Source organism: Notechis scutatus, chromosome 1 (genome assembly GCF_049901735.1).
Source record: "Notechis scutatus isolate UNSWTSFEM ecotype Mainland chromosome 1, rNotScu1.2, whole genome shotgun sequence".
NCBI lineage: Eukaryota > Metazoa > Chordata > Lepidosauria > Squamata > Elapidae > Notechis > Notechis scutatus.
The window spans coordinates 92,828,728-92,972,906 of NC_142009.1; the positions used below are offsets into that span (position 1 = coordinate 92,828,728).

General features: G+C 37.6%; 2 protein-coding genes and 1 long non-coding RNA gene across 3 annotated transcripts; 2 read left to right on the top strand and 1 right to left on the bottom strand.

Annotated features, from left to right (window-relative positions):
* Nucleotides 1–677: 677 nt before the first annotated feature.
* On the bottom strand, nt 678–44,856 carry LOC148132908 (uncharacterized). Its single transcript, XR_015750587.1, has 3 exons — nt 44,729–44,856; nt 40,229–40,351; nt 678–814 (listed from the first exon to the last, which is right to left on the bottom strand). It is a non-coding gene; the product is annotated as an uncharacterized LOC148132908 (long non-coding RNA).
* On the top strand, nt 44,284–92,387 carry HBS1L (HBS1 like translational GTPase). The gene is made up of 19 exons (XM_087971305.1): nt 44,284–44,467; nt 46,415–46,480; nt 47,570–47,698; nt 50,344–50,538; nt 51,154–51,603; nt 69,387–69,495; nt 71,746–72,005; nt 72,120–72,285; nt 73,613–73,730; nt 74,101–74,247; nt 74,899–74,973; nt 76,885–77,002; nt 77,128–77,196; nt 80,986–81,090; nt 82,069–82,159; nt 84,227–84,335; nt 87,764–87,864; nt 88,477–88,621; nt 91,754–92,387. The coding sequence occupies exons 1-19, from the start codon at nt 44,425–44,427 to the stop codon at nt 91,763–91,765; spliced, it is 2,508 nt and encodes an 835-aa protein (XP_087827431.1). The 5' UTR covers nt 44,284–44,424; the 3' UTR covers nt 91,766–92,387.
* Nucleotides 92,388–101,532: 9,145 nt separating this feature from the next.
* Nucleotides 101,533–116,029, top strand: ALDH8A1 (aldehyde dehydrogenase 8 family member A1). The gene is made up of 7 exons (XM_026666142.2): nt 101,533–101,806; nt 104,137–104,284; nt 105,440–105,595; nt 111,370–111,519; nt 112,145–112,401; nt 113,742–113,903; nt 115,201–116,029. Exons 1-7 carry the CDS (start codon nt 101,669–101,671, stop codon nt 115,663–115,665), a joined length of 1,476 nt encoding a protein of 491 aa, XP_026521927.1. The 5' UTR covers nt 101,533–101,668; the 3' UTR covers nt 115,666–116,029.
* The last annotated feature ends 28,150 nt before the right edge of the window (nt 116,030–144,179 follow it).

Below are 144,179 nucleotides of genomic sequence, written 5' to 3' on the forward strand. Positions count from 1 at the left end.
GTAAATGTTCATCCACAAAGCAAGCAGGGATTAAAGTATTATCCAGGATGCAGACGGTACGAGCTAAGCTTTGCAATACTTGATCCATTGTATTGTATGCTGAAAAACTGCAGGAGTGTTGAAATCCCCAAAGGAAGTCTTTGATACTGATACAGACATTTGTTGAGTGTTTAGGTACTGCTCTAAGATTGAGACCAAATCCAACTGCTGATGGCACATGAGAAATCCATTTTACCTTTACTGGATTTGCCTCCAGTCACTGGGGCAAACATTTCCTGTGTATTTGGTGCTGGTTCTGATTCCAGATTATAAAAAAATTATATTGTAATCCCTAGACAATCTTCCTTAAAAGAATTAGAGTTAGAAATGCTCAACTGCTGTTTGATGCCTGACACAGTGCCATGATACTCCATTTATTCCAGTTCTCTTTCTACAGAAAAGGCAAAAACAAGAAATGTGATTTACACACAAAAAAATGATATTGACATCAGGATATAGCTTTGAGCTTTTTAATGATGCTATAAACTTCTTCTTTAAAATAGGCTGATGTGTATGGTCAAAGATGTCTTGATGAGAGTAACTTTGTTCTGAAATGTGATACAGTTTAATTAAAATGAATTCTGCTAGCAGGTGTCCGATTAATCCCATTTTCAGACCTAAAATAGCCACAAGATCATTTTATGATGTTTAGATGTCTAGAAATGAACAAAGTGCTGTCCTTTTCAAAAAATGGCTGCAGAAGCCACAATTAGTAGAACTTGGATTTTGCATTTTTGAATCTTACTCGTCTTCTGAGTCATATCTGGACAGTGAGCTGAGAAAAAAAAAATCAGGTTTGGTAATGTTAGTGTTAAACAGCTATGAGAAGACAAGTATTCTTCCCCTTGTTCCAGTTATTATGAATCAACCAGTTCTGACTTGTGAAGTCTTAATCTATTGACAGTATCCTAGCAAGATCAACCCAGTGAGGTTTTCTAATTCCTCTAGCACAGTTTCATGGCTTTCTTTTGAGTGCTAGATATGCTCATCATGATAAAAATGATGCACAGTACATAGAACATTATTTTTCCACTGAAATGCAAATAGAAAGCTTCAGGGTTGTATATCTCTAGGTAGGTAATTTGGCTTTGAATTCAAGGCAAAATCCTGAAAGATCACCAACTGGGAAACATATTCAGAAATATTAAGTTCAGGAAATATGATATTGAATTATCTGTTAAAGATTTGTGGAATATATTTCTTGTTATCTGAATAGCAAAAATGCATCAAATTGAAGACTACATAAAGAACTAATAGATAATGTTTGGGGTGGTAGTCATATCTAAAAGCATAACAAAACAGAAGAGAAAATCAGAACAGAACATAATAGAACAGAACAAAACATAATGTGGAAGAGGATCACACACATATATCTGGATATTTTATTTGCCCAGGTAGTCCTCAACCTATGACCACAATTAAGCTTAAATTTTCTGTTACTAAGCAAGACAGTTATAAACTGAGCTTTGGCCCATTTTATGACCTTCCTTGCTACAGTTGTTAAGTGAATCATTGCTGTAACCCGGTTGTCCAATGAATCTGGTTTTCCCATTGACTTTGCTTGTCAGAAGGTCACAAAAGGTGATCACATGACCCCAGGGACACTGCAACCGTCATAAATGTGAACCAGTTGCCAAGTGTCTGAAATTTGATCATGTGATTATGGGGATGCTGCAATGTGGTAAATGTGAAAAATGGTCATAAGTCACTTTTTTCAGTGCTGTTGTAACTTCACTAAATGAATGGTTGTAAATCGAGGACTATCTGTAATTCCCATTGCTGAAAAAAAAACAAAAAACTGATTTTCTATTTAAAATAAAGCATATATTTTCAGGAATAGAAACTGCTATGTCTAAAAGTACATGCAAAATTCTGACTGGGGGCTCTTTCATGCATATTTCTTTCTCTTGGGATAATAACCATTCTGCTTTGAACTATTCATATTCAAGAGGACTAAGACCTTGGATATTGCTTTTTCCAATTTTTGCTAACACTGTTGTACAATTTAACACTACTATTGTACAATAGCAGGTCTCAGGTGCACTTCATGAATGCTATAAGGCCGTGATGGTGAACTTATGGCACCAGTGCCGGAAGTGGCATGCAAAGCCATCTCTCCAGGCACGCCAGCTGTCGCCTGTTGCTCTCCTGGGTTCCAGGGTGCACATGCATGCCAGCCAGCTGGTCTTCGCGCACACCAGAAACCAGAAGGGCAACGGGTGATGGCTGGCTTGCCCGGAGAGATGGCTCTGTGTGCCACTCTTCCGATTTCCAGCGCTCCCATGCGTATGCACCGGGAAGCTCCTGTTCCGGTTTCCGGTGCTCCCGTTTTGGCACTCAGTGCTGAAAAGGTTTGCCAACACTGCTATAAGGGGCAGTGAGGATCCAATCAACAATAAAGCAGCCAAAAAGTTTCATAAATAAAGTAGTGTCCCAAGGAAAAAAAATGTGACTTGTTAGAAGCTACAGTACAGATTAATATCTATCAGCTTTGAAATTTTTCAAATGGTTTCACAGAAATTTAACTTTTGTTTCATTATTCAGCAATGAATAATTACTGTATTTTGTGTCTTAAAAACTAAAGAGAATGGTGTATTGTTTCACTACAGACCACTGCTCAACAGAACTGATGTCTTTTTAAATGCACAGCTACATAGTGAAATCTCTTAAAATAAGAATGAATATGGAAACATGCCAACTATACACAAAGGCACGTATTAAAAAAATCTCTTTTAGCATTATCACATCACACAAGGTCTGCCAGCTATTTCCAAGTTAATCTTACTACTGAGCTGTTCCCTGCCCACAATCCCATATCAGAGAACCAAGATTTTGTTCACCAACTAGTGCAATTTTGCTGTCAAAATATAAGCAGTCTGATCTTTGGCAGCCAACATAACAGGTGTATTCCCAATTCCAAAGACCAGTCTCTGGAATCAGGAAAAATGATACCTGTTTGCAATCATTTTCAGCTTTTTAGGGCCCTGCAGAATTTCAATCCTGAGTTCAAAAGAAAGGCAAAATGAGTGCAATTAGCATGTTGATGACAGCTTATTTATTTATGTTTATCCTGTATTTATTAGTTTTATAAATAATTCAAAATGGCAAATGTATCTAATATTCCTTTCACCTTTTTTCCTTTCAACAACAGCCGTGTGAAGTGGGTTAAGCTGAGAGAAAGTGACAGTTGTCTCCAAATCTATGAATGAATCTTTTGAAAGGCTTCATATGGATACTAAATTAGGGTTATCAGAACAGGGCTGCAAAAAATGTGGATAGCAGCAAAGAAATAAAGGCAACTGAAATATGTACTGCTCTGTAATATTTGTACAGATCTTTGCAGCCTGAATCTGATGTGAGGCTAGAAGGAAACAGCTGAAGACTAGACAGACTAAGTGACTTCCACATAGTACAAAATAAATGGCGAGAAGTCCATTACTGTGTAAGGATCAGTGGATGAGGTGAAGTTTGAAACCCTAGCTGGACCTATTTTAAAAAGAAGGTTAATTGCTTGCTTCTTTAGTAGTTCATCTTCATTGTTAGATCTTTTTGTATTTACAGTAAAAGTAACTTCTTTAGCCAAGCCATGTCCTGGAGGCATTGTTGCTTGCTCCTGAGTGTGTGGATTTCTAAAGAAAGTTCTATTGCAGAACTTTGGGTGAAACTCTGCCATGTGTTGGCCCTAATTAGGTAGCAGGGCAGATGATACAGAACCCTGTAGGATCCCTCGGTATAATTCCTAGAAAACTAACCCAAATACCTACAGTGCTATCTTTGATGTTTCTGGAAGGAGAGTCATAGACCCAGGGGTGGGCTTCAAAAATGTTAGCAAAGGGTTCTCTGCCTGGTTGCTGGGTGGGCGTGGCCATGGTGGGCATGGCCTAGTCGGCCTCCTGCACCATGGTGGGGCAGGGGGCATGTTTTTGCTCTCCCCGGGCTCCGGAGGCTTTCCTTGAGCCTCTGGGAGAGTGAAAACAGCCTCCCCGGGCTCTGGAGGTTCTCTGAAAGCCAGAAACGGGCCCATTTCTGGCCTTCCCGAACTTCTGGGAGGCCTGTTTTTTGCCCTCCCCGAGCCTCCGCATGGGCCCTGCACTTACCTGCATCCAAAACGGGCCACGTGGGGACTCCTGGGAGGGGCAGGGCGGGGTGGGCGGGACCAGCCAGGAGTGGGATTTGGGGGTTCTCTGAACTGCACAGAATCTTAGCTAGGGACTCTCCCTAACTCCTGTGAACCCCCAGCAGCCCACTCCTGCAAAAAGCCACCACAAAGCTATGACTTCAACCTTAAAAATTCCTTGCAAGTTACTGTGGTCAATGGCACCAGGACCCAGGGAAGGTAATGCTCTCCTGTGTCTTTTCCAACACTGATCATCCCTTCAGACAATCAAGGTTGCCTCTATGCCAAATCCAGATTGTAGCATTTGCTGGAAAGGATCTTATAATCGGTTTCATTAAAAGCACCACTTCCTTATTTACCAACAGAGACTAACGTGGAATATATTAAAATGTTCAGGATGGAAAGATTTCCTTAAACAAGGCCACCTCACCAATCTCCTTTAAGACATTAGAAGACTCTGTCTGTAATGAACATTGGCAAGACTGAGGCTTTAGAGCCTTCTGTAAGACAGGCCAGGAAGGAGCCAACAGACAGAGAGTGGTGCTAAGAGAGCTAAGAACCTGATCCACTTTCTCAGGAAACAAAACTACAAAACAAACTCAGAATATATTATTTAGGCTGTGTGGTGGATTCTCTATGTCAGAGGTGTCAAACTCGATTTCATTGAGGGCTGCATCAGGGTGGTGTCTGCATCGGGGGTGGGGGGCTGGGGTGGATGTGGCCAGGGTGGGCATGGTCAGTTCAACATCACTCATGTTGGGGGTGCCTGTGAGATGGGGCCATCTGGCTTACAGGTGAAGAGGGTTCCCTTGGGTGATTCTCTGCAGATGCAAAGGGAAATGAGATCTCTTTTCTCACTACTGCTGCATAGACCTCTAGTTCATGCCTAATTACTCATTCTTGGACCACTGCCACATTTGTTTTGCCCTTAGTACTTAATTACTCAAAACTATTCATTTTTCAAAACTACTTTTGGTGTATTACAGTACATGCAAAGGGAGAGAGGCACTTAAGAAACACCATATCAGCATCTAGAAGATCTTGGTATGTATTACTAGAAATCGACCTAGAATAAAGCAGGGATGGTATCAAGGCCTGTGAAAGCTCCTAGCTCTCCAAGATCCTTGGGTAGCTAAAGGAGGTGAAAAGAGGAACATTTAAAAAAGAAAGGATCTTACCTCCTCTCTTTCAGTAATGTCACCCTTTATCCATACTATTGAAATCGGAGCACTAATGCCCCTGGAAAAAAAATTAAAAATATTGAACGTTATTGAATAAATATGTATTGAGAAGTAATCCTAGGTCTTTTTAATTAGCTACAGGCATTAACATTCTAGCCTGCTAAATTTCCTATCTGGCCATTCTTTTTTTTTTTTTAAACCTTTCTGTTCAATCATGCCAAGTTCTCACAGACTGCCAGGACAAGTCCCTGTAGTTTTTCTTGGCAGGGATCTTCAGTAGTGGTTTTGCCATTGCCTCTTTCCTAGGACTAGAGGAGCAAAGGCCATGTGTATTGAGAACCACTTTTCTCCTTTCTTACTTTCTCTGCAGCTGGTGATCATCTGGTCAAAGATTGGCGAACTCTTGGAAATAGCTCCGAGAATTTCAAGGAAGTGCTTTGATAGGAATGACTGTTTCTTGGGCGAATGGAAGAACAATCCAAACGGTAACTATCATTTGTTCTTAATGTTACATAATTGAGATGAGATTTTTGGACCTTTTAAGTATCAATACAATGTGTGGTCTGCTCCAAGTAGGCATCGTGTTTCTTTCAGGAGGCTGTTTATCTCTGTGTCTCTGCAATTGCTTGAGGAAACAGAAGGAAATCATATCTTGCCATACAGCCACTGAAATACAGCCACTGAAATTCAGGTCTACAAAGGACTGCCCATTTTTTGCTGCCATTCTTTTGGAATATTCCCATTAAAAGCCTTTTTTCTTTCTTTCTCCACTCATTCATTAGGAGAATGTACTGTATTATCAACAAGTACAAGCCAGAGTAACAGCTATTTTATTTTCAGCATCAGTCTCCCGTTTGCTCGAGATTTACACATGCACACCTGCCTTCCAGCTCCTACTAAAAAGAAATTTTCTAATCCCACCCCACCCGCACTTTTTGGCACCCTGTGTTGGCAAAACTTTTAGATTCTCAGGAGTCTTTATTCTATGCCATCTGCTTTTTCCATCTTCTCTATACTTCACAGTACCCTGAGGGCCATCCTACGTTTTATTTACAATTTCCTTTTGGTGTTTAAGGGATTATGTGATCCTATTCTTTTCTCAGACAGCAATATTTTATTGAGAAATATAAAATGTTTTCATTTTTTTTTCTTTTTTGGAAGAAGCTAACCGTAAGAGCTACCGTACTGGTACTATTAATTTGTTTCTGTCATTGTTTTTTTAATCTTTGCATTGGTATCCTCAAAGCTTCCTGCAGCAATCATATATAAATAATGGTCAAAATAGCATTAAAAATCTTGCTTGGAGAAAGGGTCTTCAACTAGAGTTGGCTCCAATTAAACTGTAATGTGTAGCTACAGTTTTCTTCCTGGCTGATGAACTTAATAAGTAGAACTGTTGTCTCATGGCTGGTGCAGACAGAGCATTTGCATTATTTGGTATATAAGAGAGTACATGTTCAGGCATTTGGTAGACAATCACAACATTAGGTAATTGCTTGAATTTACTTTTTGTGTCTGGTCATGCAGTGTCACTTTCTGTTGCTCTCTTTTTCTATACATATATTTGAGAAAATAAGGACAAATAAAGGCAAATTGGAAATCAAAATTATATCAAATTTTACACACACACACATACACACACACACACACACACACAGAGAGAGATAGTTATCATTTTGATTTGCAATTTGCCTTTATTTGTCATTATATATATATATATATATATATATATATATATATATATATATATATATATATATATATATTTCTGAGGTTTTCGCGGGTATTTGTATGTGGATCTTTGGTTATTCGGGTTTTCTCCCGCGTAAAATTGGAAGTATTTTGTCGACATTTCAATGAAATCTCATTCGTCATCTTCAGGCTTGTGTCTTCGGCTTTGTGCTTCTCGGAGTAATGTGAGCTTGCAGCTGCTTCTTCCTTTTAACTGCCAGTTAATTGCTGCGTTCTGCTTGATTGGTGTTTCTAATATCTTCTGTCTGTTTTGCAAACTCCAAGACCAATAAACACAGACAAGATTCCCAACCAATCAGGATGAAGAAAAAAAACATTCTGGCACAGCAGTAGGGTAGCACCAAATTTAAAACAGAAACGGCTGTGAAAATCTGACTCACAGACGAACCCAATACAGAAGCCTGATGATGGCAGATGAGATTCTGCCGAAATGTTGCTACAACTTTAAAAGCACAACTATAATGACGTGGGAAAATACCTGAACAAAGCTGAATACCATACATGTAAGTACCCACGAAAACTTAAGAAAACAAATATATATATATATATATATATATATATATATATATATATATATATATATATTTGTTTTCTTAAGTTTTGTGGTACTTACATGTATGGTGTTGGCTTATTCGAGTATTTTCCCACGTCATTGTAATTCTTTTAAAGTTGTAGCACGTTCAGCAGAATCTCATCTGCCATCATCAGGCTTCTGTATTGTGTCGTCTGTGGGTCAGACTTTTACAGTGGTTTTACCCACAGACGGACACAATACAGAAGCCTGATGATGGCAGATGAGATTCTGCTGAAACGTTGCTACAACTTTAAAAGAACTACAATGACGTGGGAAAATACCCGAACCAAGCCGAACACTATATATATATATATATATATATATATATATATATATATATATATATATATATATATATATATATATATATTCATTTTTATATGAAAATAAGGACAAATGAAGGCAGATTGGAAATCAAAATTCTATCTATCTATCTATCTCATCTATCTATCTATCCGCACATACAGACATACATACCAACAAACCAATCAATCAGCTAACCAACCAAATCACAATCAATCAAATGAACAAATAAAACCTTGTGTAGATCTAAATAAAATGCTGTCATTTCAGCACCATTTTCAGACCACAAAGAACATGAATTAATAGAATACAATGGAGGGATAAATTGTGCATTTGGGAAATCAAGACAAAGGGGAAGTATTTATTAGATAGCCTATAGAATGGAGTCAATGAATACATGCATAAAACTGTAAATTTAATTATGATGTAAATGTAAAATAAATACCATTTATGTCAGAAAGCATGAACTTATGAAATCTAGGTTGTTATCAGTGTGAATGAAAATGAAGATCTACAAATGATGTTGCTACATGTTTTGCTTGAATGAATAGTGATAATGGAAAAACCTGGGAAGAATTTTGGGAAAAATTGTTTCATATTCTCAGTGAACCTAATCTATGCATTTTTTTTTCCTGCAAGATGATAGGGAAGTTCAGAAAAAAAAAGTGTCTGGTCTATTTGAAGACTTAAGAATAATTGTTCATGGTGACTGGTGAATGTCTTGTTTTGGAAAAAGTTTGTTCATTTCATAGTATCATATAGTTATGAGAACATTATAGGTCATTGGTCAAAACCTCTGCTCAGTGCAGGATCCACTGGCATATCTTGGACAGATGGATGGTCTATCTGAAGACCTTCAGTGAAGGATAACTCATTGCTTCATGTAGCAACTTGTTATTTCAATAACAATGTATGAATTCCAAAAGGACATCTATTTTGTTTTCCTTTGTTGAACTGTAGAAAGGTTTTTGGCTGTTCAGACCACAGCAAATTTTGGCGAGTTCTTAAAAGTTTGGGTACATTGGGAAACCTCATTAGTCCAGTTAAGAGTTTGTATGATGACTAGGAAGCAAGAGTTAGGGCACTCTTACATACCTCAAAGTTTGGAAGCACATAATCAAATCAGTGGACCTTATTTGTGGCATGATATATGATGAGTAACTTTCAAGATGTTGTTGAACACTCATTAATTTTAGACAGCATAGTAGTGATGAGGTATGATAGTTTTAGTCAGCCACATCTGGAGGATAATCTGTTGCTCATCCTGTTCCATAATAATATAACTTGACTCACAGATGTAACTTTCCTCACTTGAGCAAACTTTAAAGAATTCAGATAACTGAAATAGGGTATGCTATATAGAATTGGTGGAAAAACATTGGGACAGAGGAAGATGGAGAAAAATTAAGAGATTTCTTTCAAGTTTATTACCACCTCCACTATTAGTGATGACTTTAGTGTGATTCTAAGGTATTTGAGTAATCTAAATTTATTATGTTGCTCCAAAAGAGAAATAATTTCACAATAAAAGATATAAGATCTAGCATAATAAACAATGTTCTGAACAGATTGAAGAAAGTATTTGGTAGAGCTGAAGCAATAAAATTAGGACTATGTTCAGAGTAAGTATAACCTAAAATAATAGTAAAAATAAGTAGGTGTAAACAGAACTTTTGCCTGATTGGATTCTGTTTGGAATATGTATCCACTTATTTGGTTAATCATTTAAAAAAAATAAATTCTATTTGGAATATGTTTCCATAAACTACTGACTGAAGAAAGAGAGCTTTAAATTGTCATGTTTATATTTTCTGTGTATATCTTCGTTTTAAGTACAAGGAAAGAATGATTTGGAATATTTATTCCTATTGGTACTAGAATTTCTACCAGTTTCAGAACCATGAATGTAATGTATACATTTTCTAAAGATGAGGGCAAGAGAATCTGGACCATCAGAAAATATCCTAAGCCATTATTTTTGTCAAAACATTCACAGGGAAAGGAACTTTTTGAACTGAGTGTGCATTGCTCAACACCTTCTCTCAACAACAGATGTCATGCTAGTATGTGGCTGCATAATGTTAGAAGTTATTTTTGTTAGATATCACACAGTCAGCACGCTAGCTATGTCAAGGAGCATCAACCAGAGAAGTGATATCTCATTCTTCTGATACTGAAAAAAGTAAAACCTGTAAGGCACCCTTTAATCCATGCAAGGAAGGAGGTGATGGATCACAATGGTGGAATGTTTTATTTGAGTTTAATAATCCACACAATAAATCTTTTAAAAAGTTACAGCCATCTACTGATAAAAGGTTTATTAAAATTTGAGGAAAAAAAGAGTGATAAGCACAGTTCTGGCACCACAATTTCACATGGATTTGTACATTAATAGCTTGTGCTTTGTTCTGCTCTGAATTTATTTTATTTATTTTATTTATAACAGGAATGGCAAACCTTCGATTCCCCTCTACCTTTTTGTGTTACATGACAGATGAGATGAAGTACAGACAATCCTTATGACCACAACTGAGCCCAAAATTTACGTTGCTAAGCGAGATGGTTTTAAAGTCAATTCTGCCGTTTTTAATGACTTTTTTGCCACAGTTGTTAAGTGAATCACTGTAGTCTTTAAGTTAATAACATGGCTGTTAAGTGAACCTGGCTTCCCCATTGGGTTTGCTTGTCAGAAGGTCACAAAAGTTGTTCACATGACTTTCTGTGTCATAAATATGAATCAGTAGCCAAGTGTCTGAATTTTGATCACGTGACCATGGAAATGCTGCAATGGTTGTTAAGTGTGAAAATGGTGATTAGTCACTTTTTTCAATGCCATTGTAACTTTGAATGGTCACTCAATGAACTGTTGTAAGTTGAGGATTACTGGTAATCAATCTGGGTAATTGAATAAGGAAGATGCTACTTCGATGCCTAGACTGGAGTAAAATCCTGAAATCTGTCAGGATTTTCCTATATTGCTGCCCCTTGATACAGGCTTGCTTTAGCTAGGCAACTGGGATGGCCTTCATGCCTGGGTGACCTGTGGGAGTATCTATTTTTGACACGCACCCCTGCCTTTTGAAAAAGCACCTTTGGGACATGGACTCAGGGGTTCCTTCCCAGGAACCTACCCCTACCCTTCTTTTACAGGTGTTATTCATCAGTTATCATGCTGGTATGTCAATAAATTACATAAATTAAGTGTGCCTTGTGTTGAAAGGCATTTTTCTTCTGTTATGCCTTAGTTGATTGGATTCTCATGTCATATTAAGCTGTAATGCAGCATGATTTTTGTTAAGCCTGGATTCCCCAACGGGTGTTAAGGAAAACAAACTAAACAGAACATGCAGCGAAGTCAGATAGGAAGACAGGTAAATGTGTGAGATAAGTTTTCTAGTTAACACGCAGTAAAAATACAGATACGCTTGTGCTATCAAAAATATAGTTTATTCCATTTAAGAATTATAGCATAGTCAAATGTAACGGTCCATTAGTCATATATCAATTTCAGTCAAGTCTTGTCGGGGATACTCTATTTGCAAAGTCCGTGTTGAATAGCCAATGTCAGTTCACTTACAATAAATCAGTCCAATCTTTATCTTCTCTCTGTTGAGAAAAATCAACACTCCTTTTTCTCTCCCCGTTCCAGCAAAAACGCAGTCATCAATCCATCCAGTAATTAGGGATCAATAAGCCAGAGAGAGAGAGCTGCAATTGCCTCGCTTCTTATATAGTGCTTTTACAACCACACCCTTAATTACATTCTTGCTGTTAAAGTTACACACACTTTAACTAACAAACCATGATACCATATTTATTATTTTTTACCCAAACCAGTTAGGGTAAACAATGTTATCCCTAACATTTTTGACCAAGGAAATTTGTGAATCCAATTAAAATGCATTCACAAATCATAGTTAAAACACATTCATATCAAATATGGATATGGTACATGTGTTTGAATTTACTTTCTCAATTCTTAACAATCATTCTAATATCCCCCTTGGATTCTTTTCTTTTCTTGAACAAAATTCAAAAAATTACTGTAACCTTTCATTGGGAAGAAAATGCTCCAATTTCTTAATTATTTTTGTCAGGTTTTATGATTCAGGTCCTTTATGTACATACTTTCTTCACAGATCCCTTCACAAAAGAGTTCATTACTTCTGTACTCCAGTTTTTTATCTACTACATTCCAATAAGCACACTGCTTAGTGAAAATGTGTCCAGGGGAAGGGAACTCCTGTTGCAATAATAATAATAATATAAGGGTATTGGGTGTGGTAACTATTAAGGTATATCACAAAAATGTCACATTTGAGAGGTAGACAATAAATCAAAGACTGAAGCCAGGAGGTAAAAATCAGAAAATGATGGAAGTAATTTTCAATGTTTGTCTAAACACCCAAATAGTCCAATCATGTTAAGACCTGAACTAGTGGGAAATTACAGTTTTGTGCCATCATATGAGTGTATCTTTCAGATACACACACATATACAAATACACACATATACACACCTATACCATTGTTATAGAGTAACAGAAAACTGAGTGTTTTTTTTATGAAAGTGTTCCAAAAAGTTAAAGTAAGTCTTGGAACAGAAAGCAAATACGATGCCAATTTAGGACTAATATTTACCCTTTACATCTGGCTTTCCTTCCTTTGCCTCGGAGGTGGAAAATCACTCCCCCCTTTCACCTTTCAAATAAAACATGGAATTATGAAGACAAGTCTATTCTTTTGCTTATTGCCTTCTAAAGCTATTTGATGCCACAAAATACCCTGATATTAACGGAGTCAAACTGATTTGAGTTGCAGATCCAGTAATCTGGTTAATGCTAATCAAAAAATAAAGCTGAGGTGACTGTCATGTTTTCTCTAGGATAGCCCCTTTTTTGTTCTCAAAGTGTACGTGATTTCAAGGCTTTCTATATTATGGAGTGATACTTTTCGATTTTTGTACAGTCCCTTGATGGCACATTTTGCTTTGCATATTTGCAGGATTTTGTTCTTCGGTACGTTGAAGGCACTCTACCTCAGATTGTTCTAGTTGGCAAAACCACATTCAACTTGTATTGATCAAATTCTGAAACCTTAAATAGAAGGTTCAGATTCTAACCCTCTTCCTCCAAGAATGTCCTCTATCATCTGTTAGACCTTTTGCATCTATCTATAGATTGTTTCCTTGTCTATCACCAAGCTGTTATCATTTGTCTTGAGGAAACACATGGCAGTTGATTTCCTTCTATAGGGTGACTGAAGATAAAGTGCTATGTTATTAAAATATATGAATTTGTGCTAAAATGCACTCATATATGCTGTTAGAAAACTTAAAAATTGATACTTTAGGTTTTTCTATCTTTTAAGTAGTAATTTTAAGTACTCTGTTATTTCTACTTTCTTGGATTGATGACCCAGGTGATAAAGGTGCAGTGCAATCATTCTTTACTTTTCATGGACATTGATGAACAACTCTTGGGCCCAGCATAGAAATTTAATGAAGAAACAAATAAATGCCTAACAATCCTTTTCTTCACATATTCAAACAGCAAGTACTGCACTTTCCTCAGTAGTGTAAGCTTAGCTAAAAAATATTGGCAAATCATAGCAGATTGATGTTTCTTGATATTCATCTTTAAGCCCAGTTCTTTTTTCCTAGATTTTTGCATCTGTGTGTAGCCTAAAACCTATTTCCATATGATTGGCTTTGCATTTGTTTTCTGCACTATGGTCAGTTATTTCTGGGATCCTGTGAGCTCATTATGTCCACCTAAAGTAATCATTCAATTGTTTCTTTGAATTCTCTCTTGGCATAATTACACTCATCCAATCCATGGAAAACTTTTGAAGTTTTGGAATTTCAATCAGCCTCAGTCCTCAGCCGATGAGATAATGGCATGGGATGTATCAAAAACTTCACAGTACAAGCAAATGGGCTCTAAACACACACACACACACACTTACTTTTAAAGTGAACTTTCTGTTGAGCCACCTTGTGGGACTTCAAAATGCTTTGTTTTAATTACATTGGGCCTCTTGCATTTACAAGCTACATCTTTATAGTTATTTCATGAAAAAGTTACTTTCCTTTTCTCTCCTTTCATCTCCTTACTTCTGATGGAACAAATGTCACAATCTCATTGCCACTCACCAACTCCCACAGCTTTCAAAACTTATAGATAAACTATATTTAAGCCTTCTTATTTCCTGTTGTCTAGTATAGGCTTTAGTTAAAAAATTTTAGTACACTTGAACAAACTCATGTTTATTTAAGCACTATTATCATTCTGTGGTAACAATTTTCACGCAGGAAGTCCTAGGTTGAATCTCTGGAACTGACAATCCAAGAGATCCAAGTTTTGGAACTGATGTTAAGTGGAGAGGTGATATCTATTTGAATGGGCAGCACTGGGCTAGGTGGCATGCAAGACTCTGTCTGTCTGTCTATCCATCCAGCTGTCCACCCACCCAGTATTTAATTTATCTATTTCAGACTTAAGCAATGTGCCCTTCTTCCCATTTCCTACCACATACTATTATAACATTATATTAACTCGTAGCAGGTTTTGTAACAAGTTGTTTAAACAAACCAGAAACATTCCTGTTTGGGTTTACATAAAAATGTCTGTTTTCTAAAAAGCCTGTAGTTAATTAGCTAGTGTTTTATGTGTTATTCAGATTATAGTCACAATAAATTTTACTGACATATATTTGGACTGCAATCAGTCAATGTTATCCAAGGCCTATGAAAAGATGTTTTCATTGATATCTGTTCTTTCCATCGTGCTCTGTTAGTTCTACAAACGGGTTTCTTCTGTGCTTTTCTTTCTTTCCTCGTAATTTTGTGTTGTCTGTGATTACATGGCAAGAAAATGATCTTACTCTTGTGAGCCATATCAGAGTTATAGAATATGCATCAGAATCTTCACTCACTCTTATTTGGGTAGGATTGCATGAAGCTGCCTTTAGGAATGGATATGTTCATTGAAGCACATATGATCCTTGAAGCCAAATGACTCTGAATTCTTATCTATTAGTAAAAATAGATAAGGAACCTAGTTTGCTTGAAGAATCAAGTATCTTTTACTCCACCATAGTTGTCGAAACCACAAGATACCCTTCTGTAGCCTTCTGGGTGACTCCACAGGGAAAGGAAGGAAAAGTCTGGTGAGAATATCACAGGCCAGGTGGAAAGTGTACACCTAAAAGAGCAAAGGATGACATTAGGGGCATTGTAAGGCCTCTTCACCTCTTTGAATTCTGACTCAAAATATCTCAGAGCCTCCAAAGCAATGGAAATAGTACTATTGCTAAGCAGCAGCGCATTGCAGAGAGCCACAATGTAAGGCTGGGTTCCTTAGAAGCAAATGTTTTCTCAGAAATTTCTTCAAACAAACAAATAAAAAAATTCTCCAGCAGACCTAGAGTTAGGAAAAGAAGGAGTGGAATTTGGAAAGTGTCAGCTGAAAGGACTTGATGCATTTCAAGTTTTTCAAGCAACAAATCCCTCATTTGGAGCTTTCCAAGGTGCTTAAGGACCAGCCTTACTTCTCTTGTGAGTGCCTGCCAATGGAGGAGTTCAAATGCCACAGAAGTTGATGGGTGAAAAAGATCCTTGCACTGGTTCTTGGCTTGGTTAAAAAAGTGCTCCATGAGTTGAACCATAATCATGGACTAAAACAGCCTGAGATCATATGAGCCTTTCCATGCTGCCCACAACACTTCTTTGTCTTAGTTGTTCTGCTGATGTATCTAGATGATTCTTCGGTGTATCTCTTATATTGGCATGTCTCTCAAATCCTGCTGATATAACAGATTGTAAGGTAGTTCATCTGGTAGAACTTGAATGTAGAATTGTTCTAAAAAAAAAAAAACAACAACAGCAATAGGGAAGCCCAGGTAACAATGTGGATTAAATCCAGTTGCAGAGAAAAACCAATAATGTGATACCAATCTCCGAAAGACTAAGTACATTTTGCCATATGCAGACAGAGTATGATTTATTTTTATCTATTTATCAATGGTGCTTAACACAGTGCTTAAAGAGCTGAAGGAACAAATGATCCCCACAGTCTCAAGCTACATAGTCTCAAGCTGGATTCCCTCAGGATGGTCATGATTAATAGCTGTGAAATACCTTAAAAAAACAGATTCCTACATTATAGTTTATTTTAAATTCATCCCTAATCCCATCTGGGTTAGACGATACTGGCCATCATACTGAGCTTAGCCATAATACATTTTATTTATTTGTTTTTAGTTTCTGTTTTGTAGAAACAGAGCTAGTGTGATTGTAGAAAGTATCGTACGGCCTAGCATGTTGTCTGAATCTAGCCACTGTGACAACACACATGATTAAGGAAAGCATAGACTAGCACAAAATGTTAAATCACACTATCATAATGCTTCCTCTTTCTACTCAGGCGGCATAAAATTTGTTCTGACATTGATTTCCTGAAAAGAGCTAAATGCAATAAAACCAATTCTGCTTTGGGCCATTTAAACCCTAAATATGGAGGTTAATTCTTGTATAAATAAATACAAAGCTGCCTCCATAAGCCTTGCTGCCCATAAATACATACTGGTAATTTATATCGTATGATCTTGGTTTGGATAGCAATTTAGCATAATAGCAGCAAAGAGATGTAACAGTATCCTAGTGGTGAGGGAGAAATTTCACCCCTATCTTAAAAAAGGACAAAACGCAGGGTAAAATGTTTAAGATATAAATGAATATTAATAGTAATGATTAGATGGTGTTATCCCAGTGAATTTTTGTGTGAAATGAGAGATTTGAAGTAGGAGAAGGGGGAACATTCTAATGAAATAATGGTTTAAAATATGTGATGTGGGGGGGAAATAATTATGGAAAATAGGTGTTCCCATAAAAGTATGATATTTAACTGAAAAGTAATGTGTTAAGTGTTTAAGATATAAATGAATATTAATATTAATGAATAGATTTATATTGGCATTGATAATATTGTATAATTTTAGAATGTACCAAACAGAATCCCAATGTAAGCTATGTATTCTATATTAAGTATTATAAATGTAGGGGAAAGAGATAAAGGCGTCATACTCCAATTAGTGTACAGGAGAAGTTTTGTTTAAAGAAGAAAGATAAATGGATAGCTGGAAACAGAACGGACAAAGAATAATAAATATTATGATTTGAATTGAGATGAGATAAATAAAATAAACTTAAGAAGATTTAAAAGAGATGAGAAGCTATATAGAAAATTGAAAATGGTAATAAGATATGGAATGGTATACAAAATGAATATGAATTTGAATTTGTGTCTGTACGAAGAGTTGTAACCCGGGACTAAGCAAAAGAAAAGATGTTCTTTATGTTTCTGTGTTTTGTGTTTTTGTGTGTTTATGTTTGACTGAGCTAATAAAACCTTGGAGGAATGTTAGAAGAGGACAATTGAGAATAAAAGATAAGATAAATATAGATAAGAAATAAAAGTAAAGGGAGAAATAATGAGAAACTTGAAAGGATATGTATGTGTTTATAAGGAGATGTGTCAATGGTGTATAAAATGTTTTATTTGTTTTGTTAAAATTTACAAATAACTTTCAGAAAAGAGGTTTTATGTTCTTATGTTTCATGTTTTGTATGTCTTTAAAAATTAATAAAATTTGTTCAAAAAAAAAAAAAAAAAGGACAAAACGTAAGAAACTTTTCAACTAAAGTATCAGGAGAAAGAAGGTCCCAAATCTGCCATTTGTTTTGCATTTGGAAGCCAAATCTACCAGAATGGAAAGAATGTAGAGGTAATCCTCAATTTACAACAGTTCATTTAGTGACTGTTCAAAGTTACAACAGCACTGAAACGAGTGACTTATGACTGCTTTTCACACTTAAGACCCATTGCAGCAGCCCCATGGTCATGCTTAGAATAGGTATAGAGACACCGTCGTATTTATTTATACAAGGATTAACCCCCATATTTACGGTTTAAAATGGTTTAAAGCAGAATAGGTTTTATTGCATTTAGCTTTCAGGAATCAATGTCAGAACAAATTTTATGTCCCTTGTAGAGTAGAAAGAGGAAGCACTGCAGCATCCCCATGGTCATGCGATCCAAGTTCTGATGCTTGGCAACTGACTCGCATTTATGACAACTGTATATCCTAGGATCATGTGATCAGCTTTTGCAACCTTCTGGCAAGCAAAGTCAATGGGAAATCCAGACTCACTGAACAACCATGCTACTAACTTAACAAATGCAATGATTCACTTAACAACGGTGGCAAGAAAAGTCGTTAACATGGGACAAACTCACTTAACAAATGTTTCGCTTAGCAGTGTAAATTTTGGGCTCAATGGCGGTCATAACTCAAGGACTACCTTTAGTCCTTCTTTCTTGCTTAGGGTATTAGAAACCTGGAGTGTGATATATCACATCATGACTGGTTTTGCTGGTGCCCAATGTTTTCTGAAGCATTCACTTGAAAAGACCATAACCAGCTTCGTATTGTTCTCTATTTTGATGGTTTAACATGTGTTTTGGCATGAATCACTCAGGAGATGGGCTGGAGAAGAAGCCAGCCAGCAGGACGGGCTTCCGAAATCTGCAGGTGTGCTGGGATTGTATATGAATCCAACAAGCAAGAGATTTGATGAATGCTAAAATTTATCTGTAGCTGGAGGGATAACCGAGTGTAGAAGGGTTTGTGTTTGAACTCTCTCTCTCACACACACACACCTTGAAAGCCTGAAGGTTTGCTTTCTTTTTTCCCAAAGCAAAACAAAAGAATACTTCATGTAATTACAGGTATCATGTGTGACTATCAATTATAGCTTCATTAGGAAATCTTTCATTTGAACTAGTCAATAATACTTTTTTTTTCTGATATTGCTTGACAAAGGAGAATACATGTCTTTTTGCCCAAAGGTGTTGCAGGTACGAGATTGCTAGACCTAGAGAAGCTATGCTGTTATGGGAGACAAACAGTCTAATTTTGCCAAAGTAAATGGCTAGAAAGTGGAAGACGGAAGGGGAGAAATGGAGGCTCACTACAAACTGTTCAAACTGTCAAATTCCTTTTGAACAAATTAGCTGATTATAATCTTATTGATGCTTGGATGCCATCCAGGGTTTCTTTTATCCACTTGTACAGAATGATTTTTTTTTAATTGGAGTTTTCTTTCCTAAAATAAGCTTTCTATCCTGACCCTGAAGGGAAAGATTACTAGTAATGGAGCAAAATTCAAACCCAAATCCATACCTTTGTTAGTATTCCCAAATAGTTGTAGATATGATGATACATCACTTCATGAAGAGTTTCTGGTTTAACTCCTGGGTACTTGCCCTTTTATTTAAAAACGTCAGGAACTATATTAGCAATCATCTAAACACGTGATGGCTGGCACACAAATCCATTGGAAATCCAAAGGTGCTTTTTCAAGTGGCAACTGGACTTTCTTTCTTTTTTTTCTTTGAAGACATTTTGTTTCTCATCCAAGAAGCTTCTTCAGCTCTGACTGGATGGTAAGGAATGGAAGGATTTATACTCCTTGCAGACAGCTGGTCATTTGCATTCTTTTAGTTGTTGAGGCCACTAGGAGATTTATCTTTTCCAATTGTCATTGGAAAGGTGATGGAGAGTCCATGGCTGAGAGACTCAAAAGAGCTGCTTAGTTTGCCAAGAATAAAACAGGGCGAGGTTTTTCCCCAATTTATGTTTTCTCTGTTGATTGTTCCTTTGGTTTCCCTTTTCCCTTAGTCTGATTGGAAAGTCAGTACGTTAGATGATTGGCAGAATTTTTTATCTTTTCTGAAAGATCAGGAGTTTGGCCTCCAGAGCTTTTGAAGAACTCTTTCCTTGATATACTGCATTTTGCTCTCAATTGTCATTCCAGCCCAGAAGTTGCTGTAACAAGAAAGCTACTGGAACAACTAGTTTTGAGAAGTATTTCCTATGGCAAACATAATTATGATTGTAATTGTAATATTTGTATTTCAGACATTTCAAAATTAAAGAAATGACTAGGTTTTATACTTGCAAAAAATGTAGATAGCTACATTGCTTTGAGAGTAAAAATCTAAACCACGTTTATTAGAATCAATTAATATGATCATGGAAACAATCCCAAGGGTTTTTTTCTGAATGGAAATTATCAACCAAGGATCAATCATGTGATCACAGCGAAACATTTCTGGAACTATAGAAAGTGTCTATACAAAAAATGAATCTATAAAAGATATAATCAAATGATATTTTACAGATTATACTTTTTTTAATCTTCTGGGTATTTTTGGAAATGTTACTTCATTATTTATTTGTTTAGAAGATTTATATAGTTGTCTAATTTGCATAATTGTGACTCCAGGCAATGTAAATAGTAATAGACAATCCCAAAACATCTTGAGCACCACTTGAACATCACTGGCATTGACAAACTCTCCGTAAGTCAATTATAAAAGGAATCAATGGGTGGATAAAAATGCCAAGTCCAGGCTAAGCATCTGGCTAACTATGCCATAACAATAATAACACCAACAGACAATATTACAATAAAAACCATGCTATATCAACAAAAGGAAATTCATAAGCTAATACATCAACATTAAGCTAAGCTCACCAATCATACCCTCCATCTCCCAGAAAATGGGCTAATCTATTTCCTTGGTGGCAAAGACTAGGGAAAAACACATGTTTTTAAAGCTGTCTTGAAGGTTCATAAGTTTGAAAATGGGGACTAGTTTTAAAGGTGCTGCAACAGAAAAGGCATTTTTTTCTAGGTCCTATCAGAAGAAATTGCCTCAAGAAGGAGACCCAAGCATGGACAACCATGTGATTGGTCAGAAATAACCAAAGATAGACAGTCTTGAAGATAACTTGGTCCTATACCATATAGGGTATTGTAAGTGACAACCAGCATCTTCAATTCATTTGGAAGGATGTTGGGAACCAGTACAGCTTCCTTTCCTAAAAGCAATGTTACATGGATATATCATGGTGTCCCCATAACTATCTACTCCACTGCAGTTTGGATAGTCTTCAATGCCACTCTTATATAGGGCACATCACAGTAGTCCATGGGGAGGGGAATAAAGCATGGGTGACTGCTTCCCAATTCAGGAAAGGACACAATTGGTGAACCAGATGAAATCCTGCAAAATCCTTCTTAGGTACAACTGCCAGCTACTCCTTGAGGAAGAGCTGTGTGTTCGGGAAGATTATTGAAATTCATACTTGTTCACTCCCTCCAGGAATAATGGTGACAAATGTCTAGTTTCTGGATTCAGAGGATCAAATCTCACAGCCATTTAATCTTACCAGGATTGAATTAAAGCCTGTTCTTCCCCATCCAGCCCACCATAATCTCCAGACACTGGGAAAAAAACCTTGACTGTGCTATTTATTTGGCCTAGGGAAGAAATGTACAACTGATTATCATCAACGTACTGATGACAGACCATTTCACCCAGTGACTTCATTTAGATGTTGTGGAGAGAGTGTAGAGTTCTGAGGTACCCCATAAAACAGAGACTGAGGGCCTGATCTTTCTTTCCCCACTGAAGGAAAGAGACAAATCACTCCAATACCATGGACCCTAAGGCCGACTCTCTGAGCAGGTTCAGAAGAATACCAGATAACAGATAATCAGAGTTGGAAGGGACCTTGTAGGTCATCTAGTCCAACCCCCCTGCCCAAGCGGGAGACCCTACACCATTTCTGACAAATGGCAGTCCAATCTCTTCTTGAAAGTCTCAAGTGATGGCGCTCCCACAACTTCCGAGGGCAAGCTGTTCCATTGGTTGATTGTTCTCACTGTCAGAAAGTTTCTCTTTATTTCCAGGTTAAATCTCTCCTTGTTCAGTTTCCATCCATTATTCCTTGTCTGGCCTTCGGGTGCTTTAGAAAATAGCTTGACCCCTTCCTCCCTGTGGCAGCCTCTCAAATATTGGAACACTGTTATCATGTCTCCCCTGATCCTTCTCCTCATTAGACTAGCCATGCTCAGTTCCTGTACCATTCTTCATATGTCAAGAGTATACCATAGTATTAAAAACCACTGAGAGATCAAGAAAGTTAAGAAGGTTGCTATAACCCCCATTCTGAGTCACTATAGGTTGCTGAAAATGGAACCAATGCTGCCTTAATACTGTGTTCTGGTCTGTTAGGCCAAACTAGCTGGCAATATTTAGTGGACTTTAGCTAATGTCAAAAAGCTAAACAAGGAAAGACCTGGTTAGTACTTGGATGGAAGACAACCAGGAAATCCCAAATCTATAGATTAGGCAATTGGGGTGAGGTGGGGAAGCCAGGAGAGGGCAACACATATCAGCTCAATATTGTTACCATGAAAACAATATGGACATGTCCATGAAATCAACAGCAATTGAACCTGACTCAGAGATTTTCCCTTGCCTTTCTTTTACTGTACTGTGGGCAGTTAATTTATACTTAATAAAGTTGGCAAAATGCGTAATTAAACTTAACAAAAAAATATCTGGGGGTGGGAAGGGAGAAAGCATGACAGAGGGAGAACATGAATGACAGAATTTTGGCAGATCTACAAAAGGAAAGAACACAAAAAGAAAAGGATTAGTGAAAATAAAGATCAAGAGAGGATCAAAACGTATATTGGCTAAATTCCAAGAGGCATTTCCTACAATTTATAAGACAGTCTATTCTTAACTTTTGGAACAGAGGAACTAGTTGATCTTCACCTAAAACAATATTGACCACCCTCTGAGTTAGTGAATGAAAGGTCTTAGAGATTCCTAGAGAATCCAAAATGAGGTACAATTGTCAATTAACTGATGCTCTTATATACTTTAGAAACAACTATCCCATAGGATAGCCTAATTTTTTGACCACCATTAAGCATATGGAAAATTTCCAAATGTTTTCCTTACTGGGAAACCAGATTACATTGTTGTGGATTGTAGAGCTTTTTTTGGTGCTGATTTGAAATTCCTGGGATTTATAATCCCAGCATCTTTGGAAGGAAAAAGCTGTCCTAAGATACTCTTGCTTTTCACATACACATGCTTTGTGGCTTTGCAAAAACTCAGTAAGCCACATAATAGACCCAACCCAGAGCTGCGTTGGATCTCTGAAGAGCAAAAGTTGCAGTATCTACATGCAATGAAATATAAACAAGGTTCTCAATGGAACTATTTAGCTTTTAAATATTACATGGAACAAGAGCGGCCACAGAAACAGTAGCTGTTTTTAAACTGAAAACATATGGGAAGAAAGTGGGTGGAGGGAAGAGTCGGCACGCAAGCACAGCCCCCGTTATCTCCCTTGCAAGTGGACTGTAGTGCACTGAACTTAGAGATCAGACCAGAGGTTTCAGGTGGGTTTGGGTAAATGAACTCAGAGTTTACTCTTGATAAGAAAGCTTAATAAGATAAGTGTAGGGGAAACAGGGAATGGTGTTGAAAGACAGCAGAGAGAACTACTACCAAGACAATGGTCAGATAAGAAGAGCTTGAGATTCAGCCCACACAAGTTCTCCCTCTAGTTCAGGGGTGTCAAACTCAATTTTATTGAGGGCCGCATCAGGGCTATGGTTGACCGGGTGTCAGTGGCCAACTGGGTGGGTGTAGACAGCTTGATGCCATTCATTGGGTGTGGCCAATTGGGTGGGCATGGACAGCTTGCTGCCAGTCTCCAAACTGCTGGCATGTTTCCTCTTCGCATTGGGTAGACAGGCTGAAGCCATGCTGGCCCGACGTTTCCTCTTCGCATTGGGCAGACCGGGCCGAAGCAGCGTGGGTTGGCCCCTTACGTTTTCCAGGACGGCCCTGCGGGCTGGATCCAACCACATCACAGGCCGGATTCAGACCGCAGGCCTTGTGTTTGACACCCCTGCTCTAGTTCATAGAAAGAGGGAGGGGGATACCACATTTACAAGATTATGTGGATAGTTCTTGCTTAACTACTGTTCATTTAGTGACTGTTTGACAGCACTGAAAAGAGTGACTTATAATTGGTCCTTGCACTTATGACCATTGCAGCTTTTCCAGTCACTTGATTGTGATCCAGGAGTTTGGCAAGGGGCTCACACTTGTGACTGTGGGAGTGTCCTGAAGTCATGCGATTGCCCTTTGCGACCATCCCTGCTGGCTTCCGACAAGAAAAGTCAATGGAGAAGCTGGCAGGAAGTTGCAAATTATGGTCCTATGGTATCTCACTTAACAAACATAGGTGATATGCTTAGTGTGCATGCCAAAAATGTTATAAAACTGGATGTGGTAACATGGTGCTCCACCTAATGACTGTGCTCTTTAGCAACAATCTTTACAATCCTGTTGTGGTTGTAGGTTGAGAATTACTTGTAATCCAATATGGCATTGGCAATTGGCTTGCACTTACAACAGTTGGGGTGTCCTGCAGTCCTATGATCGCCATTTGTAACTTCCCAGCTGCTCCCGATGAGCAAAATCAATGGGGGAAGTTGGCAGGAGGAGGCTGCGGCAAGTTTTGGTGATGTAATGTTTTGCTTAATGACCACATGTAATTTGTTTAACCACCTTGGCAAAACAGGTTGTAAAACTGGGTAATTTGAAGACTCATTTAATGACCATACCACTTAACGGCAATCTTTCCAGTTCCTATTGTGATCCTAAAATTGAAGACCATTTGTGGATGTCACTGTACTATAAACATAATCCAATATGGCATTGTCTTCTTAATCCGTTCTAAGGCTGTAGGGATGGCAAAAAAGCTTTTGAATGTGTAAAGGTTTCAAAGCACATTCAGATGGATGTGTAGAGAACCCTTTAAAGTCAGAACACTCTGGACTCTGGAGGTGTTTGCAGGTGTATCTTCAGCCTAGATCCTCAGTCTTTGTGCATTCGAGCAAAAGTTCAACAGTACTACTATTGATATACTGTTCTGCAACAGAGTGATGCTGTTTTAAAAATAGAGACACCTAACATCTTATTCTTGCTGAAGACTCAACTCACCTAGAATTGAGGTCCTTATAGTTCAGTAGGGCTGATAGAGAGGAAGAATGAGATCTGTAGTTCAACTAGTAGACCACCAGATCCTGCTCCTTAGGTTACAGCCATTGAAATACTTCCAAATGTAGAGTTTAAGGCCAAATCAACTGGGATTTTTTTTTCCAATCAGCTCAGCTAAGAGTCTTTTCTTCCAAGCTAGTCAACAGTAATTTCAACCTTTCCATCCTTAACTCCTTCTTTGCTAACCATGATTCAAATGATTCTGAAGTTATACTGGATCTTTTGGAAGAGAGCAGGAGGTTAATAGTTTGTAGCATATATGATTTTAGTACTTAGATATATGTAAGCTATGTCTTAATAGTTTCTGTTTAAGCCTGAAAAATCTTCAAACACTGTTATAATGCAGTTGACATTAAGAGTTCATCTACCCAAACCTACTCCACCAGATCCCTGGAAAGATCACTCAAGCTGGGATCAGGTTTGATTGAAGGTTTGCAGGGCTGGAGAGAATAACCTTAGTGCCTATCTTCTGTGTGGTTAAAATAATAAAGAAGTATCCTCTTTTTAAAAACTGACTTTCAACTCTCTGCTGACTCATAAGAAAAGTGTTGACAAAGATTAGCAAAATGATGCAGTGAGCTTACGTACAAGATGTATGGACTGTAAGTACAATGAAAGTGTCTTGGGTGGAAAGTCTGTTGCAGCCTTCCCTCCACAAATATTTTTGTCATTTCCTACCCTGACAGATCTGAATGGTACACCCGCTAATTGTGCTTAGAAAAGCAGCTGAAACAGACCTTTTTGTTGCTGGAATAGCTTTATGATTTATATGAAGATTGGCTGCTTTTGCAGATGGCCTTTGATGGGATCAGGGCACTGTGATTCTCCTGATCCTGCTACATTTCTGCCAATTTCATCCACTGTGATATCCTTCAGGGCTAGTTGTGGAGGTTGGATCTGGAGTGTACTCTTTCCAGATAGGATGGTTCCAGTTGGAAGTGGAGAGAGGCCGAACCGCAAGCATTCTATTGTGGTATGCTACACATCATGGTATTTCCTTCCAGCTGCTTAACATCCACATGAAGCCAGTGGAAAAGCTTGGAATCAGTATCATGAATATATGGATGATAACCAGTTATATATCTGCAGCCCCAGGTCAGACAGAATAGGTGGACAAAGTGTCATCCATCTGCGATTACCTTGAATGGAACCAGTTTACAATCCAGGAGTCCTCTTGAACTTAAAAGTTCCTTCTAGAATACGGTAGCAGATAAAGGGTGGGGCCAAAAGTGCAGTTGCACAACTATGTTTGGAATCTGAGTTGAGAGCCAGTTTGGTCTAGTGGTTAAGAGACCATGTTAGAAACCAAGATACTGAGAGTTCTACTTCTGCTTTAGACATGAAAGCTAGCTGGGTGCGTTTGGGCTAGTCATTTTGTCTCAGCCCATGATGTCAGGCTTGGGTGACAAGTCAGTTGGTCAATTCCTGTTGCAACCAAATGGATCAATGTTCATTTGTGGGGAAAATGCTAGAAGATTTTGTATGTTAGTTAAAGTGGGAAGCTGCTGAAATCACGTTATGTCTGGATATTGCAATTTGGTTTATCTGGGGCTGCTCTTGAAGACTGTTTAGATGGGTCTGCTGTTCAGCATGAGGTGGCCAAGGAAGTTACAGGTGCTCATATTAATTCATGTAACTGTTACTATGGAAACTTCATTGGCTGCCGGATATAATTTAAGACATTCAGCTATCACTGAACAATAGCTATCACCTTTAAAACCTTAACATGATTTTAGGTCTGGAAATGTCTAAGATTATCTTTTCTGGAAAAAAAAAGAGCTTGTTTATAACCTCTTGTATTTGTCTTGTTATTGTAAGACATTGTAATTATATATTTATATAATTTATAATATATAAAATTATATATTACTCAATATATGGTTGTTTCTGAATCAAAGGCAAGTTCCATCAGTGCATTTTTTGTGGGAAGAGTGATACATTTTGCATTGTAGTTTTATGATAGCAAACTGCCCAAATCTCAAAGCTCTTCAGACAGCAGATACAGAATCTGACCCTCAATTACTGTTAGGGATAACATGGTTACCTAACTTAGTTTGGGTAAAATAATATATATAGACTATGATTGTGTGTATCACTTTAAATGCAGACCATGTATTTTGGGTGCGGTTGTAAAATCACCATAAGAGGGAGCAAGAGAGCTCACTGTTTGCTGGCTTTTACTGGATTGCTGACAATGATGGATTGATGGTGATAACTGCGTGTTTTCCCTGCTATTGCTGAACGAAGAAAAGAGGTTTGATTTTCTTCATATCTCTACTGCAAAAAGAGATATATTACTGGACTGATTATTTGTAAGTTTACTGACCTCTTTTTCGACACTGGACTTTGCTAATGGATAATCCCCGGACGGACTGAACTTAGTGTATGATATATGGACTGTTTGACTATGCTAACAATCTTACTGGAATAAACTATTTAACTAGCACATTGTATCTGTTTTACTGAGTGTAAACTACAACAACGTTTATCTCACATATCTGCCTGCCTGCCTGACTACCGTTGCACGTTCTGCTAGGGTGTATATCCCTAACAATTACCTATTTCCAAACAATTCAGGTCATCGTGTTTTCCATTCTTATTTTTGCCTCATACAAATATGAATTATAATGCTTTTATTTTCTTTCCGGGAGTCCTTGTTCTTTAAATTAATGGCAGTCAACTGCTGATACAAATACAAATGAATATACATTCTATAATAAACATCTGATAACAATTTCCGTTTCTATTTCCTTCTTCTGAAAACACACCTAGGACTGCATTATCTTCTCTGATTTGCAAGGCTGTAAGGTAACACCTAGTTAAATTCTGAAGTATTTTTCCTTTTATTATTCCAACCACAAATGATGACTGCTCTTACGATAAGACTTCTTGAAACTAACATGCAGTGTACAGTCAGAGATCAAATAGGGCAGTTTCACAATTAACATAGATAACAATGATGAAAGAAAAGTGCGACACAAGTTATACAGATACAATACTTCTGCAAATGTTTCAAATGCCAATGCTCTATTACTTTTAAATTTTTATTTTTAGCAGTTTTAATGTGAAAGTAAACATTAATTTGGTAAGCAACAGTGCTGACTCTTTTGTTGTTATAATTAAACCATTAGAACAGGCCCAGGCTAAATTCTTAAGTTCCACGGTGCATCTCTAATGCCTCATTATGCATAAAGGCTAGAATGGAGGCCAGAATTTGGCAAGCTCTGCTATTCTGTTGGGTGAAGTTGATATTTCTCCCTACAGGCTTAGCGCCACTGGTATTAGAAGATAAGTTTCAAAATGGGAGGAACCAAGCAGTTTATAATAAGGTCTCCCACCATCACCGGGACTCTCCCCTACTTATCTATTATCTTTGGGCTATGAGCAGGCAAGAACCACACTCAAGCAACAACTGTATGATATAGACTGGCAAATGGATGTGGGAAATATTACTCAGCTTCCCATAATGGACAATCAGAGATACGTCTTTGTGTCACCCAAATATCTCACACATCTTAATATTCCAAATCAGAGAAGGGCCTTTAGCTTAGTTTGACGTTATGCACTACCTTGGACACTCCTAGTTGGGAGATACAAACAGATCCTTACCCTTTAAGAGTACATTCTTATGACTCAGGACAAGAACAAACTATTGAACATATTCTTTTGCACTGTTTTATACAGCATTCCAAAATACCCTAATTGCCCCACTCCTGACTAGTAAAACAGGATATAATGAACCAATACAAGCAATTCTTACTTTCTTATATTAATCTTGAAATAATATATAACACTGCCATGTTCTGTGGAGTGGCATATAAAATTAGAAAAAGAATTACAGGTAGTCTTTGATTTACAACCGTTCCTTTAGTGACCGTTCAAAGTTACAACAGCACTAAAAAATGTGACGTATGACCATTTGATGTATGACTTAAAACTGTTGCAGCATCCCCAAGGTCACATGATCAAAATTCAGATGCTTGACTCATAACGGTCGCAGTGTCCCAGGATCATGTAATCAGGTTTTGCGATCTTTTGACGAGCAAAGTTAATGGGAAAACCAGATTCACTTAACAACTGTGTTACTAACTTAACTTAATTGCAATGATTCACTTGACAACTCTGGCAAGAAAAGTTGTAACATGGGGCAAACTTAACAAATGTTTCATTTAGCAATATAAATGTTGGGCTCAACTGTGATTGTTAAGTCGTGGACTACCTATAAATCAAATGTAAGTGTTCTTTTGCCTTTACAGTCGTTGTAATCTTTAGTCCCTTCTAGTTCCCTCTAGTGTCCAACTTAGTCCCATTCCCCCCCCCTTTTTTTTAAGAATTCAGAACAACATTTTCTGGTAGGAAGGTTTCTAATAATTAATTTCAAATTTTTATTTCAAATTGATCTGGACCTTTAGCCCATTTACAACTTTTCAAAATCAACCTTGTAATCACCCTTTTGCTGTTTATTCCTAAAACAAAAGGATTTTTTAAAATTCTTTAAACTTGCATTTAAAACTTTTTCAGTAAGGACTGAAGGAGACTTGCCCAGTTCTATAAAAAACTTGTCATTCCAAAGGATGCTAATAGCTAAAAAGCAATTAACAAGTAAATGGATAAAGTGATCAGAAAAGGAAGTATGCAAACTCAATGCCCTTTGGAAAGGCACTCCTTGTGGTTTGAGCAAAGATGGCGTTCCCTTATCTCCCAGAGGTCTAAACTCACTGGAGACCACTGTATTCCCGTCCTCTCACAAGTAGCAACTGCCTGTAGCTACCTATGAGTGATTTCAAGTCCTCTCCTTCTCAGGAGAGGAACTGTGAAGAGCCAATGTACTCACTGACTCTTCATTCTGCCATGGTCTCAGCTACATTTTTAGCAGAGCTATCTTCAGTTTCCCGTTTGTTCCCTGAAAGTCACAGTATGTTCCTGTCTCAAGAAGAAAAGCATTTAATTTATCTAACAGTGGCAACAGGAAACCCCCTCAGCAACACTGAATCCTGATCAGAGCTTTATTTTAAACAAAAAAAAAAAATCAAAATGAAATTGACTCATCTACTTGCTTTCACACATTTTGCCAGAGATGTATGGCAATTCAACATTGCTTTTATTGAATTTTTATCAGTGAGGTTATTTCCAAAATCATGATATAGAACAGAACATGTTTTCTTGAACCTAAAACAAATCTTCCATCAGTAACTCAGCAATTCCTCTGTTGACAACTGGATTAACACTTTCAGCTGAGGACACAACTGCTTTGCATGCTGTGCTATAAAATATGCAAATTTTCTATCATAAAAGAATCAGGGTTTTGTTGTGAGAAAAAATAAAAATGAACATAGCTCTGCATTCCTAGTAGGGCACAAGTTGTCCCTGATACTTATGGATACGATTTGCCATGTGATGATCTTACAAACATATTTTTCTAACAGGAAGAAACTATTTATTCACAGTGTGTGAGAGGTGAGTCAATGAGAGATTATAACTAACCATACAGTATGTACATATCCCTTGAACAGGCTGACAGCTGTAGCATTCTGGTCTGCAACAAATGCGTTACTCTTCTATCCATTCATTACCCCAAATTAGGCAACTTTCCTTCCAGTGGTGCTGATTTAAGGTGACTGTGTGCAAATAGTGTTTAAAAATGTTGAGTCTTGTCAACCTGTTCAACACTGACACGTAAGGTATCTTTTAACAACAACAACAAAAACTCTCACATCAAAAGGTTTCAGCAGTTAAGCAGAATAATTGACTCAATCCTGAACATGTGAATACAAAATCTTGTCTTGCTGTGCTCAGTGGGAGTACACCTTAGGATTTCAGCTTTGAAAATATCTAACTAGTGGCAGAATAATTATTTCTTTAATATCTGACTTTCATTTCTTCTTTGACTTTTAAGAAAGACATTTTATTTGTGCGAAAATTAAAACACCACATGCATAAGCACTGAATCACAATGTACAGGTAGTCCTCAATTTATAACAATTCATTTCGCGACTGTTTGAAGTTATAACGGCACTGAGAAAAGTGACATGACCATTTTTCACACTTATGACTACTGCAGCATCCCCGTGGTCATGTGATCAAAATTCAGACACTTGGCAACCAACTCACATTTATGATAGTTGCAGTGTCCCAATGTGATCACATTTTGCAACCTTCTGACAAGCAAAATCAATGGGGAAGACAGCGTTAACCCTGTTAACAATTTTTAACAACTGCAGTGACTTACTTAATAACTGCAGCAAGAAAGGTCGTAAAATGAGGCAAATTCATTTAACAATGGTCTTTCTTAGCAATATAAATTTTGGGCTCAAAAATGGTCATAAGTCAGGGATTGCTTATATTTATAATCAACAGGAGGAGCACAACTAAACCATACAGTAATATCATGAGATAGAAAACCTCAGAATAATCTGTAATGATTTGTTACAATTAAGAAAATGGGTGTATTCTGCCTTATAAAGACAAAGAAACTAGTGCACAAAAATAGAGCAGTCCAGTACTGAAACAGACACTATGCTTAACAGGGTCTGTTCCTGAACACTTCCCACCATTTCTGAAGTGATCCCTGTAGAAAGGCTTTCCAGCAAGATCTAGTGACTAGATGGATTCATGCAGTCAGTATTTTAGATGCCAGCATGGTATTTGAGAGTTAGTAATTCTTAATGCAGCCTACTTCTTTGGGAATCCTAAGAAGATGCTCTTTGTAATGATTTAATGTATCAGATTGCTGTTCTGTTTGTTTTTGAAGGGTTTTTAAAAATACAATTTAAACTAAAATAATGATCAGCTTTCATGGAGACATTGTCAGACTTTTAAAATTTTAGTTTCTTTGCTTCTTATACTGTACATGGTTAAACTGTTTTGTCTTCATTGTTTCATTCAATAGGCTATTTATTTATTTATAGACATAATAATTAAGATAAAAGATGCTTCCTCTCAAGACACAAAATCTATCTATCAAGTATAGTGGATGGAATTGGAGAATTAGTTTCATAACAGTGTTCCATTGAAAACTTTATATCTTCATAACTTTATATCTGTCCGTCCATCCATCCATCCATCTACCATAGAATTTAGTAAGAAAATGTTTGATTTCATCTTTTTGTCTAACATCATGAAGCATTATGTAAACAATATAAATCACATAATACCTGTGGTGACAAACTACAGGTAGTTCTCAACTTATGACCACACTTGAGCCCAAAATTTATGTAGCTAAGTGAGAAATTTGTTAAGTGAGTTTTGCCCCATTTTATGACTTGCCACATTTGTTAAAACGATTGTTAAGTGAATCTGGCTTCCCCACTGACTTTGCTTGTCAGAAAGTTACAAAAGGTGATCAGATGACCCCAAGGCACTGCAACCATCATAAATGGGAGTCAGTTGTTGTTAGGGTTTGGGAATTAACCCCTAGAAGAGTATTGCAGCAGTAGTCAAGCCAGGCAACCAAAGGAGAGCGGAAGGGCCCCAGAGTATACACACACTGAACACAAACAATGTTTGTAGTTTAAATAGTTTTTAATCCAGTTAGAGTTTAAGCATTGTCATTCAGTCCATTAAGTCATTCACAGTATTTCCATCCAGTAAGACTCACTAGTATAGTCCAAGGCAATATCTTTATCGCCGATAAAGATATCTTCTCCTCCTCCGGTTTCACTCTTCAGAGAAACAAACGCTGGATATTCAGTAGAATTACGCAGTAAATCAGCAAACAAAAACAGTTCATTCACAGGCACTCACAGTCAGTAATCACAGTTAGTCACAGTAACACACAGTTACTCGCAGCAGCACACAGTTACAGTAAACAGTAAGCTTTCCAGCTTCTAATGCTTCCTTATATTGTAACTTCTAACCGCACCCTTAATCGGCTAATTGCCTGCTGCATTGTGCTTAAAGTGATAAGCACTTAAACCATGATATCTAAGTTTTATATATTTATTCACCCAAACCATATTTGGTATCAATGTTATACCTAACATACTCCCCTTTTGGGTGAAATAAATATATAATACCTTACAATCTAACCCCATAATTTTCACAACTCTCCTGGTGCTTACTTGCACCTTGGGCTTTAGTAAAATTATCAGCTAAATTGTCCTCCGACATACAGTACTCTAGCTGAATCATCTTACTTCTTACAGATTGTCTCACGTTTAGGTATCTTAGATCTGTATGCTTGCTCTTTGTTTTTACTCCAATATTTGTGGCCATTTGAATTGCTGCCTGATTATCTTCATGTATAATTATAGGATAATCTACTGTTATACCTATATCAATTAACATTTGTTTATACATTATTAATTCTGTACATAACAATGATAAACAGGAGAATTCTGCCTCCATAGTAGACAAACTTATATGCTGTTGTCTTATTGACTTCCAGCCTATTAATGTCTTACCCAGCATTATGGCTGTTCCTGAAGTCGACTTTCTAGTGTCTCTTTCTGATGCAAAGCTAGCATCTGCATAAGCACTCAGAATTAAATCACCCTTTGGTTCTAAATACAATGAATAATTCATTGTCTTTTTAAGATATCTTAATATCCTCTTAGCTGCAATCCAGTGTCTTTCACATGGTGCAGAATTGAATCTAGCCAACTGATTCACGCAGTACGATATATCTGGTCTAGACCAATTACTAATATAACTCAAACTACCAATTAAAGATTGATAAATCACCTTATCAAACTCCGGGCTTTGTACATCAGTGTTGCTAAACTCCTGACTCATTGGAGTCTTAGCTGGCTTACAAAGCTCCATCTTGTAATCTTTTAGCAATTTGCTTATCTTATCTTCCTGAGATATCTTAAAACCTTTCCGTGTTTTCTTTATATTCAAACCGAGATACTTCTTTATCTCCCTAATTGCTTGATCTTTATTCTCTTTCCTAATGATGCTATTATTTTATTTGCTTCATCATTAGTTTCAGTTATCAATGCAATGTCATCTGTGAATAGTAATAATAATGATACTTTCCCATTTGTCTCCCTCTTAAACAGACATGGATCGGCTAAACCAGCTTTAAATCCTATATTGTCTAGTTCCTTTACAATATACTGGTTCCATTCATAGCCTGATTGTTTTAAGACCATAGAGGCTTTTCTTTAACAACCAACAATCATTATTATCCTTATTTTCACTTTTAATACCAACAGGTTTTTCATATAAATAATATGTTTTAATGGGGCGTGCAAGTAAGCAGTTTCCACATCTAGATGGTTAACTATATAATTTTTACTAGCTGCCCACACTAAAGCTGCCCTCAAGGTTGCTGCCTTAAGACTAGGTGCAAACACCTCATCATAGTCATTAGCATTCTGCCTAAAACCTTGGGCTACTAACCTTGCCTTATGTATTAAATTACCATCTTTATCTATTTTTACCTTAAATATCCATTTGCAGCCAATGGATTTCTTTCCTACAGGTAATTTGGCATTTTCATACACCTTCATATCACTTAATGAATTCAGTTCCTTATTCATTGCTGCATACCAACTTTCTTTTTCCTTAGTAGGATACTTTTTAATTTCTTCTACAGAATTAGGAACTTGATTAATCTGGCACACTGTGTTAGCCTGGTACCTATCAGGCGGTCTAGATATACGTGTAGTTCTTCTGGGAATTACAGGGCTTACAGGAGGACTTTGTTGAACTACTACCTGTTCATCTTCCTCATCCTGTTCAGCTATTGAATCTGTTTCTTCCTTTATGGGCACTATTTCATCCTGTATTTGTCTCTTTACTTTATTTTTAAAGTTACAGGGATAACTAATGGGATTTCTATAGGATTCAATAACTACATCTTTATTGGCATCCTGTTCTAATTTCTCCCATCCTTCATGTTCTAGAAATTGGGCACTAGCACTACATAACACTTTAGATGTGCCTTTCTCCCAAAATCTATATGCCCTATGGTTTGCCTGATAACCAACGAAGAAAAATCTTTTAGCTCTATGTTGCCCTTTTTTTCTGATTTGTGCAGGAATATGCACCCATGCTGGTGCACCAAATGTGTGCAGGTAACTTAGATCAGGTTTCCTGCCATGCCATCTGGTGAATGGTATTTCACCTGTTGTTGTATTAACAACGTTGTTCAATATGTTATTAGCACACATTGTAGCCTCCCCACAAAGAATCAGGTAACCCAGAATCATTTAACATTGTTCTAACCATTGCCTGTAGTGTTTGGCCTCTTTTTTCAATAAAAGCGTTATGTTCTGGCCTGTATGGAGCAGACTTCTTATGCTCTATTCCAGCTATCTTAAGTCTGTTCTGGAATTTGTTATTAATAAATTCCGTACCATTATCTGTCACCAGGGTTATCAGTTGTCGTTTAGACTTTCTTTCAGCAAACCTAAGCCAATTGAAAAAATGTTGATATGTTTCAGTTTTGCTTTTCATTAAATAGCAAAACCCATATCTAGAATAATGGTCCATAATGCTCAGTATATATCTAGCACCCCCATACTGGGTTTCTTTGGACCTATTATGTCTGCAAATACTACTTCTAAAGGTTCTTTTGTTTTGAAACCATTTAGCCTATTTGCAGGCAATACCTTGCTCTTATCTTCACAGCAAACATTACAACGCAAATATTTATCACAAGGTTTTAACCTTATTCCTTCAGATAACTCAACTGTACGTTTTAGCATTTTAAAATTTACATGCCCCAAACGCCTATGCAATAAATGGATACATTCTTCATGAGGCTTTATATTATTAAATACAGTTTGAGCCTCCCCTTTCTTACTATTATCTAATACATATAATGTTCCATTTAAAGCTGCAGTTACCCTTTTGTTATCTTTTTCAATTATGCAATTATTATCTTTAAAAGTAATTACATAACCTAATTTATCTAATACCCTTACTGAAAGCAAATTAAACTTTAGTTGCGGTACATACAACATTTTTATATCCTGGTCTATGTACGGACAACGTGCAAAACCTTGACCTTTCGCTTTCAGGTTCCAGCCATTGGCAAGAGATATATGTTGAGAACTTGTAGACATTTTTATAAATTTTGTCTTATCTCTTGTGATGCAGTGGGATGCGCCACTGTCAACCACCCATAAATTATTCTTCACATCAGAGTTGCTAAGCGTGGCTAGTTCAAATGCTTTCTTTGGCTTTTTTACATTCTGGCTTTTTCTCTTTTTACAGAATCTTGCCAAATGTCCTCTGCCTCCACAATTAAAACACTTTTTAATTGTGTATGCCGTCGAAGATAAATTCTCTTCTTCCAGGTGCTTTACTTTGCTTTGCTGGTTTCTTTCAAGCTTTGAAGATAATTTCTCTTCTTTCTTATCTTCTCTCAGCTCGTCACGCTCACGCCTTCTTCTGGCTTCTTCTAGTAGCCTGCCTGTAATCTCGGTTAATGAGAGGCTTTCTTTTGGCAATACCTCTAACGAAGTCACATAGTCATCATAGCTTTGATCTAATGAAGATAATATTATGTAGACTTGTTGCAGTTCATTAAATATAAGCTCTTTTTCTTGCAAATCTTGAAAAATGCTCTTCATACAGTTTAAATGAACTAACATATCTCCATTCCTCTGAAGATGCGTTGAAAAAGCTTCCGTGTAAGATTTATATGTGCTCCTACACTGTCCCGAACATAAATCTTCCTGAGGTTCTCCCAGCAGTTTGCAGCATTTTCTTCTCCACGAATATGGACAAGCTGCTGATCACAGAGAGTCAGTCCTATGATGCATAAAGCCTGCTCATTCTTCAGTTTAAAGTCTTGTAACTTTTCGTTATCATCATCATTAGCAGGATCCCAGCTACTCACATCTGGTGGGTTTGCTATAATGTCCCACAAACCTTCTCTGCGTAGAAGTAAACTACATTTCATTGACCATGAAACATAGTTTGTTCCATCCAGCCTGGATATCATGGACAGTTGTGACAAATTTACTTGTGCCATTACTCTTCAGATATTTTGACTATTTTAAACTAATTAAAACAGTTTGTTTTTACAGTAATGTGCAACTCACACCAACTCTCTCTGCTATATCCTGGTTAGTTAGACTATGCTGCTGGGCCCATAACCAATGTTAGGGTTTGGGAATTAACCCCTAGAAGAGTATTGCAGCAGTAGTCAAGCCAGGCAACCAAAGGAGAGCGGAAGGGCCCCAGAGTATACACACACTGAACACAAACAATGTTTGTAGTTTAAATAGTTTTTAATCCAGTTAGAGTTTAAGCATTGTCATTCAGTCCATTAAGTCATTCACAGTATTTCCATCCAGTAAGACTCACTAGTATAGTCCAAGTTAAGAGTCCTTGCAATATCTTTATCAGCCGATAAAGATATCTTCTCCTCCTCGGTTTCACTCTTCAGAGAAACAAACGCTGGATATTCAGTAGAATTACGCAGTAAATCAGCAAACAAAAACAGTTCATTCACAGGCACTCACAGTCAGTAATCACAGTTAGTCACAGTAACACACAGTTACTCGCAGCAGCACACAGTTACAGTAAACAGTAAGCTTTCCAGCTTCTAATGCTTCCTTATATTGTAACTTCTAACCGCACCCCTTAATCGGCTAATTGCCTGCTGCATTGTGCTTAAAGTGATAAGCACTTAAACCATGATATCTAAGTTTTATATATTTATTCACCCAAACCATATTTGGTATCAATGTTATACCTAACAGTTGTCAAGCATCTGAATGTCAATCACATGACCATGGGGATGTTGCAATGGTCATAAGTGTTAAAAATGGTCATGTCACTTTTTTCAGGTATATATTATTTGTTAACCACATGCTTTCATCTACAGTAAATCTGTCATCAAGACAAGCACGAGTCACAAATTGATACTGAAGGCAGTGATCATAATATAGATTGTACTTTACCACCAGGGAGAAATTCTGTTGTCAACCACTGTATTATCATGATGACTTACAGAGTATTTGCTTCCAGACATGTTTAAAATTCAACCTTTTCCAAAGCTCTACTGTCACTTGGCTCCACTGATGCCAGAAAAGAGTGATAGCAAAGACAGGATTCAATAAACCCAACAAGATCCAAGAAATTTGTTAGAGTAATTGTGGCAAAAGTACAACTAAAGCCATAGGTTTAATGTAAAAAGTAAATTCTAAAGCTTTGATGCATTGGACCCTCAGTGGAGCCTGGCTATGTTCACAATGTTTATTCAGAAATCAATGTTGCAATGAATAGAGTTAGTCATTTGGTTAACACTAAGCATAATGTATGCTTTTCTTTAGCTATTATGTACAATCTATATGATTCTCGCTTCTCATTTTCATTTGAAAAACACTAAAGGATAAGCTTGCCTAATTGCCACAATAATTATTTTATGTATGTAATATACTGGTGACAAGGCAAGTTCTTACATCTTTGGTCATAATGGCATTACAAGACAGCCTAAATACAAGCATTTATGAATGTGTTATCTAATAGTAGCTGCCCAGCTAAGGGGTATTTTGTCCATACATGTGTTTTTGATGAAAAAATACTGAAAGTGCTTCCTATTTATGATTCTTTTACTCCATCCATCTATATCTGACAACTTAAAGCTATATAGTTCCCTACATCCAGGTGTCTCAATTAAATATTTAAACAAAGACAGCTCTATTGTCTCTTTATTCTTTGCTGCCAACATAAGACATGGTGGGTTATGTGTGACTGATGAGATACAATCCTTCATACTTTGACTTTAGTAAATAGAAGCTTTAAAACACTTTCAACAAAAACTTGGCTAAAAAAATCATTTGCAGAATGAAAGTCTATTTCATCTTCATGTCCTGAAATACATGTTTAAATGCATTATGCCTTTATTATAAAGCAACATAGTGCTTTAATATTAATCTGTGTGAAATAATCTTATTGTACAAATTAAGAAAATGTACCTGGCCTCTTCGTTACAGGATAGTACAATTTATTTTATATATATATATATTATTGTCTGAAGTATTTTACCCTGGCCTGTAGCCAAAAAACTTCCTAGAGTAGCTTATAAGAAGTCAGTTCATGCCTAGAGACTTACAATCTAAAAGATACAACATAAAAAGAAAAGGATTAGGAGAGAAAAAGGGGAAAGTAAATTTAGGCATCATTAGTTAACATTTATTATTGTTTTATTTTCTTATAGTTATTTTACTGTACAAACCAGCATCTTTCCAATCTGATCTATCTATGAGTAAAGCACATCTCAACAGGAAATTAAGGTTCATCCAAATCCCTCTATATACTCTTAAGTGTACACGGTGGAACATATGGAAGTGAAGACTGGTTTAAATTAAGATATACATATATAGTGAGTTTGCATTCCTGTATGGAAAAAGCGAAGCAGCAGTCTAGAAATGAGAAAATGATCTGCATGTATACATTGTTAAAAAAGACTATGTAATTTTGAACACAATTTCTTTGCTGTACCTTCAACAGTACAGCTTTAGAGTACATAGTTGCTACCATAGATTTTGCTTTCAGCTGGTACAGGCAGAAACCATGTTTTGTCCATTATTTTCAAGGTATACAGTACGGTGCCACTCAGTCAAGATTTTTCAAGAGCCACAAATGGACAGAGACAACAGAGTGAATGTGAATATGGTTATATTAGGTGGCATCCCACCTGCGAAACTAGAATTCTTGTGTCCAAATTCACAGGAAAAATGTCAGTAGATGTCTATAGGTCAGTGATGGCTAACCTTTTCAGCACCAAGTACCCAAAGCGTGCATGTGCATTCCCAAAATGCAATGCGTGCGTGCCTCATGCATGCACCCCACCCCTGCACATGCACTTCCCCATGTCCCCCCATGCATGTGCATGTGACCCATGTGTGTGCCCCCCCGCATGCGTACATGATCCCCATGCGTGTGCCCCACTCCCTGCGCATGCGTGCATGACCCCCCTGCGCATGCGTGCATGCGCGCCCCTGTGCGTGCGTGGCAGAGACCTGAAGACCAGCTGGCCAGCAGGAAGCGCGCATGCACGTGCAGTGGAACGTGCCATTGGTTCGCCATCACGGCTATAGGTAGTCCTCAATGTACAACCAAAATGGGGCCTAGAATTTCAGTTGCTAAGTGATGAAATTGTAAAGCAAAATGTTACATGACCGCAACCGCAATCCTGGTCATCCCCGTTTCCATCATTAAGTGAATTTTTACCTATTATTAGCTGAGGGCTCATCCCAAAGCCAAAGGGCACGACTGAAGGGACATAGGCCAGTTGGGCAGTTGCAGTGTTCCTGCAGCCAAAGGTGTGTGTGTGTGGGCCACCAAATACTCACATTTTGATCATGTGACGGAAGGGCCCTGCAATGGCCATAATTTTGGACGCAGGTCGTAAGTCCCTTCATTCAGTACCTTTGTAACTTCAATCACTGAACAAATGGCTGTAATTTGAGGACTACCTGCATATCAATATAAAATTAAAGATACATAATTGTTCATCAGAACAAAGTTTCCTATTTAAATGAATAAGAATGCAGCAGCAACTATTTTTTACTTTGCTATGACATTAAAACTTTCAGTTATTTAAGTTTTATAGTGAAATTCACCCAAGAGAAGAATATTCTGCCCAGAAAGTCAGTACAGAATACTAAGATTTTAAACACACAAGAACTCATACCGTGTTTCTCCAACAATACGGCCTCCCCCAATAGGAAGTCCCAGCATGTTTTATAGGCATAAAATCAAATTAAGCCCCTCCCCCCAAATTAAGGCCTATATTAAACATGCGACATGGGGGGGAATGGCTTGCCGTTAGGAAGTACTTTTGTTGCATACCTGGAAATGGTGCTGCCTGCGTTGACTTCGGCGTTGGTGGGGCACTTCGTATCGGGAGACCTTCCACCACCATTGCTTTCCCTTCTCCCCGTGCTGCTGGCGTTTGGCGCAGCCACACACAGCCAGCCAGGGCTCCTCCCTGCAACCGGAGCTCGGCGGAGACACTTGGCTTCAGGCGCTCCTGTCGCCGCCTTCCCTTCGCCTTCGAAGGCAAAGCCAATTCTTTTAAAAATGACACCCTACTACTGGTACGACAAAGCCTCCCCTGCCTGAGAGGGCAGCCCAACCCCACGTAGGGAGGCGAATCTCCTGGGGCCGCAGCGCAGGATCAGCCCACCCTGGGAGAAGCACCCAGCCGCCATCCCTGCCTGGTGCCGGGCAGAGCGCGAAGAGCTTCACCTGGGGCGCCCAGCGCAGCTGACAGGCAGGCCCTCCTGCCCGGTGGCGGAGCTCTCGCCAAAGTAGTGAGCGCCTCCCCGCTGGGCCCTCCGCTCATCCTGTCAGGGCCGCGCCGAAACCGGGCGGGCTGGGCAGAGCCAGGAAAGCGAGCCGTGGTGTGTGCCCGCCTGCCAAGCGAAAGAGCGGGCCGACCAAGCTTGGCTTCCTTCCCAAGTCCCTCCAGCCCGAACCTGAGGGTCCACCGGGAGAGGCTGCCCGAGGCAGTGATAGCGCCCACCCATCCTCGGACAGGGAGGCAAGGCGATGGCAGTGCTGCTTCCCTAGCCAGCGGGTCCGGCGGAGAGAGCCCGAAGCTGCCCGTCCTTTCCATCCCTCACCCAGCCCGTCCCCGTCCCCACGCATCTCCAAATGCGCGGCAACTCCAAATGCTCCAGTGGCACGGGCATTGGCGCTCACTCAGCGGGGCTCAGCTCGGGAGGACGCGGCGCAGGCCGTCGCCTTGCCTCCCTGTCCACGGATGGGTGGGCGTTATCACTGCCTCGGGCGGCCTCTCCTGGTGGCTTCGGGTTCAGGCTGGAGGGACGTGGGAAGGAAGCCAAGCTCAGGTTGGCCTGGCTCTTTCGCTTGGCAGGTGGGCGCATACCCGCGGCTTGCTTTCCCAGCTCTGCCCAACCCACATGGCTCTGGCGCTGCCCTGGCAGGATGAGCGGAGGGCCCGGCTGGGAGGCGCTCCTTGCCTTGGCAAGAGCGCCGCTGCTGGGCAGGAGGGTCCACCTGTCCGCTATGCTGGGTGCCCCAGGCGAAGCTCTTCACACTCTGCCCAGCGCCAGGCAGGAATAGCGGCTGGGCACTTCTCCCGGGGTGGGCCAATCCTGCACTGCGGCCCCGGGAGATTTGCCTCCCCACGTGGGGTTGCGCTGCCCTCTTGGGCAGGGGAGGCTTTGTCGTACCGGTAGTAGGGCGTCGTTTTTAAAGAATTGGCTTTGCCTTCGAAGGCAAAGGGAAGGCGGCGACAGGAGCACCTGAAGCCAAGTGTCTCCGCCAGGCTCCAGTTGCAGGAAGGAGCCCTGGATGGCCGCGTGTGGCTGTGTCAAACGCCGCGGCATTGCTCTAAATGCCGCGGCAGCACAGGGAGAAGGGAAAGCAATGGTGGCGGAAGGTCTCCCGATACTAAGTGCCCCACCAACGCCGAGGTCTACATCCAAGCCGTCGCCGCCCTCCCGCCCGAGGATGCAAGGGGAGGGAATTAAGCCACCCCTGAAAAGACGGTGTAGCCATTTTTTCGGGGGTCAAAAAAAAATCAGGCCCGGCTTTATTTTGTGAGAAACACGGTAGTATTTTCCTTTACTCGCTTTTTGATTCTCAATCCCTGTTCATTTCCAAGACTTTAGAAACAGCTTAAAATTGGAATGGTGCAACATAACCAACTGAAGAAACTTCACCGGAAATATAAAATCTGCAATTACATCAGATGACTATTGTTATTATTTTCCTCTGAGACAAGAACAAAGGATAAAATGTAATGACTTATACAAGCTGTCCAGCTGAAACTATTTCACAACTTACACTTTCCTTTTTCAAAAAACAATGTAGTGAAATATATGCTAATATTTATAATGTATACCATCACGAGTGCTTATTTTGTCACATGTACCAAACATTAAGTATAATGATTCTTAAAGGAGTAATATACTCACAAATGCCTGAAAAGTTTTTTGAAGAATGAGGGGTAAACAGTTCCTCTTAAAGTTTGTGATAATGTGCCTCATTATCAAGAGCTCGCATATTTTCAATATCCACCCCAACTCTGTGGTATTATTATAATTTTGAAAAGGTCAGAATGACAAAGATGTTGATATAAAAGAATCAACATGTTGCAGGCATGAACTTTGATCAGATAGGGTTTCAAGTCGGTTTATAAATGAAAAATGTATCTGACATCTTATGATTAGTCTTTAAATGATAGTATATTTTATAATGAGCAATTAAACTTTTATTACAGATAAATTTAAATAATATGATTCGTTCTGTTGTCCTTTGTAACCTGATGCTGTGAATGAAAGAAATCCTTAATTATAACTCTGAAATAGTTTATTAAAGTACTGTGTTGTTAGCATTGTCTCTAGCATGACTGCCATGATATCTCACCATCTTCTTTTCCCTTCCAAGAACTATATCAGATAATATATTATCCCATTATATAGCCAGAAATACCATGCTAGATAATGGTGACATACCCAGTGCTATGCAACAAGACAATTAAACTGAGTTAAAGTGAGCTCAGAAATATCTGGCAGGAATGGAAAACCTTGTGGAATTAAGACATAGATAGTCCCCAATTTATGACCATAATTGAGCCCAACATTTCTGTTGGTGAGACAGTTAAGTGAATTTTATGACCGTCCTTGCCAGTTAAGTGAATCACTGCAGTTGTTAAGTTAGTGCAGGTATTCCTCGACTTACAATCATCAAATTTCTGTTGCTAAGTGAGACGTTTGTTAGGTGAGTTTTGTCCCACTTTTACTTTTCTTGTCACAGTTAAGTGAATCACTGCAGTCGTTCAGTTAGTAAGGTTAAGTGAATCTAGCTTCCCCGTAGACTTTGTTTGTCAGAAGGCCGCAAAAGGGGATCACATGATCGGGGGATACTGCAACCGTCATAAATATGAAACAGTTGCCAAGTGTCTGAGTCTTGGTCACGTGACTGTGAGGATGCTGCAATGGTCGAACCCCTGAAGCTTACAACACGCACTTTTCCTAGCTGAATCTTAAAATTGGGCACAGCACTCTTTCATGTGGACTCTCAGATGCATGAAGACAGAATGGGCAGCAATGCAGCTGAAAGGCGAATGATTTTCTTCAGGGAAAAACAAAAAAAAACATGCAAACCCTCCGACGAACAAGGCAATTGCATAATATAGTGCTGGAGACACCTTGGCCGCAACAGCATCCCACGACGACACTGGACCCGTTGCAATGTAGAGAACGACGCCCGGCCGAAAGGGGGCACTATAACACTCGGCTTTCCCCTAGTAGTTCGTGAGTCGACAATCGTAGAGGGGAGGGGGCGAGGAGGGAAAAAAAAAAAAAAGCACCGAGGTCACACATGCGCAGTCGGGGTAGACAAGGGAGGTCAGCGCAGGCGCAGAAAGGCCGACGGAGCTGAAGGCGGGGCGCGGTGGTAGTAGGCCCAAGTCAACAATATGGCGGCCCGGGGTTGCTACGGTACCCTAGTTTGAGGGGGGTTTCGGAGGCCTCGCCTCTCTATTCTACCTCAGATCTTCCTCAGCTCGCCCGCCATGGCCCGGCACAGAAATGTCCGTGGCTACAACTACGACGAAGGTAGAGCAAGTTGCTGTCTCTGTGAGAACTTCTTATTGCCTTCCTTTCGAAGCGCCCCTTTTCCTCCCGAGAGGACCTGCCTTCCAAGGCCGGGGCGAGGAGCGTTAGTGACATCACTAACGGTCAGCCTGCGTGTGGAGGGGGGGCGTTGGAGAGAGAGAGGGGAGTGGGGAAAGGAGAGGGAAGCGGCAGGGAGCCAAAGCAGGTCCGGCTCCTGAACCCCGGAGGGAGGGCTCCTTGTTATCAGCTAGGCCGGCTTACGTGGATAGGTGCTAATTCTGAAAAAGGTGGCTTTCCTCCAGTTTTTACTTATCCCCCAAAGACCGTCTTATGGCACTGAAAGGCCCGGTGATTTTGAAGCCAGACGGAGTGGTCTCCATTGCTCAAATCTTGACAGACTGCTTCCTTTCCGTGTGATAAATGGACGTCAACAAAGTACGGTGTTTGAAAACAACTCGACGTTTACCCGGAGGTTCCCCGTGGGATGCCTTTGATGAATGAATGCTAGAGGCAAAAAAGAAAAAAGAAAAGAAAAGGGTGGGGGCGGAGGGTCGTGCGTAGATGTGATTGTGTTATCTCACAGCTGAGCGTAGGGGTGGACTGGTTGCCTGGGTGGAAAGGAAGCGGAGATAACATCTTGTTCTTACAGAAGAGGCAACACAGAAGTGAGCTACCCAGATGTAATAATAAAGCTTGCTTCCGTTTGAGTGTCCCCTGTTAAACATTAAGCTGGTTCAAATCGGTCACACGTTTTGGATACATTTAAGAAACTATTCAGATGCCTGCATCCAAAACAGGTTTTGTATTAATAAACAAGCGTATATTGAATGAGACATTTAAATCCGAATGGTAAACTTTTATTTCTAAATCTTGTCCAATGATTTGCAAGTGCACCTTTTCAGATTTTTAAATATGTACTTAATACTGCGTTAAATCATGTCACCAACCAAAAGGATCCTTTAGTCCCCCCAACATATCTTGTTTTTAAACATCATTGTTATTTCATCCCTGTTGTTATTCTTTTATATTGTGACTCTTTTATCTACACTATTCTATTTAGCATAAACGTAAGAGAACAATATTTTAAACCCTCATCCGAAGTTCAGGAATGTAATAATTCCATACAGACTGTGAAAATAAATAATTTTTAAACTTAAGTATTATGCTCCTATTAGGTTACTATAAGTGATGGTATTACATCGGCTTTAAAGATTGCTATCAAAGCAATTGCCTACTTGCATTTAATTTATCCTTGCATGCCCTCTGAAATTAAGAATAACTTATACACCAGAAGGAATAGCAGATACACCAGAAGGAATATCTTCTGTGTATACAGTATGCATGCCTAGGTAAAACAGGTACCCTCTGTCAATCGCTATATCTGCTTCCTAGTTGCAACTGTCTGGTACAGGAAGGGCTTTTGCTTGTGAAATAAAGTACTTGAATTGGCCTGATCTGTTGAGATTGGCTTATTTTCAATATCTAAATATTGAGATTGAACTTTTAAAATACTTCAAATTCTGCAATTTGGAAAATTAAGTTTATATTATATTAATATTTAATATTAACACAGTAGTTCAAGCTTATTTCCTCAAGCAGAATATATTCTGCTTTAAACACTGAAACTACATTGGAAAAATGAAAAATGCTAAAAATGTCTGAAACCGTTCTTGCAGAATTTGGTACTTATTGTTTATTGTTTTTTATGGGCAAGTTATAAGTTCTAAATGTATTGGAATAAGAAATATCTGAAAAGACCTAATGTATATTCAGGAAGATGTAAATAAAAGAAATTCGGGAATTAAATTGTCTTTAATGCTTATATTTAAAAGGACTCAAATGGAAATGCTATTTAATTACAATGTATCCTAATGCTTGCTAGAATAAAATAAGACTATTATTCAAAACTACAGCTATGAGAAGGTTGGTTTTGTTTTTGTGCTTCAGATTTTGAAGACGATGACCTTTATGGGCAGTCTGTAGATGATGATTACTGCATCTCACCATCAACAGGTTTGCATTACATTTTGCCATTATTGTTTTATGGCATAGGTTTGCACATTTGATGTATAACTTTAGACTGCTACCTCTCTGCAGTATGGGAACTAGAATGAACTAGAGCAGAGGTCCCTAACCTGTGGGCTGTGGCCCACAACTGGGCCTTGGCCTGTTGGCCACCAGGCTGTGTGAGGGGCTGGACAATACAAACATGCATCCCTCCAATTGTGCTAGCGTTGCAAGCATTGCACAGGCGCTAGCACTGCAAGCGTGCGTGCCTGCGACACTGCGTCGTGTGCACACTTGCAGCCCCATTTGCACGTGCACATGCACGCATAAAGGTGTCCCTCCCCAGGCCACCAACCCAGAATGGTTGGGGAACTCTGAACTAGAAAACCTGTGACCTGTTGAGTTATTGTTTCAGAGATTCCTTAACAGATTGCTCAATACCTTCAACATGGCAGATCTTCAAAAGTTTTTAAAAATTCAGGAAGATATTTAAAGATGTATCTGCTTAAAAGTAGTCCATGTTGAACTCTATAGCGCAATCAAACATTAGAAGTTTCACAGGAAATGTTATGACATTTTTCATTATGTCATAAAATGCTTTGTAGTAATTTTTATGACATAAAATGTTTTATAAAATTTTCCAAATTACAATTCCACTGGAGTCATGCATCCTGGATTTTGAACTCTTTCTGTAAGTTACTTCATTTGAAGTACCTTGATTGAAAAAAGTTTCCCAATGATGTAGTATTTAGTATAAACTTCATATATAATTAGAGGATGTATTTTAAATGACTTTGGGGATTATTAGTACCATATGATTATGCTAAGAACAAATACTCTTTCATCATCTGTAATGAAAATTTTTAATTCGATGAAACATTTAAAAGACAAACTAATTGTCCCAGCCTCATAATTAAACAAATGGCCAAGAATAAAACTATAGAAATTAGAATCAGATTTGAACAATATCTATTGTGAATTGGTAATAAATATTTGTAGTTTTTGAAAAGACATCAAAAGTTTAAGAATAGAAAGACAAATTAATTATGGACATTTCCCCCAGATGATCCTTGTTCTGTTCTTATTTTATTCTAGCTGCTCAGTTTATTTATTCAAAACGAGATAATACTTCAGTCTCTGCAGAACCTTTAGAGGAATATGATTGTGAAGACTCTGAACATAGCAATTTTATCTCCGGTCACCAGCTGACTAGACTTGAAAAAGGTATTATACAAATAATAACTGTCCTTCATTTAATGTGTATACATTGTATGTTCTGTGTATTGGTTTACAGAAATATTTGATTTTCTGGTATACTTGGCTGATATCTGGCTGATATACTTGGCTGATATCTGCATTTTAAAAAAGTAATCCAACAACTTAAAATCTGTGTAAAATGTCTAACACTAAGCAAATGATGGTAGAAGATGGAAAGACAGACAGATGGGGCAAGGAGACATGCTATCACTCCCTTTAATCTACCTTGTTAGATCACATCATTTCAATAATTCCCAGTGAAAAATACTCAGAAATTACTCAGAAGCTAGTCTGTTTCACTCTAGTAAATGTATGCTTTGAAGCATTTTACAGTTTCTATAAAGGGGCTAGTGTTTCCACTGCCACTAGAGTATCTGTAATTTGTACTTTATTAGCATGCTTCTTATGCCAATGGACATGTTAAATATTTCTCTATAAATTTGCAGAACACTATGAACTCAAATATGACAAGGATTTATTTATTGATTAAATTTATGTGGTTATCTTAAAAATATAACTCTGGACAGCTAACAATACTTAAAAACAGAATAAAAGCAATATAACAAAATTACGTATAAATGACAAAATATCAGCCAGAAACCAACCCATCACAAGAATTAATAAAGCCATCCAATGGCTATCCCATACCTCCATGACCTCAAGCTTGATGTCAAAACCAGGTTTTCAAAGCCTTGCTAAAAGTCAATGGGTTGGGATAAGTTTGATCTCCAGGTGACTGATATTGCAGAGGTTGAATATGATGACAAATATTTTTTAATGGATTCAGCTGCAAGACATTTCTGATGAATGGAACCTGGAGCATGCCTCTTAATGGATCTACAGGATGGATACCTACAGTTGCGGAGACATAGTCCCATAAGTAACTCATCCTCAAAGTTGACTACCAGCACTTTGAATTAAAATCAAAAGTGCATTGGCAGCTAGAGGAGCTTATGGAGCAGAGTGTGGAGATTCACATCCAGGTCATAGTTGTTTCAAAGGTGCTTTTTTCTTCAAAAGGCAACTGGACTGTTTCTTCTTTGAGGAAGAAGAAGAAATTGTTTTGCTTTTTATCCAAGAAGTTTCATCAGTTCTGATGGCAGGGGTACTAACAGTTAAAGACTGGATGGTGGAGGGATGGAAGGATAAGCTCTGATAGGATGGTGTGGGGGATGAAAAGATTGTATTTCTTTGCAGTCATCTGGTGGTTAGCACTCTGAGAGCTGTTGAGACCACTTGGGGGTTTATTCTGCCCTCAGGGTCACCTGAATCAGGATACAATTGGTTGCAGAATCTTCTTGGAACTGCTGCAAGGACTGTGTTATAAACTGAAGATAGGTGGTGTTTTATTCCTTCCCATCTGCTGAGGAAAGGGTATTCAAATCTAACATAGATGGATTCTTTTACCCCTCTTTCACACCCAATGGTCTTCTCTATCCACAATCTGGACTTTTGCTGTCTTCAAAAGATGACCTTTTTCTTTCAAAGGCAGATGGACCACTGAATCTTGTCTTGATGGGTATGATCTTCTATGTTGTGCTATGCATTTGTGAAGTGGTGGTTTTATTTCACCAATATGTTTTGCTGCATTGTATTGCATATATCACATTGGTCAGTTTGTGCTTGGGTGTTTTATCCTTGGAGTGAACAAACTTCTGCCTTAGTTATTCTTGGGTTTAAAGTGTACATGTACATTGTGTTGGTTGAAAATCCTCAGTTTTCAGATATTCCTGCCATGTATGGAATGACAATGTTACTATGTTGTTCTCTTCCTTATCTGTAATGGAGGAGGTTTTGCTGGGTCTTTTTTGGATTTGATGAAGGCCCAGTTAGGATAACCAGAGTTCTCAGGGATTCCTTGATGTGTTTTAGTTCTTTTTCTTTTCCCTCTTCACTGGTAGGTAAACTTTCAGCCCAATGGTGTAGAATTCTGATCACTCCCATTTTGTGTTCCAGTGAATGGTGAGAATCAAAATGCAAATACTGATCTCTGTGTGGGTTTTCTGTAAACTTCAGTGTTAAGGCTTCTGTGTTTGCTAATTTTGCCATCTCGGCAAATTCTATCAACTTCACCATTCATTTTTCCTTTGTAGGTATTTGTAAGTTTTTTTTAACTTTGTACATATAAAAGTCTTGGCACTATTATGTAAAAAATATAGTTTCAGAAGATTTTTCAATCTATACTTGAAAACCACTCTTAGAGTATTTGTGAGAAGCTGAAAGAAATGAAATTTTGATTTTGGGATTTGGGGTCACTCATTTAAATACTTTGACTAATAAATTGATCTTCAAATTTGCACTCATCTTAATCTATTTCTATAACATTTTATAATAGTATTAAATGTATTAAAAATATTGAATAATAAGTTCAATGCTGGAGCTACATGTATCCCCACGCTTGCTCCAAAACAGCCCATTGCCTTCCGATTTGAAATGCTTCCAATCTGAAATGTACTATATCTTAAAAGGACATGAAATGTGTATTTTTTCTTCCTGGGTGAAAATGGTGATTATTGTTTAAAAGAAATTAGAATATCTATTTTCAGCTGTTTGCATTATTATTTTCTGCAAGATTTCCCCCCAATAATTCATTATTTCATCCCATTATTTAGCTCAGCTAAATTCATGCCTTGATCATATGAAAGAAGTTCTTGGAAATACGGTGCCAGAAAAATTGCTGGTGGAAGCAGTACTCAGCAGTAACTTTGATATACAGAAAGCTTTGGACTCCATCCTTGCACAAGACAATAAGCAAAATGGGAAGACCAAGAATGAGGATAATGTAATTGTAGGAAAACCAACTAAAGGTACGTTCATTTGCAGAATTAACAGGTAAAGTTTTAAAAGGGCACTTTTTATGTGTGGGACTCAGTCTTGGACTCAGTTTTGACTGCTGGTCATTACATGAGCAAGTTCATGCAGTTTTCTTGGCAACATTTTCAAAAGCACTTTGCTGTTACCGTCTTCCTAGCGCTAAGAGGAAGTGCCTGGCTCAAGGTCACTTAATTGGCTTTGTGCCTAAAGCCGGGCTTGAACTCACCATCTCCTAGGTTCTTTAGTTAGGACCCCAAACTTTCTACGAAAAAGCATTTTTCTTTCTATAAATTGAGTAGCTAAATAATACATATAAACGTAACACAAAAGTGCTACTTGGCATACAATTTATACTTAGTCTCACAAAGATAAATAGTGCATCCTGTAAATATTTTAATAGCAATATTAATTAAATTGAACATATGTGAAGTTGAATTCATGAACATATAATGTATTACTCTAAGTGCAGTTTCAATAATGTTTGTTAATTAAATGCCTTTCATGTTTTTTTTCCTTGATTTTGCTGTTGCCTTTCCTGCTTGCAAATTGAAACTATCTTTACTGTGATCTTGCATCTATCTTGGAATTGTTGGCTGTTGTAAGGTAAGGCTTATTTTGTTCAGAAATATTTTCTAATATTAATCACTTGACTAATTTGGTTGAAAACATTTCTGATTCCACTGGTTTCTCCTTTACTTTTAATGGTCCAGTTGTCAATGCTGAATCCACTTATAATACTTCAGTTCCAAATGATAAAATTCTCTTCAGATCCAAATGTTGGAAAACTCCCGCTAAAAAGAAAACTATCACATCTTCATGCAAATCCTTGGAAATTATTCCTTTATCATTAAGTGATGGCAATGAACAATCCATCAAGCGTGACACTCTCCCACAAGCTGAGAGCAATAGCACTACAGCTGGTGAATCTTGCATTGAATATGACACTTGCTTTAATTTGGGGACTGAATTGCTTAAAAAAAACCTATCAGAAAAAACTTCTTGGAGTTGGTCTGAGTTTAAAGACCTTAAAGACTTAAAAGATATACTTCGTGAAACAGGTGATTCATCAGATGCACAAGCTGGTTCATTAATCATGCCACAGAAAAATAATAATTGTGGACTCAAAAGCTGCTTGAATAATTACTTTGATAATTTAAAACTAGATAATGTAAATACTACATCTAATAAAATGACTGAATCTTTTGAAAGCAAAAACAAGTGTTGCTTTCAAGGATGCAATAGCAATTCTTCAAAGGTTAGCAACCGAGCATTTTCAATGTCTGAAAGCCCATCACTGGCTGATCTCCTGCAGGAACACCAAGGAAACAATTCAAGCAAGCATTGCTCATTGCATAATCTTTGCAATTTACCCTCAGCAGACCTCACGGATATGGAATTAGAACATTCAGCATTGTCTCAGCTTGCCAATCATCTTCCAGTATCATCTGGCATGACAGAACTCTCAGGATCCTTATCTTCCTTGACACACTCTAAGTCATCTCCAGTAAAAGAACTTGAGAGTTTATCACTTTCAGATTTAATTGCAAAATCTATTGCAGTAGACAGCCCTGAAATAATAAACAGCCATTCAGAATTTCATTTAGCTAAAAAGGTGCAGCCTTCAGTCGTAAATTCAGATATTGATCTAAGTGTACTTATTAGAAAAACAGTATTATCATCAGAGCCCGAAGAAATACAATTAAATACAATGCTTCCAGAAACTAAAGCTTTATTTTCAAAGCAGGGGCAGCAAATGTTTTTAACTAAAGTAAGCAAGAAAAGCAAAAAAAAAGTGAGGTCACCTATTTTAAAAGGCACCGTTTCATGGGCAAAAGCTTTGTGTGCAAAACCCTCCACTTTTGCTATAACTTTATGTCTTCATTACCCTTCAAAGAGATGTAAACATCAAAATGTAAATATTCATAAGGCTTTTTTGTATAGCAGGCAAATACAAGAAGCAAAAGTTAATGAAATTGGACCCTTAATGGCAATCACTCCATTTGATTTCAAATCACCATCTCCTGATGATATTGTAAAATCAGGTCAAAAGAAGGCATTCACTAGGTAGTGCAATGAACCAATGTTACTTTGATTATTTCTGAATTTTAAACTGTTTTATACAAGATTATTTTGGATTCCAAATTGGAATAGATTTTGTAAAAGCAAAATAAATTTCAGGTTATATTGGGTAGCTCAATTTTTAGTAAACATTTAAAAGGATACACTGGATTCTAGTCTTGTTATTGTTTTATCACTTATTGAATTATTTTGGTAGTTTGGAGAAATATTGTACAGTAGTTCTAAAAAGGAACAATATTAACTCTATGATTTCAGATTTACAAATTACATTGTGGAACAAATTCTTGAAAAAATATATTACTACAAGTAATTCACCATGAAGTAATTTTGTTTTTAACATTTGATATGCCACTTAAATACTTCGAAACATATATCTTTCTTTTCCTAATTTTTACCTATTAATTCATAAATCTGAGTTGCAATATGGTTTGTTTATTTTGGTTTTAGAATGAAATGCAAATCTGTCCACTGCAGTTTGTCATTTTTCAGGGATCTGTGCATAAGAAAATGAAAAACAAATCATATTATGAATCAGCCTTTTCTTCCATCTTTTTGTCATACATCTTGAAAAATAAGTAACGAAGACTCTGTAATAGTGTATAAACACTGTTGGGTATCATAGTAAACAATTTATAAACTTCAATGGAAGCAGTTTTACTTATTTGAAAGCCACCCTGGCTTTTTGATAAGTTCTACAAGACAGTATTGTAAATTCCTTTTTTCACATAGAATATTGTATAGCCAATGATGTAAGAATAGATGGGAAGGTTATGTGATTAATCTACTTCCCACTGAGAATCCAATCCAGGATTATTGATAAGAGTTTTATGAGGATTATAGAAGAAAGATGGACTTGCCTGAAAATGATTGGAGAAATATTGCACTATTTGTATGAAGTGACCCAATCTGAAAATTCTCTTATTCCATAAGATAACGCTTATAGTATATGATAGGTCAGACAGCCATTTTTGGTGGGGAACGAGAGCCTTGAGGGGAAGGGCAGAAAAAAAACAGATCCATGATATCAACTTGCTGGTTGAATATGCATCATTGGGCATTATAGTTTTTTTAAAAAATATTTTTGTTTATTTTTTCAGTTAATGAAGTAACTTTTTTTTGCCCAAATAGGTATACATGACAGGGAACTGTTGCCAATCTTTTTTTTTCTGGACTGTGTATTTCTAACCTGCATATATGCATATATTGAAATATATTACAGATGCATGCTAAAACATTTTAGATGCATTGTTAAAAATAACATATATAAAGTGGTTCTTTAAAAAGTTTTGAAACTAATAAAACACTCTATTTCAATATTGATTAATAAAGATATTTATTCTCCATGTAGTAAAACTTAGTAAATGACTAAATATCTAATTTTGCTTAATATGATGATATTTGGACACTTAAATCTTGATAGGATAATAATTTAAAAAAAACTTATTGGTGCACACAGCTCCTTCATTTCTCCCTTTGTGCAGTGGGCAAAAGAGTTATAGAACTTCTACCCATAATTCCCCATGTCATTTTAACAAATGAAACTCAGGTCATCAGCTTTATTAGATCAATTGGGATTCTTCAGAAGAGGTGGTAGAATGTGGTCGAAAGACAGGAGGGGAAATATATTTTTGTTCAAAGTTTCCTTACCTGACATCAATACAAAATATATATTTCTTTATATTTAGTAGATACCTTAGCAGAATAATAGTGCATTAATATAACTGGGAATTGTATGTGTGTGTGTAAGTAAGTGCATAATACATATGAGAGATAGGATGTAATATATACTTTTTAGGCATGTAAAAATACAAATTTCATTCCATTGCATGGAATTATTTGTTGAAATTCAGGGAACTTGTTAAATATCAATGTTTATACATTTTTAAGAGAGTTAGAATAATGTCTTTTCGGTAATTTTCTGCTCCATGAAATGTTTTTTTTTCTTTTTTCACTTTTGATAAATATTCTTACAATTCTGCCATGTATTCTTACAAAGTTCAGGTCTCCCAATCTTTGTAAATGTAGGGTTTTTCTCTATTTCCCATAGAGAAATTGAATAGATGAGAAAGTAAGGAAGAGGTCTTTATGAGAGATGTTGTTAGGCAGCTGTACACAATTATTAATTCAAATGAGGGAGAAACTCTGTAATCATTTTAATGTTGTGTATTTATCAAAATGTAGAACATCTATATTGTATATATCAACAAAACATTGTGATACATTTTTAAATATGGTATTTATGTATATATTTAGATAAAAACAAATCTGTCCAAAGATGACATTTTATTTTTTTAATCTTATGATCATTATTTGTTTCCTAGACTGTTTTAATCTACATTTAGTTTTGAAAATGTTTCTGATGTTAAATATTTTTATGTTCTGAGTATAAATAATCTTTTTGTGGAGATCGTTGCTTTTTAATAAATTTTCTTTCTCCTGCCCAACATTCAGGATACAGAAACTTAGTATATACACTGGCCATGAGTTTACTGTGACATATCTCTGTTAAATGAGCTATTTATCCACTTATTCTCCAGTACTTAAACCTGCAATTTAAAGGTAGCCCAGAGGTATACTGATTTATAGAGCAGCATTCTATAGGACTGAAGGATAGGTAGATTGTTATAAGTATGATGGATACTGGCTTCCTATATATTGTAGATAATGATCAAGCTGCAAATTGTGTTTAAAAAGTGAGGGATAAAGTTGCATTTCTGGAGGAATCAAATGTGGATTTTGCATTCACATTTTATTAATGTTTTAAAGCTATACTTTATGTGGATAAATGTAGTACAATTTTACTTGTGTGTATTTTTGAAGAATAAGATTGTTTAAATAATCCTTTAACCAAATTTTTTATGCTTATTTGGGGAATATAAAATGCACTAAATATTCAGAGTTTTCTGAAGCCAGCATCACAGTTGTTTTATTCATTCAGTGTTTTAAAATAAAATTGGCTTGTAATTTTCTTCATGAATTATATTCATAATAAAATTAAGGTTTAATCAGTTGGCTCACATTATTATTTTGTGTATTTTGGGGGCATCCAGAGTAACTGTTTGATTGAACTTCCATTAAGTAATGCAGTTTATTAAATGTAATCAATGCTGGGAATGAGCTAGCATCCTGTCTTTTTTAGGAGGAGGATTCTTAGGAGTGAGCATGGTAAAATGGGAAATTGTTGATATCTGTGGAAGGTATTTAGTACATACTTGATATTTTGTCTCATGTATTCTATGTTACGTTTAATTTTTTTATTTAGTTGGGGACAAAGGAGAGTCTGATTACTATGTTTTTTGAGGAGGAAAAGTATATAGGATTTGAATGTACAAAAAGCAGAAAAAGACAGATGAATTACAAAGTTATTCATGACATTCTACACTCAGAAAAGAAGAAACCTCTAAAGAGAGGTTTTTCTTTCTGTTTATAGTTCAAATATATTTTCACTATGTTTTCCTTTGAATCAGGGATAATGGTGGGAAATCACAGTATTTAATTCTGAATAACATTTTACATTCCCTTCATTACAAAGTTAAATAATATACCTTTAGGCCTAACATGCCTAAAAGCTTAATGGAAATTTGAATGTTATATATGAAAGTGTATTTTTAATCCTAAACTATCATGCCCATGTGCCTTTAATAGTTTTATTCACAATATTTAACATATATTTCTTGGCCAACCTTTTAAGCTCCCATTATTTATGTGGTTAAATGTAGAGAAAAACCTCTGTACAAGCTACTATATTTTCAGGTATATTCTGTTTTTGTTGTTTTAATGCTTTTATTATTGTTATTCATCATCCTTGGATTGTGTTACATAAGATGGACAGACATATAAGTCTTATATTGTTATGTTCATATACAATTATGAACATTCTGCTTACAACTGTATATGCCCTACGTTTCTTGGCAAACTAACTAATGAGTACAACAATAAGCTTGAAAAAGTGCACAAAATCTATTGAAACTGTAGGAATTGAAAATATGAATGTTAGCTTTAGATTTCTGAGATCTACACTAATATGACTAGCATACCCTGACTATGCAAAATAATAATAATTCCGAGTAAGCAAAGTTATCTAAATCTGTATGTAACTTTTTGGGTGAAGAATTTGGATTGCCTTGCAGTGGATTATTTTATTCCTTATTAGTGTAGGGTTAAGAGAAAATACAGCTCTACCTAGCATGAACAAGTGGTGTTAACATCTTAGTACTCAGAAATCTTTTTTTCTGTCTTATGGATCACAAAAATAGAACACGAATAAAAAGACCTCATTCAAAATAATGTAATTAAAAACATGTAAATATTGAAATAACTTGTTTATTTTTTCATTATTCAGAACAATAAAATGTGGAGTATTAAACAATGTCTGTGTAAAAGTGTCTCTTGGGACATTTGCAAGTCACAGAATCTGTCTGATACAGCTGTGTGTGGGCTTCTGAAAGGAAGTGGCTTATGTCAGAAGCAGTGAGAAACATTTAAAAAAAAATTAAATTCAGTTTATATACACCTACACTGGAAAAAATGACACTCCAAGATCTTTTCCCTAAGATGTTGGTTTTCAATGTTAAAGCCAGCATACGGTGTTTTGGAAGAACATTGCTTAGAAAAGTGATAGTGGATTTCTTTGATATATATATATATCAACCAATAATTTACATTAAAAAAAAACCAGTAGGTTCAAGGTAAGATAATTTAACTGAAACAAAATTTATTTTTTGATGGTTATTCCATCTAAGGCTTGTTTTAGTATTTAGAAGTCCCATTGCAGAAAAATATCTATGTGATAAGGGAATTCACGAACACATATAATAACAATCCTGTGAGTTATAACTCACATTTTCATAATAAGGTTAGCTAGAAAACTTAATTTTATAAGGTTTTATATCAATCCTAGATTATTACCTTTTCACTCCAGGCAAGTATTGATAGCTTTCTATATTTCTTTTAATAGCTCTGGAAACAGCTTTGCAATTTGTCATATGTAACTTTTTTTTAAAGAAAAGCCAAAATATTCAGAATATTTACTAATGTAGGTGTTTACTTACTGAAGTTTATATGCTGCTCCAAGCCGAGTCTAAGCAGTTTATATTTCCTTGTTAAAGATTAAAAATGTAAAAGCATATAACAAAAGAACAATGATCAGAAACAAATAAAATCCCAAGGAATACTATGATAACCAAATATCAATAAACAAACGCAGCCCATGATGAAGGTTCCAACTTATATTAGTTTGTTTCCCTTCCTTCTTTTTAAAAGCCAAGCTTTTATGGCTTTCCTAAAACAACAGTGTTGAGGTTAGTGTGAAGTTTAGAGGTAAATTGTTCTAAAGGGGAGGTCTGCAAAAAGAAAAAAACAAACCCTCAACTCCTTGGTCTATGTGGATGCCAGTCTCTTAGAGAATGGATTTGGAGCAGTTATTGAACATACAAACATCACTAGGGACAGGTGTTCTGAAGATGCCCAGGTCCTGAGCCATTAAGAGCTTTATGAACAATAACTAGTACCTTGAATTGCACACGGGTGCTGATTGACAAAATACGCAACGTTCAAAGCAGGATATTAAATGGAAAGATTTTGGAACTCCATCACTTTAGCATCTTAATTCAGTATAGTTGAAGGTTCTGGATGATCTTCAAAGATATACCTTCTTCAAAGATATACAAGTTAGAATGAATTATAATGAATCCTCACAGCTACACAATCATAAAATCATAGAATGCTAGGTTGAAAGAGACCTTGAAGGTCTTCTAGTGTCCAACCTCCTACCCAAGGCAGAAGTCCTTATAATATCTAGGACAAATAGTTTCTTATTTTTTCTTGAAACCCTCAAGCAATGGAGCACCCATAATTTCAAGAGGCAGGTTGTTCCACTGTTTAATAGTTCTCACTGACAGGAATATTTCCTCCATGTTTCCAAGTTAAATCTTCCTCTGATGAGTTTCTTGTCCTACCCCCAGGTGCTATGGAGAATAAATCAACACACTCTTCCCTGTGGCAACCCTTTAAGTAGTAGAAGACCACTATTATGTCTCCTTTCAGTCTTTTCTTTCTTAAGGCAAACATATCTACAGGTAGTCCTCAACTTACAACCACAATTGAGCCCAAAATTTCTGTTGCTAAGTGAGACATTTGTTAAGTGAATTTTGCTCCATTTACAACCTTTCTTGCCACAGTTGTTAAGTGAATTGCTGCAGTTGTTAAGTTATTAACACAGTTGTTAAGTGAATCTTGCTTTCCCATTGACTTTGTTCATCAAAAAGTTGCAAAATATTGCTATTACCCCTCTGTTCATGTAGCCCAGGACTGCATTGGTTTTTTTTAGTAGTGCAGCAGACTGCTGACTCATACTTGAGTGATGGTCCACCAGGACATCTAGATTCCTCTCAGAGCACTGCTGTTGGGCTCTGTAGTGCCTATCCTGTATCTGGTTTTCCTGCCTAAATGCAGGACGTTATTTTTCTTGACGCTAAACTGCATCCTGTTGGATAGAACACAATACTCAAGTATGTCAAGATCCTTCTGAATCTTGAGCCTATCTTCTGAAGTGCTAGGAATTCATCCCAGTTTTGTGTCATCCACAATTTTTATGAGTTCCCCTTCTATCACCTCATCTAAGTCATTTATGAAGATAATGAATAGACTTGGCCCAAGACAGAACCTCAAATAAGTCCACTGCATACTTTCTTCCTTATAGATGCAATTCCATTAACTACCACCCACTGAGTTCAGTTGGTCAGCCAACTGCAAATCCATCTTAGTAGAGGCACTGTTTATCCTCCATTGTTCTATTTTTCCCAGAAGTAGGCTGTGGTCTACTTTATTAAATGCTTTACTGCCATCTAAATATACTATATTCAGAGCATTTTCTTGGTCCATTAAGGTCACTTTAGTAAAGAAGGCAATAATATTTGTTTGGCATTAGCTGTTCTTAATGAACACATGCCTGCTTCTACTAATCACCTAGTTCGTTTCGATATGTTGCTTGATTGTCTTTTCCAGGATTTTTTGGGTAATATGATTATCCTTGATTGAATTATGGTGAATCCTTGTATAATATGATTACTCCCTCCCAACATTCCTATAACCTTCACTCCTTTATCCATTTCATTCCTGTTAGTATCAAGTCCAGTATAGCTGACCATCTATTTCCCTCTTCCACCTGTCAGGAACCTCAGCTCTTTAAGCAAGACCTGTGAATCCAAAAGCATTCCAAGTTTATGAACCACTTCTACATGAAAAGTGTAGTCTCATTCATAACAAAGATGGAATATCCCTGTAATTAGGTTTCTGCACCAAAGCAACTCTGTTTTGCTGGAATTAAGTCTGTGCTTGTACTTTTCCATCTAGACTCTTAACAGCCTCCAGGCACCAGGATAGGACTTCTCACAAATTGCTTGTTCATCCTGGGTCAAAATATATAGCTGGTTGTCTGCATATTCTGCTGGTGAATGAACTCCCCCAATAGCAATATTGTTAAATAACAGGAGCAAAAGCAACGAAACTGATACCAGAAGAACAAAGAACATGACTGCTCCCATCTCTTATTGATTGGAATCTCCCCTTCAGGAAGGACAAGAACCATTGTCAAAGAAGGCTTGCCTGCCATACCTAGAGCTAAGAGGGTTGAATGCAACTAAGTGTTTTTCTTCCCCACCCCCCCGCCAAAAATTAGATTTATGTCAGTGTTCACAATTTTGGATTTAGAGTTCAAGTGTTGGAATATGGAATAAGTTATTCAGTATTTTTAAATGTTCGATTAACTTGGCACTATTACTTGCATTATGACATACAAATAAAAATCAAACCAGCATGCCTTTGTACATGAAATCATGAATCAAAACTAGCTTTCCCAAACTGGTATTGTGTCCTTAACATTAGTACTGCATGCTGCATGTAGCATGGCTAAAACTAAGTGTTATAAGAATGTTTTGACCTGAAAAACCTGAAAGCAAAAAAGATCAACATCTATGGCACAACTGATAATGATCATAGTACATGGAAAATTAGAAGTAGAGCATGAATTAATTTATCACATGAAATCAAAGAAGAACATAGTGCATTTGCAAAGCTAAGTGAAGGGAAAATTATAATAAATCTGAAAGATAGTGGTTTGATCTACAGTGAAATTATGCTTGGAAATGAATGTTTATGTTCAATTATGATGACAGAGATAAGGTATGAATAAATTGGTATCATCTATATTGCTGAATAGTTAATAGGCATAGACTGGTCATCGTTGCGGTTGTGCTCCATTGAAGAGTGAATTTAAAACAATTATGCATGGGGGGAATGAATAATGTCCTGAATGAAAGCAATCTATGATAATTTGATTTAGTCAATTTATTAATATATTAACTCTAGAGACACTTAGCATTTTAGGTGGCATGAATGGATGAACCAGACAATACAGAAAGTGTACAGAAGTGAATACAGAAAAAAGCTTTGAGCCAAGAATAAATGAGACAGCTGAGTCTTAGTAATTTTTCTGAAAAAATGCCATAAAAGTGGGCAGGTTTTAAAGTTTTTCTTTATTATTATAATGCAACAAAAGAACAAAACATACAAAGTAAAATAATAACAAACTATAATAGCCACATAAATGCACCAAACACTTAATATATCATTAAAAACAATACAACTCAATTGAACAACAAATTAAAACTGTCCAGATATAATCATATTGTCTTGTTCTTCCATTGCATCAATAGACTCAGATTGAGTAACTTAAAAAGAAAAATGATAACATGCTTTGCAATGAAACTAAAGTGAGTGAATGATGGAATAACTATTTCAAAGATTTATATGTTTATGGCAGCAAAGATAAATTTAGCATAAAACTGAGAAAGAGATCAGTTATCGAAGATAATGACAATTTAAACTTGGAGAATATTCAGTACTTAATGGCATACATTCACAAAAATAACATTTGAGCAAGAATGGCTTCTTTACATGTTACACAACAAGGTAAATTTAAATATCTAGAGTTTAAAATTTAAATGACCTTTAAGTGCAAAAGAAACAAAGGAGTTGAAATCAAACATTTTTGTTGTTGTTTATAATAACCACAGTGGGCATACTACTTTTGAAATCTTGCCAAAAACATCTTCAGGGTTTTAAATAGGTAGTCTACAAATAGTTCTCGTCAATGGCTGGTTGCTTATTGGATGCTTGAGGTTATGATAGACTTCCCCAGAACTACTTATGACCCATTTTTGAAGTTATGATGGTGGCACCACCATACCCAGGCAGTCACCTGTGTTTTAGGTGCTTGGCAACTGGCTACAATATACAGTCATTTGCAATATCCCAGTGTCATGTGACTGCAATTTTTGGCATGTTTTGCCAGTTTTTGACATCTGCTTCTGGTTTTTGGGGGGAAAAAAGCCCATTTGGTGAAAATGGACATGCTTAACGACAGTGTTTACTTAATTTTTTAATATTAATAACATGTCAAAAGAAAAGGAAATTATGTTGAATCATATTGTTGAAAATAATATGATAGCAAAGGCATACAGTGTAACTGGAGAAAAATTGGATGATTTTTATTTATGGAGTAGCTTTGTAACTTGTTTAACATCTGTGTGAGAACAGTATTAGTGCCCAACAATTGGAAGATGCTGTTAAATAGAGGAAAATGTAACCAAGTTGATTGCAAAACCCACGTAGAATTTAGTTTTTTTTCAATTTCTGTGAAAGTGTATGTGTGGCACTAATGAGCAAAATTTGAGAAGTGCAATGCTGTTTCATGCTAGAAACTGGTCTGTAGGCCAGTTAGAAATTCATTGAGAAATGTATGAATGTATGAAAAGTTGATGTCTTTTATTTGAATTAGGAAAATATATAAGAAAATGAAAAAGCTTGAATTTTTGAACATTTTAAATGTTGAATTGAATGTTTTGCAATACATGGACTTGAAGATTGATTGTTGAGCATGCTGAATGGATGGATGTCCAGTCAATGGAAACAACTAGAATGTTTAGCAAATGTTTCAACACCTAATAACAAATGAAACAACGATGTGTGATGTTTCTTTGGCTGTTATATATATTCATGCAAACATATAATAAACAACTGTACGACATTAGAAATATGTTCGTTTGAGATGTGAATTCATTTGTATGCAAGTGCTGCTCTGTTGGCTGAGATTTTAAATCATTTGTAGCAAATATTAGATTATATGATGTAACAGTTTAGATCTGATAATGCTTTAAAAGATCAAGGTAACCCTGGTTGAAAAAGAAAGTGAGTGAATATTATTATACCTGCATTGCAAAAATCTAGAACAGATACATGAGTTATATTTGCTAGAATATTTTCTAAAGATGTGAACATGGAGTGAGAAATTTTTGGATTAATAAATGTTGCTAAATGGTTGGATGGTAGTATGTTGTCATTTGCAAAGAGTGTGTTTTGGGGAGAAGCAAAAATCACTTAGATCATGCTACTACCCCATTTTGTTTTATGAAGTGACAGATGAGTATGTTAGGAAAAATCAAAATGAATGCAGTGGAAATGAATTATTTTAATGATTTGTGCAGTAAAGCAACAGATAGAGCCAGAAATAAATAATGCATGAATATGGCTTGAATTAATGAAATTAGTGTCAATATAATAAAAACATGTTGGAATGATTTGATTGTAGAAAATGAATACATTTGTGACTACAAAATGAATATTACAGAATGAATAGGCTGAAAGGAGAAGATGAAGAAATTTGTGGCTGGATGGAATTTTTTGAGATTCTCAAAAATAGGACTACCAAATCTGGGGTGCAAAAATCCAGACAACTGATAAATGGCAATCAAGAATTAGTGTCTACTTGATCTCTTTTCTGTTGCTCAATGGTAATTGTTATTTTGACAACCAAGTTTAATAGTCCTGCTTGTATGGTTGTATTGGAAGCAAGGACAGAAATGATATACTAAAGAAAGTGATATATTGAATAATATTTATTTAAATTACACTTAGTTAGATTTCCTTTTCTTTCATAATTAAAGGTGGAAAATTTTTAATTTCTGGATTACTACAATTTATGTTTTTCTGTACACGTTACATAATGTTGATTAGTCTAAAGCAATGGTCTTCAAACTTGGAAAGTTTAAGACTTATGGACTTCAACTCCCAGAATTCCTGAGCTAACATGACTGGAGGAGGAATTCTGGGAGTTGAAGTCCACAAGTCTCAAAGCTGTCAAGTTTGAAGACCTCTGGTCTTAAGTACTTCTGAGATATGTATATGTGTTTGTATGTGTTTATTGATCTTGATAAAAGTTATCACTTGTGTTATGTTTGGTATAAGAAAGGTTTATGAAGTTTCATATCCATAATATATTTGCCAAAATGGAAATATTACCTTCTAGGTTATAGTACTACTGAAAGTATTTTCTTATTTGAACATTTCAAACACTGACTCATTTCTTCAATCCCAACTACAGTAATGCATGCCCCCCAATGGATGGTCTTTTATTAAATAATTATTTTGTTATTTTATATTTCAGTAGGTGCAATTGATCATCTGTTTGTATACCTCTAAGATGTGTGTATTCTGAGTAAATTTTATTTTAAACCGGTTTGTCTAAACCATTTAACTACAGTATTCATTTCTATGTATTGACAAGTCATGTGCAGTATAATAGTATAAGTTAAGTAGTATTTATTTATTAAAGCTTACTATCAAATACCTAAAGTCTAGTTTTACAAAGTACTAAATAATATACAGTTGTTATGTTAGAACTTTACAATATACTTGTAAGATAATGAAACTTAAAACAATAGCACCATCCTCTGGTATCATAATATTAGATTTAGTGCTGGATAATATGTCATTTCTGGAAACATGAATAAATTGTAGTAAAAGTATCTGTTCGTTATATCTTATACTTTCAGTTTTACATACTCATAATGAACCAGATGTTCAACAGAAATTCTACTGAAGAACATCAACGTGGACAATATAAGCTGTCAGTTTAGGTGTTTACTTGTTAGAGAAATATTAGATCCACCCAGTATTTAGTACCGGTATTTATTATAATATGTATTTATGGTCACAAACCTGTACATATTATTCCATAATATTTTCTGTAATTGCTAAAGAAACATTACAGTCATTTAGCAAAATTTGGTGTGTAAGAAGACTTCATAGACACTTGAGATTATTTTTGGGAGGAGAGCTCTATATACTATGGAAGTGTACAGAACAAATACATTTGGTGCACAAATAATTGCTTTTAAAAATACTTCATAAAGTTTGTTTAAAAAAATACTTAAATTAACTTGAACAGAACCCATTTTACATAGTACAAAGCTTTAATTCTTCTTAAGACATTTTGTAAATTCCTGTAATGCTTTCTTTCCCCTAGGAATCTTCATATTAATCAACAGGTGATAAATATTTAGCTACTTTCTTGTCCATTTTAATTTGATTTTTGATTTATTACTTGTTAATTTGATTAGTAAAGTATACATTTAAGAAAAAGAAAAATCTCATAAACTAGATCAGAAAACCGTTGATTTTAGCTATATGCAATAGCAATAGCACTTAGACTTATATACTGCTTTACAGTGCTTTACAGCCCTCTCTAAGCAGTTTAGAGAGTCAGCATTTTGCCCCCAACAATCTGGGTCTTCATTTTACCCACCTTGGAAGAATGGAAGGCTTGAGCCTGGTTGGATTTGAACTGCCAAATTGCAGTCAGCTGGCAGTCAGCAGAAGTAGCCTGCAGTACTGCACTCTAACCTCTGTGTTACAGTGGCTCAGGCAACAATAAAGCTTGTGAAAGATTCCACAAGACTGGAGGAAAGCATGTTCCTTTCTTCAAAAAAGGAAGTAGGAGGACCCAGAAAATTACAGAATATTATCTTATTTACTGAGCAAATTTCTGAACACATCATTGAACTGAATTATTTGTGTGGATACTTGGATAAAATGCATCAACTAACAAAAACCGTCATAGTTTTCCACAAACAAGTTATGCCACGCTAACTTTATCTCCTTTTTGACAGAGAGAGACAAGTAATGATGGAATTCCATAGAATTCCATGCAGGACCCTGTGCTCTTCAACATTTTATTAATTAATAAAAGGGTTGAGGGGATGATTCTGAATTTGACAGGTGATGCACAAGTAGGATAAGTGGCTGATATTTTAGAAGAGAAGAAAAATATTCAGAAAGATCTAAACAGATCTAAAAAAAAGTGATCTTAAGTAGAATAAAAATTAACAGAGAAATGTAGGCTTCTACATTTAGGTACAAAAAATTTAAGTCATATGTATTGGGCAGGAAAGAAATAATTTGGCAGTACTATATATGAAAATGATTTGAATGCTCTTGTTGAACAAAAGTTAAATATGAACCATTTCATATTACGCGATTGTTAAAAAGGCAGTGCTACTTTGGGATGTATTAAAAGGAGCATAGTGTACAGGTCACAAGGAATATTTCTCCCAGTTGGAATTATACTGTGTCCAGATTTGGACACCACATTGATAAACTGACATTAGTTCAGGGAAGGCTGTTAATATGGTGAGAGGACTGGAAATATGAGGGTTGATGAAAGAAACTTGTTTATTCTGTAGAAGAGAAGATGGGGGTGGGGATGGAGATATGATACCAATCTTTAGATATCTAAGAGTTATTACATAGGGGATGAGGTACTAATTCTCTGTTGTGCTGCTGCACATGACAAAGTCCAATACTTGAAACTGCTGGGAAATAGATGCTACTGTATGATGAATTTCCTGATGGTAAGAGCAATTAACCAGTAGAGTAATTTGCCTCAAGTAGTGGTATTTTTCACTGCATTGGAGATCTTCAAACAAGATGTTAAATAGACCTCTATCCAAAATACTTTTAACAGTGGTTTATATTTGATCAGACTAGTTCTCCCTCTATGATTCTATGAACATGCCATTTTAGGTCATTCCTGTTCCTCTTTTTTTCCTGTGAGCAGGACAGTGTTGTCTCTTCTAACTATGTTTTGTAGTAAGTGCTTTTTCATATCTTTTAAGGAGTGTTTTATTTCCAGTTAGTACATTTACTGACAAAATGGAAACATTTAAAGTAATTATTTCTAGAATAATTTGTATTCTTGGGCGTGCTCCATGGAATATTTCCTGTTAAGATGCTTTTCTTGACGTTTATGCTAAACTGGAACATCAATTCTATTTTAAATCATTTTTAAATATTTTTAATTCTTGCTATTTAGAGCCCATATAAAATATAAATATGTCCTCTTGTCTGTTATCAGTCCCAGAGGATTTTTAGTATTTTTAGCCGTTAATTGCTGCCAGGTGAGTGCTTGGATACTTACTATAGAGTTGTAAATGTTTAGGGCTCTGAACAGCTCATTTTAAACGAACAATATAGAACAGTATATGAGCTTTGTAAAGAAACAGTAATTGAAAGCAAATAGGGCTTTTACTTGGAAACCCCCTTTCTGTTTAGGAAATAACCTTTTTCTAAATAACTCATTGTTCTTGCTTGGAAAGTTATTTAGAAATGATTTGCAAAGAGCTGAACATTTTTGAGTGGTTAGTATAATGCTGACTGAGTCTTTTCATTGATTCTGAGCTCAGTTCACTGTCAGCAAACATAATTTAGAAGGGAGTAGAGGTAAATAGGTGGGAAGGATCCCTCTTGCTGATGCATCTTGTGCAATGCTAAATCTTTTGTAGTTCTGCAATATGGTATAATGTATATCAGCAGAAGTTAAATAGGAAAATGAAACAATGTGAATGAATGGATGATAATATTTTAAAAACATTCTTAGAATTAGAATCATAGGGCTGGGAGAGACCTTGGAGGTTTTCTAGTCCAACCCACTGCTCAAAGTAGGAGTCCTTATACTATCCCAGAGATATAGTTGTCCAATCTTTTCTTGAAAACCTCCAGTGATGGAACACCCACAACTCATGGAGATGACTAATTCCATTGACTAATTGTTATGACTGTCAGGAAATTCCTCATTTCCATGCTGAATCGAGCTTCTCCTCATTGCTTCTTGTCCTGCCCTCAGCTTCTATGGAGAATAAATTAACCCATTCTTCCCTTCAAGCATTGGAAGACAGCTATCATGTCACCCTAAAGCCTTCTCTGTGTTAAGCTGAACATACCTGGTTCCCTTAGCTATTCATCGTATGAATTAACCTGCAGACCCCTTATCATTTTTATTACTCTCCTCTGCTCCTCTTTCTAGGCCCTCAGCATCTTTTTTATATTTGGTGACCAGAACTGGACATGGTATTCCAAGTGTGGCCTTTCCAGTGCAGTATAGAGTGGTACATCACTTTCCATGATATTGATTCTATCCCTCTGTCCATGCAGCCTAGGACTGTGTTGATTTTTTTTGGCAGCTGTCGCCCACTGCATACTTGAGTGATGGTCCAGCAGGACCCTTAAATTCACAGACGCTATTGTTGAACCAGGTACTGCCTGTAGTACTGTACCTGTGCATTTAGATTTTCCTGTGTGTATCCAGAACCCTACTTTTCTCACCCTGAACTGCATCCTGTTGCACAGAGCCTAATGCCAGAGTCTGTCAAGATCCTTATGAATCTTGAGTCTATCTTCTAAAATGTTATCAGTCCCCCTGGCTTGGGTCATCTGCAAGAGTATCCCTTCAATCCTCTCATCTAGGTCATTTACAAAGATGTGGAAGAACACTGAGCCCAAGGCAGATCCTTGAAGTACCCCACTGCAAGCTTCCCTCCATGTAGATGTAATTGTAATGGCAAACACAAATTGACTTAAGGAGAGCCACATTCTGCCTTGAATAAATTACACAAATTTATTAACTAAACATTTGTTTTGAACATTACTTCCAAAACCTCAGAATTTAGGGATTTGTTTTTTAAACTGGAAAAATATATAGGCTGAAATAATATGGAAATTGAACGGAACTGCATTCCCATTCTGAGCTAACTATTTAACTTCAGCATATTCCCACTAGAAAATATACTTCAGTACATTCCCACTAGAAATCGCCCGTTTCCAATTGACTTTAACAAGATGGTTCTTTCCCTTATAATAATACCTATCATGGTATTTGCATTTCAAAAATTATAATCAAAGCCAGAATAAAGGTCAGCATGATCAATAGTAGGCACATAAGATGTAGTTTATTACAAAGGAAATAAACAGCCAAAAGTCTGCAAAAAAGCTAATTCAATATGAATATGATCTAAACGATCTATTTTGGACAATATTGAAAAAGGGAGAAGCAAGATAATGCAATTATCTGAAATATAATTTGGAATTGAGGATGAGAGATCTTTTGTAAGAATATTTCAAATTTTAATATACAATTTAACAAATTTTAAGTTAAAAATAAAAAATATCGGGATTTTTCTTGGGAAAACTGGATATTTCATGATTTTTTTTTTTAAAAAAAATGACAACATTTTTGATATCTAATTCCTGTTGATGGATCAGGTCCTCCAAGCCAAGAACTGGTAGAAAGGGTTGTAGAATAAGGAGAGAAAGAGAAAAGTCATAGTGGAGACAGATTAGCATGATAATTGATTTCACCATTGCATACCAAATTTCATACAAGACCTGGGATTCTGAAGGTCTTTGCCAGAACTCAAATTAGAAAGCATCTACTTAGAAAGCATCCACTCTAATTTTTCATATTTTTCTTGTTCTAAATTTTTAAGAAGCTATTTTGTATTATCTGTTGTCAACCTATTGTGCAGGCCAATCTAGTTATATACTCAGTTTGCTCTATTGTTATAGTTTTATTTTTTTCTCATTCTGCTAGGAAAAGTGAGAGATTCTCAAGCTATCAGAACAGATTCTGACATTGGGCCAAAAGTTACCAAAATGACCATATCTGGAAAGAAGCAAGCTACTGGCTTTGAAGTCCCATGGTAAGCCCTTATTCCCCTCAAAATACATTTTTGTTAGGTCTTCTTTCCGAATAGTGAACCTCTATTGACTTTTGTTTTGTTCTGTTTTTTGATAAAGATTTACTATTATATGTGCCATTGCATATATATAAATAGCATGGCTTCTTGTTTCACTTGTTTAAGCTTACATAAAAGGCATTTTGCATTTGTGATTTTTTTAAGAAAAAAACTTTCACTCTGCATATTGTAGGTAGAACCACGATATCTTTCTGTAGATTGCCAGATTATTCTCAGGTGAATTCAGATTAAAGAGTTGTAAATTAAATTCTTGGCCAGATAATTCATGTGAAATGCAATCAATTCAGAAAAGAGAAGGAAGACATTTGGGTCATTCTTAAGATGCCCATGTTCTATACCGCATTGTATAACGTATGTTCTCTGTATGCCTTCCAACTGACTGATCATGGACCAGTATCTACTACATCTTATTTATTATGTTCTATTTTCTTGTAGAAATGATATTCCATCTACATGCAGTATGTTGTTTAAGAATTTGATAAATAACCTGTGCATTCTGAGTCTCTAGTGGTGGTGTGTTTACAAATGGAGAAAATGTGTATTGTTCTTGGCATGGGAGAAACATCTTGGTGCTTGAAGTTCAGCTGAACAGTTTCAGGCAAGGTTGTAGTGTAGTTGAAAAGAATCCTGGAACATTTTGGTTGTTCCAAATGTTAGTTAAAATGAACATGAAAGAGTCTAATAGAATAAGTAAGGCAGGACTGGTGCACCTCACCCCTTTCTTCTCTATGTGCACCTGCTTTTCTGATCTTTTTTCTTCTTTCTCCCCCTTCCTTCCCTTTAGTTTCCTGCTGCCATTGCTGCCTGTTGTATTGAGTTCTGTTCTGCACATAATCCAGTTTTTACTATTTGGATACTAAAATAGAGAGTTACATATAATAGTTAAATGTAACTTTAAATTAAAGGTCATCATGAGAGAAAGGCAAAATGTTTAGTGAAGAGAAGGTTCTAATACACCAACGAAAGTCTCCTTGTATTCAATACCAGCAAGTAGTATAGAAGGAAGGAAAACTGAGTATACTTTAAAGGCCTCATTGACAGAAACAACTGGGTAGAAACATGAATTTCTGTCAGAATAAAAAGAAAAAAGAAAATAAAGGAAAAAAGCTCTAGGATTTCTTAATGTATCATATGTGAAAAAAATGCCATCAATTGCTAATTCCTACTATAGGTCTGAATGTCATTGGGTTCCTGCTTCACGAAAATTGTCACCATTTCATATTTAGACTAGTTAATTGAAAATGTGTTGCACATTTTTCTCTGCTGGAAACTTGCTTTCTCTGTTGGTTCCCTACACCAGAATACAAGACTAAATGAAGCTTAGTTATTCTATAGGTATTTGAAATTCACATTCTTAAATCAGAATATATAACCAGACTAATTTAACACAGAAAATGTGTGCCACAGAGGTTCAAATTAAGAGATCCTGAATATGTGTTCTTGTTTCCTAAATTTAAAACCTGGATTAAGATATTTTCATGATAATGTAAGACAAAAGTAAAACAATTCCTAATGAGGCAGATTTTTAGCTTTTAAGCACAATATGAGATTTTTATATTTCTATCCATAATCGGTATTCACAACAACTATAAGTGTGTGCAGCCTTATTATTATGATTCCACTATAGCACACATATTTTCCAAAGTGTCCCACCATATATACTGAAATGACATACATTGTCATTTCAAGTTTGAAACAACAATACATTTTAGAATTGCCTCTTGCCCCATACCTTGGAATATAAGAAATATCTGGTTGAGCTGAATGAGGACTCCCTGTGAGCTGTCCCCACAAGGCTTGTCCCTTTAGAAGCAGCTCTTTATAACTTGTTACAGCAACATAATTAATGCATGGCATGTTGTTTATCTTTCCTAAGACTGCATCTCAAGGCAAGAAACTTAGTAGGGTAAACGGAGGAAGAGGGCTGTCAAATAATAATTTAGCATGGTTAGAATAATTTTGTATGCTATCTGAATGTTTTTTGTAGCGGCAAGAGGAAAACGCCCACATAATTCTGCATCTTATTTGAAGCTTAGTAAAGTAATAATTAATATACTTTTTCACCATAATCCCATATATAGAACAGTCATTTTTTCTTCCATTTGAGATTGTAAATACATATATAGATAATTTTATTTTGATCTGTAGTCTTTTGAAATGTGCATTTTCACATTCATTCTCTGCTTTTTGTAGTGCAACTGTAGAAGAGAATGGACATAATACCTTTATGCCACAAAAAGGATTCTCTGCTGGAGATACCATTGCAAATATGGGAATAGCTGAGATATTACCTAAATCAACTTTTCCCTCTCAGACCATTCAAGCATCAGAAGACTCATCAGTGGCACAAACTTCTATGAAAAAGTCTGGAAAATCCAAACAACAATTAGATATAAAAGCTGAGTTGGAGAAGAGACAAGGAGGAAAACATTTGCTTAACCTTGTAGTAATAGGTATATTTATTTTGGTGCAAAAATGAAAAATATGTATAGTTCCTCTTTTTAGTTACGGGCATAAAATGTCTTCTAAAATAAATTAATCAGTGATAATGTGGTGTTTCTTTTTAGGACATGTTGATGCAGGAAAAAGTACTTTAATGGGTCATTTGTTATATCTTCTGGGTAATGTGAACAAGCGAACAATGCACAAATACGAGCAAGAGTCAAAGAAAGCTGGAAAAGCATCATTTGCTTATGCATGGGTTTTAGATGAAACAGGGGAAGAGAGAGAAAGGTGAGAAAAACTACCCTTTTACATGAAAATTGGCTGTGGTAACAGCAAAGTTGTTTTTGAGGTTTCTGTGTACCATGTACTCAGAACATATATATAATCATATATGATTAAACTATCTAATTCTGATATAAAGCTATGGTTTTTACAAGAAACCCACTACACATAATTTTAGAGTAGTATTTCTGCCTCCAGGAAATTTTATTTCACTGAGAGACCCCAGAGTAGATCCAAATACAATTAGAAAATATATTATTATTCGGCTATTTGTACCAGATTACTTCTGGAAATATTTGAATCTCCATTGCAGAATTAGAAATGAATTGTAGGAAGTGATAGATGGGTTAAAACTCCCTTGGGTGGTGGTAAACTTGTTCATATAATGTAACATGTAGACTAAAATGGCAGATCAATGCATATTTATTCATATCACAATTATAATTGTTTTTTTGATATAATATGCTCTTACCCCTAACCACGATCACTTATTGCACCAACTTTCCGAACTTAGCTATATCATGTAATTTTGATTTTAATTATGATGGTTGAATGCCCTTACTATTGCTTCAATTATATATATATATATATATATATATATATATATATATATATGTATGTATGTATGTATGTATGTATGTGTGTGTGTGTGTGTGTGTGTGTATTATAATACGTTCAGCAGAATCTCATCTGCCATCATCAGGCTTCTGGCAGATGAGATTCTGCTGAAACGTGCTACAATAAAGACAACTACAATGACGTGGACGAATATACCATACATATATATAGAAAACTTAGAATATATATATATATATATATATATATATATATATATATATATATATATATATATATATATATATATATATATGTGTGTGTGTGTGTGTGTGTGTGTGTGTGTGTGTATTACTCTCCTGTTTTAACTCTCACATTCTGTGGGATATTTTTGACACTAGTTGATCAAGAAGATGTGAATATATGAAAGACTAGAAACCTCTTATGGACTTTTTTTACTGAAAATGAGAAAAAATGAACTGGTGATTTATAGATTTAAAAGGGCTGAATATGGGAAGCAGTGTGTTGATGTGTAACTGTAAAGAAGGAGGCGAGATACTAAGATTAAAATTTGCTTCTTTATATTTTATTTCTTTGCTTTCTGTATTACTTTTCATATTTTTCCTATTTTTTCCTTCTTTAAATCTTTATATCATTTCATTTTATTTCTGTGAAAATCTATAATAAAAATTATATATAGAAAAAGGAGATAGGATATACAGATTGATTTTGAATATTATGATAAATGATCCATTGTTTACCTGTTCATTATTTGTAGGGGAGTGACAATGGATGTAGGTATGACCAAATTTGAGACAAAAACAAAAATGATTACACTTATGGATGCTCCTGGCCATAAAGACTTCATTCCAAATATGATCACAGGAGCTGCCCAGGTAATGCCTTTCCTAGTATACATAAGGCACTTTTAGATTTAATTGTAGTATTCACTGGCAGTTTGACTTCCCCATATTATATATATTACATCATGGATGCAAATTATATTGTGACAATCAGTGGAAAGAAATTATTCTTAAAACATTATTACTTTACTGGGGACAGTTTAAAATGTTATTTTTGCACATTATAATTCTATCAACAAAATGAGAAATGTTGTGGTGTTTCATTTGAAGTGATTTAAGGAAGGCTTCAGTATCTTTATGATAAGACAACAACAAGAAAAAGGGAAAAGCATTTTAGATGTATCTAGTCTTTGTATGATTAACCTTTACCCAAGAAATAAACTAATCAAGTGATTTTCCTTAGGCTGATGTGGCTGTATTAGTGGTGGATGCCAGCAGAGGGGAATTTGAAGCTGGTTTTGAGACTGGTGGACAGACACGAGAACATGGTCTTTTAGTTCGATCATTGGGAGTAACACAGCTAGCAGTTGCAGTCAATAAAATGGATCAGGTATTGCCTTGATATATTTTTTTTGAAAACATATTTTATAAATATAAATAAGCTTATTTTATCAATATGCATGAAGATAACAGAGAGAGGAAGAGAAAGATTTTAGATAATATTCACTTTGAAGTTAATCTCTAGTATATTTTGAAATAAAGATAGCTAAAACCTAAAATAGAAGAAAACGGTGTAAGCAGCATATACTAATAAAGTATTTGCTTGCGTTTCCTGTTAAATGATAGATTAGCCACACTGATGCTAGCCTGTTAATTTCTTCAGTGTGCTTAGTTTTTTGCTTCATTATATTATTATTAATCCAATACTTTAAAATTAAGAATTAAAATTTAATTCTTAAATTTTGTTTTGTTATGAGACATTGCTTGATATAATTAACCTCGTAGGATATTGTAATCATTCCTTAAAAAAATGTTAAGTCCACTTCACATGCATTTTTAATTGAACTGGCATTTGAATACATTTTAAAATTTAACAGATCACATTTTCTACTACATTGCCATCTTAACTTGATAAAGGAAAGCAGCAAGGAGTACAATGATAGTGATATTTCTTGGTTGATAAAATATAATTTTCATTTGTACTGGAGTAATGTCCAAATACGTTACTATTCCTCAGCAAAGTATTATGTTTATATTATAGGTCAATTGGCAACAGGAACGATTTCAGGAAATTGTTAATAAACTTGGACAATTCCTTAAGCAAGCTGGCTTTAAGGTAAACAAAAGGTTATAAAATAAAATAAAATAAAAACGCTTTCAGTAAAACACGGAGTACAAAAAATAAAAATGTAAATACATGCAATATCATTTAAGAATTCTTAGCTAACAGTTATGGAACCTGATAAAAAAGAGTCAGTTTGATCTAGTGGTTAAGGCATCAGGCTAGAAATGTAGAGACTATGAGTTCTAATCCTGCCTTAGGCATGAAAGCCAACTGGGTGACTTTGGGCCACTCACTCTCTCCCAGCCCAAACCACCTCACAGAGTTGTTGCTGTGAGGGAAATAGAGAGGAAGGTATGTTCACTGCCTTGAATTATTTTTAAAAATAACAAAGGTGGGGTACAAATATAAACAAACAAACAAACAAACAAATGTCCAAGGATGTTCTTAATGGGAGAAGTGTCCCCTTAGATAGATACGTCTGATTCATCAGGTCTTTAAAGGTCAGTACCAGCATCTTAGATTGTGTCTGATAAGCAATCACAATCCTGGTATTTTGTAGTAGGTAGCAGTAACTGTTACATTTTGTATGATTTGAGGCATGTATCCCTTTCAAGGGTGCAAAATGTCTTGTAGTCAAAATGGGATATATAGCCAAGGCATGGATTGGATAACCAAATCAGGAATGGTTGTAGTTGCTTCCCTGGCTATAATTGTTAAAAATTACTTCTCACTACAGCAAGCACTTGGGAATTTAATGACTGTTGAGGATTTAATTTATTAATTAACATAGCCACTCATCTCACCTATGTGACTCTAGGCAGAGTACAATAAACAGTCAGATAAAACAGTGGTACAACAAGAATATAACACAATAGTTAAAATTTAGAACAGCTTAAAACCCAGATATAAGTAAGACTTGAACAATTCCATCCAACATATAGAGTTTGTTATATACTAATTCCTATAAGATCCCCAACTTCGGTTGAAACAACCAAGTTTTGAAGTTTTCCTTTTTGACCGACTTTTATGCTTTGGACAATTCTCAAGGAGATGTTCCAATTTGAACCAAGGAATATGCCAATACTGGCTACGGAGTTTAGAAATGAGTTATAAAAATCTCTTCATGAAAACCATTAACGTGTATGTAGTAAACAAAATGGAACACAGGAAACATTCTTTTAATTTCATCTCATTCTTTCCCTTCTGGGCCTCTAAAGTGACTTAAACCATTTCAAGAGTATTGATTACTTCGTTGGGGTTTGATAGCAAGGAGCAGTAGAATTATGTATCACCACTGTATTAACCTCTCCCAGTGGTTTTGTGTAGATAATAAATAGTTGGTGGGGCAAGATGAAGCCTAGGGGCACTGTGGGACAACAAAGGATTGGTATTCCCAAATCACCTTCTGGACATGTCCTAATATGAAAGACCAGAGCAACTAAAAAATCAGTGCCTTCAAAATCAGATAGTTGTAAAAGGTATAATGACTGAGTGTACTGAAAGTTGCCATGATGCTTTTGAGAACAGGGTGGGCTATACTCCTAATTCATCTCCCAGCATGGATTGTGCCTTATGTTTAATATCTATGGTGGCTGCATGATCCAAAGAAAAGTTGTATTAGCTTTTGAAAATTGCCTCAAATCACCTTTCACAAACTGAATCAGTCAGGACAAAAATGCCTTTGGTACAAGTACACAAATGATAATGCTGAAACTTTAATATGACCCTATCAACAATGCAAGGGACAGTGATTTGAATGATTTCTACAGCTCTATTGCTTTTTAAAATGGTCTTAGTTGTCTCTGAATTTTAAACTTTATCAGGTAACTTTATTATATGAAGTTTTAAAAACTCTTTCCCAGAAAAACAATTATTCTTAATTTGAATTTCAGAGGCTTGCATTTAATAATATAGAGTTAATTATTGAATTTGCATTGCAAAATAAACATTTAATTCCACCAGGAATCAGATGTAGCTTACATCCCTACCAGTGGACTTGGCGGTGAAAATCTTGTCACAAAAAGTCAAGCAAGTGAATTGGCAAAATGGTACACAGGAAAATGCTTGCTGGAACAAATTGGTAAGTCTATACATCTTTGAAGATTGGAAAGTGTTGCAAACATAATACCAATAAGCCATATTACACTCCAAGTAAAATATATGTCTGTTAACACAATATATATTGATTTATTGATTTATTTACAGATTCTTTCAAGCCACCTCAAAGATCAGTTGATAAACCATTCAGATTATGTGTATCAGATGTTTTTAAAGGTATGTAGTAAAGTCTTCCCAAATGGATGTAGAAAAGAAGTTTATTAAAGTTTGGATAAATCTTGTATGAAGGGACAAAAAGAATGAAAAAACAAGTTGTATATTACTTGAACGGACTAAAATTGTAGAAGTAAAAGGAAGGAATATAAAATTGGTTTATTTGATCAAGGTTAAAATAGATATGTTAGTTGTGGTAACCCTTAATGGACTTTGGCTAACACCTGAATTGCAATGGAGCTTATGGATTTCTTTATAGATAAGAGATGTGGAATGGATGGAGAGATCATTGGTTATAAATTAAGAGGAGGTGAAATATTATCAAAATTCTTTATTCTTTATACTTTAATATATTTCCTTCCTTCCTTCCTTCCTTCCTTCCTTCCTTCCTTCCTTCCTTCCTTCCTTCCTTCCTTCCTATATTTCAATTTGTATTATGTTTTACTATTGCAATTATAATCTTTAATAAAATATTTTTAAAGTCTCACCAAATGTATTTTTGTAAAAAATTTATTGGAGTTATGTAAAGTATCTGAAATAAATGTTTCACAAAAAGCATGTTAGAAAGTGCTTCTCTTTAAACATTTAAGCAACAACATTCTTTGCAAGATTTGTGCAGGTATATCAAAATCTGTCCGTGATTATCTGTTCATGGAAGCACAGAGTGTTCCCTGGAATGTTCTACTCATACAGAGATATATTTTATACATTCCTAGAGACATCTGAGGATAACTTTCAAATCAGCTGTCACACTTTACAAAGGACATAATTTTTCTAATTCTGGACTGATCATTTAACCAGCAGGCATGCAACCCAGCTCTCTTTATAAAACTCAGGTTTTTTTTTCTTTTTGAATACCGTGTTTCTCACATAATAAGGCCAGGCCTTATTTTTTTTTTGAAAAAACGGCTAGGGCGTCTTTTCGGGGGTGATAATTCTCCCCCTTGCATCCTCGGGTGGGTGGGCGGGCGGCGACAGCTTGGATCGGGAGACCTTCGGGTTCGGGCCACCTTATTGTGGACTTGGCGGTGAAAATCTTGTCACAAAAAGTCAAGCAAGTGAATTGGCAAAATGGTACACAGGAAAATGCTTGCTGGAACAAATTGGTAAGTCTATACATCTTTGAAGATTGGAAAGTGTTGCAAACATAATACCAATAAGCCATATTACACTCCAATTAAAATATATCTGTTAACACAATATATATTGATTTATTGATTTATTTACAGATTCTTTCAAGCCACCTCAAAGATCAGTTGATAAACCATTCAGATTATGTGTATCAGATGTTTTTAAAGGTATGTAGTAAAGTCTTCCCAAATGGATTTACAAAAGAAGTTTATTAAAGTTTGGATAAATCTTGTATGAAGGGACAAAAAAGAATGAAAAAACAAGTTGTATATTACTTGAACGGACTAAAATTGTAGAAGTAAAAGGAAGGAATATAAAATTGGTTTATTTGATCAAGGTTAAAATAGATATGTTAGTTGTGGTAACCCTTAATGGACTTTGGCTAACACCTGAATTGCAATGGAGCTTATGGATTTCTTTATAGATAAGAGATGTGGAATGGATGGAGAGATCATTGGTTATAAATTAAGAGGAGGTGAAATATTATCAAAATTCTTTATTCTTTATACTTTAATATATTTCCTTCCTTCCTTCCTTCCTTCCTTCCTTCCTTCCTTCCTTCCTTCCTTCCTTCCTTCCTTCCTTCCTTCCTTCCTTCCTTCCTATATTTCAATTTGTATTATGTTTTACTATTGCAATTATAATCTTTAATAAAATATTTTTTAAAGTCTCACCAAATGTATTTTTGTAAACAATTTACTGGAGTTATGTAAAGTATCTGAAATAAATGTTTCACAAAAAGCATGTTAGAAAGTGCTTCTCTTTAAACATTTAAGCAACAACATTCTTTGCAAGATTTGTGCAGGTATTTCAAAATCTGTCCGTGATTATCTGTTCATGGAAGCACAGAGTGTTCCCTGGAATGTTCTACTCATACAGAGATATATTTTATACATTCCTAGAGACATCTGAGGATAACTTTCAAATTAGCTGTCACACTTTACAAAGGACATAATTTTTCTAATTCTTGACTGATCATTTAACCAGCAGGCATGCAACCCAGCTCTCTTTATAAAACTCAAGTTTTTCTTTTTGAATAGCTAATCCCTAAAACTTTCTAAGAACAATAAGTTGGGTAGTTGTTTTGGTGTTTGTGATAGCAGCACAACGTTATTTGCACACTATAAAAGTGCCATGTACCTATTAGCAATTTTTGGGAATGATACTACAAAATATTCTTTCTGTGCATGAGAGAGTTGATGGACAAATGAAAGAGCAGGTGAACTAAAATACATTCCTGTCTTATTCCTGTTCTTGCTACTGTTTAAGGTCTAGGAAGATTCCTCTTCTTGCTATTGTTTAAGGTCAAAGGAAGATTCATGTGAAGCTAATTATAACACCTTTTCATATTCTAAAATCTCATTATGTTTTATGTACACTGTTAGTGCTTATAAGTATGAAACAATTTTTGTATGGTACACCTTTGAAATTTTTTTCCTCAAACAATTTCACTATGCATAGAAAACAAACATATGTAACAGTAATTTGGATCTTGTGTTAATTCAGCAAGATTAATTCAGAGAGCTTTGGGTTGTGATGGCAGATGAGACCAGAATCTCTGTTGCCAAATGATGCAATTCCAAAGTGCAGCATCACATGACTGCATCAGCTAGCAACAGCAATTCCAGCAGTCCTCATTGCTGTTGTAACCTGAGGACTCTGTGTCCTCATTTAAGTGAGGATCTCATGTGATCATGATTTCTGACTTCCTGCAGGCTTCCCCATTTACTTTGTGTTTGGGAAGCCTGCAGGAAAATCCTAATCATGAACTGGATGATGATCATGTGACTGCAGGGAGCTGTGATGGCTGGAACTCTGAGAAATGGTCATAAGTACCGTTCGTTCCGCACCATCGTAACTTTGAGTGGTTGCTAAACAAATGGTCATAACCCAAGAAGTGCTTCTATGAACATGCTAAACCAAACTTGAAGAAATGAATAGCACTGTGAGTAGACTGGAAGCAGAAATTCCAGCATAGTAACTTTATTTTAAAATTGTTTACAATGTGTCAAATTGTTTATGAATTGTTAAAGAAAATTTGTGATCCTGGCTGAAAGTAAAGAATTTAGGTGTGTAGTATTGGGGACCAAAGAGTCAGCATTAACTTCTGTGAGTAACACAGGTCCTTGCATTTTTCCTGGCAAGATTTTGGCAATGGTTTGCCATTGCCTGCTTTTCATTCCTGAAAGAGAATGACTGGCCCAAGGTTACCCAGCTGACTTCGTGCCTAAGGTGGAATTAGAACTCCCAATCTCTTGTTTATATCTAGCCTGAATGATGCATTAACCATTGCATCAAATTGGTTCTCAGAAGGCAAAGGGAAAGTTTTATTATTTTATTTTTTATTATTGAAAGTTTGAGATAAAATAAAACAGAACAGAATAACCTACAATGAATCTCATCCCCTTCAGAGCCAGTAAGCATAAATTGAAACAATGGAAGGAGGAGGGGGAGAGAAACACGTACAGCTAAGAACACGGAAAAGATTTCTGTAATCGGTGTTCAGTTTTCAGTTTTCATGCCGCCTCTTATAAGAAAGCCAGTCTAATTAATTTTGCAGTTTTATTCTTTTGAAAACTAGACCTTTACTAGTCTGAGTTTAAATCAATAGTGTTACTTTATCTTCAGTTAATTTTCTCAAACAAATATTTTTTGTCCTAGATCAAGGATCAGGATTCTGTGTGACGGGTAAAATTGAAGCAGGATATGTCCAAGTTGGAGAACGACTCCTTGTCATGCCTCCTAATGAAACTTGCACTGTGAAAGGTATGGATATGGATTGAAGATTTTTTTTCCTTGGATCACACAATAAACAGTTTCAGAAATTGGTAACTAAAATTATCAAAAGCAAAACCTAATAAATAATTGACTGACGACTACAATTGAAATTTGAATTTCTGTCACTAAGCGGTGTGGTCATAAAGCAAGACATGTGACTACATCGCTTAGTGACAGCAATCCTGGCAGTCCCAGTTGCTATCATTAACAGAGAACTGAGGGTTGTTAAGTGAATATGCACCCCAAGCCATCCCAAGCACACATGATACTAGAATGAAGCATAACATGTTATAATTCAGTTATCCATTAATACATGTGCAAGAGGAAAAACAGGTTTGTATACTGAATTACTGGTATGCATAAAATAAATTAATTTAAATTCAGAAGACATTGAGTTAGATCTGCTTGATTTTTGGTGTCTAGTCTAAATATCCAAAGTTTATTCAGAAAGAAAGAAAAAGAAAGAAAGAAAAAAAGATCTAAATATTTCTATATGAGTTTTCATATTTGCATTTGATTATCTGCATATCACAGAAATTCATGATTCTTTTAAATAATGTAGGGGGTTTTAGAATACAGTTTTGTGGCCTGCATTATACGTACACGTACATGTGAAAAGACACACAGACATGTTTTGACTTATTTGTGGAAAAATGAAAGCAGATAACTCAGTCTAAAAAGCCGGGACAGGATACTTGTTGTATAGTTATCTCTGTGTTGCGTGACACCAATAAAAACCTAGTGCTGTGACTTGCAGAAAACCATGAATAAACAAAATATTTATAGATAATAGAGGTACCTGAAAATAAAATGTTTCTCTGATTTTAGTCAACAGGCTTTACTATCACTGCATTCATACTGAAAACTGAGGAATAGCAGTTGATGCAGCAGAATTGCAGAAACAGTTCTTTGTAGCTGTTAAACCAAAGTAGTTCACTATTTAGTACTGGTTTTACTCATTTCTAGGAATTGCTCTACATGAGCAGCCAGTGGATTGGGCTGCAGCTGGAGATCACATTAGTCTCACTTTGACTGGCATGGATATCATCAAAATCAAGTGAGTGCACAAGGGAGTTTGACTAAGCAACCGTTTATATTTAACATAACCTCTTATAACCGTTGTGCCTGATCATGAATGATTTACCAGATGCAGAAGAAGTATGTGGGAAGTTTACCTGCTTCATTCCACTCATAATGGTGCAGATTCACTAACTCCTGCAAAATGCAGTTTGAACTTGGCAGTGTTCTAATTAGATTCTGCCAGTTGTTTGACTAAAAAAACAAATGAGAGATACTTCACAATTCCCTACAGTATTCATCTTAATCTGCAGGCAACGGTATTTAAAGTACTCAAAAATACTTAAGTAAAACTGGTGTTTAAATTCTTTGCTGCTGAATAACAGTTAATTGGAAATTACAGGCAGACTTAATTTGATAAGGAATAGAAACATGACACTGCTATTGACTGAAATAAGAGAAGGAGAACTGTGTGTGTCTGTGATGAGGCATTTCAACAAAATTTTGAGTGAAACACTCCCTCAGAGGTGCTTTGTAATGCAGCAGGGCCACCTCGCTTCTAAGAAATAGAGAACAAGCCGTGGAAGACCCGCTACATTTTGGCAAACTTTGTAGAAGAGGTCACTCTTTCAAAACATTGGACAGGTGCAGGAGCTGATATCCTACTCTGCTTCCTGCAGACCTCTTGCCAAAAAGTTTGGGAGACTGGTCTGGATGAGGTGAGCTGCTTTGACAAGTGGTATGGGGGATGTGCTGAGCTCCATATCTGGCACAGCTTGATATGTGGTAAACCATGATAGAGAATGTTTTTCTGCATGCCATACTGTGTCCTCATGTCATGCAGTCACCTGGTAGGAAAGAGTCAGGGGCTTTAAGATAATGCAAAATGCTCGAAGTTTCTACTTTGCTTCAACAGTTTCTCATTGTTTCTGCAGTGAGAATCTCTCCATCAAAATTTAATCTACAGTATGTTTTAAAGAGTTCAATAGTGATTTTGCATTCTAGTATAGGCAATGTGGTTTGCGATCCATTTTTTTAAGTAAAACACATTTTGTGCAGCTGCACATTTTCATTCTCATCTGCATTCTCTCTCTTGGTTAATGTGTGTTTTCTGTAATAATTATGAACTTAAAGGCACCCTTTGGTTCAGTGTGGTAGACTTCAGAGGAAAGTACTACCACATCAATTGATGTGATCATGTGACCTCCTCATTAGCATGGTGTCATGGCATCACCACTCAAATACAGGTAGTCCTTGCTTATTGACCTCCTCATTTAGCAAATATTCAAAATTACAATAGTTTGTTGTAGTTGTCATTTTCTGTTTGTAAGGAAATTAATCAAGGAGAGAAGCAACCTAGAATTAAGGAGAGATTTCCTGAAGTTACAACCATTAATCAGTGGAACAACTTGTCTCCCGAAGCTGTGAATGCTCCAACACTGGAAGTTTTTAAGAAGGAATGGGACAAACATTTGTCTAAGCTCTTTTCCTGAGCAGTGGGACAGCAGGTTTCCTGATCAGGGAGTTGAACTAGAAGACCTCAAAGGTCCCTTCCAATTCTGTTATTCTGAAGTACAGTATATATGTTTAGTGATCATGGCACTTAGCAGCAGAGTTGAATGTCCCAATTGTGGTTACCGCGTAAGAACTACCTGTAAAGTGCAATTGCAAAGGCAAAATAACTGAACTTACCCTTTTCCAAAAGAGTAAAACAAGAATACATTCTTGCCCCACTATTTAATTTATATATTAATGATTGACAATTTTGCTAAGACGAAATTTCATCCCCCCTTTCTTGCTCAACACTTTATCCCTGTTCTTCTGTAAGCTGATCATGTGGCCATTCTGTATATAACACATGTGCCGATGTCTTTAAACCTTGTTATATTATTGCTTCAGGGAGCACTTTGAAATTAATTATTCTAAAGCAAATGTTAATGTTGACAGAGGGCAGTAGAAAGGGAAGATTCTTCCAACCTTGTTTTTTGTCATGGCCCATAAACCTGGTCTAGCTGATTTATGTTATGGCATGTCATGGTATCATTAAAAATACACAGAGAGTCATTATCAGTATATATTTCATGTGTTACTCTGTTGTCTCTTGCAGTGTTGGTTGTATATTTTGCTGTCCCAAGGAGCCAATTAAAACCTGCACACGCTTCAGAGCTCGTGTTCTTATCTTTAATATTGAAATACCCATCACCAAAGGATTTCCTGTAAGTGTAGCATTTTTAAGGAATTTCATTTATATTTTTAAGTATTATTTTCCTCAGCCTTTTTAAATAGACTCACAGTGCCAAAAGAATTTTACAGGCCGATGGTTTCTTGCCATTCTCAGCACAAAGTGGAGAGATTATAGCATTCTAGGTGAAGATGGGTATACAAGTAGTCCTCGACTTACAGCAGCACTTGTAACTGGCTTTTCCATCATTAAGTGACGCAGTCAAAAAGCACAGTGCTTAGCCCTTAGCAAGTCCTGGAGACTTGGTTACTGTCACTAACCAAATCTTACTGTTTTTAGGTGAGACAACTTTCTTCAGGGGGTGTTTGAGGTTGTGAGGGGGGGGCTTGTAGAGGTTTCATGTGAGGGAGGCACAATGAGAGTCAGGGTGAGGGAGGGAGAGGAGTGGGTGTGAGCATGAGAGTGAAGTGCAACGAGGTTGGGAGGATGTGGAGGCCCGGTAAGGCAGGTGGGAAGGCATCAGGGAGAATGTGCAGGGGTGCATGAGGCTAGGAAGGATGTACAAAGGTGCAAGGGGATGCATGAAAGTGTGAGTGAGGTGAAGCAAGACTCAGGGAGGGTACAAGAATGCCCAAGAGTATGAGGGAGATTTGAGGCTCAGGAAGGGGGTGTGAGAGGCACAATGAGGCTTGGGCAGAGTACACAAGGGTGCATGGGTATGCAAGCAAGGCACAGTGAAGCTCAGAGGTACACACAGGTACACGAATAGTGGGGTAGCCATGGCGAGGCTCAGGGTGGATGTGCAGAGATGCACAAGTGAATGGTGTGACATGAGGCTAGAATGGCTGGGGGAGGATGGATAGATGGGGAGCCTTACCTCAGTGACTTGTGACAGTCACTGCCAGCTTCCTCATTGACTTTCAGAGATAGCTTGCAGGGAAGGTCACAAATGGCGATCACGTGACGGCAGGGTGCTGGAACTGGTCGTAAATGCAAGCTGGTTGCCAAGGACTCAGATAGCAATCATGTGACCACAGGGCTGCTGGGATTGCCAGAACTTTAAGGACTGGTCATAACTATCATTAAGTTTATTCGCAGATGGAATGGTTGTAATAAAAAAATTCAGAGGAGTTTCAAAGTACTGATAAGAGAGAAAATAGGAAAGTGTAACACAGTGGTTCCCAAACTTTTTCGGTCCACTGCCCCCTTGGTGCTACAAACTCATCCTCGGTGCCCCCCATCCAGGGGTGGGATTCAAATTTCTGTGGGTGGGGCCTAATTTGAGGATGTGGTTTGCTGGTCACATGAATGGGTGGGCATGGCTTGCTGGTCATGTGACTGGGTGGGCGTGGCCAGGTGACTGGCAGACCAAATGCAAGTGGGACTCACTTAATGACTGGTTGTTTAGCAAGTGTTCTAATTTATGACTGGCCTCCCCAGAACTACTTGACCAGTTTTTGGAGTTTTGACAGCTTTAGATCAGGGGTCTAAATCCCACCCCTGCCTGTGTGTGTGTGAGAGAGGGAGAGAGAGAGGTTGGATCAGATCGATCTCTCGATCTCTCCCACCAACGCCAGAAAGGCACCGTCAGTCAAAATTCATATTAGTGGTCTCCGGGATTTAAAATTATGAGTTTGGTAGTCCCTGAGGTCCAAAAGTTTGACGACCCCTGATCCAAAGGGATGAGCCTGAGAGAGGGAAAGAGAGAGAGAAAAGAAAGAGAGGAAGAGAGGAAGAAAATAAAGAGAAAGGGGAAAGAAAGAAAAAGGGGTAGATGGAAGGAAGGGACAGAAAGAAAAAGAAATAAAGAAGGAGGGAGGGAGGAGAAAGATAATGAGATATTTATTCTAGTCCAATCACCTGCTCCAGCAGGGTTAGAAGGGAGTGTGTGTGTGTGTGTTCTTGTAATTTACCAGCACATTTTGGTTTTGCCTTCTTCAGAACACTTGACACTTGACACTGTAATACATTGGGGAAAAGTAATTTTTAGGGTGGAGATCTGGTCCAATGGATCCTGTTTAAAGCCTCAACAAAATGTGAGAACTTCCTGATAGTCTTGACCATGTTTCATCCACAAAACCTTTAATAGAAGCCAAAGAGGTTTCAATGTGCTGGCAAAGATGTTTCAATGTGGAAAAGGGCCTCAGTCTAAACTAGGCCTCATTTCAATCAGATGCATCATATCTCTCTCTCTCTCTCTCTCTCTCTCTCTCTCTCTCTCTCTCTCTCTCTCTCTCTCTCTCTCCCTCTCTCTCCTCCCTCCCTCCCTCCCTCCCTCCCTCCCTCCCTCTCAGACTGGCTTTGCTCTACTTTCCCGATGTGCCTGCAGGGCCGGTGCTTCGAACATGGATGGGTGGATAGAGAGAGAGAGAGGCAGGCAGGCAGGTAGGCAGGCAGGTAGGCAGGAAGGCAGGCAGGCAAACAGACAGACCTTTTGGATGGATGGGTCGATGGATGAATGGACAGACAGACAGAATGCGACAGCGGTGGCACTTTGGGAAAGTAGTGGCAGCGGCTTTTCCCTACGTGCTGCCACATTCGAGGCACCGGTTCTGGAGCATTACTACAGTCAATGGGTGAACCTGCAGGGCTGGCGCCTCGAATGCCCCCCTGCCGCCTCTTAGCCGGCCCTGCAGTTTCACCCATTGACTAGCACTGCTCAGGAGCCGGTGCCTCCAACGCGGAAGCAGTGGCACGTTACATGCCACCATGGCCACGTTTGACCTGCCGCCTCTTAGCGCCCTTCTGCTGGCCCCCTTGGGGATGCTAAGAGGTGGCAGGGGGGTGTTTGAGGCGCCGGCCCTGCAGGTTCACCCATTGACTGTAGCACCGCTCCGGACCCGGCGCCTCAATGGGTGAACCCCCTGCCGCCTTTTAGCATCCCTCTGCTGGCCCTCTTGGAGACATAAGAGGTGGCAGGGGGACGGTGCATTGAACGCTGCCACAGCGGCACATAACGTGCCACCGCTTCCGCGTTGGAGGCGCCGGCTCCGGAGCGGTGCTACAGTCAATGGGTGAACCTGCAGGACCGGTGCCTTGAATGCCCCCCTGCCACCTCTTAGTGTCCCCAAGGGGGCCAGCAGAGGGGCGCTAAGAGGCGGCAGGGGAGCGGCGCATCAAACACGGCCGTGGCGGCATGTAACGTGCCACTGCTTCCGCATTGGAGGTGCTGGCTCTAGAGCAGTGCTAGTCAATGAGTGAACCTGCAGGGCCGGTGCCTCAAACCGCCCCCTGCTGCCTCTTAGCGCCCCCCTGCCAGCCCCTTGCCTCTTAGCGCCCCCCTAAGTCATCCCACCACCCACTTTGGGAACCACTGGTATAAAATGAAAATGTAGAATTGATCAAAATCTCTCCTTGTCTTTTTATGTTGTATTCAGAAAACATTTTTTTTCAGGTAAACCTGTATTTTGTCAATTGCAGACAATGATTAAAAATGTCAATTAAAATGAAATTTTCTTTTAGGTGCTCTTACATTTTCAAACTGTAAGTGAACCTGCTACTATTAGAAAATTACTGAGTGTGCTTCATAAAAGTACTGGTGAAGTTGCCAAGAAAAAACCTAAGTAAGTATGTTAAGATAATTTGTTAATATACAAATATCAATGTAATTATTGTAGTTTAAAATCTTTTGAAAATTGAAATTATGAATTAATTAAAACTGGTAGAAATTGAATGTAAGATCAGTGACCATGATATATTTTAAATAATTGCTGTTAACATTAGTGCCTACAGAGTGTTTGATTTGTATTGATAAGTGTAAAGCTGTAGTATAAGTTATATTGGCAGACTGCCTTTTCTGAATTACTGAAAGGGTGTTGCTATATTAATTGTAAATTGTACATTGTCACAGATTCTGATTTCAAAGTGAGATGTGATTTGATAAGATTTAGAGATGGTATGATTATCCTTTGGCTGCTTCCAGCTTATAAATTCTCTGGTGTGTGTGGATTTCTGGGAAAAATAAACTTGAAATGAGAGAATCATCAAAATATCATCAGATTATGCAATTCCTTGCTGTTTAGGAAAGGGAAACTATGTTCTTTGCCCAGTTTTAGGTGGAAACTATACTAAATCTTTCGTTTTGTATATCTGAAAACACAAGCATACACAATTGGATGGCCTTTCATAGTAATATAATTTTTAACAAGTACTAACAAGTTTTCCTTTCCTTGTAGGTGTCTGACAAAAGGGCAGAATGCTTTAATAGAACTTCAGACCCAAAGGCCTATTGCTTTGGAGCTTTATAAAGACTTTAAAGAACTTGGGAGATTTATGTTGCGCTATGGAGGATCCACTATAGCAGCAGGTGTAGTTGTGGAGGTATGTTTTTATGAATGCTTTTTATATGCTAGAGGTGTGCTATGTTCCTTCTTGCTTCAAATGCTCTACTATCATCCCAGTGCCAAAGAAGCCCTCCATCAGGGAACTGAATGATACAGACCAGTTGCTCTAACATTTGTAGTTATGAAAACCTTTGAAAGGCTAGTGCTGTCTCACCTGAAAAACATCACGGATCCACTGTTAGATCCCATGCAGTTTGCATATCGAGCAAATAGATTGACAGATGATGCTGTTAATATGGCTCTGCATTACATCCTACAACACCTTGAATCTCCAAATACCTATGCAAGGATCCTCTTTGTACACTTTAGTTCAGCATTCAATACCATCATTCCAGACATTCTTCTAACTAACTTAAATCAGCTAGTGGTACCTGAACACACTTGTAAGTAGATCATAACCTTCCTAATAGAAATGAAGCAGCAGGTGAAGCTAGGCAGAACCACATCTGATACCTGTACAATTAGCACAGGCCCCCCCCAAGGCTGTGTGATTTCTTCACTTCTCCCTTTATACCAATGACTGCATCTCAAATGATCCATTTGTTAAAATATTGAATTTTGCAGATGATACAACAGTGATTGGTCTCATTAAGACAACGACGAATCCACAAACAGACGGGAGGTTGTACAACTTGTCTTGCAGTGTGACCGGAACAAACTGGAACTGAACACACTCAAAACTATCATCAAGAGTCAAGAATCATAAGGTACAATACTTCATAATAGTCATAGGGTATAATAAGCAATCAATCATACTAGGAAACAGTCAATAAAAATTGTTAGGATACAAGCAACAAGGTTACAGTCATACAGTCATAAGTGGGAGGATATGGGTGAAAGGAAGGATGGGAGAACTATAGAAATGGTGGTAGACTTTAGGAGAAACCCTCCCATACTACCACCTCTCACAATACTAGACAACATAGTATCAACAGTAGAGACCTTCAAATTTCTAGGTTCTATCATATCAAATGACCTAAAGTGGACACCTAACATCAAAAACGTCATTGAGAAAGCACAACAAAGAATGTTCTTTCTGTACCAATTCAGAAAGCTCAAACTGCCCAAGGAGCTGCTGATACAGTTCTATAGAGGAATTATTGCCTGTCATCTGCACTTCTATAACTGTCTGGTTTGGTACTGAAACCCAACAGGACAGACACAGACTTCAGAGGATAATTAGGACTGCAGAAAAAACAATTACTACCCACCTGCCTTCAATCGAGGACCTGTATACTGCACAAGTCAAAAAGAGGGCTGTGAAAATATTTACAGACCCCTCACATCCTGGACATAAACTGTTTCAACTCCTACCCTAAAAATGACGCACCGCTTGCGCCTGGCCCCGAGCCGCGCAGCAGAGGGAAGCCCGTGGGCGGGCAGGCTGCTTGGAGGAGGCACCCGCAGTGCTCCGGCAGCAGCAAGAGGCAGTTTTGCCCGGCTCCGCTCAGGTGTCCGGCTGGGGCTGTCAGGAGTTGCTACCGCTGGCGCAGCTCCGTGCGGCTCCAGTCCCACGTTGCCTTGGGAAGGAAAAGGCAAAACCAGGAGCCGCTGAGCCTGAGCCTCCGGTGCCGCTGCTCCGCTTGCAAAGCACCACCGCGGCTCTTCCTTTTGCCTTTCCCTTCCCGAGGCAACGCGGGACTGGAGCCAGCTGGAGCTGCGCCGGAGGTAGCAACTCCTGACTCAGGGGCCTCCGAGGGAGGGGAGCGAGAGAAGAGGGGGGGGGGGCGATTCCCAAAAATCTTGTGCTGACCCGGCCCGCCTGTCAAATTTTAAAAAGTCAATGCGGCCCCGAGCCAAAAAGTTTGCCCACCCCTGCGCTTATAGAGCACTGCACACCACAACAGCTAGACACAAGGACACTTTCCCCCCGAAAGCCATCACTCTGCTAAACAAATAATTCCCTCAACACTATCAAACTATTTACTACGTCTGCATTTCTATTAGTTTTACTATTAATCCTCCCATCCTTCCTTTCACCCATGTCCTCCCACTTATGACTGTATGACTGTAACCTTGTTGCTTGTATCCTAACAATTTTTATTGACTGTTTCCTAGTATGATTGATTGCTTATTATACTCTATGACTATTATGAAGTATTGTACCTTATGATTCTTGACTCTTGATGAATGTGTCTTTTATGTACACTGGGAGCATATGCACCAAGACAAATTCCTTGTGTGTCCCATCACACTTGGCCAATAAAGAAATCTATAAATGCTAATTATGAAATCATAGGCTATGTCTCTTATTAACCATTTTTTAAATAAATAAACATATATGCACTATTAACATTTGAATAACCAGATCTGACAATGCTAATATAGTTAGTGAAAATATTTTGTTAAACATTTTTAATGAAATATGCATTTCTTTTTAATAAAATATAAACAGTATAGAAATAGTTAGGTTCTTTTCTGTTTTGTCATCTTCCTTTTTTCTCAAGGCTGGTATTTGTCTAAACTGCTTTATAACTAGGGATTGGTTACCCAGCAGTGTATCTGCTTTTTGCAAGATTTTAAACTATAGATTAGGCTAAATCAATCCACCTTCCTTTAGCTATGTACCTGTTTGCAACTGGGTTGTCTATCTCAGGATGCAAAGGCATGATTAGATATATCTTATGCTTCACTGTCTCCATTTTTAAATTTACTTCAGTGTGTAGGTTCAGTGTGTAGGTTCAGTTCACAAGGCTCAGGACCACTTTATGTAGAGAGAAGAACGTAAACTCTCGTCCTAGAAAAATGCATGCAATGGGTATACATTCCTAATCTTGATCTTTCATTGTACTTACCCAAGGAAAATACATCAATTAACTTGATTGTCATTCTGGACTGGGACCTATATTTTACCTATGGCTATATATGCATTGATATTGAATTTTAAAATATTGAACTTTAATTGATAATCTTGCTGAGACAAAACTTGAATCCAAGAAGTTGAATATTGCATTTCTATATGCCTGACCAGCTGTAATGACCAGTGGTCTTTGCACTTAATACAACATTAAAGATCCACACTGCATACTTTTATATATATATATATTTGAGGAGTATAACAGAAGTCTTTTTAAAACAAATGTTCAATTATATTTCTGTTTTATTTTAGATTAAGGAGTGATTGTGTGCCAGAACATCTGCAATCCAGCCAAATGAAATCATACGCTCAAATATACTTCTCTGAGGAATCCATTTGTATCTGTTGAAGGAACAAAGACAATTATGTATTGGCAATTATGTATTGGGTACTCTGCAAACATTTCAAGGTCATTGTTGCTGTAGAACAATTTGCCAGCAAGGAAATACTCATTGCACTTTCTCACTGCAAAATTTTCAGCATATTCCCAAACTAAAATGTCATCCCATCAATAGTTCTAGTGGATCGTTTTCCAAAACTGATTGAATGATGTATTAAACAATGTGATTCATCATGGAAAAAACAAAGTTACTTCCAGCCTTAAAGTTTGTTTACAATTTATAGGGAGAGCTGATACTTTGCTGCATGGTATTTTATAAATTACACATCAATTGAGCTAAAATATTCGAAGTTTTATACAACTATGTTTTCAAAGAATCCCGTTTCCTTCTGTTTCCAAAAACATTATGTAAAGCTGCACCTACAACTTAATTTCTTTCCATCCTAATTTTATTTAAAAATTGAGTAGATATAGCTTGTCCAATAATGATTAATTTTATTTTTAAAAATGTAGAAGTATAATAAAGTAGTCATCTGAGCATAATAATTTTGGCTTTTTCCATGGTCTTTTATAAATTAAAATCCTGACAAAAAGAATTGGTTGTGATGGAACAAAACATACCATCTACATGAGTTATCTGATTGTTGTATTTAAAAATAAAGCTCCTATTGCAACTTCCCAAACCAAACCTGGTAAAAACAAATAACTTTATAAGGTATAATTTTATATGAGTATGAGAATTGAAGTATGTAATCTTTCTACATAAAAATATATTCGTTGTTACTTAAAGCTTTCTTCATTTCAGTAGAATAGAATTCTTTATTGGCCAAGTGTGACTGGACACACAAGGAATTTGTCTTGGTGCAAATGCTGTCAGTGAACATAAAAGAAAAGATACATTTGTCAGGAGTCAAGAATCATAAGGTACAACACTTAATGATAGTCATAAGGTACAATAAGCAATCGAATCATAATAGGAAACAGTCATATAAATTGTAAGGATACAAGTGACAAAGTTACAGTCATACAGTCACAGGTGGGAGGTGATGGGTAATGAGTGATGAGAAGATTAATAGTAATGGTAGTGCAGACTTTGTGAATAGTTTGATAGTGTTGAGGGAATTATTTGTTTAGCAGAGTGATGGCATTCGGGGAAAAACTCCTTGTGTCTAGTTCTGGTGTGAAGTGCTCTACAGCGTCATTTAGAGGGAAGGAGTTGAAACAGTTTATGTCCGGGATGTGAGGGGTCTGTAAATATTTTCACAGCCCTCTTTTTGACTCGTGCAGTGTTGTAATGACGAGGCAGTCGAGTTGTTTAATCATGAACAACTGAATCATGATGATCTTTATTGGAGTCTAGTCTTGCATTTATACACATTTTTAATTATCCTCCATCATTGGTTAACTTTGGTTACTGCTTAACTTTGGTTACTGTTTTGCACAGTAATCCATACAATTAATTATCTCTAGTTAAAGTCTAACATATGTTTACTTCCTCTCTCTAATCCTCCTTTAGATTAGTGACTTTGTTTACCTGAGTTGTATTTGCTTGGAAACATTCTTTATCTGAGGTTTGCCATCCGAGATTGGAACATTCCTGCAATTACAACTCTACATATCCTCGTTTTTTATTTTAAATGGAGGATTCAAAGGTTTATGAATGTATTGCAATTGTAGAGGATTAAGAGAGGGGGAAGCAGGAGGAAACAATGTGAATAAATTTGGAATACATTGAATAAAACAACAGGTTGCAATTAGTACAATAATAATAATTATAGCATAAAAGAAAAACTGTCTGAGCCAAGACCAATCAGGGAGCCAATTGGTTAGCCACTCAAAAGGTAAGTAATGAGCATGGATATTATTTTGAATGTATGATTGTAAATTAGCAAGCTCACCCTCAATAGTTTTATTCAAAGAATGAAAATGTACAGCACATCCACGGCATCCAACTAACGTACAGAACCCTCCCTGATGGGCTAAAAGATAGTCTATGGCAAAAAGCTGCTGTAAGACATCTTGATTTAAGTCTTCTATTTCATGCTGCAAATCACGAATAATAGCAGCGGTAGCATTGATGGATTTTTCAAGTCAGCAGGTGAGACCAAGAATAGATAGTCTGTTTTCTTGAGCAATTATGCCAGGATAAGAGCCTAGAGTAAGGACTCCTGTAACGGCCCCTGCCAATGCACAGCCAAATGTAGAACCAGAAGACAATTGTGTGTCAATAATGACTTCATCATTACATGTAGGCCCCAGAGAGGAACGCCGCTGTCGAGTTGATGGGAGCGTACCTATTTGAACAGGTAGAGTAAAATAACCTATAGTTGCACATTGATAATTCTGAGGATGAACATTAGTAGCATATTTATCAAAAAAGAACCACATATTAGGATCCTTAAGCTGCCAACCAGCGCATATCGATCCTGTATTAGATTGATCTAATACAAAAATAGGAAAATTGTCAGGATACATATCAGGAGCTATATTAATTCCATGCAAAGAAGAATTAAAAGTACCTGACAACCAATAGTAGTCAGAACGATAACTATAATTCCCTAGCTTTTTTAATATGTGCTGAGCAGCATCATAATCAGACCAATTATGAAGCCAAGTGTGTTTAGCGTGACAACAGAAACAGACCCCTTGTAAATTGACTAACTTTCAAGTAACACCAATGGACAGAATTCAATTGCATAGGGGGTGTAGAAAATAGCCAGGAGTGTGAAATAGATTGTAGTTGTGAGACAATAAATGTAGAAGACATGATCAAGTTAGGGGTAAAAGAAATTTGATGCCATTGGGGGCTCATAGTATAAAGTAATATTTGTGCCATGGGTCATAAACATGTATTGGGCATGACGAACCCACAAATTAGGGTTAAGACGAACCACAGAAGTGTCATTTTGAGCAGAAACACCATTAACCATAAACAAGAAAATACAAAGTAAAATGGTAACAGATTTAGCAGTAATAGCAAAAACAGCAGCAACAAGATTTTCAGGAGTCTGAGGTAATGAGGCCTGTTGCAGTTGTTGTTGAGCTTGATATATAGTAGATTTAACCTGGCCCCAAGTGATGGGTTGCAGTCGCGTCGACCTTGGAAGACAGACTTCTGTGTTCAGATGAAGATTGAAATCCGGAATCGGGTTGTGAAGGCCCTGATGCCATGCCATGATACGGACGAACACAGCGCACTGGAACCCACACTGCTTGTCGAGTAGAAGGATCTTCCACGGTGGCGTAACCGCGACCCCAGGTGATCAGCGGTGTAGGGCCTTTCCAGGTTGGATCTGGAGCTTGGCGATACTTTACCAAAGGCCTTGCTAAAGATTCAGTAGTTCGAAAATGCAAATTAACAGGTGAGTCTGCAAGAGAATCTAAAAAGGTTAAATAATTCCAAGTATATAATGCTACAGCAACGAGATTTTGAATCTTTCGCAGATGGTAAGGGCCAGACTCAGTTTGTAATTGTTTCTGAAGCAATGCCTTAAAAGTACAATGAGCTTGCTCAACTATAGCTTGACCCTGAGAGTTATAAGGAATTCTGTGCACTAAAGTAATATTCCATTTCTGACAAAAGGTTTGAAATTCCTTACTAATATAAGTGGGGCAATTGTCAGTTTTAACCTGAGAAGGCCGACCCATTATAGCAAAAGAGGATAGGCAATGAGAAATAACATCTGAAGTACGTTCATGTTTTGAAGCAGTAACCCAAAGGAAGTGTGAATGAGTGTCAATAGGCGTATGAAGATAACAGTATGGCTTAAAGGTTGAAAATTGAGTTACATCCATTTGCCAAATTTGATTAGCTTGGGTTCCTCGTGGATTGACACCTACTGGAAAGGGAACTGCCAGTTGCTGACAAGCTGGACAAGCACGGACAATATCCCGGGCTTGAGATAATGAAATTTTAAATCGCTTTGCAAGCGATTTGGCATTTTGATGAAAATAAGAATGACTGGCAACAGGATCAGCAAACAAAGACGCAACATCCTTTAAGGGTTCATCTGCCTTCCGATTTCCTTCAGTCAAGGCATTAGTAAAGGGTGTATGACTTCGAATGTGTTCTACATACAAAGAATACAAGCGAGTTTTCAAACTATTCTTTAAAGATAAAAAGAAGGATAACAAATTCTTATCCAAAGAGAGAGCACAATAAGAAAAGGGAAGAGATTGCATAGCTAAATACACATATTGAGTATCAATGATCAAGTTAATAGGTTGGTCATTGAACAATCGTAAGGCCAAAATCACAGCAGCCAGCTCAGCACGTTGAGCTGAAGTCTGCGTGGCAGTAAATTTAGAATACTATTGTTGTTGAATCTGCCACACAACCACACCCCTTGTAGGTGATCCATCAGTAAAGACTGTAAGAGCTTTAGAAATAGGATTTCGCACAAAAATGGAAGAAAAGGCCGGATTTAAAGTAGTAGTAACCACTATTCTAGGATCCTTTGGTAAAGCATACAAGAAGTTTCCCACATATTGAGAAAAGGCTATCTGATATGATTCTGAAATCATATAACAAAAACAGGAGCATTCCAAAGACTAGTAGAAGATTCTATATGACCAGCAGCCAATTGTTCTTGAACCAATTGCAGTGAGTTTTTCCTTTGATAATGGCCATTGTTCCACCCAAACCGGCGTAGAACAGAGCCATTTAAGAGGAAGAGCCATCATCAAGAATCAAATGGGCATTAAGAAGAGAACGGATATCACGGCCCCAAATATTAGTATGAATATGTAGAATGTATGGTTGTAGGAAAAAGGACTTACCAGCAGATGTTGTAACATTAATTTCTTTAACATTCTGCCAAGCAGCTGTAGAACCTCCTATTCCCCACAATGAAGAAACTGTCGTTTTTGGCCACTGTACTGGCCACTGTAAAGAGGAGATGACAGTAACATTGGCTCCAGTATCCAATAACCCTTGAAATGGTTGTTTATTAAGGAAGAGCGTTAACAAAGGACGAGAGGAGTTCAGCTGATGAAGTAAGCCTACAGATAAAGAAGTTGATCCAAATCCTGCAGCCCCACGATTACCTATACCAGGAGATGGAATTTCATGTGGAAGAAGAAGCAATTGAGCAACAGAAGAATTACAAGGAAGAACTTGAGGAAGGTGCACCCAAATCTGAATCATGAGGATACCAGTGTAATCTGAATCTATTACTCCAGGCACAACAAAACAGCCCTTTTTGTGTGCAGAAGAACGAGGCAAAATTAAGCCAACTAATCCCGAAGGAAGAGGACCTTTAAATTGAGATGGAACTATTTTAACTTCCATGGGAAATTTAAACTCACTTTCCTCTTGAGTGATTAAATCGATCCCAGTGCTACCGGCTGTGGCTGGGGAGGAGTGAGAGAGACTGCCAGAGGAGTCAGAGTGATGGGAAAGGCACGCTTTGGATTCTGGGTGGGTGCCACACCCATTGGCAAGTTTCCCGACCGAAACCGACATTGATTGGCCCAATGAAATCCCTTTTTCCAAATAGGGCACTTCTTAGAAGGACGATTCTGAGGCATAGAAGGTGTAGAACGACAGTCCTTCTGAAAGTGGCCAGGCTTCTTACACTTAAAACAGTTACCAATTGGTCGCTGTCCTTTCTGAATAGCAGCTGCTAACATATGCATTTTATAAGTTTGTGATCCAATATCCTGGCAGACTCACAGCATATCTGCCAGAGTGTAATGAGCAGTAGCCTTTAATGGCTGTAAAGCTCTTTTACAATCTGCATTAGCATTTTCAATAGCTAATTGGCGAAGTTCACCAGCAGCTTCCTGATGATCAAACTGCTGTCTAATTGCTTTGGACAGACGCTCAACAAAGTCAGCATAAGGCTCATTGGCATTCTGTCGAATGTTTGAAAAATTTGCTCTAGGTTCTCCAGCTTGGGGTACCTTAAGAAAAGCATGAAAGGCACATTCAGAAACAATAGTTAACGTAGCTGGAGGAAGAACAACTTGAGTAGGAATTGTACCAAATGGTCCAGAACCAAATAGCTGCTCAACTGTATATGCTCCTCCCCCTCCTAAAGCAGCAGCTTGAGCATGTCTCATATATTCACTCTCCCAAACCACATATTGCATGGATGTTAAAATCATGCGAAATATTTGCTTCCAATCTTCAGGGATCATTGTATAACCATTTTTTATTCCTTCTACAAGTCCTCTTGTAAAATTACCACTAATCCCATAGTCTGTAACTGCCTTTTTTAAACCCTCTTAAGATCTGATAAGGCAGACCCTCCCATTCTGCTACTTGCAGTCCAAGCTGTGGCCCCTGACCAGGACGATATTGTACTGGACAAACAGACAGTAATTCTGCAAGTTCTGTTCCTGAGACAGAGGCATCCCTTTTACAAGTCTCTACCATTTTCTGAAAAGAAGACTGAACAATAGAATCAGGAGGCTTTTGCCCTGTATCTGCAGGAGCTGAGGGAATTGAAGACATATATTCAGGTGAAGAAGGGGGACAAATGACAGCATTAGTATAACGTGAAGGTGGAGGTGTTAAAAGAGAAAGTTCATTGTGACCAAATTTTTCAATTGCATGCCTACATAAATGCCACACATGCAAAACTTCTATTTTTGCTCGAGGTTCAGTATGCAATGTTTTCCCTATACATTCCCAATCAGTTAATTTTAAAGACCCCTTTTCTGGGTACCATAGGCACTGAGCTGCAATCTCCTGGACCAGCCTTAAGAAATTTTGCTGTGGTACCTCAGTATTATTTTTCTTCAACAAATAGCCTAATTCATCTACATGCTTCCTTTGTTCCTCAGAAAGCGAAGACCCCATACTTACAGAAACCAAAAGGTTGAAGAAACCACAAAGGGTTGAAGGTGCACCAAATCCTTGCCGGATGAAGTAAGAGGGTCCCTGTTCATGCGCCACTTGTTGTAATGACGAGGCAGTCGAGTTGTTTGATCATGAACAACTGAATCATGATGATCTTTATTGGAGTCTAGTCTTGCATTTATACACATTTTTAATTATCCTCCATCATTGGTTAACTTTGGTTACTGCTTAACTTTGGTTACTGTTTTGCACAGTAATCCATACAATTAATTATCTCTAGTTAAAGTCTAACATATGTTTACTTCCTCTCTCTAATCCTCCTTTAGATTAGTGACTTTGTTTACCTGAGTTGTATTTGCTTGGAAACATTCTTTATCTGAGGTTTGCAATCTGAGATTGGAACATTCCTGCAATTACAACTCTACGGTGCAGTATACACGTCCTCGATTGAAGGTAGGTTGGTAGTAATTGTTTTTTCTGCAGTCTGTGTCTGTCCTGTTGGGTTTCAGTACCAAACCAGACAGTTATAGAGGTGCAGATGGCAGACTTAATAATTCCTCTGTAGAACTATATCAGCAGCTCCTTGGGCAGTTTGAGCTTTCTGAATTGGTGCAGAAAGAACATTCTTTGTTGTGCTTTTTTGATGACGTTTTTGATGTTAAGTGTTTATTTTAGGTCATTTGATATGATAGAACCTAAAAATTTGAAGGTCTCTACTGTTGATACTGTGTTGTCTAGTATTGTAAGAGGTGGTAGAATGAGACGGTTTCTTCTAAAGTCTACCACCATTTCTACAGTTTTGAGTGTGTTCGGTTCCAGATTGTTCCAGTTACACCACGAGGCAAGTTGTATAACCTCCTGTCTGTATGCGTATTTGTTGTTGTCTCGAATGAGACCAATCACTGTTGTGTCATCAGCAAACTTCAATATTTTAACAGGTGGATCGTCTGAGATGCAGTCATTGGTATAAAGGGAGAAATGAAGAAAGCACACAGCCTTGGGGGGGGAGGGGCTGTGCTAATTGTACAGGTATCAGATGTGATTCTTCCTAGCTTCACCTGATGGTTCCTGTCTGTTAGGAAGGTTATGATCTACTTACAAGTGTGTTCAGGTACCACTAGTTGGTTTAATTTAGTTAGAAGAATGTCCGGAATGATGGTATTGAATGCTGAACTAAAGTCTACAAAGAGGACCCTTGCATAGGTATTTGGAGATTCAAGGTGTTGTAGGGTGTAATGCAGAGCCATATTAACAGCATCATCTGTCAATCTATTTGCTTGGTATGCAAATTGCATAGGATCTAACAGTGGATCCATTATATTTTTCAAGTGGGAAAGCACTAGCCTTTCAAAGATTTTCATAACTACAGATGTTAGAGCAACTGGTCTGTAGTCATTCACTTCCTTGATGAAAGGCTTCTTTGGCACTGGGATGATAGTAGAGCGTTTGAAGCAAGAAGGAACATAGCACACCTCTAGTGATCTATTGAAGATTTGGGTGAAGGTGGGGGCTAATTGGTCAGCACAGACTTTTAAGCAAGGAGTTATCTTGTCTGGCCCTGGTGTTTTTCCTGGCTTTTGTCTGTGAAATAGATCTTGCACTTCTTTTTCTGTGATCACCAGAGGTTGTGAACCCAACTGGTTGGGTTGTAGGAGGCTGTTGTTGGTGTGTTTGAGATGGGGTTTGTGGATATAGGTGGCTGTAGTTTCCTTTCAAACTTGCAGTAAAACACATTCAGGTCATCTGCTAGTTGTTGATTTCCTTCTGCCTGGGAAAGAGGTTTGCTGTAACCAGTGCTGTTTTCCACATGTTTGCTGGTTTATTTGTTGAGAACTGATTCCCTAACTTTTCAGAGTAGCTTCTTTGTGCTGCTCTGATCTTTCTTGTTAATATGTTTCTGGCCTGATTGTATAGCATTCTGTCACTTTTTCTGTAGGCTTCCTCTTTGGAACAACCTAGCTGCTTAAGTTTAGCTATGAACCAAGGTTTATTGTTACTATATATTTGCAGGTTCCTTGTTGGTACACATAAGTCTTCGCAGAAGCTGACATGATGTTACAGTATCTGTGAGCTCATCTAGGTCTGCAGAGGTATCTTCAAAACCATTCCAATCAGTGCAATCAAGGCAAGCCTGGAGCTTCAGCTTTGCCTCATCAGACCAAGTACTCACTGATTTAATTATTGGTTTCATGATTTTAAGTCTTTGTCTGTAGGAAGGTACAAGGTGAATAATGCAGTGATCAGAGTGTCCCACAGCTGCTTGTGGTAAAGACCTATAAGCATTTTTTACTGTTGTATAGCAATGGTCTAAAGTATTTTTGCCTCTGGTGGGACAATTTACACGCTGGAAATATTTTGGGAGCTCTTTCCTTAGTAGTGCGTGTATGTACACCTGTGAGTATGTATGAAGGAGGGAGAAAGCAGGAATAATTAAATAAATATTGGAAATTGGAAATCATTCTGTATCTACTGTAATCAAAGCTTCTAAATATACTTTATGTCTGCCTTGAACTATAGTAGGTTGCCATTGACACTTCACTTTTATTTTATTTTTCACACTTCATTGATAAATTGCATTATGTCCTAGAAATGCTTGGAAGGAATTAAAAAACAACAATAATCTAATCCATTTTTCCTGGGTACAGTATAGTTTTACCCACACCACATCATGTGTTACAGTGCAATAAACAAGCATACTAAAAATGAAATAAATCCTCAAAATTACTGCCAGCATTAAGGTTGAAGTGGAATCCTCCCAGAACATCACAAATATGACAATGAATCCAAAGTGATTATATTTATAATGTCATTTTTATGAAGCAAATAATACTATATTGATGAAATTATTTCTGCAATGTTTTCGTCATAGTTCATTTGGCTTAGACTATGGATGAGAGTCAGTTTTTGATCAGCCAAGGAATTGTTGCCACAAGGGGAGGAGTTGAAGCTGGCAAATAAAGAAGTATGCTCTACAAGACCACGAACTTAGAAACAGGGCTTGGAGAGTGCAAACTGAGTTGCAATGACCCCCTCACAGACTCACTTGATTTTGGAGAACTATATTGGCGGCCAGTTTGTGCCATGTTCCTCATATCTAGATTCTTATGACCCATCAATTGGTGAAGTATATTGCAAAGTACCCGATAGCGGCAGGGAAGAGGTGAGTTCCTATAGAAATTTATATTCAACTTTTTCATGGTTTTGTAAAGTTGTACAAAAAGATTGCATGAGGTGTTTGTAATAATTGTGAACATAAATTGTCCTGAAATATTGACTAGTTTTAACGTTATATTGAATTATATTTTTTTGCCTATGGGAGATGGTAAGGCTGTATTTCAGCATAATAACACAGTGTCGTATTAGCGGCTATAGCCCTAGATCAGCAGCTCAAAGTTCAATGCCATTTCCTTTGAAATATATCTCTTATGTGGCAGAGTGGGAATTGTGTCAAACTTCAAGGCAAAATGAAAAGAAAAAAATATTCATAGCTTTCCTTATTGGCTGCTTAATTCCTTCAAGAGGCCCAATCAAAATAATAATTTTATGATCTAATGACTGAGGTTGGAAATAAAATACTATCTACACTTTTACAACTTTAACTTTGACCTTTAGCATTCAATTCCAGTCAATCAAATGTTAAGTATAGAAAAATAGTGGTTGAAGTATAACTAGCATTTCCCCCCTAAACTTACACTGTAGAGCTTTGTCCTCTTATAACTTATTTTCTTATGCAAACAGAAAATGGATTGTATATTAGATACATAGAAAAAATCGTTTAAAGAATAATCTTGATTACTCATTTAATATTGTAGTCAGCAGGACAAGAAAGCGGGCAATTTGATTTTAGGCTTCTTGGGGTATCCGATACATTTCACCTCAGCACTGTATTTAAACTTTGAATCAAATATCAAAGGCAAGATCAGGACAAAGAAAGCAAGACCAGGTCAAGCATAAAATTTGAATTAATTGGAATCCAGTCAAATAATGAATTAAATTGATGTATTATAATTAAATTCATGGTATTGTAAGATAGGAAGGGAGGGAGAGATCAGCTTTGGGAAAGGGCATGTGCTAGGCATGAATGCAAGCAGGTGTAGCACATGGAATGCTTACCATAACCTGCACAGAGAATTTCAGTTACTGATTAGTTTAAAAATGCAAGTCTGTAATATGGCCTCACTTAAAATGAAAGACATTGTGACAATTCTGCAGAATTCTGCAGGAGCAATAGCTCAACAGTGCTGCCTAGTGGCTGTAGTACTGAATGTTAAATTGGAAAGTAAGCAAGTAAAAAATACCAAACGAGAACAAACATTCCCCTTTGGATAATAAAAAAACACAAATACATGTATCTATATGAGTCTATATCTCATTTGGTATGCCTTACCTTCTAATTCAAATACAATTGGCATAACCTGAACAGAGCTGTTCAGTTTCTACCTTTAACAGTCATACATTTAGATCAGTGATGGCAAACCTATGACTTATGTCAAAGATGACGGATCACCACACTTTGGCTGACACACCAGTGTTAACCAACACCCAACAACTATTCTTGACAGCATACCCCACTATCAGTTTTGGAGATTGTGGAGGCCACATGGAATGGGGTGTCTCTCATGGCCTCCTGATCCTCTGAAAGTTATGTGAGAGAGCTATGCTTTTGTGTGGCCTTTAGAGTCTCCAAAAATCATGTGAAAACAGGCCATTCTTTAGTGTGGTTTTTGGAGGCTTCTGAGGCTACGGAAGAGCATTCTCCAAAGCTGCTTCAAGACTAAAGGCCTTATGTGGCCTGGAGCAACCTCAGGTAGGTGGTAGGGACCTGTCAACAAAAAGGAAGCACTGCCTGAAGGTAAGGAATGCACGGTGGCACTGGGCTGTGGAGGTAATCACGCCTTGGGGAACAGAGCGACAGCTTTGTTGAATGGCAGCAGTGGCACTAGGTCTGAAGTTGAAGCGGAGGCCTTTAGGCTCAGCCATCGTACTGTCACTGAGCGTTGCTGTTCAGTGTGTCTTAAATGGGGGGTGGGGGGAGATAGAGAATTGTTTCTCTTGTTTGGAGAGGAGTGGGCAATGCCATTAGGGTCCACTTAGGTATTTTCCAAATTTTTTACATGCCAAGCCCAAAAAGTTCACCATCACTGGTCTAGATCGTTCACCTTGCAACTTTAACTTGTGGACTTCACTCCCAATCCTCAGCCAGCAAACTGGCTGAGGATCTGGGAATCCACATCTAAGTTCCACCCCCGATCAAGCTTGCCCAGGAGATGGACATTATTGTGTACTGCAATTGATCAGAATGACAAAAATTCTCTCAGCTTATTAATAAGGATTGTTACTGATTTTTACCTAACCCAGGATGACATAGCAGTGAATCTGTTCTCTAAGAAAGCGGCATTTGTTTTCTGCTTTCTCTTCATTTCTGTTAACATCTAGCATCAAACAGGCTTTTGCTCATGCAAACATGTGTTTACCGATTACATTTTTAAGGTGGAAGCTGCTGTCAAAGCTGCCCAAAATGCTTTCCCAGGATGGTCTGCGAAAAGTCCACAGGAAAGGTCAAAAATAATGAGCAAGCTAGCAGACCTTATTGAGGAAAACCTGGAGTCATTTGCGCAAGCAGAATCAAAAGATCAAGGTAAAGGAGAAAACCTGTTGACTTCTGCTCCTAGTGATAGCTGGTTAAGAACATAATAGCAGCTCTCAGCACCAATATCTAATAGGATCAAGAATCCATTAAACTGAGGCACACCCCAAATTAAATCCATATTTTGTTTTAAGACAAAGGCAATGCTTTAAGAAATTAAGGATATATTTCTTGATAGTGACATAAACCCAACCCCCAGTGCTGTCTATAAAGTTACAGCCATTTTGTTCAATTGTTTTTTTCTGTAAGAATATAACCAAAATTCTTAACTGGCTTTGTAAATAAGACGGAAATTGGTTTTGCTTTTATTTTTAAATGTGAATGTGAGAAAAAGTCAAATTCCAGTTGGTCTATTCAAACAAGGAATAGGGTAGTTGATTGTGTTGTTCATTTAGGGTCAATGAAAATTAGATGCAGTTCAAATCTAGGTAGTCACATGTTACCCATCCCAGATTTACAAAGAACTCTTTAAGATATGTGACCATTTAGATCTGTTGGATTCCATCTAGTTTCCATTGACCCTAGATGAATTACACAAGCAACTTGCCTATTCCTTGTCTGAATGGACAAACTGGAATTTCGCTCTTTCTCACATTCACATTTAAAGATAAAAACAAAACTACTTTCCTTTTTTATTGATTTATCTGGATTTGAATCATTGTGTCTTTAGCTATGTATTCGGGTGCTGAATTACAATTGTCATTTATTTTTGATGAGCTCCTTATATTTAATGTAACTGCAGACAGATACAACATGCTGGGAATAATAAAAATTTCTGCATAGACAAAGGTTATTTTAGGGATGGATCTCCTTGTCTGTATTGATGCAAAATTTTTGTTTGTCTTCTATGTGATAGCAGAGAAACTTAAAATCTAAAGATATATTCTCATGGTCAGAGAGACTTACATGGATTTGCCCATAATACTTTAATATCCTCTTGCTTTTCTTATGTTTTTGAAGTTTTACCTTTGAACATTTAGATTGTCTTCACCCCTCCTTAACAACTAGACAACTTTCATTCTTTGCTTAAAAACAGTTCTTACAAAAACTATTTAGAACCTGAAACCTGTTGAAGCGATTTCAAAAACATTGCAGCAACATCAGCAAGTGGTATAAAACTATTTGGTAAATATCCTTCTGTTCCAGGAAAAACCATTTCTTTTGCCAGAACAGTGGACATACCCCGAGCAGTATACAATTTTCGCTTTTTTTCATCATCTTTCCTTCATAAGACAACAGAATGCACACAGATGGATCACATGGGCTGCATTCACTATACAGAAAGGTCACCAGTAGGAATTGGTAAGTCTTTGTCAAAGAGGTGCAGGTGGTTTTTCAAAAAAAGAAAAATAATCTTTTTAGGACTAGGATAAAGTTAGTAAATTTAGCTTGAGCCTTATTTTATATACAATTGTTGGGATTAGAATTTTTTTTCTTGTTGCTTTGAACTATATAGCAGAGATACTCAGTTGTATTTGGCCCACAAAATACAGATATCATTGCTACCAAAGTATTATTTTTACTATGATAAAAGGGGGAAAATATTAAATATATGATTGGTGCATAATCTTATTATCTTAAATGAATGAAATGAAATTAGGTTTCGTTCTAGCTTTATATACTAGTTTGAGGAATGTAGTCCTTGGCATGCCATTGAAAGGCTTATGTAATCTGTAGTGAGGACCTCATGTGATTGCAATTCCACTTTCCTGCTGGCTTCCCCACTGACTTTGCTTGTGGGAAGCCAGCAGGGAATATGGAAAATTGCAATCATGTGACAGCATCTTGTTCCAATGTTGTAATCATGAGCCAGGTGCCCAAGCATCCAGGTCATGATTATTTTATTGTATTTTATTTATTTATTTGATTTGTCAATCACTTACAAGATAATAGGTATAAGTATAAACATGAGTAAGAATACAGGAAATAGGTACGAATAAATGGGGACAATAGGACAGGGATGGTAGGCATGATGGTGCACTTATGCACGCCCCTTACAGACCTCTTAGGAATGGGATGAGGTCAATAGTAGATAGTTTGAGGTTAAAGGAGTGGGGGTTAGAGGATGTAACAACAGAGTAAAGTAGTGCATTCCAGGCATTGACCACTCTGTTGCTGAAGTTGTACTTTCTGCAATCAAGTTTGGAGCGGTTAAGATTGAGTTTGTATCTGTTGTATGCTCTTGTATTGTTGCGGTTGAAGCTGAAGTACTCATTTACTTGTAGAACATTGTAGCAGATAATTTTGTGTACTATGCTTAAGTCCAACCATAGGCAGCATAGTTCAAGGTTGTCCAAGCCCAAAATCTCAAGCCTGGTGATATAGGGTATTCTGTTGCAAGCAGAGGTGTGTAGTACTCTTCTCGTGAAATACTTCTGGACTCGCTCAATTGTATTAGTCCCATATACAGTGCAGATTCCAGACTGATGAGCTGTATTCAAGTATTGGTCTAGCAAAAGTTTTGTATGCTCTGGGGACTTCCGGTTTGTCGGCTTCAGCAGCGGCAGGGATTCGCGATCCTGCGCGATCCCTGTTGTGCTAGCTGTCTTGGTGCCTCCGATCCGGACGGGTCTGAGACTAAGGTTGCCCGTAGAGGCAGCCGAAGATAGGAGGGATCCGGACAGGGGTTGGGGTTTTCGCAGACCCCTTCCCCACCCGGCTTAACCCTCTTTTCTCAAGGCGGTGGAGCGGCGGTCAGCAATGTCCGCCACAAAGAAGCTGACAGCTGGATAAGATTGTGCTGGAGGAAGGAGAAAGTTCTGAAGCGAAAGTTTTTGGCTGAACTGGGACTATAAGATACAAGTAATATCCTGAAAATCCTGATTTTTTGAAAGATACTTTGTTTCCAGAAGAGATTTACAAGCGGCAGTGAAAGTGCTTAAAGAGAAAGTTTAGTCTCCTTCCACATGGATTTAACAAATGGATATTGAAAATCCTGCTATTTTACAGAAGGTAAAAATTTAAAGCTTTCTGTTATAAGTGGGAAGGGAGAGGACAAAAGGAAAATTTTTATTAAGATTTTGTTGGAGGAGATGCCTGGAAGATTTTGAGATTGGAAGTTAATTGCAATAAGACTTTAAAATACAGATTGGGTTTTTTTTCCCTTGCCAATTGATATTACCCCAGGAAGAAAAAGTGTGAAGAACTTTGTGCTCTGTTTGGATTGTTTGATGACTTTGGGATTTTGGGGAATTGTTTCAAGCTTTGAATTATCTTGGTTGTTTTAAGAAGAAGAAGAGAAAAAGAAGAAGAAAAGGTTTATAATGGCTTTATCTGTTGATGAACTGAGAGAGGAATATGGTAAAATAAAAAAGAAGGTAAAGACGGTGTGAGAGAAATTTTTCGCTTTTTTAGAAATGGCGCTTGCCACTTATCAACAAACACAACAATTAATGGAGGAGGAGGAGGAGGAGGAGGAGGAGGAGGAGGAGGAGGAAGAAGAAGAAGAAGAAGAAGAAGAAGAAGAAGAAGAAGAAGAAGAAGAAGAAGAAGAAGAAGAAGAAGAAGCCATCTTTAACGAGTCTACAAAGTTGATTAAGAAAGGAAGGAGAAAGAGAGGAAGGAAAAAGGACATAAGACTTAAAAAAACATCCAAGAAAGAGAAAAATAAGATGCAAAATCAATACAATGTTAGAAAGCAAAAGAAAAGAGAAATACAACAGAGAGGGGAAGCTAAGGGGGTAAAAAGACCAGATGGGATAAGATAGGAAGGAAGAAGGGGGAAAAAAGTCACAAAGGTATGAAACAAGATGTGAAAAAGAAATCTTTTTTTGGGGATAATGGGTAATGCAGAACTTTGTTTCAAGATGGTTCTGCAAGGTACATAAGATAGTATTGTAGTATTTGTATTAGAAAAGAAAATTAGAATTTTATAAGACTTAAGTAAAGATTAAAACATTAAAGGTTTAATAATGATAGATTTTAAGATTTAATAAAATATTAAAAGGAATGTTTAAAATATTTAGTTTAAGTATAGAGTTTAATTGACTATTGTGTGGATGTTTGTATGAACTTATTATTATGGTATTTGTTTTTGAAATAGATAATTGGAATGTTATGAGATTTAATGTTTAATTATATATTTAATTACTTTATGGATTTACTATTTTAGTAAGTAGAATGTACTAAGAAAGGGAACTGGGTGTTACCTTAAATGTTAATTTAGGGGAGCGATGGAAAGGCATCATACTCGATTAGTGATTTCAGGAGAAATCTTTTTTTCTAATATGAATGAGATAAATGGATAATTGGAAAAGAATGGACAAAAGATACAAATATAATGATTTAAATTAAGATGAAATAAATAAAATAGAATTAAGAAGAGTGGAAAGCGGGAGAAGTTATAATGAAGATATAGAAGGGTAAATAAGATAGGTAATGGCATATAAGTTGAACATGAATTTAATTGAAGTCCATACAAAGAGAGGTAATCCGGGGCCAAGCTACTTTTTAAAAAGAAGTTTTATGTTTTTGTGTTTTGTGTGTGTATGTTTGATTGAGATTTAATAAAACCTTGGGAGAAAGCGAGAAGAATAATTGTAAACAAGGCAGAGGGAAATATGAATATGATGAGTATAAAATGGATAAATATAGAAGAAATGTAATTGAATAAGAGCAAAGAGAAATAATGAGAAATCTGCTAAAAATATTTAAGTGAAAATGGGATATATTAGAATTATATTGTATAAAACAATGTTTTATCTGCCTTGTAAAAATTTATAATGGAAAGAGGTTTAATGTCTTTAATGTCTAATGATGCTTTGTTTGTCTTTAAAATTAATAAAATTTGTTTAAAAAAAAAAAAAGTTTTGTATGCTCTAATTAGCCATTCAATATTTCCGGAGGAGAAGCTCCGTAAGATTAGATTTACAACTCTTAATGCCTTTTTGGCAATGCTGTTACAGTGAGCTTTGGCGCTTAGGTCATTTGATATGAGTACACCAAGGTCATTGACAGAGTGAGGAATGTCAACAAGGTAATATCCGCATAGTATGTATTTGGTGTACTAATTTTTTTTACCAATGTGTAGGACAGAGCATTTGTTGGTCGAGATTTGGAGTTGCCAATTGTTTGACCATTCAGACACATAATCAAGGTCGCTTTGAAGGACAGTAGCATTGTCGGTGGTGTTGAATAGTTTTACGTCATCCGCGAAGAGGATGCAGTTGCTTATAAGGTGATCGCAAAGGTCATTTATATAGAGTATAAAGAGTGTGGGTCCTAGAACGCTGCCTTGGGGGATACTGCTGTTAACTGGAGCAAGATTTGATATAGCGCTCCCTATATTTACTATTTGTTGCCTGTTTGACAGGAACGCAGTAATCCACTTATGAAGGGATCCGGAAATGCTGTAAGAGTTTAGTTTTAACAGTAGTTTGTCATGTACCACTGAATCAAAGGCTTTGCAGAAGTCTGTGTGAATTGCATCTATAGCTTTACACTGGTCAAGTAGAGTAGTCCATGTGTTTTTGCAGTGTAGCAGTTGAAGATTACAGGACATTTTTTTTCCTAAAACCAAATTGTTTTTTGGAGAGTAGGTTGTTTTGACTCTAAGTGGAAGGTGATGAATTGGTTAATGATTGATTCCATGACTTTGCACATGACACAACACAGTGAGATTGGTCTGTAGTTTTCAACCTGGCTGGGGTCACCTTTTTTGAAGATAGGGATAACCGTAGCTAAGGACCATAGGTTCAGTAAAGAGCTGGTTCTGAATGATATCTCATATATAATGCTTAGGGGTTCTGCTATGGCAGAGGAGAGCTTTTTTAAGAAGTATGCACATAATGCATCAGGGCCAATAGGGATGGTTTTAAGTTACGTAATGCCTTTTCTACGTTACCTTCTGTAAAGTCGATATGTAGGAGATCATTAAAGTTAGTTGTGGTACGACTAGGAAATGTGGGGCATGAGCCATTGCTTCTTTACAAAGACTGAACTGAAGAATGTGTTGAAGATGTTGGCCTTCATGGTTTCATCATTGCAGTCTTTCCCATTTGGTCCTTTTAGGAGTGGGGTAGTTTTTGAGTCTTTAAGTTTGGTGTTTACAAAATTGTAGAAGGCGCAGTTGGATTTTGTATGTAGGAGGTTTTCCTCCTGCTTGCAGTAATAATTTGTGCATTCTGCCTTTATCTGTTGACATATGGTGTTGTATTGTTTTTAAAGCCTGCTACGTAGCTAGTTTTGTTTTTACGCCATAGTGGGTTTTTTGATTGAAGTTTCCTTATTGTTATTATTGTTATAATAATTGTTATTATTATGTGACTGTAGAGATGCTGCAATGGCCAGAACTCCAAGGAACTGTTGTAAATCCCTTGTCCAACATGGTCTAACTTTGAATGATCATTGACTAATGGTCATAACCCTAGACTACCTGTAGTTGTCAGGGCCCACCCGCCGGACCGACGGCCGGGAACAGCCTACCGGCTGGTTGCCCCCACTTTTTGGTAAAAAGCATTCACAAAAGAGGGGCGAGCCGTGGCTCGGGCCATTCCCATCGGGCCCAGAAAACGCTCGTGACACCCGAAGTGATTTTTAAAGGCGGCGCCACCGCCGGAACCGCGCCGCAGCGGGCCAGGTCCGGTTTAAGTGGTTCTGAGCTGCACGTATCCAGATGACCACTAGATGTCATCACTCACTTTTCAGTTTCTTTTTTTCCTGCAGTTTAGTGATCTTCTGGACTTTTATAGCTCAAATCTGGTAGTTCTCTTCTACTATAAAGCACAGCTTGAAAATTTCCATGCCTTTCTCTAACATAGGCAAGTCCATTATAATTAGCTCACTCATTGGAATATAATTAATTGGCAAGGTGCTAATTCTTTTAATAATGAGCCAAACCTGGTATTGGGGGATAGCCTGCTTTGTTCTGTTAGTTATTATTCAACATTTCCAATTACCCATTTCCTTTGTGGACAGTTTGGTACATAGAATGGGTGCTAAAGCAAGAAAATTCTGCAGCTTATATAGAGCTGTCATGCTCTGTTATCTAACTGGATATCAAAAGAAGGCCATAGATTTCCTATGTATCAAACTTCTTGTTTAAACAGATTTGTTTCTTTTTCCTATCTTTTTGAAAGCTGGATTAATTAGTCCTTGGAATTTGCCACTTTATTTACTGACCTGGAAAATTGCCCCTGCAGTCATGTGTGGAAATACTGTAATTGCCAAACCGAGTGAAATGACATCTGTCACAGCCTGGATGATGTGCAAACTTCTGAATAAAGCAGGTATGCCAGAAAAGTAGCTCCAGTGAAATAATTAAAGCACTACAATATTAGTGATTCAGGATACAAGTAGGTAACACTTTGATTTTCCAAAAAGCCTATATATCAAATATGTGATCAATGTAATATTCCATTCATAGCATGATTTAGAACCTGATTGTAATGAAATATGACAATACATTGAAAAGGTATCATATAACAGGCAAGGAAGCTCCATCATATATAACCCTTGTATACTCAGTCTAAAAATAGTTAGGAACATAGTCATCATTTTCTTCTTTTAATGACACGATAATCCCTCGCAGGGTGGAGTCTGGGCAACAGAATGGAGCTAGCAGTGTGTTGTAATGGCCGGATGCCCTTCCTGTCCCCAATGCAGAGTTTTGTTCAGCAGTGTACATTCACAGTGTACCCAAAGAGAGAAACTTCTCCCTCTACCTAGGATTGAACTCCCAGCCTCCTGATTATGAGGCGAGAGTTCCACCTCTAGGCCACTGCATCACTCTAGTTAGGATCCTAGTATTGTATTAAAATATATATGTTTCTGAGTTGCCACTTAAATGGAATGTACTACATAAGCATAGCGTTTGGTCTGTTTATGTGATTTTCCTCCTCTGCTGCCTACGAGGTTTTCCTCCGGGTGTGATAAACGTCGTGTTCGGAAGTGGCCCCAAAGCTGGAGATGCTCTTGTTTCCCATCCGGTGGTATCTCTGATTTCCTTCACTGGGAGTACACTCACTGGCCAGCAAATCATCCAAAGGTCTGCTTTGTACTGTAAGAAGCTTTCCTTGGAGCTAGGAGGCAAAAACCCAGCTATCATTTTTGAGGATGCCAACTTGGATCAATGCATTCCAGCCACTGTAAAATCCAGTTTTGCTAACCAGGTATAAACAGATAGTCGCTTGCTCATCCCTCCGCTTACGCAAGCTATGCTTCTGAAGTTTGAGAAGCCCGGGGAACTCATGACAGATTTTAATATAAAGATCGAGTGTATTATTCTGATTCAGATGATTCATTGTTTACTTATTGGAATTGGGCAACTAATAAATTCCAATAAATGAGGATGGCATTTTAAAAGAAAAAAAACCCTGACTTAACGTGGCATCTTCTCTCAGTGAATGTTGTTTATTTATTTAGCATGTGACAAGTGAATGTTGTGATAATCCTTTATAATGATGGATGAGTGAGCTCCATTTTCCTATCAGAATTTGTTTTGGAATAACTCTTTCTGGTTCATATCCTCACTGTTTGCCACTCCAAAGAGTCTCCCTGCTACTGTTCTATACAGGAAACCCCAAAAGATTCAGCATATCAGGTCCAGTATAAGAGAATTCACTCACCTACTTTCCTTGTATGGGTTGCCCGTGTCTTTTGTTACTGTGTCTTGGGACTCCTCATATCCTGGACTGGGTACTAGGAGGGGAAGACAGCTAGTTTTTCTGTAGCCTGTCCACTCTTCCTTGGAAATACCAAGATAAAATATGATTTCTCCTCTTGCCTGTTGGGTATGAAAGAAGTAGTCTTAGAAGGAATAAAACGTCCTACTCAACAGTAGTTCCTCTCCACCCAAATGCTCCTTGTTATTTGGTAAAGATGGATAGGGATGCGAACAACAAACTATATAAGAGTTTGTTTGGCATAATTGTAAGTCTAAAGGGTTATCAATGTACTGCTCTTACTGAAATCTAAAAAACAAATTCTTCCTTCGGTGAACTAAACAGAGTTTCTGATAATAATATATCTTGTAAAGCAGGGGTCCCCAACCACCGGTCCGTGGACCAGTACCGGTCCGCGGAACAACTCCTACCGGGCGCTGGCTTGCTGGCGCCGCCATCTTTTTCATGAAAAAGTGCTTCCGGTGAGCTTTTCGGGGAGAAAGCTCACCGGAAGCACGTTTCATAAAAAAAAGATAGCGGCGCTACGCTCGATGAGCTTTTCCGGGTAGAAAGCCATTTCTACCCGTAAAAGCTCACCGGAGCGCTAATGCCGCCATCTTTTTATGAAAGCGTGCTTCCGGTGAGGTCACCGGAAGCACGTTTTCATCAAAAAGATGGCGCGCCAGCTGATGCCGGCCGGCGCGGCGCCCAGCTGATGCCGGTACCACGCCGCGGCGTCAAAAGGTTGGGGATCACTGTTGTAAAGAACTTAAAAAACTATGCTTCAGTGAAATAATGACTCCTTATTGAATTTCTCTCTTTTCTATACATTTTTTCAATCTTGCCAGGGTGAAATATGCTTATGTACCAGCAGAATCTTTGTTCAGAAGAGTATTTCTAAAGAATTTTTGAAAAGGTTTGTGGAAGCTGTTAGAAAATGGAAAGTTGGAAATCCTTCAGATCCCACAACTGATATGGGAGCATTGATAAGTAAAGATCATTTAGCAAAGGTAAACAATGTTGAAAATATTTTTAAATTTACTAAATTAGCTGCAAATATGCTTTCTTCCTCATTTGAGAAAGCATCACAATATATGATGATAGAGATTTTCTTATATCTTGGTAATGATTTTTAGACAAAGAACATATCTTGTTTTAAACACTTGTTAAAACACTTGCTTTAAGTTGTTTCAGGCTCAGGGTATTTCCTAAAGCTTCCCCATCAAAATTGTTTAACCATTAAGTATTTTTGCCAGTTGTCAAGTTTCTTTATTTTTTTATTGTGCGCACTTAATAAGTAACAATATGACTAGCTAAAACATCTCCTTAGTGATGTCAGATTCACTGTTGGGTGCACACAGTTGGAAACAATCTGATATTTCCTCTTACCAACTCATTTCTCAAATATATTGTCAGCAAAATTGAAGAAGACATTTCAGATTCTTCTTCCCTAGTTTCAAATGTGTCTTAAGATTTTTCTATCTTTCTGAATATAATACAGTATTTAAATAACAATGGTACAACAATCACACAATATTCCAATGATAAAACTGCATTGATATTTTCCTGGTATAAGATGGAATGTGTGTTTAAATAAATGAATTAAAGTAAACCAACCTTTAAATGATGAATGTTATTTAAAATAGCATGTAAAACCCAAGAGCTTAACTAATTCATATATTGATATAAGTTTCATATAGTAAATATGTAGGTGTGAGAGAGTATATTCATATATTTTATTTTATTTATTTGATTTGTCAATTGCTTACAAGATAATAGATATAAGTATAAACATGAGTAAGAATACAGGAAATACGAATAAATGGGGACAATAGGACAGGGATGGTAGGTATGATGGTGCACTTATGCACGCCCCTTACAGACCTCTTAGGAATGGGATGAGGTCAATAGTGGTTAATTTGAGGTTAAAGGAGTGGGGGTTAGAGGATGTAACAACAGAGTCAGGTAGTGCATTCCAGGCATTGACCGCTCTGTTGCTGAAGTTGTACTTTCTGCAATCCAGTTTGAAGCGGTTTACATTGAGTTTGTATCTGTTGTGTGCTCTTGTATTGTTGTGGTTGAAGCCGAAGTAATCATTGACTGGTAGGACATTGTAGCAGATAATTTTGTGTGCTACACTTAAGTCTAACCGTAGGCGGCATGGTTCAAGATTGTCCAAACCCAAAATCTCAAGCCTGATGATATAGGGTATATATATTGGTCTTTCATTTCCTCATTGTTATTAACAATTAGAAATTACTGTTGTCTTTAAATATGCTTCTTGTTTTGTTGTTTTGCTCCTATTAGGTAAAGAAATATATCCAGCAGGCTCGGGCAGAAGGGGCCAAGATCCTTTGTGGAGAGGGAATAGACTCATTGGATCTTCCTCCAAGAAACCAAAAAGGCTATTTCTTGCCTCCCACAGTTATCACAGAAATTGATGATGATTCTTGCTGCATTCAGGATGAGATCTTTGGTCCGGTAGCTTGTGTAATGGTGTTTGACACAGAAGAGGAAGTGATTAGGAGAGCCAATGGAGTCAAATATGGCCTGGCAGCCACGGTCTGGTCAAACAATGTGGGCCGGATTCATCGTGTTGCTAAAAGTCTCCAGTCTGGATTGGTGTGGACCAATTGTTGGCTTATCAGAGATCTGAATTTGCCCTTTGGGGGAATGAAAGCCTCTGGGATAGGTAGAGAGGGAGCTAAGGATTCGTATGAATTTTTCACTGAGGTGAAAACAGTTACCATAAAATATACTGATGTGAACTGATAGGAAGTAATTTATGCCATAAGTCTGTGTGTGTTGCTTTGTCTCTCTTGTTATATTGAGAAAAATGACAGTCATGGTTTATACCTGTATGTCTGCTAAGTGTACTAGAGAAAGGGTCATATGAAAATAATTATATGAGACTTTACAGCTGGAAAATATATGGTAGTCTGTCATTAGCTTTGTTCTAAGTTCAAAAGAGCAGATGAGTTTTATCTGGCTTAGCATGCTGTTTCCACAACAACCAACTAGATGCTGATGGGAACTTAAGCAAGACATCCCCCTTCTCACTTGTATTCTTCAATGACTGCTTTGAGAACCATGCTGTCTTTGAAAATAAAGCTAAAATATGGTGCCATAAACAGAATTGTTCACCATGTTTAAATTCAGTGGTGGGATTCAAATTTTTTTACTACCTTCTGTGGTGTGGCTTGGTGAGAGTGGCATGGCTTGGTGGGCATGGTGTGGCTTGGTGGGCGTGGCAGGGGAAGGATAGTACAAAATCCCATTCCCTCCCTACCACACTAACCTGCTTTCCAGCTCCGTTCTCTTGTACAGGGTGACAAAAGAAGACTCAGCCGATTAGCTGGGACTCGAGAAGCAGAGAATAGATGGGGGCGGAGCCAATCAGAGGTGGTATTTTCTGGTTCCCCGAACTATTCAAAATTTCCTTTACTGGTTCCCCAGAACTGGTCAGAACCTGCTGAGCACCACCTCTGCTTAAACTGAATATTCGTCTTCACTGCATAATTCAAACTATACTATCCAGGTTTCCCCAGTATCTGTCCTATCTTATTTAACTTGGATAATTTTAGTAGACCTTTCCAGAGTCTGTTCTAGAGTCATAGAAGATGATCACATGATCCCTGGGACACCACAACCATCATAAATATGAATCAGTTGCCAAGTATCCAAATTTTAATCACGTGACCGCGGGGATGCTGCAATGATTATGAGTGTGCAAAACTGTCATAAGTCCCTTTTTTTCAATGCTGTTGTAACTGTGAACGGTCACTAAACAAACTATTGTAAACTGAGAACAGACTGCATAACATTTTCTACAGCAGCCACCCACAGGAATGAAATGAAATTTTCACAGGGCTGTCTTGTACAGTCTTGAGATCTCTCTTCTAACCTGTAAGGAAGAACCCTTTTTAGGGCCATTTGTAGGGAGGATAAGGAATGAGTGAAGAAAGAGGGAATGGAAGCATGAAATAGAAAAGAGCCATAATGAATATAGTGTCAATTGAACATGCCCTCTACATCCATTAGGAGCAGCAAAATGCATTAATGACATATGCACAGGCACACATAGATTGGGTTAAAGCAACCTTCTGTTTTGAGAAGATAAAAGTAAATTTGCTTTAGGGTTGGGGAAACCCTACAACTTCATCATGGAGGGTAAAGAGATTCATTACAACAGACCTACTTATGAGATGCAGTTTAATAATTGCAAAAATCTAGAATTTTTAACAGCTTTTTCAACAACTGTCTTATCCAACAAAATTGCATAACCATCACGAGGTTTAATATTTTTATGTCAAGCTGATGAGTCAATTCATCTCTTAATTCCTACAGATGGAAATTAATGCCAGTCTGATTATTCAGTTATTGCCAGTTGATTCCCAGTGTCCTGATTCTTGACATGTATACATTCATACAAAGATTTCAACTCAATGTATCTAGGTCTTTGCTCAAAACAATGCCAGTATTTTTAATACTCATGTTTTGGTTTAAATTCGTTGTTTTCAGAAGTGAAATTGATTTAAACAAGAGAATCTTTAAATGAAATATATGGGAAGCTGGTGAAGTTGAGCAATTACATCCAGTAAATTATTGGTATGCACATGAGGAGAAATTAAAAGAACTGAATTTCCTACAAAATTCCTACAGACTAAGGGACTGCATTTTAATACAAACTAATATATACTTCCTGAGGTAAGACATGAATTAGAACTGACATTGCCAATTGCATATTTTGAAATGTTTATACATAATTCACATACTGAGTAAACTGGCTGCCCAATACTATATTATTTGAACTAATAAACATAACTTTTTAAAAAAATTATAGAAGGCAAAATGGATATGTTATCTATATTTCAAACTAGGATCATCCAGTCTGGATCCATCCTGGGAATGGAAGTTTCTCTTTTCATAGCATCATAGGGTTGGATGGACTTCCAAAGATCATTTACCACATCTAGAGATAACTAAGAGTCACTTTATGGTGAGATGGGGTGGGGGGGCAAACAAATTTAATATTATTAATAAAAAAACTATTCATAAGAGTACGTGGGGTGCAAAAAAAGATCTAGACCGCTAGAGGGCACCTATTTCTATTTCCTGCCATCCAGTGACTGAAGAGTTTTGCGAGATATGATTCAGTTTTCCCTCAATTTTCCTGACAGAGTGCTAGCTAGGTTCTACTTAATTCTCTCTAAATTTGTCTCATCAATGATAATGCAGAAAGAATGATCTTACACTATATATTTGTGACTTAGTTTTCTGTCAGGAACTGAAAGCAATAACCAACTTAAATGCTGTAGTAAACTGAGAGATAGTGACTGACCCAAAATTATTCTGGGAGCTTCATGGCTGAGGAAAGAACTGAACCTGGATTTCCCACTGTTGCAGTCCAACACTCCATAACACCTCACTGGCTCCCTCACAAATCTCCAATGGAAGTGGACTTGGGGCCTTCCTACACTGACTTCTTAATCTGCCCTCATTGAACTTCAAGCTGACTGGACACAAGGGACAGGCTTATACAGGGATAATCAGAAAGCTAAGTCCTGGTTATCCCTGAAGTGGCTGGATGCTTTCTGAATTCATACGGTATTTTCTGAGATTTTGTATTACCAGCTAATATGGAATGTGCAGAATGAAAGCCAAAGCAGGAGGACAATAAAAGAGGTACCAGGATAAAACCAGCATCATGTTTATTTATGTCCTCATTAAATACTTACAGCATCAGGGGCTCTTCTTCCACTCTGGTCTCCAGAATGCAACTCACAAAACGATTGCTTTAACTGGATACATTTTGTAGCCCTGCAGCTTCTTTCCTTCTTCACTCCCAGAGTTGTTCAGTTTGGGCATCAGCAAAAGGTTAAATATTTATGAGGATTAAGTATGTAACAGCACTGGGTGCCTGCTACCACAAACAGGGAAAAATGTTCTGATTGGGATTAAAGTTGGAAGTTTGTTATCTCACATCTTACAAGGGTAAATAGAAAGAGCTAGCTTATCTAAACAGCCACTCTTCCAGGAGTTAATTTAATAATGAGGTCAATCACAGAATATATACTATTTGACCAAAAGAAATGCAACTACAATCACAATCTTCTGCTCATTCCCATCTGTTTAGTAGTGATGACTTTTGTGTTACATACCTCTCTGGACGCACTTCTGCTTTAGTTTTACTTTGGGAGAGGAGAAAGAAAAATTATCTGCCCTAAGTAAGTTGGCAAGCAATTTAGGGTGTCAATGAAATTGTATTGGGTGTTAAATATTATGTAATTGCAATTGTGCAGTTGGAACTTGATTTCATTCCAGTTTCCTATTTTCCTCACCTTTGGAGACAACTAAACGTAGTCTTCAAAACTGAAAACAAAATGCATCGTTTAGCCCATCTAATTAATACAATTATTTCTCTTTATAGTTGAACTTTTCTTTAGAGGGAGGTTTTAGTCAACTATATAGAGTTGACTAAATGTACTATATGGAGACATTGATAAATTAATTTCATTGGAAATGTCACATCTCTATTACTGGCTATCCAGGTAGGATTGGGGGTGGGTGGAGATTCTTTTATGGAGAATGTTGATCTAAAGTTGTGATATCACCTAGCCAAGGGTTGGGGATTGCAGAGTTTTCTGATCATGTGTCCTTTGTGTGATTTTTTTTAAAAAAATCATTGGAGATTGTTCCTTACAGAGAAGGTTGCTATTTTAATTATTGTTTTATTCTTTTGATCTTGCTTTTTTGATTTGCGAGTTGTTTTGCAGTAACGTTATCAGTCCAGGACAATAAGTTATCTTCCTTTTTATTTATGTTGTCAGGAGAAGCTGTCTCATCTTGTGCCCTCTCTGGCCCCTCTTTCCCAGAACAGTCTCACCGAGCTAAACATCAATTGTGTTTTTGTGGCAGCTGTCAGATAAGAAGAGCTGCACCCTTTCCTGAGGATGTGTCCCCTTTCCCTCCTGTCATTCCCACTCTAGAAAGACCAGTTCAGGTTCATGGTCTCGCTGAGGCATTTGGAAAAATAAAGACCTTCCCTGCTTTATTTTTATTGCCCTTTTTAATAAATCCTATGAGCCTGAGCAATTGTTCTTAAAATAAAAGAACCTTCCAATTGTCCGTGAACGCTATCATTCCAGTGGAAATGATGTGTGAGGTTTTTTTTTTTTTTTAAACGGTCTTGGCTCTTGGCAGCCTTTTCCTCCTAACTTGTGTTACGCTCCACTGAACTGCAGTTGCCAGGAAAAAGTGATCTGAGATGGGGTGGAGAGTGAAATCAGCCGTGTGATATAATGAGAAAGGAAATACAGTTCAAATGATGGACATTTATGGGAATGATTCACAATTAGTGCTGAAGACATTTTGGAACCAGGTATGTGTCCCTTGAAAATGTTGTTAAGGCCGTTGTTTTAAAGTGAATTTGTTTTGGGGGAAAGTACAGGTAGTCCTCGACTTATGACTACCTATTGAGCCCAACATTGCTGTTGCTAAGTAAGACAATTGTTAAGTGAGTTTTACTCACCTTTTTTGGCAGAACTGTTTTAACTTTGAACAGTCACTAAACAAATTGTAAGATAAGGACTGCCTATGTATGCATAATTTTTAAAATGAGAAGTGGATATGTTGCTCTTCAACCACTTGGTTAGGCCCAGACCTGCAAATCCACTCCAATGAAGCTGGAATGGCTCCACAATTAAAAAAGAACTCTTGAGTTTCAAGCAACAATGCGTTTGTGTTTATCAATTCTAGATGTCCTCAGTTGCTGTCAGGATTCCAGCAATTGCCCTAATTAAATCATGATTCTTGAGCCAAACTTCAACCAACTTCAAAGGATTTATTAGAGGCGACATACTGGCACTGCCCTGTATGAAGCCAACTCTGGCATGCATAATTTACAGTCACCTGTGACCCTGTTTCCCTCCTCTCCCCTGGGTGTCTCATAAGTCAGATTCTCCAATTGAGCATGTTAATGGACTGGATGTCATCATTCACGTTCTCCAATTAAATATATTCACGGGCAAAAGCTCTGGCAGTTTAGTTACAATCTTTTAAAGATAAGTGTTGGAATGTACGTTTGATTTCAAACTGCTGCACTGCTCTTCCAGATTTCCTCCCCCCTCCCCCTTTTATGGCAACTACTAAAACAGGCATAGGAATGTTTTATGAGTTGACACTTGCATTCCTCTCTCAAGGATATTTTAATTTTCACAAGCCACATATTTTTTTTGCTGAGAAAATGAGATGAATTCCCCAGCCAACATTATGATTGCAATGCTGTCTCTGGAATGTGATTCTCAGAGTGCCATGGTTATCTCTAGGAAAGTGGCATGATGACCCTAGAGAGACTATAAATATCTCCTCAAATTAGAGTCCATCCACAGAACAGCTTTGTCCTGTTGAGAAGATACACGACTTACCATTTACCAAGGAGATGTCCTCTCTATGTTGCCTCTATATCTTTCTCAACTCATTGCTAAGACAGTTCCCGATGTTCTGATGTGGAAGTAATGGCTTTCTATGTTATGCTGGCATAAGGTATTTCACATGGACATTTAAGCAATTGATCCAGGTGATCTGTGTCCCACAGCAGAAAAATTATTTGAAACTACTTTCTTCTGTCTGGTCATCAGGTTCCGTGCCTGTTCTGCAGCATGGTTTGGCAGTAAGGAACTTTTTGTTCTTTTTATGGGTCAATTGACCAATTGATTTAAAGCTGGTCATTGTCTCAACTGACAGACCATGTAATATAAAGTATCTGACAAATGGATACTCCCATACCACCCCTGCTCTTGAATAACATAGAATCATAGAATTATTGAATCATAGGGATGGAAGGGACCTGAACATTTTCTATTCTAACCCCTGCCTATGTTTGGAGTCCCTACATTTGTCCCAAACTGACAAATAGTTGTCTGATCTTTTCTTGAAAACCTCCAGTGATGGAGCAACCCAGCACATGTGCACACATACCGACCTGCCTGTTATGGAAGTCGAGCTGTGTTGTGCAACTTGCACTTGGCTCACGGCTTGTGCAGCCAGGTTGTGAATAGGCCACGGTCCAGGAGTGGGCCATGGACTGAGGATTGGGGACCTCTGCTATAGAACACATTCTGCGCAGCAAATCAGTGCTTTGATATTGTGGAATACAGCTGTTGTGTAGGATCAGCAGCATAGAATAATCCCACCTCCCAAATGTGCCTTGAAGGAAGGTAAGAATGTGCATCAAAGTTTAGGATTGCTCTGATATGAAGGAAATTGCAAAAAATAGTGGGTGGATGAGCCCTTAATTTACTCATTGCTAAATGGTTCTAAAATTTACTGTTGAGTGAATATATAAATTATTTGAAAATACTGTTTCCAATAGGAGAGAATATACATAGTTCTCAGTTGAATTTGGAAGTCAGAACAAGAATGACTCAAGTAAAGATGACTTCCCAGGGAAAATTAGCTGCTCTCAAATACAACAGATCTTTGCTTCCCCCATTTTTAACAACCGGATGTGGAATTGTATTGTACAACTGGAGGATTATTTATAACCTCCTCTGAATAGCACATTTGTTTCCTTGAAAATTATCAGGTGTGAAATTGGCTATTTTAGGAATTCTTTATGAGGTTCTAAATATAGCACTTCAAAAGGGTGGCTTAAATTTCACTGATGATTGATCAGTAAAGGGCAAAGACAAGCTGTGGAATTTCATGTCCATCCTTTGCTTTATAATAAATAGTAGTGCACGCAGCACAGTATTTTTTTTAATTGCTTCCCTTTTTCACCACTCTAGTTATAACTCTTTAACTTCCATTATTGGGATTTTTGCATAGCACATAAAAAGTGTTGACTGAAAGAGAAGAAAATGTTAAAGTTCAGAGTGTTCCAGTGCAAAGATTTGCCAGTCAATCCCTAGTTCAAATTATTCCATTCCATTGTCATCCTACAATTGATTTTCTTATCCCCACAAGCACCTGATGACTTTCTGTCAGATTTCTCATAAAATGGTTGCCATGGAAAGGACCATTTGTCCATTCACAAATGTCCACCAGTCACAAAACATCCATTTATCAAAAGGCAAGCAATGAGAATAAGTCTCATTGACCATCAATAAGGTGTAGAAGGTTAGACTTAGCAGCTAGTGGTGTGTACAAATTCAACAACAAGCCAGGCAGAGAATACCTACTGTGGAAGAACATTTTCACAAGTACCATTCAACGTGAACAGCCGCTTCCCAGCAAAGAACTTAAATTTCCATTGGCATGGCTAGGACCACGGTCTAGTTACATGGTGAAACACATTTACACAGGGATACTTAATGACCCAGGCACGGCTCTAAAACGAGCGTGGGATGCTTTGGACCGGAAATATGGCAAGGACACATTGATGGAATACTCGCTCCTAGAATGACTTAACAGTTTCCTGTGTATTGCCATCCATAAAACCCAAAGACTGGAGGAATTCTCCAACATCCTTACGGAGCTGCGAACAGCCAAAGAATGTTCTAACTTACCAGGACTGGCTTGCCTTGATTTCTTCATAACGCAAGAAGCAATCATCAGCAAACTCCCAAAAGAAATATTGGAACGATGGATTGTTTTGTCTGATGCCTTTCTGGCCGCAAACCGCAAAAAAGAACCACCCTTTGCCCTTCTCCAAGAATTTGTTCTCCGGCAAACTGAGTCCTGCAACAGCTTTAGAAACCGTCACCTCAGATACAGATTTTACCCAACTAACAAAGAACACAACCGAAACTCTGTATCTCTCCAGAGTCTACTGCACATCACTACAGATCATCACCACGCGACCTCCTCCATAAACAGTTCTGGAGAGGACTCATCAGACACAACCCAATTTAGATCTCCAACTACAAAGAGAGTTGACCTTTGTCCTTTGCACAACACTCGACACTCACTGAACAGGTGCCAGGGGTTTGCAGCAAAATCCCTGACCCAAAGGAAAGAGTTGTTATAGGATTCAGATTCTGCTGCAAGTGTTGCTAATCTTTTAAACATGCACCCAAGGCTGCACAGCCAGGGTTCAATGCCATTTATGCAACAGTAACGAGCACCCAACCGCTCTGCATCCAGACTCTGAGCCACTACAGCAGACAACTCCTAACCCTCCTTTGAACAAGGAGCCTCAGCGTGCTGCGAAAGCAAACTAGGCGCCTCAGCATGCCATGAAAGCACAATTGGAGCCAATGGTGAGTGTCAACTGCACATCAGTGTGCGATAAAATACCCGCTCCTCGCTCGTGTCATCAGATCTGCTTAGCCAAAGTCTACCCCAATGGACGCCCAGAAGAAGCGGTGATATATGGAATCCTAGATCCTCAGAGCAATCGCTCACTAGCCAGGTCTGCATTCTTCGACCTCTTTGATGTTCAGAAGGAAGAAGTGCACTTCACGATATCTACGTGCACCGCACCAAGACACACGACGGGGAGGAGAGCTACTGGACGCTGTATAGAGTCATTAGATGGAAGTTCCCAGTTCCTACTGCCACCCATGTTGGAATGGGACAGGATACCAGATGACCTCAGCCACATTGCAACACCAGAGGTAGCTACCAACATACCTCACCTGAAGCATATGGCTCATCAATCTCCTGCCCTAGATCCTGAAGCCAAGGTTTTGCTCTTGCTGGGAATAGATAGTCTTGTACAAAGCAGATAGATAAACTCCACAAAGCATCCATAACAAAGTCTTTTTTATTGGTTCATCAGGCATCCTCATTAACTCACAGTTATGACGAGATTCTTCTTAATGTCCAATCCTTTGTATATCTGTCTTTATAGGTAAAAAGATGGTTATCTCTTTCATCCCATATCGTAGAAGCAGGGGGTAGAGATGCTACCATGAGGCTGTGTTCAGGCAAGAGCGAAGAAACCTCCCCCAACCCACCAAGGGTCAATTCAGTGACCAATCAGGGTTACAGATGTGGCCACATGACATGAACTACATTTCCCAGGATACCTTAACTACATTTACCATGATGCATTCTCTTAAGGGGACAGCACTCAATTCCTAACTAACTACCACAAATCCCATTAACTCTAAACTGTCTGGACAGCAAAAGACTGCTCCCTGACTTTCTTTCCTTTACCCCTGTCCCCTTCCCAGTTGCTTACTACATTAGAGCCATGATGGTGCAGGCTCAAAGTTGGCTCAGCCTTCCATACTTCTGAGATCAGTAAAATGAGGGCCCAGATTGTTGGGGGCAATATGCTGATTCTGTAAACTGCTTAGAGAGGGCTATGAAGCACTGTGAAGCAGTATATAAGTCGAAGTGCTTATATATTGTTATTAGCTTACTTTGGAAGTTTGGATGGGTTGGGAAGGCATAACCAAACAAAGCAATCATACTGCAATTATTCAAATTATTATATTTCTTACACATGCAATGGGGTTTATATAGAACCTAAAGCTATTGAGTAAATAGATATAAGCCTAGCAGTCCGTTTTGTAGTATAGTTGTTTCCCAGAGTTATTACCTCCTGCACATGAAACAAGATGTCAAGTCCACTCAGAAGCTGCAAAACTGAATTGGTATTTGAACTCAGATATCTTAATTCAGTCCTCGGGCTTCAAGCCTGTTTCCCAGTAATTAAATGAACAACAATATACTTCAGTTTCGCACACTTTGTTAAGTCATACTATAGTTTACTAACACTACAGGGCCAAGAAAAATGGAGGAGCATGTACTAAAGCATTCTTTATTTTTATTTATTTTATTTATTTTATTTTGTCAAGTGATTATTAGATAACAGGTATAAGTATAAACATGGTTATGAATACATGAAATGGATACAAATAAGAAAAAAAAAGAAACAATAGGACAGGGATGGTAGGCACATTGGTGCGCTTATGCACGCCCCCTACAGACCTCTTAGGAAAGGGGTGAGGTCAATAGTAGACAGTCTAAGGTTAAAGTTTTTGGGGTTTGGGGAAGAAACCACAGAGTCAGGTTGAGTATTCCAGACATTGACCACTCTGTCGTATTTCCTGCAATCAAGTTTGGTGCGGTTTACCTTGAGTTTGTATCTATTGTGTGCTCTTGTATTGTTGTGGTTGACGCTGAAGTATTCATTGACAGGTAGTACATTGCAATGTATAATTTTATGTACTATACTTAGATCGAACCGAAGGCGGCGTAGTTCTAGGTTTTCTAGGTCTAGAATTTTGAGTCTGGTGGCATAAGATATTCTGCAACGAGTAGAGGAGTGGAGAACTCTTCTTGTGAAATGTTTCTGGACTTTCTCAATTGTATTAATATCAGATAAGTAATGCGGGTTGCAGACTGATGAGCTGTATTCAAGTATTGGTCTAGCAAGTGTTTTGTACGCTCTAGTTAGTAGAGTGATATTACTGGAGAAAAAGCTACGCAGGATTAGGCTAATAACTCTTAATGCCTTTTTGGCTATGTAGTTACAGTGGGCTCTAGCACTTAGATCATTTGAGATGAGTACTCCAAGGTCCTTTTCATGTTTTCCAAGTGGCTGTGAATCATAATCACAAAACGTGATCTTTGATGTTGATAAATAAGTTGAATCATTTTGTTGGAGGAAGAGGAATGATAAATAATATAACCTGCAACCTGTTTCGTTCAGAAGAATTAGATCATCTCCAACTGATGGATATCCAATGTCTGACTGACTTCAAGTACTCTAGTAAAAAGGCTGATCCACCTAATTTTTACTTTCAATTCTGGCACTTCCAATAATTTAGGAAAGAACACTGTGTAATCAGAAAGACAATATCAGTGTATGATTACTATAATTAACACATTTCAGCAAGAGGTTTGGGAATTTTTAAGCATCATTGCTAAAGTGTAATTGCTGTCTAATTGCTGTAAAAGTGTAATCGCTGTCTAGTTGCTGTAAAAAGTCACTAGATGGCTCTGTAGTATTAGAGAGCCTGCAGCTCCTTTTTTAATGGACTAATTGCAGGTTGGACATTGAAAAGCTATCAGGAAAGAGACCACTGTCTGAACTGGAATGACAGAAGCATTGGGCCTGTTTGTTTTGGTCTGCAATACACTTCCAAATAAAGTGTAATAGATTAACCATATTTCTCAATTGTTGAAAGATTTAGTCAGGAGACAAGTAACCAAACATGCAATGTTATTTATACATCCATCTATTCAAATAACTAGGCACACATTAATGTTAACTAAATCTTTAATGTTATTCCAGTGTTAGTCTTTGGAGATAGAACTGAGGCTGAGAGAAAAATCTTATTCGCCCACATGATGCTTTTGCAAACTGGAATTGAGTCTCTTCTAAGGGCGGCGACTGCCATTCCCACCAGCTTAGGTAGATTTAGGTAGAATGAGTAAACTCTTAGCCTGCCATTTTGCTCAGAGAGGATATTAAAACAAAACAAAACACAGTGGTAGGCAAGTGGGGTGAATTAACTCTGGGTCAAAAGCTTATGCAGCAAACAGGTATATTAAATTCTTGATCTACTTCAAAATCATGGTAGACCCAATATTCAGTTAATCCAGTTGTAGAATATATATATATATATATATATATATATATATATATATATATATATATATATATAGATAGATAGATAGATAGATAGATAGATAGATAGATAGATAGATAGATAGATAGATAGATATAGATATAGATATAGATATAGATATAGATATAGATATAGATATAGATATAGATATAGTGTTAAAACATTTGGAATGCATAGAGTATATCATGGCTCCTCCTACAAAATATTTTGTATGGCAGGTATTCCCAGTTACATATCAGCCAGAGAAATACAGACCATGTTATTTTTTTTGTTCCCCCTGGATGTTATCTATGGTCTTGGTTATTTTGTCCTATTTTACAGGGTAGGTGGGTACACGTCCAAACAAAGCATTTGAATACATTTATACCCTCATTTTTTATTTTCTAAGAACACTTAGAAAATAAACACTTTAGACCTTGGTTTAGCTTTGAAACATTCCTGTAAATAAAAATGATATTACTTTCGGGTTCTTTGCTTTACAGTGTTATCAGCCTTCCACTTTTATTTTTAATTAAAGAAATATTACAAAAAACAAAAACCTTTAATTGTGGGAGCTTATGCTAGCAGATTCCATGCTAGATATAGAAATGGGCTGACTTTTTGTTAATTTAATCCAAACACATTTTTTGTATAAATTTGAGTTTATTTTGACCAGTTTTAGGCATTTTTTTTTGTTATATCCCAAACTCAAGTCTTGGCTTCGTTACAATGCAGCCCTAAACACAGTTGCTCTAAAATAAGATTTGCTTAAGGTTTGCTTAAGACCACATGTTTCTACTGACTATACAGTACACTACCATATACTACACAGTAAAGCTATATAAAAGCTGGAGTACATTAGTTATACTGCTTTTGAGAACTTCAAAAATTTTACTGTTCCTTACTTAAAAAAAATTGAAGTGAAATTTTTTGGAAGTGAAATCAATAGGCTTTATTCCCTTAATAGATAACCTTGGCATTAAGGAAGTCCCAAAGTACAGCGTGTCTTTACAGATTAAATTTCCTGAATAGCTAAGATGCTTATAAAATGTTATGTAATGCATATTTTTTCATAATATCTCTTGGCAGCAGCAGTGGCAGGAAATCCTAAAAGCATATTTTTGGCTATTTTAGGCATCTCCTTTTACTTCAAGGAAAAAAAGTGAAGCAAGATGAAAGGAACTGAAAAGCAGAGATACAGATTTCTTGGGAATCTTATTAAATGGTACTAAATTGTCTCACTTGCTTCTAATTTTCCTGTTATAAGTCTGCTTATCATATAACATGTTGGCTTGATTGAACATCAGAAGAAATATTAGGGCTGGGAACCAATTCCACAAATTGTCTTAAGCCAGTTCAATGGCCCTGACCCAATATTTTCCATAATGAAATACTTAGCATTTGTGATAGATGTATATCACAATGTGATGTGACAGGTATATTTTTATAGATGAGCTTTTGCCCATTGAACCGTGTTGTCAACTCAGTAAAATGACATAAGAGTTCAGAAATGCCTGTAATGAATGAATGGATGGACAAATGAAGGTTGGACTAGATAGTTATTAAATAAGGAAAGGCAGAGAGAATCTATGCAATTAGCCCATCTTTTACACCAGTGGCAAACAATCTTTTGAATTCTGGATGCCATAATCAACAACACTTCTCAGTAGTCAAGGATTGCCAGAAATGGAATTGTGGTTTTTTATTTATTTCTGCCAGAGATTTAAGGAGTACCTTAGATTTTCTACCTTTCTGAGATCAACTTACATCTTAACACCATTCAGATATTTCATGATTCAGAATATTAGGAATCCATACAATCTAAATTCTACACATGTGGTTAGAGGCCTATGAAGGCCTCAAAAAGAAAACCTGAAGCTGTGTAGAGGCTTGGGTCTTATAGTCCACCCAAGCATTATGTCAAACTATGCATTCATGAAAGAACTCAAATAACTTAATGGTAAACTATATACAAATACTTAGTACTACTTCTTCCCCATTCTCCAATTCGCAAGCTTTCAAGATAGTCATTTGCGGGCAGGTATTGAAATGGAGTGCATGAAGGGGACATACAAATCATTTGGCATATTTCAGGAAAGAGGCTCTTTATGAGAGATGACTTCCTTCCTATTTTCCTTTAAGTTTTGGAAAACAGCCAGAGGCTTTGGCAGTGACAGTAGTGCTCTTGACTATGCTAATGTCCTTTCCAGAAGAGCTGGAATGAGTAGGAGAAATGTTGTAGAATTTACAAAAGAAACAACACTTGAAAAGATTCCCTTTTCCTCTATACACCACATCCTCCTTCTGAACTGCAGTATTTTGTTTCTGCTTCCCATTAGTGGTATTAGAATGTATTCCTCTCCTTGCTTCAGAGCTGTAGTAGCAGGTAGAAATGTTTATAAGTATAAGAAAAGCACTTGGCTGTGCAAAGTAGTTTCATTTCACTATCAGAGCATGCAGGAGGATGGGATACTGTATGTGGGGGGAAAGGCAGCTATGAAGTTTGAAAGTTTTTTTCTCTTAAGAAGTGCTCAGATTGCTATCTTTGGCAGCTGCATGCACTTAATGTGAACTAAAATGTAGATGGAGAACCTCTACCAATTCATTTTATTTATGTTTTGTATGGAGCAGAGGTAAGGTGGTTTTTGTTGCTTCGGGATTTGCAGCAATTTAGTGGGTGCAAGAGTAATTGGGCGGCATTTCCTCCTGTTACAGCTTCGTGCACATTAATTGGCTCATCACATTCCTTGCATGTTTTTTTTTTTTTTTTTTTAGCATTCTGAGACTTGGAGAATTTGACATTTCTTTTTTTAGAAAATTTATACTGCCACTTACTCGCAATGAATGCAAATCAACTTCAAACTGCATTGTGGGGATTGGAGATGGGTGATGTTGGCATGAAAATGCCCCTTGATTATTGTGAAAAGGAGCATAGTTAGCTGGTTGGCTGAAAATATCAAAAGGAGTACATTCCAGTTCATACTGGAAATTTTGCCTACGTGGTCTACTTGTTCTTTTCTAAAGTTACATCTTTACGCTGATTGTTTTTGAAGAGTTACGCTGACTTCATAACTATGAGATCCTTTTTCTTCCTTTCTTTCAGAGAAATCTCTGCCGCTAGCCTGCAGCAAACAAAGACTATGTTTAGCTTCCTTGAACTCGCAGAACTCCCCCAACTCTATCACCCCTACTATGCTTATTCTATTAGATGTTGTTTAGGTTGCCTCCATTCAAATACACTGTCAGTGTAGGCAATGTGAAGCCCCTTAGTGCAAGCCGTTATGGTCCGTAGCCTCAGTGTTTCAGAATTTTCAGTCTAATTTGCATTAAACTAGAAACTCAAATTCAAATTGATTTTGGATTTTAACAAAGTGATACTATTTGTCTTGGATCGAGTGGTGGTAGCACTACCTTTAAGTGCATTGACCTGGTTTACTGAACTGCCATTGTTTGCAATTATCATAATAGAACCTTGGCCTGATATTAGCTTGGTCATGTCCTTCGGTTTTATCAGCAACCTTCTGCATTAGATTGGCTTATGCCCAGTACACCCCTTGTAACTCCCACTGGTTGTATGATGAAAAAGAGTTGGATGAAACTCTTAACAGAGCTCTTAACAGTAGCCTGGCACCAGGCCTGCTTAGGTTCATGACTACGATGAGAGACTCTTTTCCATGCACCTTTTTCTGATCAGTTTGCCAAGAATGGGGCCAGCGGTAAATCAAAGTGAACATACGCCATAGCAGAATACAAATCCAGAGTGAGATCCACTTGCGGTCTTTTTTCTCTAGTTTAAAGATATTGACCCCTGATTATTCATCCCATTTCTCAGTTATCATCCAGCAGGATTTAATCAGGCAGTGATGATAAAGACTATCATCGCAAAGGTTGGCATATGCATTAACAGTCTTAAATTACATGAAGGTAGATTTCAGATAGATACTAAGAAGTATATGGTATAGTAATATGTAGTATAGTCACAAATAAGAGTAATTTGATAATGGAACTGATTACTTGGGGAGCTGGTAGGTTTCCCCTCACTGGGACATTTGATTTGGATTTTTGGATGGTGTTGGAAGTTAAAACCCACCCCTCTCCTAGGAAAATGAAATATTTTGGGATATACTGAAAAGGCAGAATATTTCCCCTAAAAAGAGAAGTAGAAACTCAGAAGCAGCAACTCACCTCAGAAGCAGAAGTTCACCCCACCCTTGTTAATGGGCAGGCCATTAAGGCCTGGGATAGAGTATTCTACATAACAAAACCCTCTACTCATCTCACCACATGGCCTGGGAAGATCAACCAGCACTCAGGTGAAGCCATGTGGTCCAGACAAAGCCTAGAATGTTAGCTAAGACCCCCGACCCTGAGAGTCTGACAGCCAATGGGATACATTTCTTGCACAGCAACAGAAAACACTGAGGTGGGGCCCAGCAAAGGGTATATAAAGGACTCTCAGTATCTTAGCCCTCCCTTCTTTTCCTTCACCCAACATCTTGAAGCATGTGATCGTCCTTTTCACTTTGAAGCTCCAAGCCATGTGGTCCTATCCACCATTAAACCATCTTTCCAAACAGCCTCCATATTTCCAGTGTCTTTTCCCCAACTTGGAACTGAACCCATAAGGATATTTCTTCCAACAGTGGAAAAGCAGGTTAGAATCAAGGGCCTGAACTAGCCCTTCCAAAATTTCTATGAATCTCTAACTTGCATAGAGACCTTTCCATAAAAAAGAAGCAAGGCTTTGATCAGCCAATCATGACACCATTTTGATTTTTTTGGGATTTACTTATAGATGGCCTGAGTGGTCTTGCATACAGTTAAATAATAAAAAGGAGGAGAGTGGCTGCATTTGTTTCATATATATAATTTAAGCCTTGGTGGAGTAGACCAAAAGTTCACCTTGACATACTTATAGGATTTTTTTTTCCTGACAATGAAAGCACAGGAGGAAAAAAACTATCTGCTAGAAAGTATATAAAATGTAGTTTTTAATTTAAAAAATTGTATTGATTGTATGCAGTAAGATTTCTTCATCTAAATGAGAGGAAATGATGCTGTTGAGAAAAGAATTCATGAGGTACTTAATCTTTATTATTTTTTATTGTAAATTCTAGAACTGGATCTTTGCAGTAGAAAAATCTGAAGGTCTTGCTGAGATGGCATTCCAAAGATAATTGCAAGCTTGTTTTGAACAGACCAAGGAAAGGAACAAATTGCTGCAGGTCATTTAAACCTTTGTCAGCAACATATTGTCCTGCCCTGATGAATTTGGAACAACCACAGATAAGTTTATTTGGTAGTCCAGCTGTGGTAATCTCCAGAGCTGGCAGACTTTCAGTTTCCAGATGATTTTTTCTCCTCCACATGTCATCTGTTCAGAGATTAGCTCTTGCAAGGCAAATAATCTTCATGAGTTTGCATTATTGTGTAAGGTGATTGCAAATGGGGGTATTGGCAGTCATTCAGTACGAATGGCTGAAGCCCAGATCAAATGAAGCATTTTTGCAACTTCATTCTTTGATTAGAGAATATTTATTTACACTTGTTTTTCATCTTTGGGCTGCTGAACTGTGGGCATAAAAATACCTAGCCTGAGTTTCTATTAGTTACAATACCCTTGGAGGAAATTGAATGAGGTGCACATAAATGGTCGGTGTTCTATTAATTGTTGTTAAAAGGTCAGGAAATATTACTAGCAGGAACAAAATCAAAAACTCAAATCAGATGTAATTTTTGTATGTTCATTTTTAGTTTGTATGTTTTGAACTAGTTAAAACATGTCTGAACATTTAACTAAAAAAATGAGCCATAGGCACCTTCAATATTTAGCTTCAGAAAATATAAGCTGTCAGTCTAGAGACCAGCAGAATCCACACCACTGTTATACAAAATGAGCCAACTTTTTTCAATGGCATTTTTTTCCTAGCACGATAGAGAGATATATTTCCCTACAGTGGAGGATAAAGATATATATTCTAGGCAGTCTCAGCTGCACTCCTTTACTGCTCACCCTTTTCATATGCAGCAGAGAATGCTGCTTCATTGCCAGCATCAAAATATTAAAGTTCTATCAGGAGTTTTACTGTTTCTGTAAATGACACAGGGTAATTTAATATTAGTGGAAGCGTCCCATAGTTACCTTCGTTTTGGAAGCAGTGTTGATCTCTATTACCTTTGGTGTCTGGACTAAGCATGGCTGGCTGGGAATTTTGAGTGTTGAAATTCACACATCTTAAAGTTGCCAAGATTGAGAAACACCGCAGTAGACATTGGTCAAGAATAAAGGAAGGTATAATAACCCAGCCACTTCTGGAAGACTACCCTGTTGTAAAGATATGGTCTCTGATTTGTTAGCTATCATATACAGGCATGAAATCCTTCCAGTTGGGTTGCTTGCATCTTTATATAACTCAGATAAGAGATTGACATGCGAAGAATATTAGTGCCCTATGAGGATTCCACAAAGAAAATGCTATATATGAAAATGCTATATATATTTTCTCTTTATCTTGACTTGTCATAATTTAAAGGGAAAGGTGGACTCAGGACTGCTTTGTGTTTGGATCAGAAAATTCTGTCCACACAGGAGATACAAGGCTTTATGTTAGCTCCAGAGAGAATGAATAGTTATTGCTTGTCTGTATACTATGTACCCTTCAAGACATTTCAAGTGTAGGAAGGAAATAAAGGACTGCAGAGCAAGCTAGTTGATAGAATATATTTATTGCTATTTTTCCTTATCTAGCCAGAAGCAGTACAACCTGTACTGGGTTTTCTAGTGAACTGTGAGGAGATTGCCATTTTATTTTTGACAACAGGAATGATATCTCCGTCACCTGAAGGAAATACTAAAAATATGTCCTATCAGTTGGTGCTGCATTAATGTACCTGCCTGGTTTTTAAAAGAAATATGCTGAAAAGAGTGATAGAGTGTTATGAAGCTTTTCTTGCAGCTCCCACAGTAGTGGCACAAGGAAAATTAATTTCCCCTCTCCTCAATAACTGATAAGAGGCAGCTGTGTAATATGACAGGTTTAAATTCAATTTGCTCTAATTACTGCAGGCTAAAACTGCAAGGAATCAACTTCTTCCTTTTCTAGAGTTCAGGAGGTAAGAGGAAAACAAAGGACTGACGAAATACAGCATCATTAGAAACTGTTGGAAAACTGAAGATGGCTGTGCTGGTATTACATTTTCTGCCTGTAGGAGGCAGTTTCCTCAGAAAAGAAAGTCTGTAAAAAAAGGAAGGGCAGTCATGGTGGGTTTGGCAAGGCTGCCTGTTTTTCTCTGTTGAGTCTAGTTTATTTTTATTTTTTATTTATTTTTATTTGTCAATTGCTTACAAGATAATAGGTATGTAAAAACATAGTTATGAATACATGGATACATATAAGAAAAATAAAAGAAACAATAGGACAGGGACGGTAGGCACATTGGTGCGCTTATGCACGCCCCCTACAGACCTAATTAGAAAGGGGTGAGGTCAATAGTAGACAGTCTAAGGTTAAAGTTTTTGGGGTTTGGGGAAGAAACCACAGAGTCAGGTAGAGTATTCCAGACATTGACCACTCTGTTGCTGAAGTCGTATTTCCTGCAGTAAAGCTTGCTGCTATTCAAATATCTCAATAATTTTAGCTGTGCTCCCAAAATATCTGGACAGCCTCCAGTTGGTAGAAGGCTACTCATGCTTGGTTCAGTTCCCCCCAAAACCACAATGAGTCAAAAATAACTCAAAGTGAGAAGCAGAGCCTCCCCCCAAAAGGAGAAGACTCAGGAAGTACCAATGTGTAAGGAAGGTTGCAAAGCTGCACAATCTATAGGATTGCAAAAATGTTTGTGCATCAAATCAAAAGCATATGGGGCAGTATAACTCAAAGTGTCAAATCAATATTTATAAGCTTTCAACTCTTTTTTAAAAAAAATTCTTCCAAAATAAGAGGTAGCAGAAATAGCATGTGAAGTTATGAAAACTGAAATAGTATTGTAACTATTTGCCCCAATAAATTAAGGAAAAATTAGCCGATAGAGAAGTATGGATTATTTGCCTTGTGTGTTTTCCAATAAAATGGAATTCTGATGGCTGGATGGAGAGATTAAAAGTTCAGTCCTATATATATCTGGCAACAAGGCAGCTGTCAGCTTTGGAATCCTTATTCATCACATGGCTTGAGAAAGTGGGAGGGGAGTGATTTTTATTGAGTAGCTCTAAGTGGACAAAATAGAATTCTTTTGTTAGTTCAAGGTCATGGAGTGTGGCGCAGGAACAAAAAGGAACTTTCTTTGGGATTGGTTCATGTGATGTGATGATGAGAGAAAAGGGGATGGTTTGTAGTTTGGGACATTGTGGGAAGTCCGGGAAACTTTTAGTTTCGAAATTCCACAGTTGTGCCAGGTGCTACTCTAATAAAGGTACTTTTGAGATTATGCTTGTTTCGGAGTTACTGATTGGAATGGAGGTTCCCTGGAACGCTGACAATTGACCCCCGGTGCTGGTCTCCATCCTACCTTTATTTTCACAGTTTTGGTTTACTATCGATCGATTGTGTTGTGATTGTCCTTCTGCCAAGATGTGTTAAACCAGTTGGATAAATTGTCTAATTTTGCTTCTCTTCCTGTCTCTGAACATCCATAGCTGGAAGGAATCATCTACTAGTCACAGGATTACAACATGTAAGGAGTGGGGTTTGACATTTGAAGTCCGGTATTTTGTGGTGCAACCTTCCTCTTGATAGGTGAAGGTTTGCCCCATCAAGAAGAGATCTGAATGGGACTAAATGGAATCCTGAGGGAAGTTGAGTCACCAAACCATATATAATAATGCCCTAAGGTTGACTTCCCCTAGTTCTGACGGGCATGTTCTCTTGTTTTACCTTACCAAAGGATAAAATTCTAGCCTTCTTCTAAAGGTTGCCACTACAGCAAGCCTGAACAGCTGCTTAGAAGGCCTATACAGAATTAGTCAAATCTCAAAGGGTAGATATGGCATCTCCTGTTTAGCAGAGTGAGTATTTACAGTTGCCCCTGAAACTCTGCTTTGTGTAATACACTTGCACATGTGAAATCGGGACAAGATTTCTTGTAGCAGAGGAAGAGTAGGGTCTATTCAAGCATAATTGCTCAGTAAGTACTCTGACAAAAAGAGAAGGAGGGAGGGAGGGAGGGAGAGAGAGATCCTCCCTTTGACTCAGTTGCACAAACAGCCTTTATGTTATCACCATTAGAGGATGAATAATACAGATAACCATTTCCAGTCAATAATCCTGCAATATGATATTATATCTTTACTGGTGTTAGCATTATGACATATGTTTTAAAGTACTAAATGACTAACTCCTCAGAACACCTTATCCTTCAGACTGGCTGCTGGCTGCTTTTTTAGCAAAACAAATTTTACATGTGTGTGGGGGAACAATTATTTCCAGACTTTAGTTAACAAAGTAAAAAAATAACAGGGTATGTGCTGGTCCATCTTAAGTAGCACTTGAATCACTTGCTCCTGAGTGGAATGAGAGAAAAACAGGTTACACTGTTAACAAAGTACTACTTCTATGAAATTGCTTCTGAGTCAGCCACTCTTCAAAGAAAAACTTAATTCTGGGAAGTAACTCACCTTGTTCACCAAGACAAACAAGCTGAAATGAAATGAACAAAATTCATGCAATGTTAAAATTCAGTTAGGTAAGCATCACTCTAGAATGAAATCAGAAAGCTACTTTAACTCTCATGTGGGGCCTTATTAAAATCAAACCATACGACAACTTGGCTATCAGTACAAGTGATTGTTCCATCCCTTTGCATCATCCAGTCAGAATTAAGCATTTCCCCCCATAATTTAAGTAGATGAGATTTCAGTGTGTTTTGAATATAAATGAATACTCCTTATTTTCTCTCTCACACACACATATATTTAAACTGTCAGTCTAAGTCTCAAATTTGCTAGTTGCAATTAAAAGCTTAATGTCTATCAAATCTATATTTAGAGAAAAGAAATCCCTCTTTTATCTCAGCAATTTTAAAGAAAATGTGAAAACTGAACAGCACATGTAAAGCAGAGCAGGGAAAATTATAATTTCTGATCAATGTGATATAAAGAATAATGGAAACAAGTCATTTAAAATCACAAGGACATTTCTGTAGAATATTTACATGTCTTGTCCTTTCTTTGCTAATATATAACTGGTCTCTATTGATTTTTTCACTATTGCTATTAAAAAAACAGTAAACTAGCTCCCAGCAATTCACAACTGGCATGAAAGTGGAGGAAAGTGATATTTTATAAAATCGGTATTTTGTGAGAATCTGCTACAATCGTTCAGCTGGTTTGAATAATATAGTTATTAATCTCTCTATATTATTTTATTTTGCATTTAATTTAATTTAGTTCCCTATATTATTTCCTTCTTTTGCATTTAAATCTTTTTTGCCATTTCATTACACTTGTGATAGTTTCCTATTTTTTATGTTGCCTTTTTCTTCCTCAACCACTTCCACATTATGAAAGAAAGCTCATTGTTTTAGAAACATTGAACAAATGGGTCAAATCTTATCCTGCAAACAAAAATCAAGTGTGCCTTTTCATCCACTTGTTTGATTAGTGATGATGCCATCCTTCCCCAATCTGCTGTCTTCCAGATAGTCAACCAGTAAAGGAGAATATTTGGGTTTGAAATGAAGGATCCTTGGTGCACTCTGAACTTGGTTGTTTTATTGCAGGTGTTTCATTATCCAAACTAGGTAACATCATCAGTGCTGTGATGATGTTGCTTAGTTTGGGTAATGAAATGTCTGCAAGAAAACAATCAAGTTCAGAGTGCACCAAGGACCCCTCATAGTAAATGAGTTGCTAAATCAGAGGACCTCCAGACTGAAGAAGATGAAAGTAACTAGTGTGGCCAATGAGAACCCCTACTCCTAGCTTAATTTTTGAAGTTCATTTTTATTAGAATTATTGGACTAGCAAGATTCAACATGGTTGTATCAAGCATGAACAGTTTTTTTCCTGAAAGCCATCACTCTGCTAAACAAATAATTCCCTCAACACTGTTCAACTATTTACAAAGTGTGCACTACTATTACTGTTAATCTTCTCATCACTCCTTATCACCCATCCCCTCCCACTTGTGATTGTAGGACTGTAACTTTGTCGCTTGTATCCTTACGATTTATATTGACTGTTTCCTAGTATGATTTGATTGCTGATTGTACCCTATGACTATCATTAAGTGTTGTACGTTATGATTCTTGATTCTTAACGAATGTATCTTTTCTTTTATGTATACTGAGAGTATTTACACCAAGACAAATTCCTTGTGTGTCCAATCACACTTGGCCAATAAAGAATTCTATTCTATTCTATTCTATTCTATTCTATTCTATTCTATTCTATTCTATTCTATTCTATTCTATTCTATTCTATTCTATTCTATATGAACAAATAATATGGGAGGGGCAACGCATGTGAAGAATTTCAATTTGCAACTCTGGATTTATCACAGTAGTCTCTCCTACACCCAGTGGGTATTTGTTTGTTTGTTTGTTTGTATCCCGTCTTTATTATTTTTGCAAGTAACTCAAGGCAATGAACATATCCAACACAACTTCCTCCTCCTATTTTCCCCACAACAACCCTGTGAAGTGGATTGGGCTGAGATAGCATGACTGGTCTAAGTTATCCAGCTGGCTTTCATGGCAAAGATCGGATTTGAACTCATGGTCTCCTATTTTCTAGCCTGGTGCCTTAACCATTAGATAAAACTGGCCTTAAATTTCACTGGAATAGCTGATAATCAATTGTAGGTGAGATGGGTCCATTTTATTGCAGCTTTAAAACACGACAGTTTTCCCCATCCTGTGGAATCTCTCTAGGTTGGATCTCCTCTTGTAATGATCCTATTGGCTCAGAATTAGCTACAGACTGGCCATTCAATATTTAATTGCAAACAATTTGATTGCAGCCTGACTACTGCAGACCATTTTGTTTTTTCTTGTTTAAGAGGTAGATGGTGTATTATTTCATAAATGACTCAGGAAAGACACTCTACATTGAATAGCAAGTATATCATAGTCTACCTATTATCGGCAGATCTGCAAAATACACTGCTCAAAAAAATAAAGGGAACACTTAAAAAACACAATGTAACTCCAAGTCAATCACACTTCTGTGAAATCAAACTGTCTACTTAGATAGTGACACTGATTGACAATCAATTTCACATGCTGTTCTGCAAATGAAATAGGCAACAGGTGGAAAGCATAGGCAGTTAGCAAGACATCCCCAATAAAGGAGTGGTTCTGCAGGTGGTGACCACAGACCACTTCTCAGTTCCTATGCTTTCTGGCTGATGGTTTGGTCACTTTTGAATGCTGGCGGTGCTGTCACTCTAGTGGTAGCATGAGATGGAGTCTACAACCCACACAAGTGGCTCAGGTAGTGCAGCTCATCTAGGATGGCACATCAATGCGAGCTGTGGCAAGAAGGTTTGCTGTGTCTGTCAGCATAGTGTCCAGAGCATGGAAGTGCGACCAGGAGACAGGCCAGTACATCAGGAGACGTGGAGGAGGCCATAGGAGGGCAACAACACAGCATCAGGACCGCTACCTCCGCCTTTGTGCAAGGAGGGACAGGAGGAGCACTGCCAGAGCCCTGCAAAATGACCTCCAGCGGGCCACAAATGTGCATGTGGCTGCTCAAACGGTCAGAAACAGACTCCATGAGGGTGGTATGAGGGCCCAATGTCCACAGGTGGGGGTTGTGCTTACAGCCCAACACCGTGCAGGACGTTTGGCATTTGCCAGAGAACACCAAGATTGGCAAATTCGCCACTGGTGCCCTGTGCTCTTCACAGATGAAAGCAGGTTCACACTGAGCACATGGGACAGATGTGACAGGGTTTGGAGACGCTGTGGAGAACGTTCTGCTGCCTGCAACTTCCTCCAGCATGACTGGTTTGGCAGTGGGTCAGTAATGGTGTGGAGTGGCATTTCTTTAGGGGGCTGCACAGCCCTCCATGTGCTCGCCAGAGATAGCCTGACTGCCATTAGGTACCGAGATGAGATCCTCAGACCCCTTGTGAGACCATATGCTGGTGCGGTTGGTCCTGGGTTCCTCCTAATGCACGACAATGCTAGACCTCATGTGGCTGGAGTGTGTCAGCAGTTCTTGCAAGACGAAGGCATTGATGCTATGGACTGGTCCGCCCGTTCCCCAGACCTGAATCCAATTGAGCACATCTGGGACATCATGTCTCGCTCCATCCACCAATGCCACATTGCACCACAGACTGTCCAGGAGTTGGGGGATGCTTTAGTCCAGGTGTGGGAGGAGATCCCTCAGGAGACCATCCTCCACCTCATCAGGAGCATGCCCAGGCATTGTAGGGAGGTCATACAGGCACGTGGAGGCCACACACACTACTGAGCCTCATTTTGATTTGTTTTAAGGACATTACATCAAAGTTGGATCAGCCTGTAGTGTTTTTTTCCACTTTAATTTTGAGTGTAACTCCAAATCCAGACCTCCATGGGTTGCTAAGTTTGATTTCCATTGATAATTTTTGTGTGATTTTGTTGTCAGCACATTCAACTATGTAATGAACAAAGTATTTAATAAGCATATTTCATTCATTCAGATCTAGGATGTCTTATTTTTGTGTTCCCTTTATTTTTTTGAGCAGTGTAGTATGTTGCCTCAATGGCACAAGTTAGTCATTCTCAGAGTGACTTTTTCTAAGTTGACATGGGGCTTCAGTAAGCTTATTTATAGTATCTGCGAAAGTGAAACAATTCATGTCTGTGAGCCAGTTTACTCATGATATGGCTTAGGGCCCATACACCTTTGTTCCATTCCCTATTCCCCTTCTCTCTCTCCCCCACCCTCCCAAGCCTGAATCGTTGTATCTCAGTTTCAGCTACGATGGCAACCTTTTATCTCATGTTCTCTTTATTCTTGGCATCCTCATCCTTGGGGGATTTGACCTGCTGCACAGATACCCATATCTTCTTCGTTAGCTTCTTGATGAAGAAGATTTGATTAGGTTAGATTAACAGAGTTGGAAGGGACCTTGTAGATCATCTAGTCCACTCCCCCCCTCCTGCCCAAGCAAGAGACCCTACATCATTTCTGACAAATGGCAGTCCAATCTCTTCTTGAAAGCCTCCAGTGATGAAGCATCCACAATTTCTGAAGGCAAGCAATTCCATTAATTGATTGTTCTCACTGTCAGAAAAATTCTCCTTATTTCTAGGTTCTCTCCATGATCAGTTTCCATCCATTATTACTTGTCTGGCCTTCAGGTGCCAGATTTGGAGTCAGCTCTTAATATTCTGCCCTGGACATATTTTAAAAAGAGTTTGGAAAGCATGTTTATTTCAATCCCAAATGGAATAGAAGAAGCCATCCAATACTTGAGCCTTACTGCAAACTCTTCTCCTTTAGAAAGGCACACAAGATTCAATTCATATGCTAAGTTCATAAAACAATTCTTATTGGGTTTTTTTAAAAAATTAGTATTAGAATTGAATTATTTTGCTGGCCATTTTGTTAGCATTGGAACATGTTTAATTATTGGTGTTGCTTTAATGACTATACTTTTTGTTAGATTACTATATGATGTAAATGTTATACTGTAAAGATTTGTTCTTATTGTTTAATCGACTGCCTTCAAATTGATTATTATGCAACTATTAAAAAGTGATTCATTATCCCTGTAAGCGGCACTTATGAATTTATGGAACACAGCTGAATTAATTTATTATTGGAACATTCTTTTTGTTGCCAGCCTAAAATAGAAACTTTTATTAAGTGATGCTCCTCCTCGCTCTCCAAAAACTCTCCATTCTTTGTCATAAACAGCTTTCAGATTGATGTACTTGCAGCCAAAGCAAGAAGAAAATATGAGGGAGAAATGTCATACACAATGTTCTTTCCACTATTATTCTGAGCATGATGGAGCTGGATTGTAGTCTGCTAACATTTATACCGTAAGTAAATAGTTGGCATTATGGTGCCACAAGATCAGGGGTGGGATCTGACGGGTGTAACTACCGGTTCGGTGATTTACGATTTGCGCACGTGTTTGAATCGTTGTCAGCTTGCTGCCTGGACAGCTGAGCAGCGCTGCGTGAGGGTGCGCAGCAGTTGAAAAAGCACTTTTTTCCTGCTTTTTCAACCTCAGCTGTGCCGCGCAAAGCAACTGAGGTTGAAAAACCAGGAAATAAAGGTCAGGTAAGAGCCCGGGCGGGCAGGTGGGCCAAAACAGCAGCAGACATAGAACTGGTTCTATGTATGCTCTCTGTCTGCTGCTCTTCAGAGCTACCGGTTCTACAGAGCCGGACAGAACCAGTAAAATCCCACCTCTGCACAAGACCCATTTACAGAACATGATGGTAGTGTCTGCCTGAGCACCAACAGGAGTCACAATCTGTAATAGGGAAATATGAATGCGCTCATAACATCATCTTGCAAATACTGTCACTTGCATATTTTGTTAAATTGAGGCCTGGGTGATATTTGCATGATGATGTCATTGTGTACATATTGTCATTTCAGCTTCATTGCCATTTTTTGCAAATGTCCCCTGAGTATAGAAGAGAATAAGTTACAGAATAGAGAAGTATTCTGAGATTTGAAAATAATAGGCTAGATATGGAGAGCTTGATCACATGTATTTTTCAAGGCGTCTTCTTCCCTCAACAAATAGTCCAACTTATGTTTTTTAATTGACAATGTTACATGTTGCATGCATGGATGCTTTTGGCTAGGGTTGTCATTTTGTTCCCTGTTTATCTTTATTGTACTTTTTTTATCTTATTTGATTTTCTTCTGAGCCATCCAGAGTCTGCTATTGAGTCACACAAGGCCTGAATTGTGTGGAATTGAATACTTATAGGTTGATTTTTGCACCTCCATGAGATGCAATATCTTAGGTCAAATTAGTCATTGTGAATTTATTGTTGAATTAACCCTGTGTAAATTCAGGGGTTGTTTTTTTTTTTTTTTTTTTGGAGAGCAAGAGAACTATTTATGTTTCTATATTTATGTTCCTGAGAGTGGAAATATAGCCGGGACAAGGATTAGTCAACAGATTTAAGCTTAAAACTTTAACATACAGGTTTTTTTTAAAGGAGATACATGGAAGAAATAGCAAATGCAGATCTAACTAGCTGCATCTTATCATGAGATGAATCAGCAAGCAACAAGCCCGTGCTTATTGTACAAAGACAGAAAGTAGACATTACGATTAGCAGTCTCATGGACAAACAGGGTAATGGTCAGTCCTCAGACTGATAAGGATTCAGGACACAGTTTTATAAATAGATAACCACTTGCAAGTGCCTTCCTTATCAATAAAGAGACCTGCCAGTTCCTCAGCTCACAGAAAAGCAATTAAAAAAACAAGAAAAACCTCTAACCTTATGTACTTTGATATACATTAGTGATAGATGGGAAACGAGTCCGTTGCTTGAATTCTGATAACCCCACTTTTTTCTTCTTCATAAATCTTGCTAAAGAAACTCTGGGAGAATTATGCTTGGAAAATAATTACTTCTGGCTTTAAGCAGATGCTAAGGAGCTTGTGAAAGAGTAAGTAGATTGGAAAACAAAGAGGGGACACGGAGTAAATATCTCATTCTCTTTCTACACTCTTGTTGCCAGTAGACTGTAGAATTGTGGTATTAAAGTCACACTTCCACGGCAGTTTTAAGGCTATCATGGAGAAAGTGGACCCAGATTAGATCCAGTGTGCAAGTTGATGGCTGTATTTACAGATCATTTAA

Bases quoted from the DNA above. Each gene is read 5' to 3' on its own strand.
- HBS1L (XM_087971305.1), top strand. From the start codon at position 44,425: ATGGCCCGGCACAGAAATGTCCGTGGCTACAACTACGACGAAG. The intron at 44,468-46,414 runs GTAGAGCAAGTT...TTTGTGCTTCAG, and splicing joins TGGCTACAACTACGACGAAG to ATTTTGAAGACGATGACCTT. The intron at 72,286-73,612 runs GTGAGAAAAACT...CATTATTTGTAG, and splicing joins ACAGGGGAAGAGAGAGAAAG to GGGAGTGACAATGGATGTAG.
- ALDH8A1 (XM_026666142.2), top strand. From the start codon at position 101,669: ATGACCCCCTCACAGACTCACTTGATTTTGGAGAACTATATTGGCGGC. The intron at 105,596-111,369 runs GTAAGTCTTTGT...TCTTTTTGAAAG, and splicing joins AAGGTCACCAGTAGGAATTG to CTGGATTAATTAGTCCTTGG. The intron at 113,904-115,200 runs GTAAACAATGTT...TGCTCCTATTAG, and splicing joins GTAAAGATCATTTAGCAAAG to GTAAAGAAATATATCCAGCA.